The sequence below is a fragment of the Hyaena hyaena genome, unplaced genomic scaffold, assembly GCF_003009895.1.
Source record: "Hyaena hyaena isolate Hyena2069 unplaced genomic scaffold, ASM300989v1 scaffold_402, whole genome shotgun sequence".
Taxonomy (NCBI): domain Eukaryota; kingdom Metazoa; phylum Chordata; class Mammalia; order Carnivora; family Hyaenidae; genus Hyaena; species Hyaena hyaena.
In genome coordinates this window covers 222756-366934 of record NW_024081034.1, presented here as the reverse complement: position 1 = coordinate 366934, position 144179 = coordinate 222756, and the positions used below count along the sequence as shown (strand labels likewise).

The 144179-nt window shown below is 44.9% G+C and overlaps 2 protein-coding genes across 7 annotated transcripts in view; one reads left to right on the top strand and one right to left on the bottom strand.

Annotated features, from left to right (window-relative positions):
- The window catches only part of KDM6A (lysine demethylase 6A), a 209666-nt gene extending 187258 nt beyond the window's left edge, over window positions 1-22408 (top strand). For all 5 annotated transcript variants that reach the window (XM_039251920.1, XM_039251921.1, XM_039251922.1 and 2 more), the window contains 5 exons: window positions 1674-1861; window positions 2674-2815; window positions 16991-17117; window positions 19870-20040; window positions 21183-22408. In XM_039251920.1, coding sequence (XP_039107851.1) covers window positions 1674-1861; window positions 2674-2815; window positions 16991-17117; window positions 19870-20040; window positions 21183-21212 — 658 coding nt within the window. In that variant the 3' untranslated portion in view covers window positions 21213-22408. The remainder of the gene's footprint in view (window positions 1-1673; window positions 1862-2673; window positions 2816-16990; window positions 17118-19869; window positions 20041-21182) is intronic.
- Window positions 22409-56375: 33967 nt separating this feature from the next.
- On the bottom strand, window positions 56376-106507 carry DIPK2B (divergent protein kinase domain 2B). 2 transcript variants are annotated; one of them, XM_039251916.1, is made up of 5 exons: window positions 106156-106507; window positions 97504-97768; window positions 63542-63715; window positions 59354-59642; window positions 56376-58095 (listed from the first exon to the last, which is right to left on the bottom strand). In XM_039251916.1, exons 1-5 carry the CDS (start codon window positions 106386-106388, stop codon window positions 57752-57754), a joined length of 1305 nt encoding a protein of 434 aa, XP_039107847.1. In that variant the 5' UTR covers window positions 106389-106507; the 3' UTR covers window positions 56376-57751. The 2 variants fall into 2 exon arrangements, with proteins under 2 accessions (XP_039107847.1, XP_039107848.1); XM_039251917.1 differs by lacking the exon at window positions 106156-106507 and adding an exon at window positions 97878-97951.
- Between the last annotated feature and the right edge of the window lie 37672 nt (window positions 106508-144179).

Below are 144179 nucleotides of genomic sequence, written 5' to 3'. Positions count from 1 at the left end.
GAAATCCAAAGATGTGAAATTTTAAAGTTTCAAATGCTCTGATGAAATAACCTGATCTGCTTTAATCTGTGCTTACTTTTATGGACCAGCAGTATGGTAGTAGCAGAGACAGACTTGTGTAGGAGATCTCCATTGCACTATAGAAAGATTTGTATTTATTAAACTTGGAGATAGTGGTATGTTATTACAGCTACAGTACGCTGATCCTTATTCATTATTTCTGAGTAGGGATTCGCTATCTTTATGATTTAGGTTTTTTGTGTGGTTTTTTTTTTCCTTATCTAAATGGGGAGGTAACCTGGGAACAAAGATAATTAGAAGAGACAGATGATGTCTAAAAAGTGTGGACTTGGGGATAATGAAAATATCAAAGTTAGTATGATGGGCTAGGTAAATTTAAGCTCCAGAAATAGCACTTGCCACTTCAGCATTTCCATGTTATTTTGTTTCACAGAAGGATTGTTCCTTTTGATACTGACTGATACTGACCGTGTCTGTAGTTTGTGTTATGACTTTAAACAATATCTGTCTTGAAATAACCATTCATTTGGATATATGATAAAAAGGATGCTTTTTTGGGTAACTTTAATTTTTTTTTTTTCCTTACTTTTGGATAGAAACTTTCCTCCAATTTTATGATGGCAACACATGGGTGAAGTAGGAAAGGATTTGTGTTTGTAATCGTATTTTGCTTCATAAGCAATTGTTTCTGGACTGTATATCTACTTAGCCTTATCACAGACCGTAAGCCAGTCCATATCCCCTTGCAGTTAGGCCACCACTGGCAGTCTGTTCTAGACTTTGAAGAGCACCCTTGCATTTTTTTCAAGGAGAAAAATAAGGCACACATTCCATCTACATCAGAGTTCAGTGAGATTTTCCCACAAAGAGCCAGATAATAAATATTTTAGTTTTCGCAAGTTATATGGTCTTTGTCACAGCCATGTCACTGCAGGAAATAGGCAGTCATACCTAATAGGCAGTCAGTGAATGGGCCTGGCTGTGTTCTAAAACATTTCTTATTTACAAAAATAGGCAGGCTGGATTTGGCCCACGGGCCCTAATTTGCCAGCCCTTGATCTAGACAAAAAATTAAACCAGTGAGAATAATTTCAAGGTACACTTTATCCTTCGGCGCAGGACATAGACATATCGTGGAGACTGTTCTTAGATCTTAAAGAAAGGAACATTTCCATTCTGCAAGTTTTTCCTTCCCCAAGATATAGCTAATTTAATTTTATAAAATTCTTCTGGAGGAAAAGTTTGCTGTGTAGTTTAAAAAATACTTCGTGTTGTATCTTGATGAAGTAGAAGCAGCAGCCAGATTTTGAAGTAAAAGCTCACGGATAGGGTCCATAGAGTGCTCCCAAAGTATATTGGTGGCAGTAATGATGGTTATTTGTGCGTGTGTATGATTGTTCATTTTTTATAAAGTTCTCAGCTGCGTAGTTTTAGTTAACCAGTCTTCAAAACAGTAGCGACTGACATCCTGTCCCCCTTTCCTGCTTAGAATTCAAAACAGTAGTAGAGGCCGTTCTGTTTTCCACTTTCCCTCAGAAATTGAAGTTCCTGATAATTTTATCTGCCAAGAAGTTTTGACCTTGCTTTCCAGTCTTCTTAATTAGTTTATTAAAAGTATTTGATCCGTTCGCATTATTTTTTTCTTATTTCAGAAATAATTTGAATTTCCTAATGGGTTCCTGGTGGCCTAACCTTGAAGATCTTTATGAAGCAAATGTTCCAGTGTATAGGTTTATTCAGCGACCTGGAGATTTGGTCTGGATAAATGCAGGCACTGTTCATTGGGTTCAGGCTATTGGCTGGTGCAACAACATTGCTTGGAATGTTGGTCCACTTACAGGTATTTTAAAGAATATGCTAAAAAACAAAAGTTTAATTTATAAAAGATTGTATCTGATAGGTTTGGTTTTTTTTTTTTCTTGGAATATAACTCACTAGAAATTGGAAGAAAAGTTATCTCTCCTTGAATAACATTTTTATTTGTAGTACAAGAAATTAAATTCAGTTAACAGGTAGAAGTCCAAGACCATAGGTCTCAGCAAATAATAAATGTATGTCTTAATATACAAGGAAGATATACTTTGAATAATTTTTAGAGTGCTTCGTTTTGTTTTATAAAGGAAACCCTTTATGGGAGAAGGCAAAGTAGAGTGGTTATTCATGCGTCCAAATTTTTCTTTTATCTGGGATGTCATATGAATAGCCCTGTAATGTCAAAACCTATTTGAATTATGCCCGCCTTCAGGCAGTGGATACTTCAGATTAAAACCATGGCCTTTGGAGCTAGAAAGACCTGGAGTAGGACCAGGACCTGGCTCTTGCAACTTTGGGCAAGTTATGTAACCTCTCTGGGCCTCAATTTCTTCATCTGTTTAATGGGAATAATAAAATTAATAAGGTGATGATAAAGATTTAAATGAGATAATGTATAAAAAACAGCTCAGCACAATGCCTGGCACATAGTTATAGTAAGCACTCTTTATGTGTTCGCTACTATTAGTATTGCCATAATTATCAAAGAAACATAAAAATTATTTTTGTAATGTTTTGAGGTTTTCAGAATTGGTATTGATATCATCTGAGAAGGTGATAATGGTAACTTCCTATCTTTTGGTACTTTGGGTTGCTTTATAACTGTTTTTTTTTTCCTAGCCTGCCAGTATAAATTGGCAGTGGAACGGTACGAATGGAACAAATTGCAAAGTGTGAAGTCAATAGTACCCATGGTTCATCTTTCCTGGAATATGGCACGAAATATCAAGGTCTCAGATCCAAAGCTTTTTGAAATGATTAAGTAAGTGCTTTCTAAAACTGCTGTAGTCCCTCTCTTTTTTGGGGAGTGTTAACTATTCAGTACTTCCCCCTAACCCCCATAGAATTCTGTTGACATCACAACAAAATGGTCCAGAAGTCTAGTAAAATGTAATACGAGAATTCACACATTAAAAATATTTTTCCCTTCCAAATAGTACACTATGGTACAAAGAGGAAAGAAGGCACACAAATGATTTCAAACCAGTAGATTCACAGACCTGTGCTTCCCCACTACCCTCTGAACCACCTGGTTCCTCGGAGAACTTGAGTTTTAATATCAAAAGATTGCCCTTAGTATCAGGGGGAGAGAATGGCATCGTAAAGTAATTTGCTGGTGCAGAAAAATTAGCATTTAATACAGGGATTTAAGGAAAACAGCAAGTTTTTAATTGTTTTAATGAAATCCTCCATCTTTAATTGTCCCTTTTCTTACCTGTTTTAAACACCTAATGCAAGTTGTTTGAATATATACATCCTAGTAAGCTGCTCATTCATTGCCAGTTTCTGTTCTAGCTATTTTGCAAAGGTTTTTAGAGGTAATATTTTCAAACAGTGCTATATAGCAGTGTTTCCCTAAGCTGTCTTTTCTACTACTACTGACCCTGCCCTGAAAAGGTGGGGGGTTCTGGTCAAAGAAATCTGCAAAATGATGGATTAGCTAAAGTTTTACAAGTCCTTCTTTTATTAGTCTTTGTACAATGTTGCAGGGACTGTAAGTGTTGCTGTGTTCTGTGAATGGGGAAGGGCGAGGGCTCTATAATGTATTTCCCAAACTTACTTGTTTGACCAGTATCTTTTGAGGAATTGACCTCAAAAACTCATTTTGGAATACACTGCTTTATACTCACTGATAAAATAAGTTTTTTGTCTTTGTTAAAGTAGTATTTACATTAAATATTTCTCCTGCAGCTATCTTTTAATTTGGTCAGCATATGTTGTTTTCAAAATACTGTCATTTAAAAGTAATCCTGCTTTAATAAAATGATTTCATTAACCTAAGTCCCTAATGTCATTCACACAGAAGTAGTGTGGTCAAGGTAACACTCCTCTGGATTATCTTATGATACAGTCCTTTATCACTTGGAGTATTTTATCTAGCCCTGGGCAGAAGTAGTAGGGGAGACACGAGGTAATAAAACCCCAACCGTAGCAAGTAATGTACAAATCCTTTTAAAAAGTTGGATCTTGGGTACCGTACTCTATACATGTAATTGGTGATGGGGTGTGAGGAGTTGCCTGTCTACTTATCTCATTCTATCTGGGAGGAATCAAGGAAAGGTCATTGTCATACTCTGTTCTGCCTACCTGGTCTTCATTAATTTAAACATCTCTCACTTCTATCATCTTTTCCATCCTTCCACCCCCATCATCCTCGTCATCCTTCTAATCTCCTTCCGGTTTATCATTATACCTTTTAACATCATGACCATCGACACTTGTATCATCTTCATTATAAAGTTGTGTTGTGTTGAAATTGGATACACACCAATTTGAATGTTTTTCAACTCAGAAAACCCGTGATACTGTTTTTCCTCATACCTGCCTTACTTCTTTAAATCTAACTGCACTTACATGCTTATTTTACTCCTCACTGCAAAATGTTCAATCATCTGAATCTTGATTGTGTCCCTCGTTATATTAAGAATTCTGCTCCCAGCTTGAGTTGTCACGAGATGTGATTAGCAAGCTCCTTTTGTCATCACACTGATTGAGAATGTTCAACATAAATTCAGACCCCTTAGCTTTGCTTTATAAACTTCCCTGTTAAAACATAGTCATTTGGCTATTGCTAAAAATATACTTTTCACCAGCCAGCATTGTTCCCTTTCTTTCATTTGTACTCTCTGTAATGAGTATTTGCTGACTGTATTACAGAGCTCTGGGCTAGGCACGCAGGGTGGGTGTGTTTGGCTGGCTGTGTCTGGCTGTGGGTCTTGGCTTAAAGGAAAAGTGCGTATAAATAAGTCGATTGAAAGAAGTACGACGACAGGGTCCACTGGATCCTTTCCAGCTCCATGGAGTCAGAAAAGGGAGTGTACTCTGGGAAGCAGATAGTTTGCGTGAAGGGCAAAGATGTGGATGCGGGGAGAGGACAGAGGACAGAGGGACAGCACCTAAAGCCGGCTGAAGACCAAACTCTTGGCGCCAGCAGAAAGATGCTTCGGTTCATCTACCAAGGAGTACATAGCGTGTCTCCGCCAGTCCGGCACGCTCACATTTTCCTCCAGGGAGGGGGCGAATCCCTGTTCGCTGGAGCACTGGGAAACTAGTTGGCTTCTGTGGAGGGCCTCGTGCTCGTCCGATCAGGCTCGGCACGGGAAACCGCGTGGCCTGTGCCGGCTCCTCCTTTCTTCCCCCTGCTCGCATTCCGTCCCCAGCACCCACTCTTCTGCTCCTCCCTCCCCTGACTTCTTCCCGACTGGGTATTATTTGCATGATCTTAAATGTACATAGGGTACAACTCCGCTACGTCCACATTAACAACAGTTGGTGGTACATTCGAGCTTGAGACCGTGCGTGTGACGGGTAGTGGAATACGCTACAGCTGTAAAAGTTCTTGGGAGATCATGCGTTGTGTGCCAGTCATTAAGTCTGTTCTGTTAGCTTTTGGTGGGTTTTTAACTAATAGGATCTAATTTGGGTTTCCTAGAGATCTTTCTGGCAGTGAAGTAAATAGAGTCCATTTTTGCACGGCAAGAGGAAGGAATGAATCAAAGGTAGTTTGGGTTTTCAAGTCAGGATCCTAGATGGTTTTAGTAATACTGCCGGCTAATAAATGGAGTGTGGTACTTTGCTGAGCCCTGAGAAGAGCGCTTCCCGGACTGTGTCTCAGTTAAACTTCTCAGCATCCCATGTTCACCCCGTTGATTAGAGCCGAGATTTAAACCTGTAGCTGTCTTACGTAAAAGCTGCTCGTATGCATCTTTGGCACAGGACTTCGTTCTGGGGCAGCGGCAAGTTTGAGGAGCCGCTAAGTTGGTTGCAAAGAGCTGTTTACCGGAAGCTGTAGGAGATGCAGAACTCCCAAGAGTGAGGTTAGAGCTGGCAGACTAGGGAGTCTTCTATCTAGCTGTTTGTTGTTGTATTGAGAGAAGGAAAGGGGAGGGATTGGGGACAGAGCTTAGAGGAATACTGTTATTTAAGAAAAACAAATATGTAAACCAAATAAAGGCCGGAAGAGAGCATGGGGAATATATATCGTTAACAGGAATACAGAGAGGGGGTCTTTTTCCACAGGCTCAGTTTTACTGTAAAATTGTACCCACATCACTGCTTTGGTCTTCTCAAGCCCTGGCTTGTGAGCCGTACCGGTTCTTAAGGAATGGTTCTCTGTTGGCCTTCCTTTCCTCTGCCTAGACTTGTTTTCTTCATCTCCGTTCACTCCGCCGTCTGTAGCGCTTGGCTTCTTCTACCTTCAATATGCCCCCGTCACTTCTCTTGCTGAGGTTCCCAGTGACCAGCTGATCTAAGCACACAGAGGCACAAACTCGAGTTCATTCTTTCTTTAACATCCCCATTTGTACCTCTGATCTGACCCCCACTTTCTTTGTCAGCCGTTGCTCCCGCCGCTGCCTTTAGAGGAGTGCTTACATTTTCCATTTTATTTTTACTACTCTTTTGTATTTTAAAACCACTTTAATCTGAACTGCGATTTTTACACCTCCCCCCTTTTTTCTCCTTGTTTGAATTCTCTTTGGGTAAAGCATTAATTCAATATACGTTGAACATGTGAATCGTAGGCTGTTTTAAGAGAAAAAAAAACTATCCATTCCATGTAAGAAGCGAATTAGAGCTTAACTTCCTCCCTGAATTATTTTTTTTTAGTTCTTAAATACTATGAATCAACAATGTGATTTTTCTTTTTTAGGTCTTCGTAGTTAAAGTGTTAATCAAATATAACGGAAACAAAATTTACCTTGTGCCTTCACATCTCCTCACCCATTCAGCTCCACCCAGTTCTTTTCATGCTTTCATATTCGTTTGATATTTATCATGAACCAAGTTGGTGCTGTGGTATTATGCTAGGGGAGAAAGGGACTCGATGATTTCTCAGGCCGCTTATAATAAATCGGGAAATTGACTAGTCAGTACGTTAAAATATGTGATCTTTGCTTGTGAAGATCCCGCTTAAAAAAAAATGAGGGAGCACAGAGCAGACACTTCTGAGAGAGGGGAACATTTAGGAAAGGCCCCATAGAAGTAGCAGAACCACAGCTCCATAGTCCTTTATCTTAAACCCCTTAGGCCAAATGTGGCGTGCTATTCAGAATTCCTACACTAATACAACGCGTATATAATCTATTTTGTTCTTCGAGTAGGGTCTGTGACGTTATCTGGGAACCAAACACATTAGTATTTCTGCAGTAAATCATATAGTCGCTCCGATGAGCTAAGTGAAAACTATTTTATAGCCTCAGGTCAAGTTGTAACACCAAGTGAGTTTACGTAAAATTTATGAAAAATTTGCAGTAGTATAAGAGATTGAAAGTCTGTTTGTACCAAGGGAATTAATAGTGGGAGAATGGTGCTGTCTCCTGTTGTCACCTACTACTAATTCCTTGTTATCATTTTCAGAATGAATTACCGGTAGTTGCTTAAACAAGTCAGTGTTATTCTTGGGATTTTTGGTTTTTGGTTTTTTTTTTTTCTTTACACTTTACAAGTTCAAGTTGAGACCTTTAGAATCCTGCAATTCCATAAAGTACTTTTTCTGAATAAGTCATGTAGTAATCTCTTCCCATTTCTACATCCTAGCTGTTTTACTAAAATACACTAATCTTCATACTCTGCTCCACATTCTTCCAAGTACCTCCTACATTGGCATGGTCAGAAGAGTATTCGTTATCTTGATTAAATCTTTCATTTCATAGTGCAGTGAACTTGACTTGCATAGTTAACAGCCTAACTCCTCAGAACAATTTCAGTGGAAGCTCAGTGTATAACTTTCTCTTTTGATTTCCTTTAACTGCTTAAATGAACATAAACTTCTTTCCACATACCCCATAGATCATAAGCAAACTTACTTTCTCCTTTAGACTAGACTTTTAAAGGTCTTTTCAGGTCTAAGGCCTACTTGTTCATTCATATTAGCTGAAGAGTATGGATTTAAACTTGTGTTGCCAAAAATTTCAGGTAGACTTCACATTGGCAACAGCTGCTAAAAAGTCTTTTGAATAATGATCAGATTTGCATATTAGATCACTTGGCAACAAGATGAGGCATAAAGTGGAGCACAGAAGATTTAGAGGAATAAACGAGACGGTAGTTGCTGCAGTTCAGACAAGAAGAGAGACCAAGGTTAGAGGGTAAATTGGGTGTGGAGGTGAGAGGGGAATCTGTGCTCATGGGCTCCTGCCTAACCGGCCTTTTTGTGCTGTTGATGAAACCGGGAGGAAAGGAAGAAGAGAGGAGCTGAGTTGGGTGTGGGGAGGGATTACCAGCTTGGCGGGCTTTAGACACGCAGAACTTCAGTTCCTCCGGGGAGGTTTCAGTGGGAGTCTCTGTCAAGTAGCCAGATGGCTAGATGGCTCTGTGGCTTAGAAAAGGAGTCTGAGATCCACATTTATGGCTTTCAGCTAGCTGATAGGTACTCCCTCCTAAGGGGTACAGGTTAAGTTTTCTGAACCATTAGCTATTTTTAAAGTAGAACAGTCCCCACAAAGAAATGAAATAAGAAAGATGATAAACCTAAGGCTGCTTACTGATCTTTTCCTTTAATTCATTGAACTGTGATGATCTTTCCAGTTTAATACCTTATTTTTCTGTAAAATACATCACATTTGCTTGTAATGCACCGCTGCGCGCTCCCCACCCCCAAACTTGTTTCTACTTTTTCCTTCTGCTTTTTGTTTTGTAATCTTTAAAATCTACGAAACAAGTTGAAAGGAGTACATACAGTGAATACCTGCTCTAACCTCCTCTGGAGCTGTCAGATAAGTTTTTGCCACACTTAGCAGTCTCTTTATACACACACATGCACATACTTCTTTGGCTGAGCCATAGGAAAAAGGAATTTGTAGACATCATGACATGACCCCAGATATTTCAGCCTTCATCTCCTAAGAATAAGGATATTTTCGTGTAACCACAGTACTGTTTAACATATGTAAGAAATGTGAAATTCAATAGTAATTAGCTAATAGTCTACATTTGATATTCCCCAACTACTCAGAAATGCATTTTTGTAGCACTTACATCTCCCCACCGCAGCAGCCCCGATGCTGACACTGAATTCAGTATGCAGTAATTTTGTCTTCAGTCTCTTAAATGTGCAAGTCTTTTTATGTGTGTTTTTTGTTGGTTTGTTTGTTTTTGTTTTTGTTTTTTTTTGAAGAGGGCAGACTTTTGTGTCATACAGAGTTCCACGTTCTGGGTCTGTTTTCTCATTTTATTTGGGTTGTACATTTTTGAGGACTATTAACGATACTTACTTTTATTTATTTATTTTTTTACAAATAGTTTATTGTCAAATTAGTTTCCACATAACACCCAGTGCTCATCCTCACAAGTGCCCTCCTCCATGCCCATCTCCCCCCTCCCCCCCACATCCATCAGTCCTCAGTTTTTGTCAGCATTCAAGAGTCTCTCATGGTTTGCCTCTCTCCCTTTCCCCCACCATTTCCCCCCTTCTTCTCCCCCTTGTTCCTCAGTTAAGTTCCTCCTAAGCCTCCTATACGTGCAAACATATGATATTTGTCCTTCTCTGCCTGACTTATTTCGCTCAGCATAACACCCTCAAGGTCCATCCATGTTGCTACACATGGCCAGATTTCATTGTTTCTCATTGCCATGTAGTAGTCCATGGTATAGATAAACCACATCTTCTTGATCCATTCATCTGCTGATGGACACTTAGGCTCTTTCCATGTTTTAGCTATTGTGGAGAGTGCTGCTATGAACGTTGGGGTACATGTGCTCCTATGCTTCTGCATTTCTGTATCCCTTGGGTAAATTCCTAGCAGTGCTATTGCTGGGTCATAGGGGAGTTCTATTGTTAGTTTCCTGAGGAACCTCCACACTGTTTTCCAGAGGGGCTGCACCAGTTTACATTCCCACCAACAGTGGAGGGAGGGTGCCTGTTTCTCCACATCCTTGCCAGCATCTAGAGTTCTCTGATTTGCTCATTTTAGCCACTCTGACTGGCGTGGGGTGGTATCTCAGTGTGGTTTTGATCTGCATTTCCCTGATGAGAAGGGATGCTGAGCATAACGATACTTACTTTTAGTAAACCCCTTTCCCACTCCAGTATAAAACTGTCATAGGTTCATTCTTGCATGAATGAAGTTTTACCTAACTAGGTACTTTAAAACCTAAAGTCGAAGGTGGGGAGATAATTGTTGCTGTTTATGTATCTTCATCAGAATATACAGTTTTTACCCTTTGGTTTTAATTTCAAAACTAGTTGATTTGAGAGCTAAGAGAAACATTCATCCTTTGAAAATTCGTGATTCCCATTTTTCAGATAATTCAGATACATTGCTGTGTCCTATATTTTCTCCCTGTATAGTGCTAAGGCTCTTTTTAACGTTACTTTCATAAGACTCGTATATTCATTATGTGTTAGCATTGAAGTATTCCTTTTAACAGGCCCCTTAAAAAGGAATCAATTGATAATGTAGCAAGTGAGCTCTGGAGACCTTCCGGTCCTGATGAGATTTCCCTGTAGAGTAACAGGCTTTCAGAAGAGTAGATTCTTTTAGATGCAGTTGAATGGTTTAATCTCAGTAGTAGAGGAGGCCAATTCCAACAAATACATTATAAATTGTTGCAGTCATGTTAGGCTATTAGCAACTTAACATAATGATAGTGTGTTTCGGGTACATTGGAAACTCTGGTTTTGTCACCACCTACTTTGTTAGTTCCACTTAAATCACTGTGACGATAAGTAGTTTATTAGTACATTTTCAGATATCAAAAACAGAATGCCAGATACCCCGTTTTCCTCTGAGAAGTTCAATATTAGGAAGTCTTAGATTTAGGAGGAGCATATCAGGCAGTGTGCTAACGAGTAGAAGGGTAATTTTCTGAACATACGTTCTCTTGTCAACCTCCCTGTAATCTACCAGATGATTATACATTCTAAGAATACAAATAACTGATAAGCCAGTACTTGAAAATACATTTTCTAAAATTTCAGTAGTACAAGGGCACCTGGATGGCTCAGTCGGTTAAGCATCCGACTTCAGCTCAGTTAGCGATCTCACGGTTTGTGGGTTCGAGCCCCGCATCGGGCTCTGTGCTGACAGCTCGTAGCCTGGAGCCTGCTTCAGATTCTGGGTCTCTGTCACTCTCTGCCCCTCCCCCATTTATGCTGTTTCTCTCTGTCTCAAAAATAAATAAACATAAAAAATTTTTTTAAATAAATAAAATTTCAGTAGTACCAAGTCCATTAAAAACCTCCGCCCACAAACCTAAGTTCTTGTCATATCATTTTGTCATCCTTTTGACCACTTACAAAGCACTGTTTTTATATTTCAGCTTTTAAATGTACTGTTTTATATGCACAGTATTGATGCTTTATATGCCTCCTCTGAGCCTTTTGTGTATATGTGATCATTATATGTCTGCTATTTGCCTTTCCTGTGTAATTTTCCAAAGTCTTTGATTCTGTGCTGTTTAACACCTCAGGGAACTATTCCAGGCAGGGCAGCCCCATGTCATTGCTTTGGAGTCCAGTCTGCCTTCAGATCTCAGCCTCTTCATTTATTGGCGGAGGGGGAATGGGCAAGTTACCAAACCTTCTAGTGTTTGTTTCCTTTTTTGAACAACGGGAATAAGAATTGTATCTTGTTCTTGTTATATTGTTACGTTGTATCTAATATAACTTTGCTCAGTAAATGGCGGCTGTAGTTACAGTTATTAATATCAGATATAGAAACCCCCATCACCTTCTGTTTTTTCAAGTAGGATTCACAAACCTAGTGCAGTGGTTCTCAACCATGGGTAGTTTTGCCTCCCCCTGCCCCCTTCCTCAGGGAACATTAGGGCCGTGTCCTGATTTGAATGGGAAGGGTACTATGGATATTTTGTGGGTAGACGCTGGGGATACTGATGAACCTCCTGCAGTGCACCGGACAGCCCCTCACAGCAAAGAATTATCCAGCCCCAAATAACAACAGTATCTAGATTGAGAAATCCTGACCTAATAGGATCTAGACTAAATACCTTTTAAATAATCTGTTGTGTGTTCTTTTTGATATAATTGCACTTTTAGTGGGCACTCATTACACATTTTTTTTCCAATTAAAAAAATAACTTCAGTTTATTAATTATATAATTATTTCAACACAGTTTTAAGAATTTGACATGTCAGATTTCAATATTGATCACTAACTGCCGGGCACTAATATAAGCACTTTATAGAACATAATGTAATTGTCACAATAGCACTATAGGTTAGGTGTCATCTTTTTGCAGTAAGGGAACTGAGGCATGGAGGATAAGTATGTGTGGAGCCGGGATTTGAACCCAGGCAACCTAGCTCTAGAATTTGCTCTTATCTGCTCTGCAGTTTTCTGTCTACTGTCTTATCATAAAAATGTCATTGGTGAAATTGGTATCATACTAAAGCCTGTTGAAAAATAATGCTACGAGTTTTAGACACTGTTTCCAATCTCACCACTTAAGTTAGAGGTTTGCACTGGTTCTTACTTGCCTGATCATAAAAATCATCTGAGACTCTTACTAACTAGATCTCTAGTCTCTGTTCTTAACAAGTAAATTCAAAGCTTTATGGGAAGAGCCCTGGGAATCTCTTTTCACAGTGGCCTAGATCAGTCCTCTGATCAGGCAAGTCCCTAACATCCTGGACTAGATTCAAGCTCTTAAAGCTAAAAGTATTTTTTGTTTCCCCCTTTCGTTTGCACATATTATGGATTGTTACCCCGTCTACACGATAGAAACTTCATCACAGGCACAGCGGTTCTGAATATGCATTAAAGCAAACTGTTCAGTATTAACTCCCTTTTCCCTTTGATTCCCATTTTTAAATGGGTAAATGAGGTGTACTTTGGTAATAGCCATTTGGCCTAATAATTGCATCAGAGGGGAGAGCCATGTAGCTTCTAGCGTTCTCCCCTGGGGCTGGGGCTTCTGAAACACCATTGTGTTAAACAGACGGTCGCTTTGTGAGAACACTGACTAACCAAAATCTAAACACTCAGACTCTGCATCCTCGTGGTTAACAGTTGCTTCCATGCTTGATTTTTCCATCTAAGAGTTTAAAATTCTTCAGATACTAATTTTATCATTGACTGAGACCTTGATTTTCCGCCATGTGGTTGGTTCAAATGAAAACTGTTCAGTGTCTCCCTGACATTCAGATACTCGCTGTTGTCCAACGGGAATGTAACCTGGAGTGACAGGTGGCAGGTATGTTTCAGGGGCTCACATGTCAGCTCACTTTGCCTGTGTGTGACTCTTTCGGTAAGATTAGTCAAGGTGCTTCTTGGTGTGCTTTAATTTGTACACCACCTCCCTCTTAGTGGCTAAGAACCATAAAGACTTAGAAAGTGTCATGCCACGTTAACTCATGCTTCATCTGATAGTTGGGATCTTACTTTGGACACTTGGTCAAGTTGCCCCCAGAATGTCTGAGTAGTGGCCAGTGTTGCCTTAACTTCAACATTATGTCATGTCACTGTGGCTTTGTTCCTTTATTTTCCTGTCCCCAGAAACCCCATCCCAAGGTTAAAATCTTGTAAGAACAGTTGTGTGTTCCCTAAATAATGCCCATACTAGCTTCATGGCATTCTCTCTGCTTAGAAGATCCTTTCCTCCCACCTCTCCTTGCTCACATTGCAACTGACAACTTCTTTGTGGAACTTTCTGTGATTTCCCATCCCCCATCAACTGAAGATGAGCTTTTCCTTCCTTCTCGCGTTCATGGCATACTTTTGTCTATTTGTCTTTTGCCCAATGTATTGATTTATGATTATATTGTAAATTATCGTTTGTCCTTATATTTGTCTTGAGTTTCCCTCTTCTGCCATTTCAAGTATATTTGTACTTCTATGCCCTTTGGAAAGTTGTTCTCTAAAAGTCCATCCCTCTTGTGGGTCCATTTTTGTAGATGGCTCTTGCGGTGGATTAGATTCTACTCTGTAACCTCAAATACACCAAGCCCTCACTCAGCCTCTTCCTTGTGGTTTTCTTCCAGGCTAGAGCTGTCTTTAATACTCCCTGCCTTTTGGTGTAGTCATCCAGACAGCTAAAAACAGCGAGGGTCCCGACACCAGATTGATCTTAAAAGTCAAAGAATTCCCCACTTCTCTAGCTCCTGAAATCATTTCTGACCCTGTTCCTGAAACGCATCTGTTAAAAACAGCATCTTCTCTCTTGTACGTTTTTATACTTCTTGCTGGTGATTTATTATTTTGCTTTTAACAAGTTGCGTTCTTAATTGCTGTAAGATAAATTTATTAAAACTCCTCAAAATGGAAACGAAGAAGAACCAACAGTGATTTTGTTTGAATCTTATTTTTTAGCTCTTCAATTCACTCACATGTTGTCTGCATATAAAATCAGAGTCTGTGAGTAACCAAAGCAGGGCCAGGTGACTGTTCACTCAAGTCTTAAATATTAGATTTTGATCTTCCCTAGGAAGCCTTTCCCCAAACGTTTTTATTCTCGATTTATTTGTCCCTACCCTTCAGTTGAATGACATCCTTTCTCTAGGACCTGCTCATTGCTGTCAACTCCACAGGAGTCTCTGTTTCTCTCAATTCTCCTTCTGTTTCAACTGCTACCTTTTGAAAATGAGAAGAAACAAAAACTTTTAAGGAAGAAACCCAAGGAAGGGCAAGGCAGGAAACCACAATTTGGTGATTCATTGCCAGATCGCATTAATTGAACTGACAGTTTTCTAAGATTCCAATTATCTCCCAGAATAAAAATTCTGGAGCTGTGATTCCAGAACCAGAATACTCATGCAGAGTGCTCTTAAAAACCCTAGCTCGAACCCTTCATTGTTTGCAGGAGAAAATATATACTAATTGCCTTTTTCTGGATGGAACTACCCAATGAGCCATAAATTATAAACTACAATCTACCAAAGTGGTCCGTAGCATTGGAGATAAAAGTTCATTTGCTGAGTAGAACGGAGTAGTACTGCACACAACCAGGGCTGTGTGTTTGAAAAAACAAAAGCTAACTGTGTTAACTGAGCTTTTAAGAATCCTCTTCAAAAGAGAAGTGGGGCGAGATGGGGGGCTAGGGGCGGGTGTTGTGGTGCAGGCAGGTAAAAAGACAGGGAAAGAGACCAGAAAGAAGAGAGTATGGTGTGAGGTCGTGAGCAGAGGCTTGAGAATTTGTTTTTACAACCCCCTAGCCCAACTATTTAAAAATTAGCTTTATGACATCAGACAAATCCAGCTTCTCTGAGCCCTAGTTTGCTCGTTCGTAAGATGGAGGTGATAGTGCCTCTTGCATGGGATTGTTTAAAAGGCCTACATGGTATAACGCGTCTGAAGTACCTATCCCGTGCCTCCTGTTTCTTCTTTTTTATTATTTATGTACTTTACTGTATTACTACTTTTGTTTGTTTTCTCACACAAGAGCATAGTGGAGTCTGCAAATCTTCTAAAGGTGTCTGCAAAGTTTCAGGTGTTATTTTCCTTCCTGTGAAAGAGACCTTACTCTGAAGCCCTCCTTGGAAAACTTGCTCAGTAAGCTCAGGGGCATCAGAGGTGAATTGTATGTGACACGGAAGGGGTAAAAAGGGAAGAGCAGGCACTGTGCAAGAGTCTACAATTATATTCCCTTTCTTTTTTGCCGTGATGGGACTTTTCACCTGCTCCCTCCCCTGACACATCTTTCCCACGCCTTCCACGCACAGCTGCCCCACCTTTGACCTGCACCCATAATCTGAAGCATTATTTGGTTTCTAAATAATTTAAGCACAACAATTGCCGGAGCCAAACTAAGAGTGAAATTCTTTGAATATGAGACTGAAAGTGTCTGCCTTACAACTGTAAAGTTGCTGTTGTTTTATATTTGTTAAAAATTAACAAGTTTACATGTATTTTCAGTCATCGTTTTTACCTTGGTTTAAATTTACATGGGTTCTGATAAAATAACAGTGCTTTAACCTTGTAACTTAGGAAATAGCAAGGAAATAGAAATTAAAAGAAATTAAATATGCTGTTATCATACTTTAAATTTCACTTAAGTAATGAGATAGTTATTGAGCACCTCCTATATGCCAGGCACTGTCCTAGACAGTGAATAAAACAGGCAAGAACTTTGCTTTCAAACAATACCCAGTTGCTAAACCCATTTCCTTTTCTTTAGGGCATTTTCATGATCTCTGAATTGTAGAGCTGAAAAGTTCCCTAGAGATCTTCTAGTTCAACCTCTTTCAAATGGAGAACCTGCGCCTCTATTTCATAGGAGAGTAGGAGAACTTAGCAGACAGTTGCAAGTAATGACAGCAAACCGTAGGGAAATCAGCACAAATCGAGAAATCACTGTATTGCTAGTATCATGAGGTTAGAAAAGGTATAAAGTACAACAGAAGTTCACTTGTGGTAGTATACATGGAAGATTCCACTATGTTATCCTCAAGTTAAAATCAAGTAATGTCTTTTTTTCTTTAGCACTGTAGACAAACCAATTTTGTGTCGTGTAGTGACTAAATTCGTAAATGGTTTTCTATGTATAGACCCAGAAGTTTTAGAAGCAGCTGTACAGACGATGCTGTTTAGGAGTGTCCCAGGTAGTACTGATAGAAATAACGTGCCTTCCTGCCTGAATAGAATCTGAGCAGTTCATATCTGGAATTTAGACCCCTCAGGTCAAGGGTGAGGACATTGACTCCCAAAGAGGTTAATTGACTTGCCCAAATGAGAGCCAAAATTAGCAACTTCTGTTCAAGCAAGGAGTCAGGGTTTTTATATTAAGGTCACTATATTTTGATAGTCCGATATCCATTTTTCATCTTTAAATGACCTAATACTGTCATCATCAGACTTGTTGAGCATTGGCCTTATTTTTTTAAATAAGAGAATATCTGAGACATTGACACAAGAAAATGATAAAGTCTTAGATATTAGAGCCAGGTCTCTTGGCATTTCTGTACTTCCGGTAGTATATCTCTTAATGCTAGAACTATCCAGTGTTCTGTTGCTGGTCACAAATCCTTTTTCCCCCACAATAGGTATTGTCTTCTGAGAACTCTGAAGCAGTGTCAGACATTGAGAGAAGCCCTCACCGCTGCGGGAACGGAGATTATATGGCACGGGCGCGCAAAAGAAGAGCCGGCGCATTACTGTAGCATTTGTGAGGTAAGCAACTTGTCCAGCTGCTCCATAAAGCCTCCCCCCCCCCCCACTTCTGGTTTCTCTTCAGTGACATTTATTTAAGATGTATGTATACCCTTCTGTTCTGCAGCTTCCTGAAATTGACATCGTATTCAGCCCTGTTATTTTATAAAGCCTCTTCCCTCCCTACTTTTGGTTTCTCTTCAGTGACTTTTATTTAAGATGTATTTATTGTATTTATACTCTTCTGTCCTGCAGCTTCCTGAAGTTGATATTATGTTCAGGCTTGTTCTTTTCTTGTTACGTAGCTATCATATTAAAATTTAATCTCATGACATACTGTTTCAGTAGCAATGAATTCTGAAAGTAATCTGCAGAGTCCTCTGACAGATATTTTAACAGCTGATAATCATGAAGAAGTTTAGTCTTGAGATTTTACACTGGGGATAATCCAGATGGAGGCAGAAGACAGTAAAGTGGATGTGGCTTGGTATACCTCCAGGCGGATCCGTGGTCCTGTAGTGTAATTCATAGGACGCTGGGCAGTCTTCCTGTGGCCAAGGCCTGCAAGAGAAGCAGAAACTAGTGCTAATGTAGTACCTGTTCTGAAGGTGCTTACATTCTACTCGGAGAAGACCAGTTATAAACAACTAATTGTACGTGAGACTACGGTGAATGTAAGCTTGGTCTTACTGACTTAGGATGATAACACTGAGGGGGAGAATGACCTGATTCTCCCTTCTAGTGTTGGTGTGAGAGTTCACAAAGGTATTAAAGTGTGAGTCTGTCCTTCAAGGATGAGTGAGTATGGCTTCACTGGGCTACAAAGTGACAAGAAGTAGAGGTAGAGTGAATGGTACCCTGAGGCACAGCTTGGGAAATGGAACGGCTTATTCAGAAAAGGGCCACGTCGTCCAGTGCGGCTGACACACAGGCAGTGCAGACGCTGCTCACAAGTCTAGGTGGTAGGAAGCTTTGCTACGTGTCTTGAATGATTTTAAGGAATTTGATCATTTATTCTGGGCTCACTGAGGCCGTCATAAGGTTTTGAGCAGACAGCAACGTTGGGTGTGGGTTTCAAAGAGACATGTGATTGGAGAGAATGGAGATAGGAAGCTCGATTACAGTGGTCTTAATTAAGAGTTGTTATCCTAAGGTCGAATATTAAAGAAGGGGAGGAATTGAAAAATATTTAGAGGGTCAAATACACAAGACAACTCCTTAAATGGCAGGAGTGAGGGACAGGTTGAAGAATGCTCACAAATTTTCTAGTTGTTTACTGATAGTAATGGTAAAATGGTGAATATTGAGATTTTAATTAACACACTGTTCAAAGAAGACATGAGGTCATGAAAGTATTCTGTCATTGAATAAATTCGAGGGTATGCCAAAGCCAAGGATATTAATGATCCATTTCAGACCTTGAAATTCTGTATTCTGACACTGACATTTATTTGAAATGATTGAATCCATCGGCTATTCTAATGTATAACCTGGCTAAAGTTAAATCTTTGGGAGATCATGGGTGCCTGGGTGGTTCAGTGAAGCATCCAACTCTTGACTTCGGATCAGGTCATGATCTCAGAGTCATGAGTTCGAGCCCCACATCAGACTCTGTGCTGGGCGTGGAGCCTGCTTAAGAGTCTCTGTCTTCCTCTCCCTCTGCTTCTCTCCCACTCGCTCACGTGTGCTCTCTTTCTTTGGTGGGGGGAGAAAAAGGGTAGTCTTTGGGAGATTAGATAGGTTCTAGTTAGGTGTGTTATACCTCAAAAAAAAATGAGTGTATAAGCTTTTCAGAATTTGAGGATGACTTCTATAGAACCCTAAGTTTTCTTTCTTATCCGCCCCGAACCTTAGCAAGCAGTTCATCCGTCTTTCTGTAAACGGCAGAAGTACTATTTCTAAAACCACGTCATACTCATGAGTACGCGTTTTGCTTGTACTCCTTTTCCGTCACATGAGGCTTATAGCTGAACACTTACTATCACTTACTCTTCAGTTTCCTCATCTGTAAGATAATCAGATTATATTGATTCAACAGTTAGGTTCTGAGGTTTGTCTAAGCACTGTGGTTTGTTCTAGAGGCACAAAAGTGAGTAAAGCGTAGTCTTCGTCTGAGGAGCTCATGTCTGTGGGAGAAGGACCACACAGATCACATGTCTGTGATGAGTACAGACAAGTAAATGGAAAATAACAACCACTCTCTTCTGGTTGTGTGCCACTGTTTTGGGTTTAAAACAAAAACAGGCTGACCTTGATCAGCTTTTAAATTAGGCTTTTGCCAGTGGTTGTAATGAGCGTGTCATTCCCTTAGGTCACTCCCTTAATATGCATTACTGCCCGTGTCTTCGGGTTTGGTGCCGAATAAACCCGGGTCTATTAAAGATTCTCAGACATAGCTTTGTTTGTCTTAGTTACTACTCATTTTTTTTCTTTTTAATTTTTCCTAATGTTTTATTTATTTTTGAGAGAGGAGGGGAGCGAGCGAGCAGGGGAGGGGCAGAGAGAGAGGGAGACACAGAATCCGAAGCGGGCTCCAGGCTCTGAGCTGTCAAACCGTGAGATCATGACCTGAGCCGAAGTCAGACGCTTAACCGACTGAGCCACCCAGGCGCCCCTTGGTACCTACTCTTAACCAGAGATCACTGTCCACAGTTCCATGTGAAGTAGAATTCTATAATTATAGCAAAACAGTACAATTCTATAATTCTATCAAACAGTACAATAAATAAATACCAAGATCTCCTTTGAATGCTTTTTCTCTTGCATAAAATAGGTGGAAGTTTTTGATCTGCTTTTTGTCACTAATGAGAGCAATTCTCGAAAGACCTACATAGTGCATTGCCAAGACTGTGCACGCAAAACAAGCGGAAACCTGGAAAATTTTGTGGTGCTAGAACAGTATAAAATGGAGGACCTGATGCAAGTCTATGACCAGTTTACATTAGTAAGTGAAATGAACATGTGAGTACGTACTTAGCTGGATAGGGAAGCAGCAATGTGCGCTCTGCGACCTGACGCGTGGGAGGTAATGAAATATTTAAATTTCCCTTTTGCCTGTTAGATATCGCATGAGGAAGTAGTCCTGTCGTCCCCCTCCTTCCCTTCCAAGTGTTTATTCCTATGAACTTGGCGTATTTCGTTTTCCCTATTCTTCCTGGGTGAGTCCAAGGCTAAATAATGTCACAGTAATGACATTTAAAAATCTTCCTGTGCTTTCGGAACACTGTCTTCACCTTTATGTCATTTGATTTCAGTTGATAAAATGTGTACATAGGTGATTAGTGTCCACAAAATGGAACCGTAAGTGTGGTCTTAAATAAATAGACTTTGGCTTTTAGAGCTAATTATATTTATTTAAAGTTTTGTCGTTACCAGAAATATTATTAACCTCATGGGAATATCTGATGGAGCTTAACTTCCTGGTATGTTACATAACCTTATGAAATTCAAGTACACTTACAGGTTTTACACAGTTTTTAATTTTAAAGAGCAGATGCTTAGGGGGAAGCTTTTTACTCTAGCACATCAATGGTTTCATGAATAGAAACACAGATATAATTTATGAATTGTTGACTTCCTCCAGTACTTTTCTCTTACGTATGTGATCAGAAACTGAATTATTGAAATGTAGCTCCTGTTTTCACTCAAATGGTCTTCAAGATTGCTTGAAGAAGAAGAAAATGACCTGGAATTAAGTTAAGCAAGATATATTATCTCGTTGAGATAGGTTCTGAGGCAAGTCACTGATGAAATTATAATTGATTTGTGAAATCATTTCCCACAAGCCTTTTTTTTTTTTTTTTTTTTGGAAGCAGTCTAAAAACAGGTCAGCCTCCTAAGAGGCGTTGAGTAATTGGCGAAGTACAGAAAAGTGTGGTTGCACCGAGTAGAGAAATGATCTCAGACCCTTAGGACAGTTGCCCAGGTGGGAGCCGGTAAGGGAGGTTGTTATTCTTTGACATGGTGTTGGCAGGCCCTTAAGCTCTCCGGGGAATCGTTACTTCCCCTCCCTTCAGAGGCAGATGTCACAGCCTTGGGCTAGGGAACGCCGTGTGTATACCAAAGTAACATGCCGTTTATTTTCAGGCTCCTCCATTACCATCCTCCTCATCTTGATATTGTTTCATGGACATTAAATGAGACCTTTTCTGCTGTTCAGGAAGTAACTCAGTTCTGCACCACTGGTTTTTGTAGCTATCTCATAAGGCTGCTGGCTGATAACTGTGTCTATGCAACCTTCCCAGTGCGGAGTGTCACCCAACTGGACAGGGGAGAGCACCGCTCCGACTCCAGGACTCTCCCGAAGCTGATCAGCTGTACTTCAGAGAAAATAATAAATTCCATGTTTTGTATATATCTGACGAAACTGGCAGAATCATACAGACTACTGACTTGAAAACCACCTCTTTTATATTTCTCTATTTCTGGGCTGATGAATTGGTTTTCATCTATCTTTTCCCCTTCAGAATTTTCCTTGGAAAAAAAATACTAGCCTAGCTGGTCATTTCTTTGTAAGGTAGTTAGCAATTTTAAGTCTTTCTTTGGTCTTTTTTTTAATGTGAAAGATTAGGTAAGAACTTTTTTACTGCTTTTATGTTTTTCTGTCTTGTTTTGAGACCATGACGGTTATTACACTTTTGGTTCCTAAAATAAAAATGTTTAAAAATGTAACAGCCAAGTCACAAAGATAATGGATTGCACATAGACTAAGGAATAAACTTCAGATTTGTGATTTTTGTTTCTAATCTTGATGTAAATTTACACTATTTATAAATACATATTTATTGCTTGAAAATATTTGTGAATGGAATGCTGTTATTTTTTCCAGATGTACCTGCCATTGAAATTTTAAGGAGTTCTGTAATTTCGAACACTACTCCTATTACATTTTCTATGTGTAAATAAAACTGCTTAGCATTGTACAGAAACTTTTATTAAAATTGTTTAATGTTTAAAGAGTTTTCTATTGTTTGAGTTTTAAAAGGACTTTATGTACAGTGCCCAGTTTCTGTTCATTTTTCAAATCTGATTATATATATTTTATATATACTTATGTATGTATATATAATATATATAGAAATCTGGATATATATGTATAAAGATTTAGAACTTAAATTTTTCTCATTTTAAGTTTCACATCTATGGTAGATTTTTGAGGTGTCTACTGTAAAGTATTGCTTACAAAAGTATGATTATTTTTAAAGAAATATATATGGTATGTATCTTCAAGACCTGAAATGTCAGACTGGTTTATTGTTAAGTTGCAAATTACTGCAGTGCCAGACCAATAAACACTTGCAGCTGAAACACAGCGTAATAGTAGACGACAAATAGTGCTTGAACATCAGATTTTACAGGGAATGTCACTTGGGCTTGGCATATCTTGTACATCACCAAGTAGAGTTTTATATGGAAAAAAAGATTCAGATAAGGGCTCTATTTTAGAATGCAAATAAATTGAGACTTATTTTGTAATGGTAGGCAGTTTTGAAATTTCCTGCTTTCCTGCTCGCATGACGTGATTGGGACCAGGAGAGAGCCTGTGACACCACATCACTGGTAAAAACATGGCAAGCTGGGTTACCATCAAGCGGGCACTTCTAATTCGCGATAACAGTATCCCGTTCTATCGTAATGGGACCTCGCATTTGGCACATACTCTTATTTTATCAGATTTTTCCAGGAGGCTTTAGTGAGAAAGCATAGGGAGTGCTGTAAATGAAGTTCTATTTATGACTAAAGAGAATTCATAATCCTATCCGGGCAAATGCCGTGCTGATTGCATTAATCAGGTATTCTTGTTCAGCTAGTTTTGGAGTACGTTGTCCTCCTGGAAACAATTCAAAGGCTTGGAAGCATGGAGATATTTTATTTAATTAGTAAATTTAGTAAATATTGAATATCTACCAGCAGCAGTCATCTCTTATTTATAATTTCAGAAGGAAGTAATTACAAATCTATTTTAGTTAAGGAGCAAGAGTGCTTGCCTAAGTGCTGCTTAGGATGTATAACCACTAATATTTTTGAAGTAACTCAAGGCAAACATTTCTGTAAATAAAAGTTGCAAGCCACTGTCCGGAAGCAGAGGTGGTAAGAGCTGAAGCTATGCCCAAATGCTACTTCCAACGGCTCTAGTTTATCTTGCTGGCGCGGTGTCTTATTTTCTCTGGTTTTTATCAAGATACTTTATTGCCGAGATGAATATAGGTCGTCTGACGTGTAAGAGTAACTTACTGTTGTTTCACCCGTACACACTCGGAAGTTCTGTGTCAAAAGTAACACTCGTTCAGCTTCATCCTTAGTCTTTGAATGGGTAGAGCATAGGAGAGAGAAACAGAATGTATGGTCAACTCTGAAGTATAAACTAGATAAAGTCTTGTGTAAACTGCTTGCTTTTCATCGGCTGAATATCCTTTGAGGTTTTTCAGATCTCAGAAGAAGTAGAATTTTTTTTCCTGTTACTACTCTATGTATAGGTAAATCCCGTTGAAAGCACACTTTATCCAGATGCCTTAATAACGAAACAAGTTTGTATCATAACGCACACACATTGTTTAGAGAAAGAAGCTAGTTACAAACGGTGTAAAAAAAAAAAAAGCAGACGTTGACCCAGGTGGTGGGAACTGAATCATATTCTCTCATCATCACCAGTTCTATAGGAAATCCCACCCCATCAGTAGAGCAGTTCGACTTGCTTTGCCGATTTATATGTTAAATCAAAAAACATACCCCAAAATTGGCTTCTTCGTTTTGAAATAAAACCTCAGGTTTTAAAAGTAGTAAATGAACAGAACCTTCACATTTTCAACTGAAGTTTAAGATCACACAGTACTGTGAATTTAACTTAAGTGTGTCTGCTTCTCAGAACCTGGTCATTAAGTCTTTATTGTGTGTATTTTCATTTAGTATTAATTTTAGCATCTCCTAAAACGCGAATCTCAGATGTGATCCCCGCCCTCTGCCCTTCACACACCCATCTATATGGGAGACTCACGTGATCTATCAGGCAAACCCTAGAAGAGGTGACCAGAAGGGCGGGTGATACTGGGGCCTGCATTTCAGTGGCGTTTACATCCTCACACCCTCCCGAGCCAAGAGGCTTCGGGCTAAAGAGCGGGAGGCGTGCTAACAGACAACTGGAAAGGGTAGGAAAGCTCCCAGATGTTGGAAAGCTGCCTCCGCCGAGAGAGGTGTTTACATTTTACCCTGTAGTTAATATGGAACCGTCCATGGGATTTAAAAGAACAGTGCTGAATTTGCTGTAGTCTTCCTACCTGCTTTAACACACTCCCTCCATCCTGTACGTTGCTGCCGGAGGGAGATCTCCAAAGCAGAGAAATTCAAGGAAGAGATGATTTGGATTTGAACTTTGGCTGTTGTGAGGTGGGAAGAACACGGATTGGGAAGATCAAAAGTAAATTCCACGGGACCCATTAGATGTCTTCAGGTGCATGGCGGGGGGGGGGAGGTGCTTCTAAGCAGAATAGGAAGTCACCAAAGGGTGGTTCTAAAGGCAGAAGACAATGAACTACTTGTAGGGCATCTAAGTAGTTGGAATTAGGAGAGGCCTGGACTGGAACCGTGTATCTGCTGTTCATTGAGGAGGTGCTTAGAACCAGAAGAGAGGACAAGATTGCCCAGGAACCGGTGAGGAGAGGTAGACCAGATACCTGCTATGGAATGTCAGCATGTAAGAGAACAGGAGATTGCAAAGGAGAAGAAAGCTAAACCAGCCCGGGTGGTGGTAGACAGACTGGCGCTTTTGAAAATTAACCACACCATCCTGCAAAGACGACAATGAAAGGGATTTCTTCGGGTCGGCACAAGATGGTGACGTTTGCCTGAGCACCTTCAGTGGAGCAAGACCTAATTGCCGTGGACAGAAAAAGGGACTGCATTTGGAGGTTGATGGAGTTGTCAGTTTGGTCTTTCCAGGAACCCTAGGTTTGAGATTCTATTGGTCTTTGGTGAACCAGCAGATCACCAATTTAAAATATTTTGTACCATTGTCCTGGAGTGCTTTGCATAGTAATAGTTTTGTATGTATATATACTGTGAAGTAATCCATGTGGTGTTTGGTTTTTGAAAGGAAGACATCCTTTTTTTAGTTGAACAGGGAAATAAGGATGGTATTTTTTTTAATCTTTTTTATGTTTATTTTGAGACCGTGTGAGCGAGGGAGGGGCAGAGAGAAGGAGAAAGAGAATCCCAGGCAGGCCCCGTGCCGACACCTCTCACTGACAGAGCTGACATCGGCTCCCCACCGACACAGGATTTGATCTCACGAACTGTGAGATCGTGACTTGAGCTGAAATCAAGAGGCAGATGTTTAAGCGACTGAGCCACCCAGGCGCCCCAAGGGTGGTATTTTTTTTAGTGTGGCCTACCGATACCCATCATCTACCAGCAACTTCTGTATTCTTTTTAATCCTCACAGTGACCCTCTGAGTTGGGTACTAGTGTATCCCCATCTTACAGATAAGTAAACTGAGAGGTCATATAACTTCCCCCGAGGTTCCAACTGTGGTAGTGATCGGACTCCAGAGAAGTGCGCACTATTCATTCTACCTCCCACTGCAGAGAAATAGGAATCATGGAATGCTTACTCTGTAGTCCTGCTTGAACGAAACTTTTCATTTTGAATATTTAGCAAGAGAAAGATGTCTTTAAATCTGATAACCTGTAATTGGGCCGACCGTTTGTAGTCCAGACCAGAATGCTTGTGAGATCAAAAAGGGGCACAATTACCAATTTATGGGGACAGGGCAGCAGCCATAAATCGGGCTCCCCTGGCAAGCTGGGATGTATGGCCTTGTGTTTGAGTTGGTCTTCAGAAGAAGCGTTTGGGAGTAGTTTCCCAACGTCATACTCCTACATTTTTTCACTCTCAGAATGGAAAGGAAGTGTGGATTTATGCTGCCATGGTGGTTGCAAAGGATGACGAATTATCAGGGAGAAGATCCAAGCAATGGATTTGAGGAAGTGGAAATGATGGAGGAAAGGGAAGGTCCTGTCACGTCTTAGTGGTGTCTACTGAGTCGTTCCAGTCCTAAAGTCAAATAATGGCACTTCACGAGACTGTGTGACAAGAAAATGTATAAATAGAATATTTTCGGTATAACGATTGGGCATTTTTTTTCTCCTAAACTCAGTCTGACTACCATTTACCAGTCTATTTTAAAGTGGGAATCTGATTTAACATATCCAAAACATGATTTTTAAGTGTGCCAACTTGGGGAAGAAAAAAGTAGAGTCCGTTTTCTCCGGATTGTAAAACCATTCAGTGCCATGTGGTTTGCTCCCAAGTGATTATACATGTCTTGATTTGAACAACAGAAAGATTCCTGATGAACGTAAGGACTGTCCTCAGGTATTTACATTGTATTCATGTGTGTGAGTATATGATGACCTCAATTAGATTAAAGGTGGGATTAACACAAAGTAATAATCGGAACCACACCTGCTTCCCCAAATGCTCAGATAAAACACCTGTTGAAGGTAAGGGGCGAGAAAGACGGAGAAAGCAAACACACGGATTTTGTAGGCTTATGTAGTTAATTGTAGCTAAGCATTCTGTAGCTCGCCACTTTGTGTAGAATGATACATTTGGCAGAGTGAAAGTAGATGGGAATGTTATCTTTAGAAAACTTGATATATGTGATTTAAATGTCATTATCTTTCATTAAATGTATTCGGATGCAAGTTTGGAGATGTGTGCACATGGAAAGGATTCTATGTCTAATAAATGGAAGTCAGTACTCAAATCTATGATCAACAAGATTTTCTGGGTTAAGGTACTGAAAATGGGTGGGGGGAGTTCAAAAAATCTGCAATTCTGATCCATCAAAAATTTCAGTACAAAGGAAAAACTAAGAGATGCCAAAGATTGGGGAAATACACGTGTATACAAAACTTGGGTCCGTTTTTTGTTCTTAAATTTATTTTGAGACAGAGAACTTGAGCAGGGAAGGGGTGGGGGTGGGGGCGGGGGCGTGGGGAGAGAGAATCTCAAGCAGGCTCCGCACCAGAGCCCGGCTCAGGGCTGGAACTCAGGATCTGAGACATCATGACCTGAGCCGGAAACAAGAGTCCGGACTGAGCCACCCAGGTACCCCAAACCTGGGTAGCTTTTAAATCTTGATCAGCCTACAAATTATCCTGCCATAAATCATTCTAAATCCGACGGGGCTTGTAGTCTATGCATTAGAATTCTTCTTTTTTTAAAAATTTATTTCCGAGAGAGAGAGAGAGAGACACAGCATGAGCAGGAGAAGGTCAGAGAGAGAGAGAGGGAGACACAGAATCTGAAGCAAGCTCCAAGCTCTGAGCTAGCTGTCAGCACAGAACCCAACACGGGACTTGAACCCACAAAGCGTGAGATCATGACCTGAGCCGAAGTTGGACGCTTAACCAACTGAGCCACCCAGGTGCCCCAGGATTCTTCTGTAAGACTCTATCTGTTCCTCCAGATCAGTCTCCTCAAAAGTTTCACAGGTAAAAACCCAAGAACCCAAGGAGCTGTGTGTGAACAGTGGGTAATCTGCTAGTGAACACGAAGTGCGATGCTAGCCCTCTGAAGTTTTTAGGCTTGCTTCAGGCTCCATCTAGCCCCCTCCATCCCTCCCTCCCTTTATTTTGACTTAACTTTATGTTCAAACCATATAACATTTACATCCCTTTAAGCACCTTCAAATTGACTCCACTCACCACCTATTGGTAGCCATGTTTAATTCGTTAGCCCCTATCTTCGGTGTTTCTTTTTCCAAACGTCGATAAATTGGTATGTAGAGTCTTACGTCCCTTCTTTTATCCACAAAATGTAGCAGGATGCGTACATATTTTGGCACCTTGACTTTTTTTCCACTGAATATATCCTAAAAATCATGATCAATCCATGGTGCTCCGTTGTTTGTATGTAGCATCTCCCCACGATGGGACGCTTGGGGAGTGTTTCCAATCTTTTGCTATTTCGAATACTGATTCCGTGACTTTATGCGTATGTTGTTTTGTATTTGTGGAGGTATCTGTCTTCAGAGTAAAATGGTAGATTACCGAGCCACAAGTTAAGTGCATATAGTTTTGCTTGATGTTGCACTCAGCCTAGCAATGCATGAACAAGACGATATTGTAGAGCTTTTGGAAGTTTTGCAAATATACTAGGTGAAAATGGAAACTCGGCAGACTTAATTTGCGTTTAATGACTAAGGTTGGGCGATTTTCCGTATATTTAAGGACGATTTGCCTATTTTTAAAACCTGATCTTTTTTTTTTTTTTTAAGATATGGTTATTACATACAGTAAGCTGAACAGATCTTAAGTGTACACTTTGGTGAGTTTTGGCAAATGTGTCCATTATACCCCAGTCAAGAACGATGCATTGTCATTACCCTAGAAAGTTCTCTTGTGCCTTTTTCCATTCCGTCCTCTTTGTCCCTTGCTGCCCTGGACCTCAGGCAACCACTTTTCTGATTTCTATCCCCGTAGATTAATTTTACTGTTTTTAAACTTCATAAAAATAGACGTGTGCAGGATGTATTTTTTTATTTGACTTCTTTCTCTGAACATAACGTCTTTGAAATTCATCTATGTTGATGAGTGTATCAGTAGTTCCTTTTTTTATTGTTGAGAAATACTTTATTGTATGAATGTAACACAATACATTTATCCATTCTCCTGCTGATGGACATTTGGGTTCTTTCCAGTTTTTGCTACTAAGAATAAGTATGGCTGGATCAGAAGGAGAAGGTAGGTCTATATTTAACTGTAAGAAATTGAGAGACGTTTTTCCAAAGTGGATGTACCAGTTTATGTTTCCTCCAGCAATACATGAGAGTTTTGGTTACTCCACAGGCTCAGAGGTATTTACTGTGGTTAGTTTTCAAAAGTTTAGCTGTTGGAGTCAATATGTAATATTTGATTGCAGTTATAATTTGCATCTCTGTGATGACTAATGTTGACTGTCTTTGCATGTGTATATTGACCATCTGTATCGCTTTTATGAAGAGATAAAATTTTGCTCGTTTTAAATTGGGTTGTCTTTGGGTTATTGATTCGTAGAGGATTGCTTGTGTGATCTGCTGATAAGCTGTTTTGTCAGATATTCACATTACAAATATTTTCCCAACCTGTGATTTGCCTTTTCATTTTCTTAATGGTGTCTTGATGAGCAGACAGTCTTAATTTTGATAGAGCCTCGTTTATCGATTTTTGTATGTTTAGTGTTTTCTGTGTACTGTCTAGGAAATCTTTGCCAACCTGGGTCTCAAAGATGCTCTCCCATGTTTTCTACTAGGGGCCTTATAGTTTTACATTTAGGTCTGTAGATCATCTCAACTTTGTGTTCTATGAAGTCATTTTCCAGTTTGGTTATCCTTTCTCCAAATTGATTTGGCTGGCCTAGGTCTTTTGCATTTCTAGATTGATTTTAGAATTAGCTTGCCATTTCCTCCCAGAAAACCCTGTTGGAATTCAGAATGAGAGTACGTTGAATCTGTAGATCAATTTGTGGAGAGTTGACATCTTAACAGTATTGAGCTTTCTGACCTGTTGAAAAAGGCGTATTTCGCCATTGATTCAGATCTGTATTTTCCCTCTCTGTTTTGTAGTTTCTGGTAAATAGGCCTTCGTATCCCTCAGTACTTGATATGTTTGATGCTACTGTGAATTGTATATTTTTAAAAATTTAATTTCTAATTTTGTGTGTAGATTCCTTAGGACTTTCTGCATAAATAATATATGTTATCTGTGAATAAAGACAGTTTTACTGCCTCCTTCCCAACATGGGTGCCTTTTTTTTTCTTCCCTTTTTGCACTGGCTTGAACCTCCAGTACAATGTGGAATTGAAGTGGTCAGAGCAGATGCCTGTTCCTGGCTTTTGGAGAAAGTAGGTATGGTGTTAACTGAAAGTTTTTGATAGATGCCCTCTCTCAGACTGTGGATGCTCCTATCCCCCGCTATGGCTAGTTTGCTGAAGTTATTCTAATCAGGAGTATATGTTGAATTTAACCCTCCTGAGATAAAGCCCACTTGTTCATGAGGTTTTACTATTTTAGGCATTGCTGGATTGTATGTTGTGGCCAAAAGTTTGCCGAGAACTTTTGCATCTGTGTCCATGAGGAATATTGGCCAGTACCTTCACTTTCTGGTAATGGTCTTGGCTGGTTTTATTATCCGAGTAATACTGACCTCAGAGAAGGAGTTGGGAAGGATTCTCTCTCTTCAGTTTTCTCGAAGAGTGAAGGGTTTGGGTAGAATTGGTATGATGTCTTCCTAAAAAATGGGTGATGGAATTCATCCATAGGGCCATGTGGGCCTGGAAGTTTTCTTTGTGGGAAAGTTGTTAGCTACCCAATCAATTTCTTTAATATATATAGGTTGCTCAGATTATTTTTGTGTGCAGTGAGCTTTGGTAGTTTGTGTCTTTTGAGTCATTTATCCTTTTAACATTTGTGAAATCTCTAGTTCTGTGTTCTTCCTGATATTACTCCATTGTGTCTCCCCTACCCCTATTGCTCTGGCTAAATTTTTTTTGATCTTCTCAAATAACCAACTTGTGATTTCATTGATTTTCCCTATTGTATTTCTGGGTTTCGTCATTGATTTTTCTCTCTCATCTTTATTATGTTCTTTCCTTCTGGTTCCTTCGGGTTTCTTCAGCTGCTTTCATTCTAGTTTCTTTTTTTTTTTTTTTTTAATGTTTTATTTATTTTTGAGAGAGAGAGATAGAGACAGCGTAAGCAGGGGAGGGCCAGAGAGAGAGGGAGACACAGAATCCGAAGACAGGCTCCAGGCTCTGAGCTGTCAGCACAGAGCCCGACGCAGGGCTCGAGCCCACGAGCCGTGCGTGGGATCATGACCTGAGCCGAAGTCGGACGCTTAACTGACTGAGCCACCCAGGCGCCCCATCATTCTAGTTTCTTTAGATGGAAGCCGAGGTCATTGATTTGAGACATCTTCTAGAATAGGCATTTAGTCCTATAAATTTCCATCCAGTGGGTGCTTTAGCTGTGTGTGCAAGGGTCCCCCACCCCCACCCCAAGACCAGCCTCAGGCTTCCTGATTCACTATCAAGAGTCACAGGGCTTTGATGCTGTTGTATGCATGGTTACAGTTTATTACAGTGAAAGATACAGGTTAAAGTCAGCAAAGGGAAAAGGCACATGAGGAGAAGTATGGCTGGAAACCAGGCTAGGTTTTCTTTGTGGGAAAGTTGTTAGCTACACAATCAATTGCTTTAGTATACACAGCTCCCAGATGCCCCCTCCCAGTGGAGTTTCACGAGACATGCTTAATTCTTTCGGCAACAGTATGTGACAAGCGAAGTGTTGAAGGATTTTTGGGGGAGTCAGCACCTGCCCGGCCAACCTCAGCTGGTCAAGACTCCAGACCGCCAGAGCAAATGCAGGGCTTCGCTATAAATCACAGTAGCAGCATCAACTCTCTGGTCAAACGGGTACAGAATGGCCAAAGAACTCAAACATATGAACGTTCTCTTAACAGACAGAACATCCCAAGAGCTCGGTATTTAGTTCTCAGGAAGTAGCCAAGAGGTTTTCTTGGTAATGTGCGGCATTTACTGACTTAACCTTTTCCTGGACAAGGTGACTTCTATACACTGGGATAGAATGTATTTTCATCTTCATTCATTTCAAATACTTTCTGATTTCCCCTTTGATTTCTTTTTTCATACATGGTTTGGGTGCTTTTTAAAATTTTTTTTAAGTTTGTTTATTTTTGAGAGACAGAGAGATAGAGCATGAGCAGGGGAGGGGCAGAGAGAGAGGGAGACGCAGAATCCGAAGCAGGTTCCAGGCTCTGAGCTGTCAGCACAGAGCCTGACGCGGGGCCCAAACCCACGAACCACGAGATCATGACCTGAGCCGAAGTCAGCCGTTCAACCAACTGAGCCACCTAGGTGCACCAGCGCTTTTTTTTTTTTTCCCATTAATGTTAGAATGCTGTAAATTTTTTATGCTTTAACTATTAACCTTTATATACGGTTTCAGTAACATACTGTTTAATCTTGCTTTTTTTTTTCCTTTATCAATTTGATCATCTCTGTCCTTTAAGCTGGAGTCGGTATTACTTCTCCATTGCTGCTATAACAAATTACGACAAATGTAGTGGCTTAAAACAACACACATTTATTATCTTAGGGCTCTGTACGTCAGGAGTCTGGGAGGAGTCTCCCCAGATTGAATCAAAGTGTAGGCCGACTGCATTCCTTTCAGGAGGCTTTCGGGGAAAATCCTTTTCCTGCTCGTTTGGGTTGTGGACAAAAATCAGTTCCTCGTGGTTGTAGGACCGAGGTTCCGAACCATTTTCTTGCTGGCCGTACCACTGAAAGCTGTTTCCAGCCTCTAGAAGTTCTTGCCTCGCGCCCCCCTTCCTCCAAGGGACTCTGAATATTCCTGTCTCAAATCCGTCCCTGAATCACCTCTGCAAAGTCCTTTTTGCCATGGAAGATGATATGCTCAAAGGGTCTAGGGTGGGGGTATCTTGGGCGGAGAGAGTTAGTCTTCTGCTTACCAAGGGTCATCTAGACCATTTTATTCAGTATGCTTATCGGTATGGTTTGGGTTTAATCTACCACCTTGCTCTGTGTTTTTCATTTGTACTATCTGTGTTCTCCTTTTCTGTCTTTAGACCGAATATTTTTTATGATTCTATTTTATCCTTTGTTGACTTATTAGTTATAGCTCTTTGTTGTGTTTCTGTGTGTTTTGTTTTGTTTTGTTTTTAGAGAGAGAGAGACAGAGACAGAGGGAGAGAGAGAATCTTAAACAGGCTCCAGGATGGGGCGCCTGGGTGGCTTAGTCGGTTAAGCGTCCGACTTTCGCTCAGGTCATGATCTCGCGGTTCGTGGGTTCCAGCCCCGCGTCGGGCTCTGTGCTGACTGCCAGCTCAGAGCCTGGAGCCTGTTTCAGAGTCTGTGACTCCCTCTCTCTCTGACCCTCCCCTGCTCACGCTGTCTCTCTCTCTCTCTCTCTCTCTCTCCTAGAAATAAATAAAACATTAAAAAAAAAAAAAAACAGTCTCCAGGCTTAGCACAGAGCCCAACGTGAGGCTCAGTCCCACAACCCCGAGGATCATGACCTGAGCCAAAATCATGTGTCCAATACTCAACCCCCTGAGCCACCTCGGTGCCCCTTTGTTGTTTTTAATAGTTGCTTTAGGATCTGTGTTATATATCGCTAACTTATCATGGTCTACCTTCACATGATATCATACTAGTTTACATATATTGTAGTTTAATAACCTATTTTTGTCTCTGGCTGCTTTTAAGATTTTGGTTTCTCCCTGGTTGTAAGCAATTTGATTATGAATATCTTGGTATAATGTTCTTTGTGTATCTTTGGCTTGGTGTTCTTTGAGTATCCTAAATGTGGAATTAAGAGTTTTCATCAAATTTGGAAGATTTTGGCCATTATTTCTTCAAATACTGGTTTTTGAATCCTCTGATTATGAATGTGTTAGGCTGCTTGAAATTGTCCCATAGCTCAATGATCATCTGTTGAATTAAAAAAAAATTTTTTTAACATTTATTAATTTTTGAGAGAGAGAAAGAGAGAGAGAGAGTGAGCACGAGTGGGTGAAGGGCAGAGGGAGAGCAGGGGAACAGAGGATCTAAAGCGGGCCCTGAGCTGACAGCAGCGAGCCCAATGTGAGGCTTGAACTCAATGAACCACAAGATCATGACCTGAACCAAAGTTGGATGGTTAGCCAGGCACCTGAGCCACCCAGGCGCCCCTAAAGTTTTTTTATTTCTGGGCTTCGTATTCAGTTGTTTTTATTGCTCCGTCTTTGAGTTCACTAAACTTCAGTGCCACAGTGTCTCATTTGCTCTTAATCTCATCTAATATCATTTTTTTCATCTAGAAGTCTGATAATGGATCTTGTTGCTATCTTCCATGTCTCCTGCCTTCCTCTCCCTGCCTGAACATATGAAATACAGTTTAATAACTCTTTGAATGTCTTTGTCTGCTCATTCCCTGTATCACCTCTAGGTATATTTTGATTGGTCTCTCTTTTCATTATGGGTCATATTTTCCTATTTCTTTGCATGCCTGGTAAGTATTTAATGGCAGACTGTGTGAATTTTATCTTGTTGGATTCTGGATGTTATTTTGTCTCTATAAATATTCTTGGGCTTGTTCCGGGATGCGGTTCTATTACTTAGGAAGAGTTTGAAATTTTCAGGTCTTTTAAGCTTTCTTAGGTGAGACTAGAGTGGTGTTCAGGTTAGTTCTAAATGTGCCCCTATTACTATGGCGGAAACATTCATAGTACGTTACCTGATGCCATGGGATTTGAGAGGTTTTTCCCATCCAGTTGGGGGGAACAGGAACTATTATTGACAAAGTTCTACAGACTCTTCCCTCTTTTTATTTTTATTTTTTTAATAGTTTATTGTCAAGTTGGTTTCCATATAACACCCAGTGCTCATCCCCACAAGTGCCCTCCTCCATGCCCATCACCCCCCTTCCCTTCCCCTCCACCCCCATCAGCCCTCAGTTTGTTCTCAGCATTCAAGAGTCTCTCATGGTTTGCCTCCCTCCCTCCCCCCACTATTTCCCCTTCTTCTCCCCCACGGTCCTCCGTTAGCTTCCTCCTAATCCACCTATATGTGCAAACATATGGTATCTGTCCTTCTCTGCCTGACTTATTTCGCTCAGCATAACACCCTCAAGGTCCATCCATGTTGCTACACATGGCCAGATTTCATTGTTTCTCATTGCCATGTAGTATTCCATCGTATAGATAAACCACATCTTCTTGATCCATTCGTCCGTTGATGGACACTTAGGCTCTTTCCATGTTTGGGCTATTGTTGAGAGTGCTGCTATGGACATTGGGGTACATGTGCTCCTATGTATCAGCACCCCTGTATCCCTTGGGTAAATTCCTAGCAGTGCTATTGCTGGGTCATAGGGGAGTTCTGTTGTTAGTTTCCTGAGGAACCTCCACACTGTTTTCCAGAGGGGCTGCACTGGTTTACATTCCCACCAACAGCGTAGGAGGGTGCCCGTTTCTCCACATCCTCGCCAGCAGCTAGAGTCCTCTGATTTGCTCATTTTAGCCACTCTGACCGGCGTGAGGTGGTATCTCAGTGTGGTTTTCATTTGTATTTCCCTGATGAGGAGGGACACTGAGCATCGTTTCATGTGTCTGTTGGCCATCTGGATGTCCTCTTTGGAGAAGTGTACAGACTCCTCCCTCTAATCTCTGTGGGTGGTCCCTCTTGCCCTTACCCTTCCTGTCCTCAAGTAGTTTCTTCACACCCATGCCGATTCCTAAAGACGTGAAAGGAATCCTAGGCACGTGTTCTCTGCATTTAGTTTTCGTTTTAAGTTTATTTATATATTTTGAGGGGGGAAGGGGCAGAGAGAGGGAGAGAGAATCCCAAGCAGGCCCTGCATTGTCAGCGCAGTGCCCAACCTGAGCAGAAATCAAGAGTCTGCCGCTTAACTGTCTGACGTGGGTGCCTCTGTTCTGGGCCTTTCTATCTACTGTGTGACTCTGAACCTTTAGTTATCTTGGTCTCTTTGAACTCTCAACTCCGTTGCTTCAACTCAGGGAAAGCACTGGGCTCTGGGGTTCCTCTCTCCAGGCTACGGCCTGGAAACTCTATGCAAGAAGCCAGGGCAATTGCAGGGATCACTTCTTTCATTTCCCTTTTCTCTGTGGGTAACGTTGTGTTGATGCCTGATCTCCGATCCCCTGAAAACCAACGCTCCCAGTATTTTGTCCAGGTATTGACTTAAGGCAAGAGTATAAATGGAGCCCTGTCACTCCATCTGCTTTTGAATGTAGAACTGTCTTCCTTTAAAATGTTATGATTGTTGGCTATCATTCCTTTGTTGTTGCTGTTGCAAATGGAATTTTCTCTTCCACTGTATTGTAGAAGCAATATTGTTTGACATATAAAGGCTATTGATTTCTGTATGTTGTTTTTATATTGTTACCGTGTGAAACTTACTATTTGTATTAGTTTTAGCATTGGTTCTCTAGAGTTTTTCTTTTTTTTTTTAATGTTTGTTTATTTTGAGAGAGAGAGACAGAGTGCGAGTGGGGAGGGGCAGAGAGAGAGGGAGACACAGAATCCGAAGCAGGCTCCAGGCTCTGAGCTCTCAGCACAGAGCCTGTCGTGGGGCTCGAACTCCCTAACCGTGAGATCATGACCCCAGCCGAAGTCGGACACTTACCCGACTGAGCCACCCAGGCGCCCCTCTCTAGAGTTTTTCAATATCTCATCAACGATATCGTTTTACCTCCTCCCTTCCTATTTTAATGCCTCTAGTTGTTTTATTTGGTGGCGCTGGTTAATACCTCCACACCCTGCTAAATCTTCACACTCTTCTTTCAAACCTAATATGGACAACTGACCTCAACTTGCACCAGTGCTGTGCAGGCCTATTGTGTAAATGTTTAGGATGGTTAATTGGAGAATTGCTCTTTTATCATTATGCAATGTTCTTTTTCATTGCTGATAATTTTCCTTGCTCCGAAATCTACTCTTCATGCTATTAATATAGCTATTCCAGTTTTTAAAAAAATCGTTGCTATCACTGTGTGTGTGTGGTGAGGCGGGGGGTGGGGGTAGCAGGTACACAATTCTCAGGCCAGGAAAGGCATGCACAAGAAATATAGCTTTTTTCCTGTAATTTCTCTTTAGGGCCCCCATTCACTGACAGAGACAATGACGGTCCCTTCAAGGTTTGAACCCCTCTGCCATGTGGCATCTGGGTTCTGCATGGGGTTTATGTGGCACCAGGTCTTGCGGGGAGGGGAGTGTCTCTGCGAGTGTAAGCATCCGCCAGTCTGCCTCATTTCGCCCCCTGTCTCCTGTCCTTGGACTTGTTCTTCGTCATGGACACCAGACCTCTGTCGCCAGCTCTCGGGGGCCCATCCACACAGCTCGTGGCTCCATGCAAACAACTTCCGGGACTTTTTGTGCTGCGTTGGCACGTGGGAAGGCTGGAGGGCTGCCTTAGACTCGTCTTCCTTGAGTCCCGCTCGCCTCCCCCCTGCCCTACCTACCTCCTTCCCACCTCATATCGCTGCCACAACGCAGCTGGATCTGAGGCGGGAGAAAGATTCATTTTTAGTAACTTTATTTTAATGTTATGTAATAGTATTGTGATACTAGTTTCAACTTCTAGAAAAGTTGAAAGATTAGAACAGAGTTCTTTATCCAGATTCACTAATTGCTTCTACTTTGCCACGGTTTCTCACTTTCTCTCTCTGCCTGTGTGTGGGAGGTGTAGTGTTTGTGTATATTCTTTGTGCCTTTCTGAATCATTTGACAGTAAGCCAAAAAAAAAAAAAAACATAATAAACCGATGAAATTTTTAAAAATAGGTTCTTTAAAACATCAACAAAATTGATAAACCTTTAGATTGATTAAGAAAAAAGAGAGAAGACTAGATCAAAATCAGGGATAAAAGAGAGGGTATTCTATTGACCTTACAAAAATTAAAAAGACCATAAGAGAATGTTATAAACAACTTTATGCCAACAAATTAAACAACTTTGGTTTCCCAGGTACAAATTACCAGAATGAACTCAAGAAGAGGTAGAATCCCATCTTAGGAAGGTACTCAAACGAAAATCTATGTCTACACAAAGACTTCTACACAAAATTTATAGTAGCATTATTCATAATAGCCAACAAAATGGAATCCCTTCCCTGCTCTCACTCTTTACCTCCTTCTCTCTCACTCTCTCAAAAAAATTTTTTTTCCCTTTACCCTAATACCAAAGCCAAACAAAGATATCACAAAAAAGGAAGATCACAGACCAATATCCCATGAATATAGATGCAAAATTTAAAAAAATTTTTTAAAGTTTACTAATTTTGAGAGAGAGCACGCAAATGGGGAAAGGGCAGAGAGAGGGAGAATCCCAAGCAAGATCCTCACCACCAGTACAGAGCCCAATGCGGGGCTCAAACTCATGAAACTCGAAACTCCACCCGAAAGGAAGTCAGATGCTTAAGCAACTGAGTCGCCCAGGTGCCCCAGATGCAAAAATTTGAAAGAAAATATTAGCAAACCGAGTCCAACAGCGTACAAAAAGGAGTATGTACATCATGGCCAAGGGAGATTTAGCCCAGGAATGCAAAGTTAGTTTAGCATCCAAAAACCTACTAATGTAATATATATTATTAATCAAAGTAAAAACAACAACAACAACAACAACACAGGATCATCTCAAAATAGCATCTGACAACCGTACATGAAACAGATCTCAACAGACTTGAATAGAAGGAAATATGCCTCAATCTTATAAAAGGCATCTATGAAAAACCCACAGCTACCATCACAATGATCAAAGAGTGAATGGCTTTCCCAGATCACGGAAAAGACAAGTATATCCACTGTCACCACTTTTATTCCATAATTGTAGTGAAGATTTGGGCCATTTTAGTAAGGCAAGAAAAAGAAAATCACCCAGTAGGCATTAAACAATTTTTTAATGTTTAAAAAATATTTATTTTTGAAAGAGAGAGAGATATCAAAAGTGAGGGAGGGTCGGGAAGAGAGAGGGGGACAGAGGATCCGAAGCAGGCTCTGTACTGACGGCAGCGAGCCTGATGTCGGGCTCAAACTCCTGAACTGCGAGATCATGACCTGAGCTGAAGTCAGCCACTCAACTGACTGAGCGACCCAGGTGCCCCCCAGCAGGGTTTTTTTTTTTTAAGTGTTTATTTTTGAGAGAGAGAGAGAGAGAGAGAGAGAGAGAGAGAGAGAGAACACATGCAAGCCTGGAGGAGCAGAGAGAGAAGATCTGAAGTAGGCTACTCACAGTCAGTGGCAGAGAGCCGGGTGCAGGCCTTGAACTCACGAACCAAGAGATCATGACCTGAGCCAAAGTTGGACGCAACCCAGGCACCACCAGGCCTTCTTAAAAATGAGAACGTAAGGTTTTTGTGCCTATTGTCATTTCTGGGTTTCCAGCCTCTCCAATACATAGTCCAGGATGCATGAGGTGAAAATAAAACCCAGAGAACTCATTGCCGCATCATTATTCAGGTCCCTAGGCTTCTAGCTGATAAGCTACCTTTTCTCTACCTTCTAAAATCATCTAATATTTGTTTTTTTATATAACATTCAGAGTTTCTGTCTTTACTCGGGGGAATCGAAAGAAGCGCATCTATTCCGTCTCGGTCTGTAACTGCAAGTCTGGATGATTTATCTTTTATTAAGATTTCTATTTTGGAATGATTTTAGACTGTTCAGAAAAGTTACAGAAGCACAGACAGTTCTTTTATACCCTTCACCCAGTTTTCCCTAATGTTAGCATCTTTCATAACCACGATACCTTTTTAAAACTAAGAAATTAGCATTGGTACAATTCTACTAGCAACTCCAGACTCCAGATTTCACCAGTTTTTCCACTAATATCCTTTTGCTGTTCTAGGATTCAATCCAAGAACCTACATTATATTTAGCCATCATGTCTCTTTAGTCTCTTCTGATCTGCGACAATTTTTCAGTCTCTCCTTCAGTTTTCTATGACCTTAAAACTTTTGAATTTACTGTAAGGCTCTAAAAAGATAAGAAACTGGCTACGTAAAGAGCCACCAGGAATGGCCAACTAGGTAGTTTGGGGCCAGGGGTGGGGGGAAAACTTTTCTCTGTCTACCCTCTAGTTGTGTGCCTTTATATTCTCAATAACCCAGAAGACGCTGTTTGTATTACCAAAATCGTTGATAAAAATAACATATATGAAGAAGGGGAGGGAGTATTGACTTATTTTAAAGGATTAGCTCACACTGTTATGGAAGCTTGGCAACTCTTAAGTCTGCAGACCAGCAGGCTGGACATCCAGGAAGAGTTGTAATTTGTGTACTTGGCGGACAGAATTCCTTCTTGCTTGGGGAGGTCAATCTTTGTGCTACTAAGACCTTCTGCCAGTCAGCTGAGGTCTACTCACATTATGGAGGGTCGTCTACTCAAAGTCTATCCGTGTAAATGTTAACTTCACCCAAGAAACACCCTCAGAGAAGACGTCCAGAGGCGCCCGGGTGGCTCAGTTGGTTAAGCATCTGACTTTGGTTCAGGTCATGATCTCGTGGTTCATGAGTTCGAGCCCCGCTTAGGGTAAGCCCTGCCTGCCTCTCTCTTTCCTCCCTCTCTGCCCCTTGTGGGATTCTCTCTCTCTCTCTCTCTCTCTCTCCCTCTGCCCTTGCCCACTTGTGTCCTCTCTCTCTCTCAAGTAAAAAAAGAAAAATAGTTTTTTCATCTGTCACAAAAATGAATATGACGTAATTACATACACGAGCTCATTCTGTTACCTGTGACTCGAATCCAGCACCACAGAGTTCAAATTCTGCCCTCCCTCTTGGTTTATTTGTAGCTACTTACTCTGGTGTCACTGGCTCCTGTTCTCTACAATTTATTTACTTATCAGTTCAGTGCTATAAGACATGTGAAATAGTTTCTGAATTACTATCCTAGAGCCCTGTGAGAAGAAAAATAAAAAAACAAAAAAAAAACAAAAACAAAACCAAAAAAGACAAAACAAAACAAAACAAAAAACCCTTTACAAGCTAGAATACAGAATTATGTATCGTTCTTTTTGTAACCTTTGAGTGTCTAATTAACACACCGTTCTCCAAAGTTGCTTTGGTCGCTCCTTTTCCAGTTTTGTTGTGAAACACTCGACGTCCACCATTGTGCAAGTTCAAGGCGGACAACGCAACGGTTTGATTTACATGTTGTGAAATGATTACCAGAGCAGGTAGCAGGTTCAGCTAACACCCATCTTCTCATATGTAGATGCGATAAAAAGAAAAGAAAGACAACACATGGTCTCCTTGTAATGAGAACTCTTGCTCCTTTAATCCCCACCCCTCAGTGACATTTTGTCAAACATTTGTAATCCAGTTCGATTCACTGGTCACAGTCCGCATTGCAACCATCCTGCGCTCCCCCGACACCTTTGTTGATCAAAAAAAAAAAAAATTGCATACAGTTAAGTTCACTCTGTATGGGTAAGAGTCATGTATCCACCACCTTGGGGACAGTTCAATCACCCTGAAAATTGTCCTTTATTTTCTCCCCACTCCCCCATTCTACTCCCAGGCCAGGGCCATTTTGAAAGGCTGGTTTCCAAGTCTGAAGAAACCACAGCACTCACCCCCTGAAACTACTGAGATGACAGACAACTTGGGTGCAAGAGAACAGAGATAATGTAACTTCTTCTTTCTGGCTGCCCTCTAGAGTATGAATGAGAGGCCTGCAACAATTCCCAGAAGAAATAGAAAAGAAGGTCCGTAACCTTCAGTTGAACCTTTGTCTTTTTTTATATACTCTATCACACTTGTTTAAGTAGCAAATAGCTTCTGGGGCACCTGGGTGGCTCAGTCGGCTGAGCATCCAACTCATGATTTCAGCTCAGGTCGTAATCTTACAGTTCATGAATTCGAGCCCCACGTCAGGCTCTGTGTTGACAGTTTGGAGCCTGCGTGGGATTCTCTCTCTCTCTCTCTCTGCCCCTTCCCCACTTGTGCTCTCTCCCTCTCAAAATAAGCTTTTTTTTGTTTGTTTAAAAAAGAAAACTTTCCCTGGCCTCATGCCATGAAGATATTCTCCTATACTATATTCTAAAGGCTTCAAGCTTTTGTCCACATTCAGTTTTATAATCCACCAGAGTGTTTCTCTAAGGTGTGAGGTAGGGATCCAGGTTATTAGCCTCTTTGAAGCTGCCAAATCTCCTCTCATGGGCAGTGATTTTTGTCTCCCTCACGTTCTAATCAAGGCCCTCAACTGAGCACTTTCCCGCCCTTCTCCCCCCACTCCTGCATTCTCATTAAATCAACATCGTTCAGATGTTCCCTTTCTCTCACTTGGAGTGAAGATTTCTCTGCCTCACTCTAACACCCCTCATACATAGTAACGCCACTCACCTCTTCCTAAAATTCGGAATCTATTACAGTATCTGTCTTTCCAATTCTACTTACATTTTCCATGGCTTTAGGAATAGAATTGTAGCACACTGGTGTGTCATCATATCTCTTGGCAGGCTGTGCTCCTTCCGAATTTCTTGCCCTATCTTCCCCTCTTTCCCTTCACAAACTCTGATCTTTCTATCCTTCCCAATGACTTTGACTTCATTTCTCTCATATTCGTCTTTAAATTCCTGGTACCTAACACTTAATAGGTACTCAACGAATGTCTGTTAAAATACAATCAAATCCAACCCACACAAAGTACGTGTTCTGGTCGGTGGCCCATCATCAGTCAGTGATAAATGTTGGCATAAAGAATGAATGACCATCTCTGCACTTATTATCTATGTTATTCATCTTGGTATCCAACATACTAAAGTAAGCTTTACCATCGTAAAGTTACTATGATTTACCGATCTCATGGAGTTATGGGATTCCAGTCCTTGGAGAAATAGAACAGTAGGTTAATGACCGTCATATATGACATAGCAAAATATTTTGTAGAGACTGTGAATAAGATAGTGACCATGAGGGTTATTGAACAATCTGGATAATGAAGGCAAGAGGTGCTTACTAAGCGTGGGACAGCTGAGGGGCAATGTCAACATGAAAAGCCTTCAGGAGGAGGTAGGTCCGTGCTGAATTTTGAAGGATGGTTAGGCCTAAGGCATCCCAACCATGGGCGGCGGAGGTGGGGAGGGGAAGCAAATGCAAGGGTGGGCTTGAGTGTGGAGCCTAGTGGGACACTGGGTTGGTGGTTACTGCTCCCGAAATCTGGTCTTATGGCCTGACACACAGGATCTGTGTGGCCAGAGGCCACCCGGAGGGTCGGTACTAAGACATGAAAGTGAGCAAAGGTCCTGATGGCATCAAAAAAGTATAGCTTGTTGGTGATGTGCATGGATTCTAGAGTCAGACGTAGGCTCAAATCCCAGTCCACTCCTTAACTAGAGCGTATCCGTGAACAGTTTACTACTATGCCCTGATTTGTGTCCCCTCCCCCCCCCCAACTCAAATGTCAGAGCCCTAATCTTCAGTGTGATGTTATTTGGAGTCGGGGCCTTTGGGAGATAGACGGAGATAGATGAGGTTGTGCGCGCTGGGCCCTCATAATGGAATTAGTTCGCTACCTACCATGTGAGGGCACAGCCAGAGGCCGTTGTCCACAAGCAAGGAAGAGACCTCTCACCAGAACCCAACCGTGCTGGCCCCCTGATCTCGGACTTCCCAGCCTCCAGAACTGCAAGAAAGAAACTTCTGCTGTCTAAGCCACCTGGTCTGCGGTAGTTTGTGTCACCAGCTCGAGCTGACCGTGACGCCTGTCCTCTCTACACCATGGTTTCCTCGCCCATGAAAAGAGGGCTCATTCCAGAGCTTATGTGAGAAGTCACTGCAAGCAAAACACAAACAGAAAGCCCAGGAAGGGTTCCTGGCGCATAATAAACACTCAACAAATCTGCCACAGGGGGCGAGGTGGAGTTGCCCTTAGGAACTGGAAATAAGGGCGGGGCAAGCACCGCAGGCGTCATGGCAACTGCAGTGGCCCCTCCTTAGCATCAAAGATTCTCCAAGGGAGACCACATCAGTCTGCTTGGTCTCCATGGGGGTGGAGCCAGTAGTCTTCATTCTAGAACCATCATTAATAGCCCCTCCGGAGTGCCATAGAACAGCTAAGGGATGGATGAATACGACCAAGTCATTCATGACCAGGTTGGTCCAAACCACACAGATGGTGTCCAAGCCATTTACATCAGATTCGTCAGGCCAGAGTCTGAAGAAACTCAGCCAAGCACAAAATTTTAATTAAAAATAAAACGTCGTGTCCAGTCATGGCTCCCACTGCCCTTGCATTTCATTGCCATCAGGCACAGCAGCTTTTGGACGGTTTGCGGAAGCATTGGACAGCTTCTCTGATGAAGAGGAGGCCATCCCTCCAAATTCCTGTTGCTTCCTTGGGGGCGGAGGAAGAGAAATGGTCTCTGGTCTTTCCCTAGAGAAATGGATTCTTCAGTAAAACAGGAGTCCCAGGAAGACCCCAACAAGAACATTGATGACAGCTTTATTTATAGTAGCTCCGGTAGCAACCGCCCAGGGTCCCCGGACGGATGAATGGATACACAACACATGACCCCTCCACATGATGGAAGTCAACGCAGCAATAAAAAGGACCAAAGTGCAGATACCCACGGAGTGGATAAATCTCTAAAACGTGTTGAGCGACAGGAGCTGGACGCCAAGGAGTAAATAGTGCGTGATCCCATTGATGCGAAGTCCCAAAACAGGCAAGACAAATCTACCGTGACAGAATCCAGAATGATGGTTCCCTCCATTGCAGGTGGGAGGGCGCTCAGCGTTGCATGGGATGTTTCTTGGGGGGACGGAAATGGTCGAAATCTAGATGGTGCTCACATGAGTGTATGTATCTGAAAAGAGCCTCCAACTGTACGCTGAAGAAGTGTGCCTTTTCGCTTATGCCTCGGTTAAAGTGAGAAGAAGAAAAGAAAGAAAAGAGAGGAGAATCTGGAAACGAAGTCATCCATAAACGCACCAAAGCACAAACCGAGACTCGCAGGAAGAGCCCTGGGGGCGTGTCCTCCTCAGAGCAGGGGGGTGGGGGTGGGGGGCTGTGAATGGAGCCAATGTTCCGGTCAGCTTCCCAGGGGTGTCTGCTGTGAAGCTGGCCCAGGGGCTGGGCATGATTCGACCTCGGGGCCAGGATCTGGCTCTGTTCAGCCTCCCAACCTTTCGGCCGCTGTTTCAAGAGACACCACGGAGCCAGTTGAGGCCGTTTCCGGAGCGTCAACAGAGTGGGCGTTAGTCCCACAGCTTGGCTGCCAAACAGGAAGAGAAATGGCAACTTACCAAAAAAAAAAAAAAAAAAAGTCAAGAAATAGTAAAATAGTTGGAGGCCAAGACTGCGTTACTGGAGGGCCAGAGTGCACCCCAAACTCACAGCGGAGTTCTGTGTGGGGCTTAGCTTCCTCTTAGTCTCGGAGGGCAGGTTCGTCTGACTTCCAGCCTATCGGCTTCATCCTCGGAAAGCTCTGTTCCAGGCACCTGGATGGACAGTTACTCTTTTTTTTTTTTATTTTTTTATTTTTTTATTTCTAGGAGAGAGAGAGAGAGACAGCGTGAGCAGGGGAGGGTCAGAGAGAGAGGGAGTCACAGGCTGAAACAGGCTCCAGGCTCCGAGCTGGCAGTCAGCACAGAGCCCGACGCGGGGCTCGAACCCACGAACCGCGAGATCATGACCTAAGCGAAAGTCGGACGCTTAACCGACTAAGCCCCCCAGGCGCCCCTGGACAGTTACTCTTAATACAACCGTAGCCGAAAATTACGCATGTGCAACCTAGACAAAAAATATTTCAGTACCAACACCCCCTTTTTCTCTGAGCCCACGAAGGCCATAGGAACTGCGGTCCCACGCACGACTCCAACGGAAACCGGGAGAAAGCAGGCCACGGATTTAGGGCTGTAGCAAAGAAAGCAGAAGGACTGATAAATGTGAACATTACTTTCTTCCCAGCTTTCGCCGTTAGTCACCAGGTTTCTGGAGTTCTTCTGAAACTTTGTGGTGATTTGTTTGTAATTCCTGGGACTTAACTTGAAAATAAACTTCAAGGGGCGCCTCGGTGGCTCAGTCGGCTAAGTGTCCGACTTCGGCTCAGGTCATGATCTCACGGTTCGTGGGTTCGAGCCCCGCGTCGGGCTCTGTGCTGACAGCTCAGAGCCTGGAGCCTGCTTCGGATTCTGTGTCTCCCTCTCTCTCTGCCCCTCCCTGGCTCATGCTCTGTTTCTCTTTCTCTCTCTCAAAAATAAATAATAAGCATTAAAAAAAAAACCAACCCTCTGTTCTTGGGAATTTAAATTATATACAACTATCTGCTATTTAAAGTAATGGTGTGATTATAATTTCAGCGCATACATCTTCTGTTTCTTTAACATGTTTTGGTGTTGCATTAAAAACTTCGGAGAAGTTCTAGATTTATGTAGTTTGGAGTTATATGGTGCTGCAGAGTTTGTTACAAAACCCAACTGCGCCCGCCCCTTCCCTTCTATTTACCTTGCCCACAGGCAACAACATCTTTTTGCGAACTCTTTTGCCTACTATCACTTCTCTAAATAACATTTGGAGGGACGCTCTTGATTTTTCTGCCGTGAGCATCATTGAATCTCCACTGTGGAAGATGAGGATTTCTTTTAGCTTTATTTTTCTTCTCCATCTTCCCATGAGCACTCATCCCATGTATAGATATGTCACCATAGTGGTTAAATCAAAATTTAGTGTTACAAGAAAATTTCCCAGACAGTTTACTGATCTAGTGGGCTTTTATTCAGCGATTCATGAATTAGGCAGCATCCCGTCTAGCAGATAGAAAGGAGTCCCAAAGAGCTGTACAAGGCAAGAGATTTTCATAGATCAAAGTGAGAAGGAACAAGGGAATTATACTGGGTATTTGCTGCTCGGTTATATGGCAAAGAGGGAAGTCTTAAAGCTTGTGTTGAGCTGACTGAGTGCTGATTGGTTGATCCGAGCCTTCCTTTTCTGGGAGAGCTGAGCATGGAAACAGTTAAGTTTTGGTTTGCTGACATAGGGCTTAGCATGAATGACTCCATTTGGGTGACTTTAACAGTGTTTAGATAACGATGCCGATGTAAATACCATTCAAAGCTTCTCCGTGTACTATACCGTGCTCACTTTCCTTTCCTGCATAACTTAATTTTCTCAGAAGTTCTTTTTTTGTTTTAATGTTTATTTATTTTTGAGAGAGTGTGTGAGTGGGGTAGGAGCAGAGAGAGAAAAAGAGAGAGAATGTCAAGCAGGCTCTGCACTGTCAGCACAGAGCCTGATGTGGGGCTTGAACCCACAAACCTCAAGATCATGACATGAGCTTAAATCAAGGGTTGGAAGCTTAACCGACTGAGCCACCCAGTTGCCCCTCTCAGAAGTTCTTAATTGCGTTAATTCTTTTGCTTGGTTCTCTATGTATTTCTTGTTTTGTTTTTATTTTTTTTAATGTTTATATTTTGAGGGAGAGAGACAGAGCATGGGGGGGGGAGGGGCAGAGAGAGACGGAGACTGAATCGGAAGCAGGCCCCAAGCTCTGAGCTGTCAGCACAGAGCCCATTGCGGGGCTCGAGCTCACGAACCGTCAGATCATGACCCGAGCCGAAGGCAGACATCGACCCGAACGAGCCACACAGGCGCCCCTCTATGCATTTAATCTTAATTCAAATTCAAAGTCTTCACCAATGGTCTAAATCTCCTCTGAAAATATTCAGATGCATCAGGTTGGCATGAGTGGCATCTTCCTGACAGAACGATTGAAGCCTTGCAACCTGCTCCCCTGAGGACGGGGAGGCCCCGTGCACGGCGCACAGCTGTCTCCTGGGACCACCTTTTGCCATTTTCCGGTCACTCCTTTCGCCTTTCTCCCATGCTCGATCTCTTCTATGCTACACCTCAGGCCTCCTTTATCTTGGTCTACCGTACTCTTTGGTAGAACACATCCTCCAAGAGCTTCCTAAGATAGGATGTTTGGAAATGGAAACGACTAGAATTTGGATGTCTGAAATTGATAGTTTGGTTATAGGAGTGATCGATGGTTTTTTGTGTAGACAATTGAAGGTGGGAAGTAATTTTCTTTCAGAACTGTGAAGTCGCTGTCTTCTGGCTTCCAGTATTGTGAGAAGTTTGAGGCCATTCTAACTCCTGACCCTTGCTAGGCGACCATTTGCCCCGCCCCCAGCCTCCCGAAACTTGCAGCGGCTTTCTTTTGTCCCTAGGGCTCGAAACATTCAGGCCTTGGAAGGGGCACCCCAAAAGTCCTTACAATGTAAACACTAATGACCTTTTCCTTCTGGGAAATTTAATTTTCTTGGTGATGATTTCCTCCTGTGTGTGTGTGTGTGTGTGTGTGTGTGCGCCTATTTGTCTCTGTTTCTGTTTGTACGTTTGTGTGTGATTGTGTGCATATGTGTGTCTCCACATCTACGTCAGCATCTACGTTTGGGTACGTGTGTCTGTGTGTGTCTGTGTATGTGTTTGTGTCACTGCGTGCTATATTTATGGATGCATCTGTGTGTGTGTGTGTGTGTGTGTGTGTGTGTGTGTGTGTGTGTGTGTGTTTGTTCTCTTTGGGACTCTTGTTTTTGGATATTGGATCTCCTGGACTAATTCTGTAATTAATTTTTTTCCTCATGTTTAGTCTGACTTTTTGCTGTACTTCCTGGGAATTTTCCTACTACTCAACCCTGGAAAGATTTGGAGCACTAAAATAAATGATAATAATAAGTTATAACCTATTGAATAAAATAAGAATCCTCCCGTTGCTATTCTGGACAGAAAAGAGATATGCAAGCAAAAAGAAAATAGGAATCCATGAGTTCATATTGATATAAATGTATTAATAAGTAAGTAGGGAGCGGGGCGCCTGGGGTCTCAGTCAGTGAAGCGTCCGACTTCGGCTCAGGTCATGATCTCACGGCTCATGAGTCTGATCCCCGAATTGGGCTCTGTGCTGACAGTTTAGAGCCTGGAACCTGCTTTGGATTCTGTCTCTCCTTCCCTCTGCCCTTCCCCCACTCATGCTTGCTCTCTCTCAAAAATAAATAAACATTTAAAAAATTCAAAAATAACAAGTAGGGAGGAAGAGAGTTCTTTTGCTTAACAACAGAATGCCAGCTAATACACGTAAAAGGAATAACAGAATTCTTTTTAAAAAAATCATCATTTGGCAATGACCATAAGTTATTCAGGCAAAATCATCAATGGATGCTAAAGCAAGTGGGTGGAAGCTTGATGAATACAGGATATTTGCATAATCTCAAAGGATGTCTTCTCCAATTACAGATTAAATCTATAGCGCAGAAACCTGGTAGATTTCACGTTAGCCATGTGAGCATTTCACGTTAGCCACGTGAGCATCACCAATAATGAGACAAACTGACCCCATGGGTTTTCTGATAGGATGTAGTGAAGAGAGCACATCACTTCTGAGGGAACCCTCCCGAAAATGAAGAACCTAAATCGAATCATTAAGGATCAACAGACAAACCCAAATTGAGGGAAATTCTACACTATAACCAGCCTTTCCTCTTCAGAGATGTCAAGGTGATCACATACACGCGCGCGCACACACACACACACACACACACACACACACGCTGAGGAAATGTTCCAGATTAAAGGAGATGAGAGACCTGCCAACTAAATGCAATCTGTGATCCTGAATTGTATCCTGGGCCAGAAAAAGATTTCTATGAAGGGCATTACTGGAGAAATTAGAAAAATTTGAATCATGGCTGTAGTTACAAAATAAGGTTTATCAGTGTTAATCTCCTGATGTTGAGAATTGTGCTGTAGTTATGTGAGCCTTTGAGTTTAGGATATAAAGTCTGAAGTATTTAGGAATACATCTGCAATCTATTGGAAGATGGTTCAGAAAAAGATGGTTGCGGGGGGCGCCTGGGTAGCTCAGCCGGTTGGGCATCCGACTTCGGCTCAGGTCATGATCTCGCAGGTTGTGGGTTCGAGCCCCGCGTCAGGCTCTGTGCTGACAGCTCAGAGCCTAGAGCCTGCTTTGGATTCTGTGTCCCCATCTCTCTCTGCTCCTTCCCCACTCACATTCTGTCTCTGTCTCTCAAAAATGAATAAACGTTAAATATTTTAAAAAAAGAAACAGAAAAAGATGGTTGGGGAAAGGGGAGCGGAGGGGTGAGAAAGAGAGAGACAGATGGAGGAGGAGAGACGAGAAGGAGGGAAAGAGAGTGAAATGAAGAGGGAGGAACTGAGAAAGCAAACATGGAAAAAGTAAACAACTGAGAATAACAATACAAGGTATATGGAAATTATTTGTACTTTTTCTTCCAACTTTTCTGAAAGTCTGAAATTATTTCAAAACAATATTGGAAAAAAGCAGAAAAAGAAAGGCGTGGGGAACTAAAAAAAATAACCGGGTGCTCTGGACAGCCAGGAGGGTTTGCCAGCTGAGATCTTCCCTTAGAGACCTGAGTGGGATGACTGAGGGACTTCCGATGTCAGGAATTGTTTAGCCTTTTCCCTAGAGACTCACTGGTCAGTTCTCCTGCCTGGGGTGGGGACAGGGGAGGGCATGGATCCCCCAGTTTTCAGTGTGACATACTGTTCTAATCTCTGTGCTGTCCCTGAAGACCCTTTGATTCACTCTTGTGAGGCAACAGGTTTCCAATCTTTCATTGGATCTCGGAATCTATCACCTGGCTATGAAGGGAGAGGAGGATCAGCTTCCATTTGCTTTTTATTTATTTTTTAAAAATGTTTATTTTGAGAGAGAGAGGGAGGGGAGAGTATAAGCAGTGGAGGGACAGAGAGAGACAGAAGGGGAGAGAGAGAATCCCAAGCAGGCTCCGAGCTGTCATCGCAGAGCCTGATGCGGGGGGTGGGCGGGGGGGCTCGACCTCACGAACTGCGAGATCATGACTTGGGCCAAGATAAACAGTCGGATGCTTAATGGACTGAGCCACCTAGGAACCCCCATTTGGTTTTTAAAACGGCCTTTTAAGAATCATCCTTATTTCAGCCCTCCCTCTCACTTCCTGAAGCATCTAGCGCCACCAGTCCCTCAACTTTCTGAGAGATTTTGTGGTGTAAATTGGAATGGTTCTCAGCATTCTTTGCTGCCAACTCAGGATTCTGTTCTTTGGGTCTTGCTAAGCTATTTGCTTTCCAGCTTTCAAAATTTTTCTATATTTCTCCTCCCATTTCCTCCCGTGTGATAGTCTATGCCTATTAAAAATTCCACTTACTCTCATTTTTGTAGAGGTTACAAGTGTTCAATCCATGATTTTTAACAGTCAGTCTGTGCATAAATCTCTCTGCATTCTTGATTACTTCCTTTGGATAGCATCCCAGAAGTGAAATTATTGGGTTGGGTGTCCAATCTTTTTCTGAGGCTCTTGATGAACTTTGCCAAATTAATTTACAGTAGGGTTAGATTTTCCCCAAGTTTCCATGACATGCCTCTTTTCCTGAAATTTTTCCTGCCTTGGGCAGGATCATTAAACAAAAATACAAAAAAATATGTGTTATTTGGACAAGGGGACTATTAACTCACTTTTGACACAATTCCCCGTTGAGAAGGATTTTTCAGAGAGAAGCTCCAAGTAGGGGCAAGAGGCAGAAAAGTAGATTCAGCCCATTGGGGCAGGGGGGGGTGCAGGGGTGTGTAGGGGGATTTTAACTTGTGCTCCATGCTCTCTGTACCCGAGGCACCATGGTTTGGGGGTAGAAGGGAAGGAATCAGAAGTGAGTATGTGAGCCCTGCGTCTCTATTGCTTTCCAGTGTGGTAGGGACGGCTCTTCTTCTAGTATGGGCACCTTCAACTTGGGCAAATGTAATAAGAGAGAAGCAAAGAGCAGTAACAATGAAAATGCTCCTACTCAATGAGCATCACTCTAGAGTAAGTCCCAACTGGGAAACTGGAGTCTTCCTTTTTTTATTTTTTAAATTCTATTTTATTTATTTGAGAGAGAAAGAGACAGTGCGAGTTGGGGGCAGGGGGTGGCACAGAGAGAGAGAGGGAGGGAGAGAATCCCAAGCAGGCTCTACGCTGTCGGCATGGAGCCCGACACGGGGCTCGATCTCAGGAACCGAGAGATCACGACCTGAGCTGAAATCAAGAGTCAGATGCTTAACGGACTGAGCCACCCAGGCACGCCTCGAGTCTTCTTTTTAATCCAACTCAGTCTTCGTGTGGTTTTCATGGTCAAGACCATCTTGTGACACAGGTAATGCTTTCATGTTTTGGGCAATGTCTTCTGTTTCATACAGTACAGCACCACTATGCAAGCCGACGTCCTCACCTGGTGGCTGCCTCATTCACCGAGTTGCTTTCTCCCATTTTATTTTGGAATAATTTTAGACTTACAAAAAAGTCCCAAACTAGTAGACAGGATTCCCATCTGACTCCCCTAAGGTTCACATCTTACCAGCCCTAGCACAACTATCAAAACGAAGAAATGGACAGCGATGAGATACTATGCACTAATCCAACAGGCCTTAGTGGAATCTCACCGACTGTCCCGCTGAAAACCAGACAAGCAGCCCACAATGGCTGGGGGCTGGCGCGGCACCGTCGGGCCTTCCCCTTGGCGGTGCTCAGAGCTGGCCTGGCCCTCACAGCTGGGCCTCTGTGTTCTCCTCGAATGTAAACAATTTCTCAGATCACTAACATCAGACAAGGCCACTGTGTGACCACAACGAAGCAGGACAAAACAAGGCCACTCTGTACTCATGTCTGAAGACAAAGAACAACAGGAACGTTGTTTAACCAAAAAGAACCCAACATGCCCCTGTCCTGGCTACTGCGAGTGACGGCTGCTCTGCTAAGCACAGTGTTTGCCTGCTCCGTTCTTCCTGCCCCATAGAAGGGATTTACGGAGGTGGGCAATCGTGGGTTTACCCCCACTTCGTGACAGCACAGCCCCGCTTCCCTGGACGCTCCCCGAGCTCACCCAACAAGCTCTGATCCTCTAAGAAATCCTTTCTGACCCTCTCTTTTCATGACACCTTATGTTGCTCCTTAGGGTGCGTTTTCTCCTGGTTCCCAGGAGCGATAAACCCTACTTGTTCACCTTGTGGGTGTGTTCCTGGTAAGCCTTGGCACCACTGATGTCCTTCTTCTGGGTCAGGATCCAGGGGAGGATCCCACATTGCATATAGTTCTCATGTCCCATTAGTTACCCCCCACCCCGTACCCCTCCCCAATCTGTGATAATTTTCTAGTCCTTCCTCACCTTTCACGGCCAATTGTAGGATGTCCCTCAGTTTGTTAGATGTTATCTCATGATTCTATTGAAGTTTTGCATTTGGGGCAAAAACACCAGGGAAGTGAGGCCGTGCCCTTCATAGGGCATCATGGTGGGGAGCACACGGCGCCTTTGTGACTTATCGCTGCTGATGTTGACCCTGATCACCTGGTTAAGGTCGTGTCCGCCAGGTTTTTTCACCATCAAGTTACTGTTTTTCCCTTCGTTCTTAATGGGTATGTTGGTGCCAAGATAACTTTGAGATGAGGCAGAAGCCCTGTTTCTCATACTTTCGTCTACTAGTTTCAGCCCCCACTGGGGATTCTTGTCTGCAACAATTATTTTTACTTTTTTAAAGTCCATTTATTTAGTTTGACAGAGAGAGAGAGAGAGAGAGAGAGAGCGAGCAGGGGAGGGGCACAGAGAGAGAGAGAAGAGAGAGAATCCCAAGCAGGCTCCGCAGTGTCAGCGCGGAGCCCTGTGTGGGGCTCCATCTCACCACTGTGAGATCACGACCTGAGCTGAAGTCAAGAGTCCGACGCTCAACCTACTGAGCCACTCACTGCCTGCAACAACTATTGGTGTGGTGTTTGCCCAGTGGTGATTTTCCACTCTCGCCATTTCTTCTATGCTTGTGAGTTGGAATTCTACTGTAAGGAAGGGCTCTTGCCTTCGCCATTTATTTACTTATTCAGGTATTTATTTATATCAGTATGGTCTCGTAAGAATTGATTTTATTTATGGGTTATAATCTGTTGCCATCATTATTTATGTTGCAGCCTTTTTGGCTGAGAGGCCCTCTCTTCTTGCCCCACATTTGCCCTTCAACTACAGAATGCCTGCGTGTGCCAGGCTCTGGAGGCACATTCTATTATTGAAACAGGACATAGCCCTGCAAAGGTAGATCTCCCCACCGCCACCCCGCCCCTGCCATTTTATGGAGACTCAGAGAGGTTAAGCAACTTGCCTGAGGTCACGTAGTAGCTGGCAGAATCACTGTTTGAAATCAGATCTCGTCTGACTCCAGGGCCGGAGATCTTTCCAGAAAGAACACAAATCCAACAAAGTATTTCTTTTTAACCCTAGAGGGAATGCTCAGGCTCACAGAGTCACTCACGGGCGGAAGTCAGATGTTACAGGAGCGTGCCGGGAGGCGAGGGACCTAAACGCTGTCACTCGGAGCGAGCTGCCTAAAACAGTGTTCTCATTTGAAAACGTAGGACTTGCCCACCTCACAGCTGCAGCCAGCGCAGTCGGTTCTCGTACATCAGTTCCTTGGCCTTGGCGGTGGTGAAGTGTTTTGTAGATCACCTCTGCTCCCACACCAGGGGCACTCTATGCCAAGGCCAACAATTAGTATTCTCAAGCACCCAGGGCCAGCTTCACGGACATGCAAGCCATGCAGTCTCACAGGGCTGCACTTAATTTAATGCTCTGTGGTCCTGCAAATCTTAATAACGGGAGGGCCCACTGCTTCGTTTTCTACTAGCCTCCCCTCCCCCCAAATTACGTAGCTGGTCCTTCAGGCAAGAAGGTGGCAGCTAGCAAAACTCAGGAATCCACTCTGATGCCTCCAGGAAGATTCCCGAGGATGGAGAATGTACCAGAATGATATCTTTCTGGCTGAAGTCTCCTGAGTGCTGACTTAACCTGTCTCCTGGCCGTTGAGGGAAAGAGCCGTTCTCCAGGAAGCCCCTGTGTCCTGTAGATGGCCAGCATAATGTCACAGACTGGGCTGCCGTAACAAAATACCACAGATGCGGGGCTGGTGAGCAATAAAGAGTTCTTTCTCACCACAGTTCTGGAGGCTGGGAAGTCTGAGATCAAGGCGCCGGCAGATCTGGTGTCTGGTGAGGGCCCACTCTCTGGTTCGTAGGCAGCCATCTTCTCACTGCGTCCTCATGCGTCACAAGGGACAAAGGGGCTCTCTGGGGTCTCCTTTAGAAGGGGACCAATCCCACCCATGAGGGCTCCACATGGCTCCACACCTCCCCAAAGGTCCCAGTACCTCATACCATCACACTGGGGGGTGGGGGTGGGATTTCAACGTAGGAATTCGGGGAACACACCAACATTTCATCTAGAGCACATGGGATGTGACAAGCACCAAGCCAAAAGGGCTGAAGAATGCAGTCATGATCGTCTGCAAGACCATTTTCCAAGCGCCCGCGCTGTGCCCCGCCCGGTTGCTGTGGGGAACACAAAGGACCCCATGCCACCCCCAACCTGAGGGAGCCCTCGGCCGGATGGCGGGACAGGACACAGGTCTCTCTGCAGTATCCTTAGGATTAGCTTCAAATGGGGCACAGACCTATGGGTCAGGGGTACAGAGATGGGACTCAGAAAGGGCTCGCTGGGCGCCAGGCTGTGAGGAAAAGCTCTGGGTCAAGACAAGAGTCAGGACAGGATCTTAAACGATGTGTGGGACTTCGTACGGGGAGGAATGGAACCATCCGAGCCTTGGCCCTGAGTACAGATGCAGAGCACACTTCCTCATGGCCGGGTCTGGCTTTTGAGCCCATCACTGCAGACTGGCATTGGGGAATATTGCAGCTTGGGTTCTTGAAGGGCAGATGCTAAGACAGAGTTTGGTGTGGGGAGGGGGTGTTGGTTTCCTGTGTCCACTACAACAAATTACTACAAAATGGGTGGCTGAAGCCGATAGAAACGTATCATCTTGTAGTGCGGAAGGTCGGAAGTCTAAAATCAGTTGCACTGGGCTGAAAGCAGTGTTGGGAAATGTGGTCAATCCTTGTCCTTCAGATCAAGCCAGAAGGCAACCGTCTCAGACTCCCAGGCAGCCCAACCCTGCCCTTCCGGAAGCTTGGCCCGTCATCCTCACTATTGTGATGGCCCTGGGGGTGGGGGTGGAGGTGGGGGATAGTGCCTCGAAGAACCAGTCTAGTGGACCACAAAATAGGACTTCTCTTGGCCCACTTTCAAGTGTGAAGGAAGGCACCCAAAGCGGTTAAGACAGGGTGAAAATCAGCAGCTGAAGGGGAAGGTAGGAAGGGCGTGGTCTGGTAGCAGGAGTTCTGGAACTATCTCAGCAAGTCCGTCTTCCTCCTTGGGCGCCTCCTCCTTCCTCAGTTTCCCCGTCTGCAGTGCGAGGCCTGTTAAGTCAGGCATTCTGAGCTAAAGGTGGTGATTCAGCGGGAGGAAAGAGGGGGCCGACTGGGAGGTCCCTACGGGGCTGACAGGGAGGCTGGACAAAGGTCCAAAGAGTCCCCCACTGAGGTTTGAGGCGCCAGGGCGGGGCTACACACGGGGGCCCACATAGCACGTGACTAAATATTTCAAAGGTATAAAGCAAACTAACAAACTGTCAAATCAAGTATGTTCCATTGGCTGACCTTGAAAAAATATTTTTTTAAACGTTTATTTATTTTTGAGAGAGAGAGAGGGTGCGAGCAGGAGAGCAGGAGGAAGGGAACAGAGCGAGAGGGAAACAGAGAATCCCAAGCCGGCTCTGTGCTGACAGCGCAGAGCCCGACTCGGGGCTTGACCTCACAGACTGTGAGATCATGACCTGAGCCGAAGTCAACAGTCAGATGCTTAACGGACTGAGCCAGGCAGGCGCCCTGCCCCCAAATTTTTATAATGACCTATAAGGCCAAGTTGGAATGGACATTCTCAGACTCCTTAGCCTCCTGCATGAGGGGCTGTTGGTGAGGACAGAGCTGGCCTGCGGCCCCGGCTGGGGCTGCAGTGTCCTCACAGACACAGACACACACACACCCCGCCCCCGCTCCCCTACTCCAGGGAGCTGAGCTCTCAGCGGGCCCTGCGCTGCACTTGGAAATCCATCTCTGTAGTTAGGTCAAGGTCACACTCACCGAGGGCCGTTTCCTGCCAACGACCGAGTGCAGCGGGGGTATGAGGGCCATCCAGCCTGGGGAGACTCGGGGCTCCTCTGATGGCTGGCTTGTCCCCCAGGACACCCTGGCGGCCTTGCCGAACCGTCGTTTTTAGCTTGTGCCGCTGCCGGCCTCACAATGCGCGCACTGACCTTCCCTCCCTCACTTGGGCTCAGACTTGCAGTACCTCCTTCTTGCCTTCCGCGCGGGCGTCTTCTTGGATACGACTCTCGGCCACCTCACCCTGTCCTGACACCTGCTTCTCGCAGCTCCTGGATGAACACGTCGGCCCCCCCAGCCCACCTGTCATCGTTTCTCAGCCCCGGCTCCACCCCACGCCAGGAGGTGCCTCACACGAGCACATGGGACCCCGGGCACCCAGAGTGTGGCCCTGTCCGTGCGTCTCCTCCCCCCGGGGCAGTGTGGGGAGCACAGCAGGGGGGCTAGCGAGCAGGAAGGGGGCCCCTCTTGTTTGAGTCTAACGCAGGCCTGGCCTCACCTTCCCCCTCCCTTCCCTCCGTGTCGGCCTCCACCTCCACGGCTCTGTCTCCTTTACCCGGCCTGTGCATGCTTCTGGAACACTGTCTGTAACCACCGGCACGTGTCCTTGGCCCTTCACATCCCTGTCTTTTTTCACGCACCCATGAGTTTGGCTGACAACAGGGGACACTGAGGCTCCAAGAAGTCCAGTGAGTGTCCACACTGGCGTCTCCCGCTGCCCGGCCCCGGGGCTTTTCCACGTCGTGGCAGCCGGCAGGGGACAATCACACCGTGTGACACAATGCCCCTCTGGCTGTCAGCGTCTTCCTCGGGTCCTGGGAAATGAGCGCACATCTCTCCTAATGTCCCGATGCGGGGCTCGAACTCACAAATCGAGAGATCATGGCCTGAGCCGAAGTCAGACTCTCAACCAGCTGAGCCACCCAGGCGCCCCCATGACTTGATTCTTCTTAAGAAAGGCCAATAAGCAGCTTCCTCTTTGTACCTTGCAACAACGCGACTGGGCAAGGGGAGGGGGCAAGGATGTGGTCCCCGAGGGCCAGCAAGGGCCCCTCAGAACTTATCATTGTACTTGCAGTCCGGGTATCGGTAGGCGAATCGGGGGTCACAGGTTCTCAGGGGTCTCAAGATGTCCTTCAGGCGGCTGGCGGCCCCGAGGACTTCGGGGGCAGGGCTGGCATCCTCCCCACATTGAGCAAGGGCCGCGTCTATCTCGTCCTGCACGGGGGAGGGGAACTTGCCCTGGAGAAGCTGAGGCAGCACCTGCCGACACACCAGCACCAGGCTCTGCGTCTCGGGGATGGCGTAGCAGGAGGGCAGCTCGGCCTGGCAGCCGGAAACCAGGCAGCTGAAGATGTCTTGACTCTCTTCTGGCCCGGCGGCGGCTGTCTGGCTGCCTGGAAGAGAGAGGGGAGATGTTAGTCGCCCTACAACCCATGGGGGACCGCCGCTGGTTAGAATTGCTGGGTGAATGGCGGAGTGTTCCGGCACGTCCCGGACGGGAGGTGTAGAGGGTGGGGACACAGTGGTCCCGGCCGAGAACAACATGGGAGAAACAATAGGTGATTCAGAATATGCATTCAGTGTGACCGACAAGTGCAGTAGTTTTTGTGTCCCCAATATTCTGGAACTAGCTTCATGTCTTCTAACTTGATTCTTTTTTTTTTTAATGTTTATTTATTATTCTTGAGAGAGAGAGAGAGAGAGAGAGAGAGAGAGAGTGCCAGCGCACAAGTGGGGAAGGGGCGGAGGAAGAAGGAGACACAGACTCTGAAACAGGCTCCAGGCTCTGAGCTGGCTGTCAGCATGGAGCCCGATGCAGGGCTCGAACCCACAAACCGCAAGATCATGACCTGAGCCGAAGTTGGACGCCGAACCGGCTGAGCCACGCCGAACCGGCTGAGCCACGCAGGCACCCCATACCTTGATTCTTCTTAATAAAGGCCAATCAGGAAACGAGTGTGGTTTAACTGGCCTTTCGTTGCAGGCCTGCTCATAGAAGCCAAGTCGGAGATGAGAGAAGAAACTCCTTTGTCCTCTGATTGGGCTCAGAAAATTCGGTCACTGCTAGAGACTGGGATGTTCAAAGAGTTCTAGAACCCTGGGTGAGCCTGGGCCGATGGGGAGAAGCATGATTCACTCACTCACACACCTCATTTGATGCCGTGCTTTTTGGTCTGAACATTTTTGGAAAAGCAAAAGCGCCGACCCGGACGGCAGCGCGCACCAGCGAAATCAACCAGATATGTACGTTTCAGATGCAAGGGCCGGAAGCATCTGCCACACAAGGCTCCGAGAAGATGGATCCGGAGGTGGTGTGTGTGCAAAGAGGGGGCAGGGCAGGTCCCAGCATGCCCTGACCGAATGGGGTCAACAGCAGCGCCCTGAGGGTGCAGTCGGGGCGGAACCGCGATGCAAACTACCTCCATGCACAAGGTCAGTTCCCTTTTCGAGATGCAGCCGGAGCACAGACCCGAAAGGAGGAGAAGGCCGTTTTACGGGACCGTTGACACCCCTCCCCCCGCAACCTTGGGCTGCTCTCGCTGTGACACCCAGAGACTGGAAAGACCCAGGGGTGCGCCCCCACCCACACCCAGGCCCCCCTCCCTGCCTCCGGTCACCCCGACTTCCCCTCTGCCAGCCCTCGCTGGGTACCTTCCTGCCTGTCGATGACGCCCAAGGCGCTGGCGTCCCGGATGAAGAGATGCCCGTTGTTAAAGATGCCAAACGTGCCCGCATCGACGTGGGTGAAGTAGAAGAAGTAGTTCAGGTCGTTGTTCCTCAGGGACTCAAGGACCCCGAGGAGCTGGTAAGCCAGGTCTGCCGCCTGGTCGGGGGCCGCGCCGTAGAATCCCTGCAGGGGGCTGGTGCTGGTGCTCACCAGGAATCTGCCGCAGGAGCCCAGGTACTTGGGCAGCGGCCAGCCCTCGGCGCCGGGAAAGATCTGGAAGTGGGAAGGAGGAGGCCTTAGGGGACCAGAGAGAAACACTCAATCACTCCCCGACACACCCGCTCCCCTGCCTCTCACCGGCCGGCAGCGCCCAGAGGGATCGGCCTTACCGGGCACCCTCCGCCCCCAGACGAGTCAGTGACGGGTGTCTCAACCCATGTTTTTACCCCCCGGGCCCTGCCGGGACCCAGCGTCCCTTTTATTCTGGTGCCAAAGGGATCCGGAAAGGGAATCTCTACTTCCATGGGGTGGGTGCATTTCGGCAGCTTCCCCAAGCGAGGGACAGGAATGCCCGTGCACTTGCTGCGATTTTAGATGCGATTGAGGACTGTTTATTTTAAGAGTTGAAGTCGAAAAAGATGAGAGTATTTGGGGTTTCAGGACACCACTGCCTAGGAAGAGGCCATGGGGGTAAAACAAAACAAACAAACAAAAAAGAAACTGAGTTAAAGACGAGAATATTTTTTAAGTGTTTATTTATTGAGGGAGACAGTGGAGAGGGGCAGAGAGTAAAGGAGAGAGAGAGAGAATCCCAATCAGGTTCCTTGCTGCTGACGCAGAGCCCGACACGGGGCTGTCACTCAGGAACTGGGAGATCATGACCTGAGCCGAAAGCAAGAGTGGGATGCCTACCCAACTGAGCCCCAGAGGAAAAATTTTTTTTTAACGTTTTATTTATTTCTGAGAGAGACACAGCGTGAGCAGGGGAGGGTCAGAAAGAGAGGGAGACACAGAATCTGAAGCAGGCTCCAGGCTCTGAGCTGTCAGCACAGAGCCCCACGTGGGGCTCGAACCCATGAACCGTGAGATCATGACCTGAGCCGAAGTCGGACACTTAACCGACTGAGCCATATTTTAAAATAACAGCGCAGGCACCAGGTTCTGGGATAGAGCAAAAATCATGAAAGTGGCCCTTGGTGGCACATGTTTTAGGAACCACGCCACTGGCTCTGGGTGAATCTGCCTGGCTGGGTAACTACCTAGTCACAAATGCTGCCCCCGCCCCCCCCCCCCAACTTACTGGAACCTTCCAACAGCCTGACACTGATCTAGGGAAGCACACAGCCCCCAGTGATCTCTTTTGTGTCCTCATAACAGCACCACACTTGTGGATTTGAGGGAAGAGGGAATCCTGCTGGTCTTTTCTTAACTATTTATTGAAGCAGCTGTTTCTAGAATGGTCTTTCCTTTTCTTTCTTTCTTTCTTTCTTTCTTTCTTTCTTTCTTTCTTTCTCTCTCTCTCTCTCTCTCTCTCTCTCTCTCCTTCCTTCCTTCCTTCCTTTTTATTTATTTTGAGAGAGAGAACATGAACCGAGAAGGGGCAGAATGCAAGGGAGAGAGAGAATTCCAAGCAGCCTCCTCACTGTCAGCACAGCGCCTGACGTGAAGCTCAACCCCATGCACCATGTGATCATGACCTGAGCCGAAATCAAGAGTCAGTCGCTTAACTGAGCCACCCAGGTGCCCCTAGGATGGTGCTTCTTTATTTATTTATTTTAAAAATTTTTTAATGTTTTATTTATTTCTGAGAGAGAGAGAGAGCAGCAGCATGAGCAGGGGAGGGTCAGAGAGAGAGGGGGACACAGAACCTGAAACAGGCTCCAGGCTCTGAGCCGGCAGTCAGCACAGAGCCCGACGCGGGGCTCGAACCCACGAACCGTGAGGTCATGACCTGAGCCGAAGTCGGGCGCTTAACCGACTGAGCCACCCAGGCGCCCCTAGGATGGTGTTTCTTTAAAGTAGGGGGAAATGGCAGGAAGTATAAATACCATTATTTTTCCTTCTTTAAAAAAAGAACTGATCCGCCTCTCTGATGATTTTCCACAGCCTCCTGCCCATTTTAACCCACCCACATGTGAAGCTCTCCCACTGTGTGCCACAGACGGGGGTCCCGCCCCCCACCCCAGCCACAGAGCCATGGAGTCATCCCGGGCTCGGGCAGACCCAGGCTCTTCTTGGGCGGGGCCCAGGGTGGATGGAGGGTCCCATCCCAGGCCTCTCCGGGCTCTGCTGCCGCCACCAAGGTTAGGACGATGGGAAAGAAGACCGTCGAGGGTGTGGGACAAGCGGCAGTTCCTTCTTCTCTAGGATTTACTGTGCCGACGTTACTAGGCAGGTCTTAGCGGGAAGACTCCTGACCGGGCAGTCGCACGGCTCTGGGTCTGGGTCCCCTTGCTGACATTAGCTAAGTGACTGCGGTCATGTCACCTCGTATCTCTGAGCCCCACCTACCTCGTCTGGAAAAGGGGACAATAATAATATTTCTGTGGGGTTGTCGAGTGGTCGTGGTGTAAAACATTCAACACGATATCCAGTATCTGGCAGGTACTCGATAAGCCAGAGCAGCTCATTATATGTCAATGTATTAGTCATGAATATATGAATAATTATATTGATGATTAATATATATTATTATATGTAATGTATAATTAATATATAGCAACATTAATCATACAGTAAATTACACATTAATATATTAACAATGATATAGCAAGTCATTATAATTATTAATATATAATATAATATATAGCATTATTATAACTCATATATTATATATTTTCTATTTATATAATATTCTATTAGTATATTTTACATATTATACATAATGATTAATATATATTAATATACAATATATAATAAATAGTTATATATAATAAATATATTAATATATCAATTAACTCATACTATGTGATAGAATATCTAATATAATTAATATACCCATAATTATCAATTGTGCATAATTGATAACGGGATATGATTATATTTAAAATTAAGTTAAAATGATGAAATTAATAATATCCAATTAATTGTGACCATAAACATGAAGTGTCTTTGTTGTGGCGTCTTCCTCCCCCTCCCCTTTCTCAACTTGTACCTTCTCCCTTTCCTTCTCTTTTCTTTCTTTTGGCTTTTTAACTGTTTTTTCATGTATATTTATGTATTTTGAAAGAGAGAGACAGAGCAGGAGCAGGGAAGAGGCAGAGAGAGAGGGAGAGAGACAGAGGATCTCAACCAGGCTCCACGCTGTCAGTGCAGAGCTGGACGTGGGGCTCGAACTCACAACCCACGAGATCATGACCTGAGCCGAAATCAAGAGTCAAAAGTCGGATGCTTAACTGACTGAGCCACCCAGGCGCCCTTCCATGTCTTTTCTTTCCCTTCTCTCCTCCTTCCCTTATTCCTCTTCCTCTTTCTGCCCCCCTCTTTCTCTCTCCTCTCTCTAGCCCTCCTCCCTTTTCCACTCCTTCCTCTCACTTCCTAGTTTCCTTTGTGCTCACGGTGTGAGTGTCCGGGTTCTTGGGATTTGGGGGAAGCGGATGCGATTGGGCTCCACATGGTCTGTGGATGCTTTTGACCTGCTCAGGGTCTTCCTCCACCACTGGATTGGAAGACGGGGAGCCACCATGACTGCCTCATCGATCAGTGACTCCCCAAGTTCTAGTGCACCCTCATTTATTTGCCCATTCCCCTCTTTTTTTTTTAAATTTTATTTTTAATGTTTTATCTATTTCTGAGAGACAGAGAGAGACAGAGCGTGAGCAGGGGAGGGGCAGAGAGCGAGGGAGACACAGAATCGGAGGCAGGCTCCAGGCTCCCAGCTGTCAGCATAGAGCCCGACTTGGGGCTCGAACCCACGAACCGTGAGATCATGACCTGAGCCAAAGTCGGATGCCCTACTGACTGAGCCACCCAGGCGCCCCTGCCCATTCCCCTCTTGATGAGCATCTAAGATACTGCCACCCTTTTCTCCTTTCCAAGCATCGCTGTGGGGCTCATCTCCAGGAGGTGGCCCCAAGGCTTGCTGTAAAAGGGAAGAGAGCTAAGCCCAGGGCGGCCCCCTTGGAGCCCGACCCGAACCCCCTCCCTGGGGTGGGGGGGAGGTCCCTGCATACCTGCAGGAGGATGGGATGCGCGTTGACAGCCAGCGTGTAGAGCAGACGTAGCTTGTCGCGGTCCGTGAAGTGGTCCATGAAGATGCTGCCAGCGTCGGCCACCTCAGCATAGCGCCGGACCACACGGTCCAGGAGTCGCTGCGACGGGCAGCGCAGGAAGGGAGTGGGCAGGCCCTGCAGGGGGGGCGGTGGGAGAGACCCCGGGAGGGGGGAGGCTGCTGAGCTCTTGTGGGGGGCCGCCAGGATGAGACCTAGGAAGGCCCTGATGGTGGGAGGAGACACCAGAGTTGGTGTGCACAAGATGGGCCTTGCGGAGGGAGAGACCCCAGGCCGGCAAGGGGGGGTCTGAACACTTTTGGAGCGTGGAGTGTGAGGGGCTGCACGGGCACGGGCTGGGGGACCGTAGGGGGAGACCCTCAGGGCCATGGGGGAAAGGACTGAGCCGTCCTAGGGGCAGGGGAGGCGGGCACTGGGGAGGAGGCGAGCCCGGCAGGCAGTGAAAGTGCTGGAGCTCGTGCACCTTGGTCGCCATCACGCCCCCCCCGCCCCCCTGCAGAGAGCCAATCTCATGCTGCATTAATCAGATCAGCCCTCATTGACCTTTTCGATTCCTTCCACCATTTCATGACGCTGCCGCAACTGTGATGTTACACATATTTTCCGCGACCTTCCACCCCACCCCTGCGCCTTTCTCTTCACAAAGAAGAAGACAAAGACAGTGTCTGAACAAAGACAGTGAACCCAACCTACTGACGAAAGAAAACAAAACGAGTTAAAAACAGGGGCCTGGGGCCCAGTTGGCCACAATGCAGCCCCTGCCCCATACCTAGCAGCTAGCCGTGTGACCTTGGACAAGTTACTTAGTCCCTCTGTATTTCGGGGTTACAAGTCTAAAGTGAGGGTGCCAGTAATAGCACACAAAGAGATCATGAGGATCAAATAAACCAATAGGTGTAAAATACTAGAACGGTGTCTGGCAAGCAGGAAGCCCTCAGTAAATGCTATCGGCTCGTATTAAATTAAAAAAAGTTACACTCCCAGCACAGAGGATAGTGGGGATAGCCAACGATAGTGGGGGTGGCTAGAGTCAGGCACTGTGGCTCAGAAGGGGATTTTCAAGCTCTAAGACCCTGGCTTTGAAGATTACCAACCAAAGCCTTGAAAGGTTCGGGGCAGAAGGCGTCCCACTGGTGTCTGTAGATTGTGTTTCCAGGCTGCCTGCCTAGCGGACGCTCTGGTTGAGGGAGCCGTTGGGGTAGGTGGTGACGGGCAGTCCCCAGAGCCCCTGGACACCCGAGCACGGGGCCGGGACCAGCAGCCTGGAGCCCTCCGTGTCCCCAACCAGAACCCGAGAGGATGAAAGGATCACTAAGAGCCTTGAGATGCCTCGAGCATCTTGGAGGTTGAAGAGGGCATGGATAGGCTCAACCATCTTGGTTTGCTTGGGACTCAGAGTTTTCTGGGACGTGGAGCTTTCAGAGCTAAAACTTGGTCACCTTCCCACGTGGCTAGACCATGGCCAAGGGCACAGCATGCTTCCGCCCCCAGATGACGACCAGAACTGACTGGCAGAAGCCAGGGTGGATGGTTGTTGAACTACCGTGGCCTGGGTACCCAGGAAGCCCTTGGACTCCCCGGGGGTGGGGAGGGGCTGGGCCAAATTCTTAGGTGCCTGGGCATGATGAAACGTGACCAGAGTTGTCCGACAGGTGCCACTGTCTACTGGCCAGAGGGGTGAGAGCGCGGGAGTTGAGCTCCGAGAAAGAAGATTAAAGAACATTCCGTTTTTTGCACCTCTTGAGTCTGTGAGTGTCCAATTCACGTGCGCTCCATCCTTCGGGAATGTTTATAGGTGGGAGGAGCGTGGGCTGGGTAATTCCCGTGCAGTAGCTTGGTTAATCTTCCCAGGCGCGCACGTGGTAGGTGCCATTATGAGCCTCATTTTGCAACCGAGGAATTGGAAGTCTTCAGAGTGTAGGTAAGGGTTAGATTCAGGATTTGATCCTAGTATGGACGTGTTTGTCCCCCCGCCCCCCAACTTCATATGTTGAAACCCTAATGCCCAGTGGGATGGTATCAGGTGGTGGGCCCTTTGGGAAGTAACTAGGCCATAAGGGTGGAACCTTCATAAAGGGATCAGGGCCCTTATAAGAAGAGACGTGTTTGGAGCGCCCGGGTGGCTCAGTCAGGTTAACGTCTGACTCTTGATTCTGGCTCAGCTCATGATCTCATGGTTCTTGACATCAAGCCCCAATTCGGGCTTTGCACTGGGCATGGAGCCTGCCTAAGATGTTCTCTCTCTCCCTCTGCCTCTCTCTCTCTCTCTCAAAAAAGAAGCGACACGGGAGCACAGACAATCTCTGGGGCCAGAGAGAGTCAGTAATCTCTTCTCTTCTGCAAGATCAGCTCTCAAGAGAAAATACCTCTAGAAAAGAGAGGACACATTGGCCACCACAACAACAACCATCATAGGTGATAATTATTGAGCGGTACCTGTTCTAAGCCCCTCACAGGTAGTGTTTTCTTTCATTTACTCCAAGACCCTAGTGAAGTAGGTACTATTAATATTGAGAAAGTCAAACATTTTCTTAAACCCCAAGGTTCCATTTTTCTTCCCGATTCTAAAAGAAACGAAAACACATGCATCAGCTCTTAAAATCTTGGAGGACAGTGAGGTCTAGGCTGAGGCCTAAAGCATGGATAGAATGAACCCATAGAGAGAGAGGGTGGGAGAGGATTCTATGCAGAGGGAACACCTTGAATAAACCTTGAGATGAAAGAGAATATGCTAGTAACAGCGGAAAGAGAAGGGGCCAGATGGCAGGAACATTGGAGCCATTTTAGGTAATTTATTTAAAAAATTTTTTTTAATGTTTTATTTATTTCTGAGAGAGAGAGAGGCAGTGTGAGCAGGGGAGGGTCAGAGAGAGAGGGAGACACAGAATCCGAAGCAGGATCCAGGCTCTGAGCCGGCTGTCAGCATAGAGCCTGACGCGGGGCTCGAACCCACGAACCGTGAGACCATGACCTGAGCCAAAGTCGGACGCTTAACTGACTGAGCCACCCAGCGCCCCTGAAGGAATTTAAATTTTATCCTGAAGCACTGGGAAACCATTGAAGACCTTGAGCAGGGAAGTGAGATACTCACATACACATCTGAGGAAAATGATTCTGGGTGAAGTGTGGATGGATTCAGAGAAGTGTGTCTTCTAGTTATGGATTTCTGGATGTTAGTGAGGCATATGGCTGCCTAGAATAAACATTACATCCTCAGCCTCTTTTGCAACTAGATGTGGTGATGTGACTGGTCAAGGAAATATGAGGAGAATGTTCTGGGAAGGATCCTTACAGGGACAGCGTGTACCCTTCTTCATTATTTTTTTTCTGCCCTGACTGGAATGTGGAAGCGATGGCTGGTGATTAGGCAGCCATTTTGGACCAGGGCAGGCTGAGTGTTGTAGAGCAGCAAAATGAACATAGATAGCCTGGATCCTTGAGAATCGCAGAGTCACTATATCAGCCCCGGACAGCTATGTATCCGTTTCTTTTATGTAAAAGAGAAGTATATTTTGATCTTGTGTGAGCCATTGTTATTGGAACTTTTTGTCATATGCAACTGACCCTAATCCTAAATGTCATAGGAAGAAAGGGTGGACGCAGGGAAATCAAGAAGGTGCAGTTGCCCAGGTGTGAGACAAAAGATTTGAAGATATTTGTTGGTAGTAGAATCTATAAGTCTGGGTAATTGGCTGGATGGGGGGTGAGGGGCAAGAGAAAGGGAGGTGTCAGAGATAGTACCCAACATGAAGGTGGATGTCAGAGGTACCATTTGCTGAGGTGTTTTTCGTTTTGTTTTGTTTTTTGTTTTTTTGGAAAGAGAGAGAGAGAGAGAGAGCGCTGGAGGACAAATGGAGAAGAGGGGCAGAAGGAGAGAGAGAGAGGGAATCTCAAGCAGGCTGCATGTTTAGCACAGAGCCCAACATGGGGCTTGATCCCACAACCCTGGGACCCTGGACACGAGCTGAATATTGAGGCAGGTGCTTAACGGACTGAGCCACCCAGGTGCTCCCGCTGTGGCAGTTCTAAGCCAAGTTCACAACCTCTTTGAGTCTCCTCCCATCAAGGGGTGGCGTCTAAGTCCCCTCCCCTGGAGTATGGACTGGCTTTGTGACGCGCTTCTAGTGACTGGCATGCTTATGGGAGTGATGCCACGCGACTTCTGAGCCTTGGCCATGAAAGGTGATTCAGCTTCTCCTTGGCCCCCTCTCGCACCCAGCTCCCATGCTGTCAGAAAATCCTGGCCGCAAGGAGAGCAAGCCAGCCTCAGCGGAGTGCCGAGCTGACAGCCAGCCCCAGCTTGCCAGCCACATGACCGTGACCGAGCCACCTGGGAAATGGCCCCTCCAGAGCTGTATTGAGCCACCCCAGGGGACGCCACGTGGAACTTGGTGAGCTCTCCCCTCTAAGCCCAGCCCAAGCGACATATTTTTGGACAACATCGATGATTGTTGTTGTTTTAAGCCACTGCTGTTTGTTATACAGCAATAGATAACTGATATGTTTGCCGAGAAGGTTCTGAGCCCCCTCTAGAACAATGGCCAGAAAAGGCTCTGAAACCATCTCGTACCTAACTCCCTGTGTCTCACTCACAGAGGGGGGCTCCAACTAGTTCTGCTTGTGGTGTGTGCTGGCCCCGCACAAGCCCCATAGTTATATTGGCTAATGGCAAACAGAACGGGGAAATTCCGTGTCTTCAATAAAACCCCGATTCATTCCAAAGCCAAATGCACCCTCTTTGGGGATCGCCCACTGCTTTGGAATGTCTAAATCACTACTCCCTTCTCAACAAGGCTAACGCAGCACCTTCCCACGAGAGGCTGAAGGAAAACCAAACCCTGGTCGTCTCTTGACCCTCCCCTCCCCCTGCCTGGCTTCCTTATCTTTGCATTTCCTGTCTAGGTACCACCTCTTGGGGAAGAGCCAGCCGGTAAAGTCTTCCCGCAGTGCTGCTCACGATGGGCTTCTGCCCTGCCACACTGCCATTTAACAGGGGCCATCTGTGCAGGGGGGTGCTGAGAGCGATGGCCACACTTCTCCTCCACAATCCCTAACAGTCTGCACATCAGCCAACACAACGTAATGGGTGCGTCACTGTGATGGTGTTTGGCGTGTCAGCGTGGCTAGGCTATGGTGCCTCCATAAAGTGGGGGGGGGGGGGGGGGGGGGGGGGGGGGGTGGTGGTGGTGGTGGCGGCGATCTAACCCGTTGAAAGGCCTTAAGAGCAAAATGAAGATTTCCCTGAAGAGGAAGAAATTCTGCCTGTGGATCCTTAGCATCAGTTCCTCCCCAAGGGTCTCCAGCCTGCCTGTCCTGTGGATCTGGGACTTGCCAGCCCCCATAATTGTATAAGCCAATTCCTTGACATAAATCTCATATGCATGTATATGTATGTATACACACCCGCATTTGAATGTATACATGTATATAAAATATTATAGAAGTATATATCATACAAAATATTTACATTATATTAATAATTTGCACCATGTTAACTAATATCAATTAATAAATCATTAATATTGTATTTAATATAATATACGATATTAACATGATATATAAGATACATTACACCCAGATTATACACTGACGCTAAACACTTGTTCATTGTGGAAATGACAGCAACTGAGACCAGAATCTAGATTTGCTTTCACTTTTGAAGCTTCTAGGGAAATCTGAGTATACAAGATGTAACTTCCCTAATGAGTTCTTTGATGTTTGGTTGGCTTTTATCCACATTCTCGCTGTGTCTGCTCAAAAAACATCACCAGCCACCAATGCTGTCCTCATTTAAAGGGTTCTTATCACAACAGATGCATCAGGGTTAAATTGTCCAGACAAATGATTTCGTGACTCTGTTGGAGAAACTTAAAGAGTAAGGGGTTAGTATCCAAAATCTATGAAGAACTTGCCAAACTCAACACCCCAGATCAAATAATCCAGTGAAGAAAGGGGAAGAAGACACGAACTGACACTTTCCCAAAGAAGACATCCAGATGGCCAACAGACACATGAAAAGATGCTGAACGTCACTCGTCATCAGGGAAATGCAAATCAAAACCTCAATGGGATACCACCTCACACCTGTCAGAGTGGCTAACATTAACAACTCAGGCAACAACAGATGCTGGCGAGGATGTGGAGAAAGGGGAACTCTCTTGCACTGTTGGTGGGAATGCAAATCGGCGCATTCTGGAAAACGGTGTGGAGGTGCCCCAAAAAACCAAAAATAGAACTACACTATGACCCAGCAATTGCACTAGTAGGTATTTATCCAAAGGATACAAAAATGGTGATTCGAAGGGGCACACGCACCCCAGTGGTTATAGCAGCGCTATCAACTATAGTCAAGGTGTGGAAAGAGCCCAAATGTTCATAGACTGATGAATGGATAAAGAAGATGTGGGGGCGCCTGGGTGGCTCAGTCGGTTAAGCGTCCAACTTCTGCTCAGGTCATGACCTCACGGTTTGTGGGTTCGAGCCCCATGTTGGGCTCTGTGCTGACAGCCAGCTCAGAGCCTGGAGGCTGTTCTGGATTTTGTGTCTCCCTCTCTCTCTGACCCTCCCCTGCTCATGCTGTCTCTCTCTCTCTCTCAAAAAAAAAAAAAAAAAAGATGTGGCATCTCTATATGTATGTATATTTATGTATGTGTATATATATGTGGTACACACACACACAGGAATATTATTCAGCGATGAAAAAGAATGAGATCTTGCTATTTGCAACAACATGGATGGAACTAGAGGGTATTATCCTAAGCGAAATAAGTCATCAGAGGACGACAAATATCATATGATTTCATTCATGTGTGGAATTTAAGAAACTCAACAGATGAACATAGGGGAAGGGAAGGAAAAATAAGATAAAAAAAGAGAGGGAGGCAAACCATAGGAGACTCTTAAAAACGGAGTATCAACTGAGGGTTGCCAGAGGGGAGGTGGCGGGGGGATGAACTCAATGGGTGACAGGCATTGAGGACGGCACTTGTTGGGATGAGCACTGGGTGTCCTATGTAAGTGATGAATCACTGAGTTCTGCTCCTGAAGCCAAGATGACACTGTATGTTAACTAACTTGAATTTAAATTAAGAAAACAACAACAACAACAACAACAGTAAAAGAGCTATGCATGGGGGCGCCTGGGTGGCTCGGTCGGTTAAGCATCTGACTCTTGATTTTGGCTCAGGTCACGGTCTCACGGTTTGTGGGATCGAGCCCCGTGTCGGGCTCTGAGCCCACAGCACGGAGCTCGCGCAACCTGCCTGGGATTCTCTCTCTCTTTCTCTCTTCCTCTGCTCCTCTCCTTAATTTCTCTCTCTCTCTCTCTCTCTCTCTCTCTCTCTCTCTCTCTCAAAATAAATAAATAAGCATTAAAGAAAAAGACCTATGCGTGTTGTTCTTTTCTAAAAGCTAGAGATAAGAGAGTTCACCCATAGGTAGAGCAAGATGGAACTTTCCCTCGGAGCAGACCGCCACTTAAAGCTATGTGGGTCTTCAGTAATTGTGCAAGAATTGCTCCAGCTCCTTCTCGAGTTCCGTCCCAAGGGTGAGATCTGCCCAGTTTGAGGGTTCCCACTGGAAGTGAAAGATGGCGGCAGGAGGGGGCCACGTCTCAGTTGAGATTTGCCCTCCAGCCGTCAGAGAATGCTGTGTGCACGCTGCCCATTCCTGGTAAATTCTGGATGATTATCCCAAGAGCTGCTTGCGCAGGGCTGACGCGGAAGCCTCCGTCGTGATGACTCTTTGACAACATGGACGGCACGACGCCGTTGGGGAAAAGACCTTCTACATGTTGTAAGTGTCAGGCTCCATGGCAAGCCTTTTCACGGACATTGTCTTGGTGGACGCAGGGACTTTGAACCTTTAGTTCTCTCCTGCCCTGGTGACAATCCTGGACATTTCGTGATTGCTTCCAAAAGGGCTTCAAAAAGTTGTGGAAAGTTCAGCGACATTAATTTTCATAGCCCATGCTGGCAAACGCAAATGGTAGACTGTATCGTCAAGGCATCTGGGAAAAGGCGCCCATTTTCCAGATAAATGTACTAAGGTAAGAACCGGGTAAAAGAAGTGACTTGTTAAAGATGATGCTGTTTATTGGTACCCAAGCCTGCTTTCATACCCAGATCTCGGTAGGGGATTAAAAATGACTTAATGGAGACAGAGACAGGCAGACACTGGGAGAAGCTGGGGATTTCAGAATAGGGTGGCATGTCCCAAACTTGACCGACAATTGAAGCCTTCAAAGCGCGATAAACCTACAGATCCCTGGGGCACCAGTGTGATTCAGTCGGTTAAGCATCTCACTTCGGCTCAGGTCATGATCTCGTGGTTCGTGAGTTCGAGCCCCGCGTCGGGCTCTCTGCTCTCAGCGCAAAGCCTGCTTCGAATCCTCAGTCTCTCTCTCTCTGCCCCTCCCCTGCTCACTCTCTCTCTCAAAAATAAAATAAATACAAAAAAAAATACAGATCCCAGTTGAGTGTCCGACTTCAGCTCAGGTCATGATCTCACGGTTTGTGGGTTCAAGCCCCGAGTCGGGCTCTGTGCTGACACCTCGGAGCCTGGAGCCTGCTTCGGCTTCTGTGTCTCCCTCTCTCTCTGCTCCTCCCCTACTCATGCTCTGTCTCGGTCTCTCTCAAAAATAAATAAACATTAAAAAAATACAGATCCCTAGGCCCCATCTGAATAAGTAGGGCCAGTAGGGGCCTAGGGCTCTGCGTTTTTGACAGGTGTCCTGGGTCATTCTTGTTATCAGGCAAGATAGGGGTGTGGGAGACGGAGGGGGGCGAACTTTATTTTGGATATAAATACACACAATTGTGCACTCGACGGCAGAGTGCGGACGAATAGTGGAGAAGCACTTCCCAGACACTCTTCAGACCGTTGAGACCTTCGTCCAGAAGAGCTACCCTCTAAAGGGGGGCTGTGCACGCTGTAATAAGGCTGCCCTGGGAGCCTTCAAAACCCAACTGAATGAATCTCTCAGAAGGGAATCAGATGCAACCCGGGGGAACAGGACCAGAAGGAGGACCCCACTCCTAAATGCCTCCATTTTTTAAAAAAATTTTTGTTATTATTTATTTTTGATATAGAGAGAGACAGAGCGTGAGCAGGGGAGGGTCAGAGAGAGAGGGAGATACAGAATCTGAAACAGGCTCCAGGCTCTGAGCTGGCTGTCAGCACAGAGCCCAACGCGGGGCTCGAACCCACGAACCGTGAGATCATGACCTGAGCCGATTTCAGACGCCCAACCGACTGAGCCACCTAGATGCCTCCATTTTTATGCTTCCTGTGTTGGGTCAGGGATGGGTGAAGATGCTAGGATTGCCCCTTTGGTTATTTTGGCCAGGAGAAGGTTCCAGGAGTCACACTGCTGAGTTGCCCATTTTCATATGGTAGAAAGATTGGAGAAGTTGTTCACATTCCATACTACTGCCTGTCCTGCTATCTCTTTGAGAACTGGGCACAGAACCAGTTTACAAGCCTCGCTGAGCATGCACGCAAAAGGCTTGGCGTGGCGGGAGGCGCATGTTTTGTGTTCAGCAAATGCGACAGATCACCATCGCCCTCCTTGTCATCAGCATCGGCGTCATCACTGCCGCGTTATAGATGCGCCTTCTAACCAGTCATGGAACTCTCCATGCCCTATGTCCCCATTTAGCTGAGGCTTCCCTTCCCATGGCCGCATGCCAGGGCGTGGCCATCTTTGATGGGATTGGGGTGCCTGGTGTGATGGGGTGCGAGTGAAAGAGGCTCTCTGGGAATTTAGATATGGATTCCATCTGAGAAAGAGGGGATGGGGCAGGGGTGCCATGAGCCGGGGTGATTGGTGGCCCCCAGAGACTGGCTGACTGCTAGACTCATGGTTGCCGGATGTCAGAGTTGCCTCAGGTCCCGGAAGCTTCCAGGCTCAGTTTTAGGCCAGGATGAGCCTGACCACAAACTCCTTTTCCAGAGAGTGGGTTCACAGACTCTTTGCCCCTCATCCCCAGGAAGGCCAAGTGGCCTGACAAACTGAGAGAAGGGGGCCTCGTTGAAGCACGAGGGAAAGTCAGAGGGTGTGGATCGGAATGTTGGCCCAACTGAGACTCAGTTTCCAATTCTGGAAAAGGAGATGATGGGGCCTCTTCTACTTTACAGGAATGGCCAGAGGACTCAGGAAGGTAATGTATGTGAGTGTGAATCTCTTTGAAGTATTCAACACAAAAGGGGAGCCCTTTTGCACTTGCTGGTGGGAAGGCAAACTGGTGAAGCCACTCTGGAAAACAGTATGGAGGTTCCTCAAAAAATTAAAAATATAACTAGTATATGATCAGGCAATTCCACTACTAAGTATTTATCCAAAGGATACAGGTGTGTTGTTTCGAAGGGGCACACGCACCCCAATGTTTAGAGCAGTGTTAGCAACAATAGCCAAAGGATGGAAGGAGCCCAAATGTCCGTCGATGGATGAATGGATACAGAAGATGTGGTAGATATACACAAAGGAATACTACTGGGCAATGAAAGAGAATCAAATGTTGCCATTTGCAACAACGTGGATGGAGCTGGAGAGTATTATGCTAAGCGAAGTAAGTCAGTCAGAGAACGATAAATATTATGTGATTTCACTCATATATACAATTTAAGAAACAAAACAGATGAACTTAAGGGAAGAGAGGGAACAATAAGATAAAAAGAGAGAGGGAGGCAAACCATAAGAGACTCTTAAATATAGAGAACAAATTGACGGTTGCTGGGTGGGTGGTGGGTGAGGGGAGGGGCTAAATGGGTGATGGGCATGAAGGAGGGCACTTGTTGGGATGAGCACTGGGTGTTCCACATAAGTGATAAATCACCCAATTCTACTCCTGAAATCATTATTACACTATATGTTAACTAACTTGGATTTAAATAAAATTTAAAAACTAAAAAAAAAAAAAAAAATTAAGTACTCAACACCCTGGGCCCCTTATAGCCCAAACTCATTTCTCAGATTAATCATGCCACTTGGTTCTGGGTGCCTTTTGGCTGTTTCCCAAATGCAAATATTACTCAGAAGACAAAAGATTTATCACCACCGAACATATTTGAACACTCGCTCCGATGGAAATAAATGTGTCAAAGAAAGAGCGCTAACTGCTCTCGGAAAGAAAATTTACAACAAGAAGGGCGGCTTTCCTTTAAAATTTGTTTTATAGGTTTTTCATTTATTTTTGAAACAGAGAGAGAGCATGAGCGGGGGAGGGGCAGAGAGAGAGAGGGAGACAGAATCTGAAACAGGCTCCAGGCTCTGAGCTGCCTGCACAGAACCTGATGAGGGGCTCGAACCCATGAACAGTGAGATCATGATCTGAGCCGAAGTCAGACGCTTAACCGACTGAGCGGCCCAGGGGCCCCGGCTTTCCTTTTAAAGATTGGAGGTCCGCCATCCTAGGTCATAAAGATAGCTGAAGGAGCCCTTTGATTCACGACTCTGACCTCTCTTTCCAAGGACACAGTCAACAGACCAATGGAGAGCTTCATGTTGAAATGAGAACGAGTTTTCACTTGTTAGAACCTGTTTTTCTAAGCTTTTAAAGAACATAAAAATAAGGCAAATAAATATTATTTTTCTTCTTATTTCTTAAAATAATTTAACTTTTTTTTTAAACAGATAAGAGTCTCCATCAGTTTTTTTTTAATTTTTTTAATGTTTTATTTATTTCTAGGAGAGAGAGAGAGACAGCGTGAGCAGGGGAGGGTCAGAGAGAGAGGGAATCACAGACTCCGAAATAGGCTCCAGGCTCTGAGCTGGCAGTCAGCACAGAGCCCGACGCGGGGCTCGAACCCACGACCTGCGAGATCATGACCTAAGTGAAAGTCGGACGCTTAACCGACTAAGCCACCCAGGCGCCCCAAAATAATTTACCTTTTGTATGCTTACTTATTTTTGAGAGAGAGCACGAGTGGGGGAAGGATAGAGAGAGAGAGGGAGACAGAGGATCAGAAGCTGGTTCTGCACTGACAGCACAGAGCCCGACCGCCGCGCTCGAACTCACAGACCGCAAGATCATGACCTGAGCTGAAATCAGACGCTTAACCAACTGAGCCACCCAGGTGCACCCCAATAAATATTATTATTATATGTGCACAAATTATGGCACACATGCTAAAGACAGCCGATGTGCTAACTCAAGTCATTTTACCCCTCCCCCCCCTTTTAACCTTTCCAAGGGTCACTACCTCCTCCCACAACAATGGCTATGGGCACAGTGCCCCACACTGTCCATACAGAACAGTTAACCAGTGCCCTTTTTTTTCCCATGCACTGGGAGGAAAGAAGCTTCCAAAGTTGGCCATCCTGTGCACATTCATTGTGAGACATTCAAACAATCTGGAATCGCACAGTGTAGTGCTCGCTTCGGCAGCACATATACTAAAATTGGAACTGCACAGTGTGAAAGTGAATGAAAGCCCCTGTTACCGTCCCCACAGGCTACCATCGTTACATGTGGGGACGTGTGAAAACACAGGAACCAAAAAAATAAAAAAATAAAAAATAAAGACTGGAAGTCAGCTCTTCCAGTAAGAAGGTTGCCCTGCTCCGATTCGGCTCGATTTGGAGGGGTGAGGGAAATCTTGTACAAATTTTTGCTCTTGGTGAGTTCGCTGTTATCAAGCTCTCCTAGCACCCAGGGAGAAGACGAGAGAGTTCGGGTGATAATAAACCCCTGAGCTGATTTTCTGGTTACACCCCCGAACACCTTGTACGTGATTTAGTTGTTAAACACGCCTGCGAAGCAGGGTTTAGGTTAATTATGTATCAGAGTTAATCAATGCGTCATAATTAAAACAGCGATGACTCACTGGCCGGACCGGTTGTTCTGGATATTTAAGCCAGAAGTTACTGAACGTTTCTTCGAGCTGCACTGTATTTGTTCAAAACCGGGAAAACTCACTTGGCTTTTGTTATCACGAGAAACAGCTTATAGTTTTCTCCTACTCCAGTAGACGGATCTCTGACCCCCTTTGACTGAAGTGCTTTCTGATCATTGTTTTTGTGTTTTTTTTCTGTTTTTGTTTTTTGTTTTTTGTTTTTCATCTGAAACCCGGACACCACATGAGGCTTCTCGATTTGTTATCTTGTCATTCTACAAGGGCTGGCTGGCCCAGCGATTATTTGGGAGAAACCGTTTGGATGATGTAAAAAGTTTAGATGTCTAAAAATGTCTTCAGGGGCACCTGGGTGGCTCAGTCAGTTAAGTGTCGGACTTCGGCTCAGGTCATGATCTCACGTTTTGTGGGTTCGAGCCCCGCATTAGGCTCTGTGCTGACAGCTAGCTTAGAGCCCAAAGCCTGCTGCGGATTCTGTGTCTCCCTCTCTCTCTGCCCCTCCGCTGCTCACACTCTGTCTCTCAACAATAAATACATGTTAAAAAATTAAAAAAAAAAAAAGTTTAGATGCCTGAAAATGTCCACAGGGGCACCCGGGGGCTCAGTTGGTTAAGCTTCTGATTCTTGATTTCGGCTCAGATCACGGTTCATGAGTTCGAGCCCGGTGCCAGTCACTGCTGGAAAGTTGGGCTCAACAAGTAGAAGCTGACACAGGAAACGAGCCAGGAGCAGGTCCAGAACTTGGAGTTTGCTGTGGATCATCTCAGAGTGGACAGCACACCCAGGAAGGTTGTGTAGATGTGAAAACAACATCAGTTTAAAAACTAAACAGGCTTGGTGGGGCAGGGCAGGGTGAGGGATCGAAAATGTTTCCCTTGCACAGGAGGGTCCGTCTCTGGCACGGAGAACGGGGCCCCTAACTCTGGGTGATAGCCTTTCCTTGGGATGCTTCTGTTTGCTTAGATCCATGGGTACTCTGCAGTTTCTGGGTTGAGCCCTGGTGGAATGTTCGAGGAGTTCTGTTTAACTCGATGGGCCGGGTTCGAAGGAGAAGGACAATGAAGAGTCCCCCCACCCCCACTCCAGAGGGCGGAGCGGGTGACCTTTTCCTTTCTCAGGCCTCTACTGCGCCTCCTGGCATATCTTTTCTATATCTGGCCACTGCCTGCTTCCCTCCATTCTATTTCAGGTTCCATCCTGGGAACCCTCTCTGTGTGGATGGGCGGACAGCCTTCACCCCAAATGGTGAAGGTGAAAAACTGGCACTAGATGGAGGAGTTATGAGCATGTCCTTTAGACACAGGCTGCTTGGGTTCACACCTCAGCTCTGTCACTTAACAACCTGGGGGGAAGCTCTTGAATTCAGCTGTGCCTCAGTTTCCTCATGCGCAACTGAGGGAAAATAGTTAATGAGACCACGTGACCCACCTTCTATGCCGGGACAACAGGCAGACGCCGGGACTGTCTCAGGCAAACCTGAAAGTGCAGTTACCCTAATAATTAGGGTACCCACCTCATCCAGGTGCTGGGAGGTTTTAGATCTGTGCGCAAGTGTCTGGTACGTGGCAAAGGCTCTGTAAGTGTTTGCTATTGTCTCCCCCCAAGGAAGCATCTTTCTCAGTTTTTCCTGTTTCTGTAAGTGACCCTGTGATTCTCCGTGTCCTCCAAGGTCAGACTATCAGGACCCATCACACACATTCTGTTGTGTCCATTTGCGGCTTTAGTCACCCCTCCCCCAGCCTGGGCCCCTCTCTGGGCTTAGTTGGCCCACGTGTGCCCCTTTAGGTAGCTCCTCTTCCTTCATGAGCCTGTTTCCTCATCTCTCATGTGGGCACGATGATGATGGCTCAGTTCATAGCAAGGACATCGTGCCTTTGCTTGCTTCTCGCTGGGACTCTGGACGTTGTAGGCACCTGACACGGCTTTCCTGAATGCATGATAAACAGTTACTCTGCTTTACAGACTGTGAAGTGCCTGGTAAACACAAGAGGCTGCTGTCCGTTCAGGGAGTCGATGGGCTCAGTGGTCATACGCCCCCTTCATCAATTTCACAAGCTGGCAGATGTCTGGGGTAGGAAACGAGGTTGCTTTTGGAAGGCAAACAAATGACGTCCATGCTGTGAAAACTTGTGCCCCATTTGGAGAGGCCAAGGGGACATGAAGGGTTGGTCAGGCTGGGCACGCAGACAGGAAAATCCAAGGGTCAGAAGTCAGCCTTGGGGTCTGGGGAAAAGGGTACCCCGGTCCACAGCCTCCAGCACTGTGTCCCATAGACAGGGGGCTGGGCCACTGGGGATCCCTTGGCAGAGCCCCTTTCAAATGGGCACCCACCACCACCCTTCTGACCACGAGCTGTCTTCTACCGCGATTGTCCTCATGCACAGAGAGGTACATTCCACGCTTGGTGACAGTAGCGCTGTTTTAGTGGCCGTTGCACGTGGTGGCTCTGTGGGTGTGCTGGTAAGACCCCCAGGCTGGAGCTCCGAAAGAGCAGGGCCTGAGCCTCGTCCGCCACTGTGTTCCTGGCCCTCGGTAGCAAGTTCACACTCTGTACATAGTTGTTACACGAATCAGTGCGGGAATTATTGAAGGCCCAACTCAGGGCTGTGGTGAATTTACCAGCGTCATGCCCACCTGTGACGTTCTTTAGGCGCTAGCAGCAAGGATGGCCTTTCTGGTGACACACCTGTGCGTGGCCGTGTTTTACACCCTTGGACACTGCTGATGATAGAAACCGTAGTTAACGTAACGGGGGGCTTGCTCTGTTTTGGGCATGGTGCTCTGTGCCTCACATGGGCTGCTTCGGTTAATTTCCACGGGGGAAGGCACCGGGACAGCCCACAGTGAGACTCCGTACGCCAGGGTGTTTAGGGATACTCAGGGTTTCCTACTAAGGGGTAGAGCTAGGATTCGAACTCAGGCCTGTCTGAGTCCCAGGCCCTCTTGCGTTGGCCCCTGCAGCCTCCTCATTAGGCTTTCTCTCCCAGGTACTTCTGGGTGGTCCGGGGCTCAAGTGCAGGACCTGGATCCCAGGTGTCCTCGTTTCTCCAGGAACCCCGGGCCTCGTCCCGCCTGTAGCAGAGGCCGTGCGTCCCTGTCTCGTTTTTACTGCAAAGCCTCCCTGACCCGGCTCTGGACTCCTGTCCATCCACCCTGCCTGCTACTTTTAGGCCCATTGCTGGAAACATCCACTGTCCTTAAGCCACTTTAGTTTAGAAATGCAAATTCGGGGGCACCTGGATGGCTCAGCTGGTTAAGCATTTGACTCTGGCTCAGGTCATGGTCTCGAGTTCGAGCCCCGCGTCGGGTGAGCACGAGCCCCACTTCAGGTGAAAAATAAAACAAAACAACAACAAAAAAACACGAGCCCTGCTTTGGTTGAGCCCCTCTTCTCTCTCTCTCTCTCCCTCCCTCTCTCTCTCTCTCTTTCTGCCTCTTGTGGGATTCTCTCTCTCTCCCACGCTCACTTGTGCTTCCTCTTTCTCTCAAAAAAGAAGGAGGAGGAGGAGGAGGAGAAGAAGAAATGCAAGTTCTCGGTCTCTGCCCCAGACCTGCTAAATCAGAACCTCTGGAGCTGGGGCCCAGCGATGCCTGCGTTAACAAGCACTCCAGAAGATTCTGCCACAGGCTCAAGTTTGAGAACCAGTGTCTTGTAGCACGAACTTCAACACCCCCCAGCCTCTCAGTCCTGACGCTGCAGTGTTACCCACGTCTGGTGACACAGACCGTGATCACGGGGCTTGCCACTTACTACGTCCCGAGTTCCCACCTTATTCTCACTTCCACATCTTTGCCTGACCTGCTTTTCCTTTATTGTCTGGGAGGTCGGCCAGGGACATTCCGCCCCCCCACCCCACCCCCACCCCCGGCCCATCCTTCCCGTCCCAGGTGAGATTGTAGGGCCTCCGAGCCGCTTTCCTGACCTATCGAATCAAGCCCTCATTTTCTTCCTTCTCCTGGAGTCTGTTACTCTGGTCTCGTGCTGTGTGTGCTGGTTCTTTCCTTCGCTCTCGGCATCTTGTGGACAGGAATGTTGAATAACAATGCTCCTGGCCAGTGGTGGGGACCCAGGAGGTCCTTAACAAGCAAATACTGGGTCACGGACTGATTGATGTGCCAGAGAGCGCTCCTTTGAGGTGTCTGCTCCAACCCATAGTTCCTCCAGGTGCCTTAGAACTTTCTAGAACATTTAGACCTCTAGATGAGGTCCAGACGGATGTACTTCCAGCACAATATGCCCCCCAGTTTTACTTTAATTATTCTGAGGTTTCTTTCTTTCTTTCTTTTTAAAATGTGCATTTAGTTTTGAGAGAGACAGAGAACGCGAGAGCAAGTGGGGGAGGGGCAGACAGAGAGGCGGACGGCGAGCCCGTCGTGGGTCTCAAACTCATGAACTGTGAAATCATGACCTGAGCTGAAGTCAGATGTTCGACTGACTGAGCCACCCAGGCGCCCCTTTGAGGAGGTTTGTGATCGCAGCTTAGGTTACAAGCAAATGCTTCCGTTTGGAAAACATGTGCCATTGTGGTTTCGTAGGCGACCATCTTAGCTGAATTCCCCACGGTGTCACTCATGGCATCTGTGTCGCAGAAGCTGTGGCCAGGGCTCCTCCTTGCCTTGCCTACCTGGGCTCCTTGCTGTCAAACCTTTGGCAGCCAGAGGCTCACTTGGTGGCACTCATGGTCCCCTCTTCCGTGGGGTAGCCAGCATCATGGATGACCCTACCAATGGGGCTGGTGACTAGCTTCATCGTATTGAAGCCCCTCTCTTTCTTTCTTCTGCCTCATCTTTGCGGCAGGCAATTCAGCTGATAGTTGGGACAGACAGAGCAGCTGACGCAGAGTAAAACTCATTATTTCATGGCCTGTCATTCTGATTCAGGTAGGCCAAGCTGGTCATTCTTCTCCATGGGGCCATTTCATTTCATTTTATGGGCTGTTGGGTTCCCCTCCCCCACCCCCCCACCTTTCTTTATGAATCAGAAGAGAGGGCACCAAGTGCTTCTGACAACTCACTTGAGTGGGCAACCTTGCAGAAACTTCCATAGGAGCTCAGCAGCTTCTGCCATGCAAAGGTCCTGTGGTCTGGGAGGCTCAGACAGAATCCTGATTGCCAGGGAAACTTTCAAAGTAGCCTTGTGCTCGCCTGGGAGAGAAGCTGCCAGGCTTCTTCTTCTCTGCGGAAGCCGGGGTTCTTTGGAATGGAGCTAAACCCAGCCCGGGAGTCAGAGAAGCTGAAGGAGGAACCGAGGGGAAGACAGGGCAGCCACAAGCCTGGCTGCTGCCTCGCCCTAGCAAGGAGAGCCAGCAGAGGTGACCCTGTGTGTGAGTGGTGGAATGGTCACTCTTTTCCTTCTGCCATCCAAATCTCCCAATTAAATCTTTCTGTAGCCAGCTCGCAGCAGAAACTGATGGGGAAGGGAATTCTGGGAAATGCGGTTCAGCCTGGCCCAGGTGACACATGTAAAAGTCACCGCATCACCTTGACCTTTCTTTGTGTCTCTCACGGTGACTCTTCATTAATGGCAGGAAGAGTATGCGATGCAATATTAAGTTACAGAGGAATGCACCGCATTCCACATATTGAATATTTAAAGGTATTCTTGTACGTTTTCAATTTAATAAGTATTTGACTTATTTTTATTTATTTTTAAAATGTTTTTTGTTTATTTTTGAGAGAGAGAGAGAGCACGAGTAGGAGAGGGGCAGAGGGAGAGGGAGACACAGAACCTGAAGCAGGCTCCAGGCTCTGAGCTAGCTGTCAGCACAGAGCCCGACACGGGGCTCGAACCCACGAACTGTGAGATCATGACCTGAGCCGAAGACAGACACTTAACTGATTGAGCCACGCAGCCTCCTTATTTTTAATTAAGTTAATATGACTAGAAAAAAGACTAGAAGGAGAAACTCCAATGGGTTAACAGTGGTTGCCTCTGGGGAGGGGTGACTTGTAAGGGACTCCCCCCCCTCACTTCCTTACGGGGTTTAAAATCTATATACTTTAGACATTTTTATAATGAATATATGTTACTTCGATGATCAGAAATAAAGTTGAAAAATTGAACAGGAAAGGAAAGATCTAGTTTGGGGGGCGAGGGGCGGCAGGTGGCCCGGGTGAGGCTGTGTCTGGGAAAGGAGGGGTGGGGAAGGAGGGGCCAGGTCACAGGGCTCTCTGAAGCAGGCCGGAAGCAGTGCCCGGCCACCTCACAGTGGGTGGAGTAGTGCTGGCACGTCGTAAAGGGGAAGGACTGGGTCGGGAGAGTTCTCTGGGCACAGCCAAGAGGTCTGAGCAGAGGGGAGGCGATCTGCCATGGGGACCCCAAGCGGGAAAATATGCTCAGGCAATCTGCTGGCCTCCAGACCTGCGAGTCCTTGAAGAATTACGTATAAACAGACAACTGAAAAGGGAGATCATAGAAGGTTCACTACTGGGCCACAGGAAGAATTCCGGGAGCGCTGAGGCATCTGATGGACCCAGGAAGAGTGAACTTGAAGAGCGACGTGAGCCCTGTGACCTTTCATGCATCACTGCACCCATCTGGCCATATAAAACTCAGGTAGCTTCACAGATAACGTTCCGTAGACCAGAACCCTGGGAGAGGACTGTGATTTTCGGATGAAAAGAAGATGCCCACTTCAAAATGCTACAAGGTCGTTATAGTTGCTGGTTAATACAAAAATGTCATCTATGTGGCCAACAGACACATGAAACGATGCTCAGTGTCCCTCCTCATCAGGGAAATGCAGATCAAAACCACACTGAGATACCACCTCACGCCAGTCAGAGTGGCTAAAATGAGCAAATCAGAGAACTCTAGCTGCTGGCGAGGATGTGGAGAAACGGGCACCCTCCTCCACTGTTGGTGGGAATGTAAACTGGTGCAGCCCCTCGGGAAAACAGTGTGGAGGTTCCTCAAAAAATTAACCATAGAACTTCCCTATGACCCAGCAATAGCACTGCTAGGAATTTACCCAAGGGATAGAGGAGTGCTGATGCATAGGGGCACATGGACCCCAATGTTCATAGCAGCACTCTCCACAATAGCCAAAACATGGAAATGGCCTAAGTGTCCATCAACGGACGAATGGATCAAGAAGATGTGGTTCATCTATACGATGGAATACTCCATGGCAATGAGAAACAATGAAATCTGGCCTTGTGTAGCAACAGGATGGACCTTGAGGGTGTTATGCTGAGCGAAATAAGTCAGGCAGAGAAGGACAGCTACCATCTGTTTGCACGTATAGGAGGATTAGGAGGAACTTAACAGAGGATCATGGGGGAGAAGAAGGGAAAAACTAGTTGGGAAGAGGGAGGGTGGCAAACCATGAGAGACTCTTGAATGCTGAGAACTGAGGGCTGATGGGGGTGGAGGAGAGGGAAAGGGGGGCGATGGGCATGAAGGAGGGCACTTGGGATGAACATGGGGTGTTGTACGGAAACCAACCCGACAATAAACTATATTAAGAAAAGAGTCATCTAGGGGCGCCTGGGTGGCTTAGTCGGTTAAGTGTCCGACTTTCGCTTAGGTCATGATCTCGTGGTTCGTGGGTTCGAGCCCCGCGTCGGGCTCTGTGCTGACTGCCAGCTCAGAGCCTGGAGCCTGTTTCGGTCTGTGACTCCCTCTCTCTCTGACCCTCCCCTGCTCACACTGTCTCTCTCTCCTAGAAATAAATAAAACATTTAAAAAAAAAAAAAAAAGAGTCATCTATATCTTAGAAGCTGCCCGCCCTACATACATGCCATCCACTATCTTGTCCCCAGAATTGGAAAATGCCACACGTGAGTGACCACCTGCTGAATCTGAATAAATGATGGTGTGCAGAAGGTCTCCACCACACCTAGTGCCATTTGGGGGGCTCTAGATGTATGGTCGCCCCAGCCCCCTGACCTTCCCAGAAGCCCTTGGTATGGAGGCAGTGCTGACCGTAGGAGAAATGTGGCGGAAGGGCGATTAGTCTTTCCACCTTTCCTTCTGGTGTCTCACCTTCCCTTTGACGTACACTCCTCAGAAGTGCTCAGTCCAGCTTCTCAGGCTGGCCCCTGGAGGAACTACCCCCGTTCTCCCAAGCAAGAGGCTCCCCATCTACTTCTTCCTCCCCTGCCCTGGGTCAAAATGCCTTCGTGTCTCTTCTCCAAGACAACAGTGGAGAGGCCAACCCCTGGAGGATATTAACGGAGACCTAGGTCACCATCTCTCCTCACTTGAATCAGGTAGACACTTCTGGTAGCGGGAGTCACATTCCAAGGAGTAAGGACCAGGATACTTTCGGACGTGTTAACACCTGGATCGGGCCGGTGGAGATGTTTTTTTGGGGGGGAAAGGCAGGATTTTCAGACTCTGAAATCGGACAGCCTCTAGGGCTGACCAGGGAGTAGGCACTGGTTTGGACTGAGAGTCGAAAGCCACGAATAGGGAGTCCCATTCATTCCCTCACTCTATCACTCCTTTGTCTCCCAGACTTTTGTGAAGTGTTTACTACATGTCAGACGCGTGTAAGGGAAGACACTGACGAATAAGATGCCGTCCCTGGGGGCGCCTGGGTGGCTCAGTTGGTTGAGCGTCCGACTTTGGCTCAGGTCATGATCTTGCGGTTCATGAGTTTGAGCCTCACGCCGGGCTCTGTGCTGACAGCTCGGAGCCTGAAGCCTGGTTCGGATTCTGTGCCTCCCTCTCTCTCTGCCCCTCCCCTGCTTGCGCTCTGTTTCTCTCTGTCTTTCAAAAATAAATACACATTAAAAAAAATTAAACAACAACAACAAAAACATGCAGTCCCTGGCCACAAGCAGCACCCTGTCTGGTTGGACAGACAAAAACCCGAAAGACAGAAATCCAATGCCATGTACTCTCTAGAAAGTGCCTTTCTGGTCTGCTGTAAGTGTGTTATTAAGTCAGATTCTACTCTGGTTCCCACGCCAGGCTTGCTTCCTTTCATTTTCTCTGGGCGGAAAGCCACAGGTACCCCCCTGCACTGCCTTCAGCCTTGAAATAGGATCCCAAATGCCAAAGCCTTTTAGAATAAGGTGAGATTTTCAAAAGCAAGCAAGACGGCTTTAATAGCTATATTTAGGATTTGGATAATATAAATGTAACAGCACCAGTTTTTCCCCCCCTCTCCTGGAAAGTAGATCATTCTGAGATTCCTAGTTCCGGCCGTGGCAGAATAACTGGTATCAGACTTACCCTTCGGCTGTAAATAGCTCTAAAACCTGGACGAAATATATAGCACAACAGTTTGTGGGCATTGGACCCCGACCAACACAGGGCAATGGTTCTTGAGAAAAAGAATATTTGTGAGCCAAGCCCCATATTCACACCATCTTCTTTCCCTGAGGGCATTTTCCAAGCTGCAGCACAGGGTCTTGCTGGGTAAAGGGAACAGTTTGGGGCCGCCAGAGTAGCGGGGGTTTGGGGGGCAGGGTCCTATAAAGGGGAAAGCCACAGAGAAAAAGCCCCCCCATATATGTAAAAGTGCCCATCAGGTCTTTGGCCAATTCCCACGCTGTGTAGGAGCGGTGGGACTCCAAGCTTAGCGGAGGGCCATGGTAGAAGGCCGTATCACTGAATGGAGATTTCAGAGGCTACATACTGCTGGCAAGATGGAGGCTGGACTTTGGGCTAGACATCTTAGCACCCTGGGCTTTGAATTGGACCTCAGGAAGTCTATACTCCAGTGGTAAAGATCACATCCTACCATGTCCATGGTCCAAGGACCATGTGCCATGAGCAAGCACAAAACTGAAGAAGATCTGCATGGACCAAGTCTAACGCCCATGATGAAGGCAATGGTTCTCACCTGGGGGGCAATTCTGGTCCCTCCAAGATGTTTTGCAACATCTAGAAACACTTTGAGTTGGCACTACTGGAGGTTGTGATTCTACTGGCATCTAGTGGGGAGGGGCCAAGGGTGCTGCTAAACACCTTACAATGTGCAAGGACAGCTCCCCTTTCATCCTCTTAACAGAGAATAATCTGGCCCAGGGGCGCCTGGGTGGCTCACTCGGTTAAGTGTCCGACTTTAGCTCAGGTCATGATCTCAGGGCTTGTGAGTTCCAGCCCCGCATTGGGTTCTGTGCTGTCAGCGTGGAGCCCCTTTCAGTTCCTGTCTGCCTCTCCCCAGTTCCTGCTTTCTCTCTGTCTCAAAAATAAATAGGGGGGCCTGGGTGGCTCAATTGGTTGAGTGCCGACTTTGGCTCAGGTCATGATCTCATAGTTTGCGAGTTCGAGCCCCGCGTCGGGCTCTGTGCTGACAGCTCGGAGCCTGGAGCCTGCTTTGGATTCGGATTCTGTGTCTCCCTCTCTGCCCCTCCCCCACTCATGCTCTGTCTCTCTCTCTCTCTCTCTCAAAAATAAACATTAAAAAATTAAAAAAAAAATTTATTTTTAAAAATGTCAATAGTTCGGAGATTGAGACACCCTGGATTTGGGGAATCTGCGAGCAGTGTAGTTGGCTTCTAGAATGAAACTCAACAATCTTTAGTGGAAGGTGATGTAATCCAGAGCCTCTCCAAGGTATTGTCCTTAAAATCCAGCATATAATAAGAAATTACCCAAAAAAATGTGAAGAAACAAGAAAAACTAACTCACAGGAAAAAAGAAAACCACCAACAGAAGTGGAAGTAGAACCAGAGATAATCCAAAGTTGGCAAGTATGGAATTCAAAGTAACTATGATTAAGATTTTAAGAAAACGGAGGAAAAGGCAGATAAAAATAATTGAGAGGATTTCAACAGATAATGGTGATTTCTTAAAAAATGACATTTAGAAATACAAAGTGCAATATCTGAAATTAAGAATTTACTGACTAGATTTAAAACCAAGCTGGGTATAGCAAGACAGATGATTAGCAGTGAGCTGTATATGAGAGATAACTCATGGAAGCTTCTAGAAGTACATAGGGGAATACTTTTATGACCATGGGGTAATCAGGATGTTAAAAGCATTAACTTTAAATAAGCGGTGAATACATTGAACTACACTGAAATTAAGAATTTCAGTTCATTAATGGGCGCCTGGGTGGCTTAGTCGGTTAAGCGTCCGACTTTCGCTTAGGTCATGATCTCGCGGTTCGCGGGTTCGAGCCCCGCGTCGGGCTCTGTGCTGACTGCCAGCTCGGAGCCTGGAGCCTGTTTCAGTCTGTGACTCCCTCTCTCTCTGACCCTCCCCTGTTCATGCTGTCTCTCTCTCTCCTAGAAATAAATAAAAACATTAAAAAAAAAAAAAGAATTTCAGTTCATTAAAAGCTACCACAAATAGGGGCGCCTGGGTGGCTTAGTCGGTTAAGCGTCCGACTTTCGCTTAGGTCATGATCTCGCGGTTCGTGGGTTCGAGCCCCGCATCGGGCTCTGTGCTGACAGCCAGCTCGGAGCCTGGAGCCTGTTTCAGAGTCTGTGACTCCCTCTCTCTCTGACCCTCCCCTGCTCATGCTGTCTCTCTCTCTCTCTCCTAGAAATAAATAAAACATTAAAAAAAAAAAGCTACCACAAATAGAGTGAAAAGGCAAGCCGTAGACTAGAAGACATTTGTAATACAGATACCCAACAAAGAGCTCGTGTCTTAGAATATAAATGTCACTTTTACGAATCAGTATGAAAGGCAGATGACCCAATAAAAAAATAGACAACTTAACCCAGAATTTCACCAAAGATGAAATCAAGGCAGCCAATAAACATACAAAAAAGGTCTCTCTTAGTTATGAGAAAAATATGAATTCAGACCACACAACGATGAAGTGTTGATGGAAATGTAGAACAATGGAACTCTCTCTTCCATTGCTTATAGGAGGAAATCAGTACAACCACTTTGGAAAACTGGTAGTATCTACTAATTGAGTCCATACATATATGCCATCATCCAGCAGTTTTACTTCCATAAGTATATTTATCTTCACCAATTGACATGGGCAAGAACGTTTGCAGCAGCTTTAATTCACAATCGCCCAAACTAAATACAACCCTAGTGCTCGTCAAAAGTAGAATGAATAAATAGTGACATCGTCGCACAGTGGAGTATTATACTGCAATGGAAAAAAAAAACCCTAAACTACTGATTCATGCAACAGCATGGATACAGAGCACGATACAATGCCGAGTACATACTGTGCGATTTCATTTCAATGAAGTTCAAAACCAGGCAAAACTAATTCATCGTGAGTTAGGTAAGAATAGTAGTTACCATTGGAGGGGGTAGGGTGATCACTGGTTCTAGTTTGCTTGGGGTTGAGAGGTCTTCTGGGATGTGGGTCTTTCAGTGCTAAGCCCAGGATAGCCTCAAGAAAATTGTACCGTTGGTCATCTGGGGTGGGGGTGGGGGTCTTCTTAGGGAGGGGACATGAAAGAGCCTTCTGAGGGGTTGGAAATATTCAGCCTTGATGTGGATCGCAGTCACAGGAGTGAATACATGCAAAACTTTATCTAGGTGTATGCTTAAGATTTTTGCATTTAAGTATATAATTTCTCCTTTGATTTTAAAACTCTGAAAATAGCTATATTTTATAATATAGGATTTATTTAATCAAATCCCTCTAGACAAACTTCGATTTTTTTTCCTTGACCTGATTATTTGATTTTTAATCCGAGAAATGCAATTGACTTCAGTGAGGCATTTGGCAGTAATGAGAATTAACGGATTAATCCCCATCGAGAAAGAAGACTGTCTCCTTCTCCCTGCTCTGTTTAACATTTTTATTTATGATTAGGACCTAGATAAAAATTGTGTTCATCAACATAGGATGATGATATGTAGTTGGGGTGATAGTGATTATGATAAGTAACAGAATCAAGTTGACAGGCTCTTAGAATAATGGATTTCATCTAAGAAGATCATATATAACAGGATAACTAGAAGGTGCTGTTCTTCAAAACTAGAATCTAGCTGTAGCAATGTCTAATATGCATCCATTTGAGGGAAATGACCTACATAGGAAAGGGAATTGGGGGTTATCTAGACTGGGAAGCCAGGATTTAAAGGAGTAAAAATAAATTAATAATTTAAATGAGTGAAAGCTACAAGAAGACAGATTTGAGATGAACTTTCTAATTATTTGTTCTGTTCAAAGAAGAAATAAGCTGTTTCTTTCTTTCTTTCTTTTTATTTATTTATTTATTTTGAGAGAGAGAGAGAGAGAGAGAGAGAGAGAGAGAGAGAGAATGCCAGCAAGGTGGGGAGGGGCAGAAAGAGAGAGGAGAAAGTGAGTCCCAAGCAGGCTCCGTGATGTGAGGGCAAAGCCCACCTCGGGGCTTGACCCCATGAACCATGAGTTCATGACCTGAGCTGTGATCAAGAGTCAGAAGTTTAACCAGTTAAGCCATCTGGGCGCCCCTAAGGAATAGGCTGTTTCTGAAGATAGCGAGGTTCCCGTTTTGTTTGGCAACATCAAAGTTGCAAAGATTTTGAGAGTTTCAATTGGTAAGATTTCAAGTTTCTTTCAACCCCCAGAGTCAATGACAAATGTATGGTTCAGTGGGTAGTGATCTGTCTTGATCTTTAACAGGTTGATACATTGCTCTGTGTCTTGTTCTATATATAAACCAGGGATAAATACACGTAATTTCCTACTTAACCCACTGAAAAGGCTTACAAATCAAGTCTTCCATAGAATTCTCAGTACTCCTGAGAGAGAAGGGCTAACAAAACTGGAAAATTTTTTATTGTTGTAAGTGGCCCTGACCCAGGACGATTTTGACATGTAATTCCTCATTTTTATACCTTTTTGTATCATTGCTCCTCTGCATTAATGACCAAATTTGTATCGACAGTTGCCTAACACAACAATGGATTGGTTTCTGATTTTCCTCTGAACAGGGATCTGGCAAAGGTTAAATCACAGACTGGGGGGATATAGAGGTTTGATCATTGTTATTTTCTTGATATAATTACTATTTCAGTTATTTGTGGCTCAAAAGATAATGTTTTGAAATTCCAGGTTTGGTAGGGTTCTTTTTTCTCCTTCTTTTTATTATTGTTAATGGCTGTTATTGGCTTTTAATCAGACAAAATGATCTGTGACATTTTGTGAAATTTATTGAGAGGTTTTGTGGCCTAATAATAAACAGGTTTTATTTTTTATTTTTTTTAAAAAATATTTTCTCTTGTATTTTATATATATTTTTTAATGTTTTATTTATTTTTGAGAGTGAGAGACAGACAGCGTGAGCAGGGGAGGGTCAGAAAGAGAGGGAGACACAGAATCCGAAGACAGGCTCCAGGCTCTGAGCTGTCAGCACAGAGCCCGATGTGGGGCTCAAACCCATGAACCATGAGATCATGACCTGAGTCGAAGTCGGATGCTTAACCAGCTGAGCCACCCAGGCGCCCCAATAAGCAGTTTTTAGACCACCACCAATATATCAATTTGTTTCAGCACTGATTTTTTTTGAGTGAGTATCTTTATAGGTATCTACTATATACTATATAGTTTAACCTCTGTTTACTTCATATTATGTGCACATATGTAGTGGCACAGCCAATTCTCAGGCCTCTGAGCCAAGCAGAAGCATTCGTTCCAACATATATAAAAATAAGAATATTGAGGGACACCTGGGTGGCTCAGTTGCTTGAGCATCCGACTCTCGGTTTTGGTTCAGGTCATGATCTCACAGTTGTGAGTTCAAGCTCCGCATCGGGCTCCACACCATCATTGAGGAACCTGCTGTCTCCTTCACTCTCTGCCCCTCCCCTGCTCTCTCTCTCTCTCCCTCTCTTAAAATAAATAAATCAACTTAAAAAATAAAATAAAGGTGACTTTTTGGGAAGGTCCCTAACCTGGTAGCTTGCAACAGACTAACATATTTATAGAAACCAGCTGTGCGTCCAGTATAAAATTTTCATCTTCATTCAAACACTTTATCATAACCTGTCTTGTCTCACAATGAGTCAGATGGGGCCCGTCCCTCACCAGTGGGGTGTCATCTCCCAGAGTGCAGGGACCTTGTCTGGACACCTTTATACCCTCTCCCAGGGCCTAGGCTAGGTCTTGCTCCGACCCCTTAAGTGTTTCTGAATTAAGTTTAAGCAAAAATGAATCTTACTTTATTCTTTACCTCTAAGACCATGTTCTGATCAGATGGTTAACATGCATTTTTGCTTAATTTCCTCATTTCCCTTATTCTAGCTATGGAAAAATAAATAAATAACTGAGACCGAGGAAGTAACATTGCCGGCCACCCGAGTTTAAACTAAGCTGCCTGAATGCTCTATACTGCCATCTGGCGGGAGAAAAGCCTCCACGGCCATGGAATCGGGTCCCACCAGAGGGAAAGTAGAGTCTGTGTTTAGAACAATGTCAGAAGCGCCAGAGGTCAGGGGAAGGGAGGCGGACACGATGGGGGACGTGTGTTTTCCTCCGATTAGCCATGCACCGCTGAGGGTGGCTGCCTCTTTGCGCTTTGGCACAATAGAGGAGGAAGCCTTCTTTGTGGTTTCTCGAACAAGCACATCACGATAAACTGGGTGATGTTCTTGGCTGTGGGTCTATCTGTGGGCTGGTAATTTAGGCTGCGGGACATTCCCATCAGAACAATGCGGTTCTTAGAGGAGAAAAGTCATGGTTTTATTAGCATAAGTGGCACACACACACACACACACACACACACAGACGCAAGCATGCACGCAGAGACACAATGCATTGTTTCACCCTCTGGCTGATTTCTGGTCCTGCGCGGTCTCCTTGGCAAGCCCCTTTTGCGGCAGCCTACTGCCTGAGGCTCAAGAGAGTGTCCTTAATCCAAAGCAGCACTTGGCCCTGCAGGGGGGAGCCGTGGGGTCCCTGGCTCAGCCTCTGATGGTGACTACTGGGGCTTTTCATCCCAGTTGACTTTATTTATTCATAAGCAGAGCTCACAGTCAAGGTTCTGCGGGCCCTTCCCCGGTCCCATCCCCCTTGCCTTCAATTTTCTTTTATTTCTTTGATTGTTCGCCTTCTCTCCCTCGCCGGTTCTCTAAGCCAACCCGTGAGTTCCTCGTGGCCCCTTTTTCTTCCCCCCAAACACACACCAGTGCGCGCGCACGCGCACACACGCACACACACGCAGTCTGGAGGGCCCTGGCCTAGATCCTTGTTGGAAAGTGGCTCTTGAGAAAATCAGGGAAAATCCACTCAAGTCACGGTCAAGAGAATCCCTGCGGCCAGCAGAGCTGTTCAGCCAAATCTGGGATGAATGATCACTCAGAGGCAGGCTGCTTGGGGGCGCCTGGGTGGCTCCGTCAATTAAGCATCTGACTCTTGATTTTGGCTCAGGTCATGATCTCATAGTTCGTGAGTTCAAGCCCCGAGTCGGACTCCGCGCTGATAGCACAGAACCTTCTTGGGATTCTCTTTTTCTCTCTCTGCTTGCTTCCCCCCCCCCAACTCTCTCTCTCATAATAAATAAAGAAGCACTACAAAAAGAGAAACATGGAGCGCCTGGGTGGCTCAGTTGGTTGGGCGTCTGACTTCGGTTCAGGTCATGATCTCACAGTTAGTGGGTTGGAGCCCCGCGTCGGGCTCTGTGCCGACAGCTCAGAGCCGACAGCTCAGAGCCTGGAGCTGCTTCAGATTCTGTGTCTCCCACTCTCTCTGCCCCCCGCCCCCAACTTGTGCTCTGTTTCTCTCTCAAAAATAAACATTAAAAATATTTTTTAATTTAAAAAATAAAAAGAAGGGAGAGAAATAAGTGGCTTGCTCAGAGCATCATTGAGAAGGATTCGGGGGCACATCTGGATTTTGTGGGGGGAGGAATTCTAAGAAGTATCAGAAAGGTGTGACAGGTGGGATGAGAGGGAATATTACCCTATTGGCTTAACACAAAAACGATGGCTTAAAGAGCTAACAGGGACATGTTATTAGCTGTTAACATCCCGCCTTGAATTAACTTATTGGATTGGCTGCCCCTCACCTCTCAGGCCTCCAAGGCAATGAAATCACATTATTGGTGAAGTCTCTTTGGGGCTGAGTCTTCCTTTTTTTGTTGTTGTTTTGTTTTGCTTTGTTTTTAGTTGAGATACAATTCACATAACATGCAATGTACAGTTTTCATTCTAACCATGTTAAGGTGTATAATTCAGTGAGTGGCTTTTAGTGTACTCACAAGGTTATATGTGGATCTTCACTCTCTGACTCCAGAATTTTTCCATCACCCACAAAAGAAACCCTGTACCCAGTAAGCATTCACTTCCACCTTTTGGCTACTGCCAAGCATGCTGCTATGAACGTTCAAGTACAAGTTTTTGCTTGAACACTCATTTTCAACTCTTGGGCAGAGTGGTGAGTTTCTCCCCCCATCTTTGGTGATGATGGATCCGTCTGACACCGTCTGGTGGGTGAGTTTTGTTAAGAAGAAATGCGCAGGAATCTCAGTGCTGCTGTGAGCCATCAGTACAGAACCCAATGCGGGGCTCAAACCCACGAATCAAGAGATCATGACCCGAGCTGAAGTCGGACACTCAACTGACTGAGCCACGCAGGTGCCCCTAGGATCCTCTTTTTAAAATTATTATTATTTTTTTTAATTTGAGAGAAAGAGAGAGAGAACACGACCAGGGAAGAGGGGGAGAGAGAGGGAGGGAGAGAGAGAGAGAGAGAGAGAGAGAGAATCTTAAGCAGGCTCCACGTGCAGCACAGTGCCCGATGTGGGACTCAGTCCCACGGCCCTGGAATCATGACCTAAGCCAAAAATCAAGAGTCAGATTCTCAACCAACTGAGACACCCAGGTGCCCCGGGATCCTATTACAGTAATGCTTCCACGCATGCCTATGGCAATGGATTTTCTCTAAAGCATCTTCATCTCTATGAGCTCACCAGGATGAATGAATCAGGCAGAGCAGGCACTATCTGCTGCCCATTTGAGAAATAGGAAATCAAGGCACTCAGTACAACACCTAGTGATAGTAGTCATTCAGTTGGGATTTGTTATGTAAGTGAAGGAGAGTCATATGGAGTCGAAGAATGTCAGAGCTGAGAGGGTCTTTGAGATCATCCGGAAGCCCTCCCCAACAACCCATTTTTGGAGGAGGGATACCGGCGCAGAGCAGGGAAGGTCTCGGGCTTAAATGTGAGGTCAACTGGTTAGTAAGCGAGGGACCCAAGTCCATAGTTTGTCCTCTGTTCTCTTACAGAGTGTCATCAGAACACAACAGACATTGCTTTGTGGTGGTTGTTTGTGTTCTTATCTGTCCTCACCAGTGGGCCACATGTTCCTGGGAGTGGAGCTCCTGGGTATCACATTCATCTCTGTGTCCCCAGGATATAGCACAGTGTTGAAACTTGCCGAACAGAGGCACCGGAAGTGGAAGCCTTTTGCTCTCCCTGGCTCTCTGTTCCTTCTCATTTTGTTGTAGCTTTTAGCAGCAGAGCCAGGCCTCAAGCCTAGCGTCCAGGCTCCTGGGGATTGTTTGCCAGGCCCTCTGGGATAATCCCCACCGTGTTGTTATTATGGAAATCTCTAGAAGCTGAGGGAAGGAGGAAGCTTTCCCTAGTTCAGAGCCTAAGGTCAGTCTGGCTCCTTTCCATTGGGATCTCAAGTCTATCCTGAACGCCGGAACACCCTCTAGGATGTTGTCCAGGTCCCGAGTGGAGGTAGTCGGGAACCAGGGTTTTGGGGGAACTGCGTCCTTCAGCATGGAGCCTGACAGTGGTGGGGGCAGGAGGAGGTGATGGGATTTTCAAGGGACTCTGAGACAATTCCTCGCGTCTCTTGTTTTGTTCTTCCCGGGGACTTCTACTTGCTCCTGAGCACATAGTTGAGGCAAAGCACGGAAGGTGTCATACTGGTTCTCTTGTGGGCTTTGTTATCTGTCCCCTGTCGTCGGGTTCTGCTTGGTGGTGAGCAGCCCCTGTGACGTTCTTCCCACCTAAGCCTCCACTTCCTGCCTCCGGCACCAGCTCCAAGACCCACATGTTGGATCCTGCTACCACCCCCCTGGCCTGGGAACAGCTTCACTTCCTCTGGCTCACCCTCTCCCCGCTCCAGGCCTGCGACATTCACAGAGTGCCGCGGGCACATCGGAGAGCCCGGGGTCAGATGACGGCCATGTTATCAGTTCCATTCCTCCTGATTCCGGAGCAGTTTCCACACAACCTAAGAGCAAAGCCAGACCGTCTTGTCACGTGGGTGAGATGTCCAGGGGCCAGTGATTCTTCTTTGCTCGGTGTCCCTCGCCTTGAAGAGGCCAAGGGAAGGTCTGAGTGCTCAGAAGTGCCTCGGGTAGCCTCAGGTGCCCGCGTGAAGGGGGCTGGTAGCCTGCGGGGTACAAGAAGGGGGAAGCTCAAGTCTTCCAGGCCCATCACGACAGGGAGATCAGGGTGAACCTCTTCCTTCCCATTTTTGCTAAAGGCAAGTCTCTCTTCAGTCCCCTGAGGGGCCATCTTTGGCTCCAAGAGGCCCAGTGTGTGTGTGTGTGTGTGTGTGTGTGTGTGTGTGTAGGTACGTGGTTGTGCTACGCGTTCGAGTGAGTGGGAGCTCTCACATGGGCAGAGGGAGCTGGATTACCAGAGCCCGCTTCTGTCAGGACTCAGATTTGGTTCTTCTGTACGGTGGCAAATTGATGAGGAATCTGATTTTCTTTCTTTCTTTTTTTTAATTTTTAAATTTTATTTGAATCCACGTTAGTTAACATGTAGTGTAATAATGACTTCAGGAGTAGAATTTAGTGCTTCATCGCTTCCACATGGCATCCAGTGCGCATCCCAGCAAGTGGCCCCCTTCATGCCCATCCCCCGTCCAGCCCATCCCCCTCACCCAGCAAGCCTCAGTTTGTTCTCTCTACTTAAGAATCTCTTGCAGTTGGGGAACCTGGGGGGCTCAGTCAGTTAAGCGTCTGACTCGTGGTTTCAGCTCAGGTCATGGTCTCACGGTTTTGTGGGTTCAAACCCCGCATCAGGCTCTGTACTTACAGCATGGAGTCTGCTTGGGATTCTCTCTCTCCCTCTTTCTCTGCCCCTCCCCTGCTTGTGCTGTCTCTGTATCTCTCAAAATAAATAAACTTAAAAAAATTTTTAATGTTTATTTATTTTTGAGAGAGAGTGTGAGCAGAGGAGGAGCAGAGAGAGAGAGGGACACAGAATCAGAAGCAGGCTCTAGGCTCTGAGTTGTCAGCACAGAGCCCAACGCAGGACTCGAACTCAGGAACTGCAAGAGATCACAACCTGAGCCGAGGTCGGACGCTTAACAGACTGAGCCACCCAGGTGCCCCAAATAAACAAACTTAAAAAAAAAAAAGAATCTCTTATGGTTTGACTCCCTCTCTGTTTTTATATTATTTTTGCTTCCCTTCCCTTATGTTCATCTGTTTTGTATCTTAAACCCCACCTATGAGTGAAGTCATATGATATTTGTCTTTTTCTGACTGACTTATTTTGCTTAGCATGATACCCTCTGGTTCCAGCCACGTTGTTGTAAATGACAAGATTTTATTGTTTTTTTTTTTTTTTTTTTTGGCTGAGTAACATTCCATTGAATATATACACCACATCTTCTTTATCCATTCATCAGTCGATGGGCATTTGGAGTCTTTCCGTAATTTGGCTGTTGTCGATAGCGCTGCTATGAACATTGGGGTGCGTGTGCCCCTTCGCATCAGCATTTTTGTATCCTTTGGATAAATACCTAGGAGTGCACTTGCTGGGTCGTAGGGTAGTTCTAGTTTTAATTTTTTGAGGAACTGAGGAAGCTGATTCCCAAAGCGGGCTCTCTGGATGGTGACACAGGTTGTATATGAGAGCTTCCGAGAGAGGACACGGTCTGGGGGTTGGCGAAGTTCCCCTGAGAAGGTTGTAGGGAAGGTTGGTGAGGGTCATCCCATCAGATCTTCAGACCCGAGGCAGCAGCCAGAAACTGTTTGCCAAATAGTTGCTGAGGGTCGCAGCCTCGAGAATGGAGGATGACAACGAGAAGGGTCCTTATCACCAAATGTGTTTGGTCACTGTCTTCTCACAGGCCACTGTTTCGTGGCATTGTATGGTCCCCCTTCTGATAGATCACAACTCCTTTCCCCCCACCCTGAAATGTGGGGTGGGAATAGATACCTCCCTCCATCTCGCCCCCTTGCCTCCCGGCCCACGACCAGCACACTCACCTGCACCAGGTCCGGCGTGAGGCGCTTGGCGTGCAGCCATTTCTGGAACCTTCCTGTTTTCCGCAGGATGCGCTCGATGCTGCAGCTCTTTGGGGCTGCCGCAGAGGCACAGATTCTCCTGTCTGAGATGTCACTTTGCTGTTTGCCGACCAGCCTCGAGACCTCCACGGGGCGCCAGGTTTTGGAATCATCTGAGTAATTTGCAGGGTAGGAAGGTAGGTGGTCGGGCGGCGGTCCGAGGTGGGAGGCCAGCCCGCTGCCAAACCTGGAAGAAGAGCCCTTTTAGGATCTGTCCAGAGCTGGAGTGCTGAAGCGGGGGGCCGGGGTGGGACTGGCCAGCAGAGCCTGGGGACAGGGAGCCGGGAGACAGATACCCAGCCTGCTCCATTTCTCTTCCTTAGCCCTGGGCGCTCCAAACTCCTTCCGTGAGAAGACTATTCTTTCCTCAAGCTCAGGAAGTAAACATGTGATGTCAGAAAAGGTGACGGAGAGGCATATCAGACACAAACTCTCTCCTCTGCGTGCAGCTGGCCCGGAAGGGCTAGCCATGGCCTTCTGACCTTCTCCAGGTGAAGACAGCAGCTTTACGCATGCTGGTACCTCAGGATTCTCCCGATGTCCCACCCCCACTTTACAGATGGGGAAACTGAGGCTTACAGAGCTTAAGCACCTTGCCCAAAGTCAGGCAATACATTGCCAAGCAGAGGAGCAAACCCAGGGCCCTCTGGCAGCAAACCCCACGATCTTTCCCTTCCCTATACTGGTTCTAGAAACAGCCCACCCTCCGACCAATGGCTAGGTCTTGGTACCCCCATTGGTGAAGAGGCTTCTCGGCCTTCACTGGGAAGAACTCTGCCTCTCCATATCCCTTCCCCAAGAGGCCCCATCAATTTTGCTTTCAGTCCAAAGTTTTAAGTCATCCGTACCAACCAGGTCACAGGGAGCAGTGACTGCTAAGCAGTCACCAAACCCAAAGCCATCTGGGATCCAGGAACTGTGTGATTCCACACAGTGGCCTGGCCGGTCCTTAATCCTCCCCAGGGGAGAGGCACTGGCCCATGACCTTGACCCTTTCCTCCAGTCATTCTTCTAGCTGTGTGCCAGTGCTTTCATTAGGCAAGAATGTTAAATCTTCTTCCGATTTATGTATGAAAAATTACCAAGGTAACATTTACTTTCATGATTAATAAAATTCGGCTTATAAGAGATGCCCCATATTTAATTTAAGGAGGAATCTTTTAACTTCCTACTGTCAGACATTATTGGACAACCTCATGGTCATGACTTTTGGAAGAATTCGCATTCTGATTGGCCCCAAAGTCTACACTCTTTTGTTCTCTCACTTAGGTGACACGGCTTTCCCGTAAGAGACTGCAAGCTTAAATTTTTTTCTTTTTAATGTTTTTTATTTATTTCTGAGAGAGAGATAGTGTGATCAGGGGAGGGTCAGAGAGAGAGGGAGATATAGAATCTGAAGCAGGCTCCAGACTCTGAGCTAGCCGTCAGCACAGAGCCTGACGCAGGGCTTGAACCCACCAACCGTGAGATAATGACCTGAGCCAAAGTCCGACGCTTAACCGACTGAGCCACCCAGGCGCCCCAAGAGACTGCAAGTTTAACAAAGAAGGCACTCTAGCGGAAACTGTCAAGAAGTCAATTAGTTCTTCTGCAACTCAGCAGTCCTACTCAAACTGTAGCGGAAGTTGACCCAAAGAATTCTGTTCAAGAACATTGCCACAAATCTATTTAAAAAGATGGGGGCGGCACCTGGGTGGCTCAGTCGGTTAAGCGACTGACTCTTGGTTTCAGCTCAGGTCATGATCTCACAGTTTTGTGCGTTCGAGCCCTGTGTCCGGCTCTGTGCTGTCAGTTTGGAGCCTGCTTGGGATTCTGTCTCTTTCTCCCTCTTTCTCTCTTTCTCTCTCTCTCCCTCCCTCTCTCTCTGCCCCTTCCCCACTTGTGCTGTCTCTCTCAAATAAATAAATAAACTTAAAAGAAATAAAAGTATATTAAGAAAAAAGATGAAAACTTGTAAACAAGCAATGAGTCTACTTCACTGGCATTTTCAGGGCAGCCATTGGAAATGAATCTCCCCTGAGGGGATAAAGAAGGGCAGAGGGCACCCAGGCAGGCCTGTCTGCTGGTTTCCTGTAGCTGCCCTTGCTCACAGGGGTTCAACCCTCCAAGAGGCCTGTGACTAAGGATTTACAAAGGTGGCTCTCTTAGATCGTGATGACAGCAACACACGTGTATGAAACAAGCATGCCAGTCGCTTTGCTAAACACTTTGTGTGTATTAATTCAGTTAAACCTTCCAGCAAACCTATGAAGTCAGTACTATTCTTAGCCATACAGATGAGGAAACTGAGGCACAGAGAAGTGAAGCGATTTGCCCAAAGTCCTACAACCAGAAATTGGAGGAAGCGACATTCAAGGCTCCAGAGCTTGCGATCTCAACTGCTTTGCCATTGCTTAGTCCTCTGTCATCCTTTTTACAAATTACCTTTTGGGAACAGATTGGTGACATTATTAGGGGTTGTAGCTAACAGGGTCCTTAATGACAGGTGACCTGTAATGGACGCGTGGTGCACCTTCAGCGGTGGCACTCAAGGCATCCCATGAGAACCAACTGAGAACAAATAAACAGATTTACAGGCCACTTCTCCCCCCATTCAAAGTGGTAGTGGATTTATGGCATTGAAGGGAAAACACGTATTTTCTTACAATGTTTCATACCTACTTTACTGAGCAGAGAAGTGTCAGTGAGAAAATGGGCTTTGTTTTTTATTCACTAAAATGTTACAGTCCCGGACTTTGGAAAACTGCAAAACAGAGGCAGCATCCTTTTTTTTTTTTTTTTTTTTTAAGAGCGAGAGAGAAAGCACATGTGTGAGTGGGGGAGGGGGTGGAGAGAGAGAGAGAATTCTAAGCAGGCTCCATGCTCAGCATGGAGCCCAACGCAGGGCTCGATCCCACAACCCTGGCATCATGACCTGAGCCAAAATCAAGAGTCGGAATTCAACCGACTGAGCCACCCAGGCGCCCCCAAAGGCAGCATTTTAATCTTCGGTCTGAACTGAGATGATGGGCATGCTTGAAATGAGTCTGGCCAAGCCTCTCATTGGTTCGGAAGATAAACAAGAAGTGTCATAGTTTCCAGAGCTGGAAGCAAGTAGAAAGGTCATACGGTCCAATCTGCGCCAGCCCCTCGACACGGAGAACATGGTGGAGGCGTGGGGTATGGCGACAGTTTTGCAATGAGAAGAAAACACTCTCTTCTGGTGCATGACCCTCATGCTTACATCTAGTCAAACACTAAGTCTGTAGACACGCCTTCCTAAATATTTCTTCCCTCTCTTTCCTCTTCTCCATTCGTCAGCACAGAACCCTCAAAGCATCTAGCATCTTCCCAAAGCTCAAAGGACGCAGCTCACCCTCCTTAGAGGGGTTCACGGTGTTTTTTCTGGGCCCTTCTCCTGCTGCTCTCTTTATGACCTTGCTTCGTTCTCACCAAACCACTGATCATCCTTGGCTAAGCCACATCGTTTCGGGCCTCTCCACTCACCTTGGGCTTCCTTCAGCTTGGTCGCTCAGTGCCTAGCCAAGTGCTTGGTGTCAAGTTAGTGCCACATGCATTTTAGTTGGATGGATGGATGGATGGATGGATGGATGGATGGATGGGTATTTGGATGTATAGACGGATAAGTGAGTGCAGGGATACATGGAGGGCAGGCTGGTTGGCTGTAGAGTGGTGATTGGGTGGAAGACTGTATGGAAGGATGTCTGAATGAATGGGTAAATGGATGGATGGGCCATGTATGTTTGGATTAGTGAATGTGTAAATGGATGCTTTTGTCATAATCTCTGGAGCCCTGAAGCTCCCAAGACCTTTGAATTGATTCGAGGAAAGGAGTTTAAGCAGTGATTAGTATCACCTTCCGAGATGAAAGAAACAGCTGAGGGCAAGAGAGAAGGGAAGGCAAAGGCAAGCCTAATGATTTTCTTGTTTTACTCTGAGCACGCCACTACGCAGTTAGAAGTATTTGAACATCCCTTAAGACTTTGAGAGTGGGGGGTAGGGATGGACGGCCAAGGGAGTACAATAAGGAAGGCGAGGTAAAGCATCTGTGTTGGTAGGAGCCCAGGAATTCATAGGAGCGATTCTGATCAGAAATTCTGCTACTAAGTATCCACCTCCACTTCTCTCCACCACAACCTATTACCTGCACATACACGGGTACTGGTCAGTCGAGTCCCGGTACATCTTGCCTAAGTGTGATCACTCAGGATTTCATGGATAGGTATGTGTTCAGGAGGAAGAATATGCCAATCGGTTTACTCTTTTTTTTTTTTTTTGGCTCCCCTTAACTTTTTCATTCAGGATCTGAAAGTCCACATGGAATGCATGGGAAAACTGGTACTGAAAACATTGAGATGCTCAAAGGTTAATGGTTGAGTATGGGAAGCATGCGATTTATTTATCGTTAGCATTCTTGCCAAAGAGAAGATAAGGGATGGAAGGAATCACGACCGTCATCTACGAGTTACGCATCTTCAGCTTCCCAGGCTCATTCTCTGCTGCTGAACAAACAAGTATTATCCAATTCTTACTGAGGACCTGGCCTGGAATGCTAATGCTTGCCTGGTTATAGCATTTCAGCCAAACATCTGCTCGTTTGGGATGGCTTTTTCCTAAGGTATCGTCATAATAATTGTTATTATTTTTATTATTAAAAATTTTATTTTTATTTATTTACTTTTATTTATTTACTTAATTTAATTTAATTCTTACTTATTTTTGAGAGAGAGAGGTAGAGCGTGAGCAGGGGAGGGGCAGAGAGAGAGGGGGACACAGAATCCGAAGCAGGCTCCAGGCTCCGAGGTGTCAGCACAGAGCCCGACGCAAGGCCTAAACCCACGAACCGTGAGATCATGACCTGAGCCGAAGTCAGACACTTAACTGAATGAGCCACCTAGGCGCTTCATCATCATAATAATTTTTAAAAACGGGAAAATATTTGGAGATGAACAGGATGAACAAACACACCATTTAGACAGAGAGACAAAGGATATGAACTTGTAGACACTTTAGCAAATGAGAAATAGAAATGGCTAGTAAGCTTGAAAAAAAAAGGCTCGACTCAGAAGAAATACAAACTAAAAACAGTAGTAATATTAAACATTTGTGAGTGTGCAATAAATCATCTCTAGGGCCAGAAGTCTACATTTGGATGATATATACATATCATCTCTTAAAAATGTGCTATATTTTTTGACCTAGAAATTCCACCCTTGGGAGTGTGTCATGGGAATTCATGACTGATATGCACAAAAAGTTAGCAACAGGGATGTTCAACATAATATTTTATAAGACTGAAAAGAAAAAAAAAACATAGTTGTCTCATAGTAGTGGATTGGTTAAATCAATTATGGCTGATTTAACAAAGCCATTAAAAATCTCATTGTGGATACATTATTGGCAAATATCTTCTCCCATTTGGTGGATTGTTTTGTTTTGTTTTGTTATTGGTTTCCTTCGCTGTGCAAAGGCTTTTTATGTTGCCAAAGGAGACCTACCTAGAAAAATGTTTCTATGGTCAATTTCAAAGACGAAGAGTTAATAATGTGCAAAAGCGTTCCGGACACATTGTTAAGTAAAGGTTTGCAGAAGAGTGTACACACTATGATCACAGTGGTGTTGAAAGAATGTTAAATCCACACTTAAAAAAAAGGTGGGAAGGATATACACCAGGATGTTAATTGAGGGCTGATCCCTTGGTGGGGGACGGATATGTGATCTTTATTTTGTCTTTTCTCCTATCAGTATTTCCTGAAAATTCTAAACTAAACAAGCATGACTTTTAAAATAAGGAAATAGTTGCTTAAATGGTAAAGAATAGAAACAAGACCCACTCACTGCCTCTCTCTGCTCCTTTGCGCTTGAGGAATGTGCCTTCTCAACGTGGAGAGCCTTCAATGCCATCCTGCCAGCCCCCCCACCCCCATGCTGTCCTGCGTGTATCTGCACATATCCCTTTCAGGCGCGTGTGGAAAATAAATTCCGAGGGAGCTGAAGTAATATCCTGAACCTGAAGGGAACACGGACCTATTTGGGGAAATGCTTCCTGAATATGGCTAACACCCTCCCAGTGAGAAAAACTTCATTTACTGCCACTTGGTGAAGAGTCAACTGTAAGATTCACATACTCTTGTTTATGTACCTAGGGGAGGATGTGGCCCTGGGAGTCTCCTTCAGTTGAATCCCATAACTTCCCTCCCTCCTCTCTGAAAATAAGTCCATATTCTCCCTGCCTCCTTTCTCCAGGGAATCAGGCCCACTTCACCTTTGTTCTTGACGTTCTCCATCCCATCTCTTAGGGGGGAAATCTGTTTTCTTAATGTTTTATTTATTTTTGAGAGAGAGAGAGAAAGCACGAGTGGGGGAGGGGTAGAAACAGAGGGGGACAGAGGATCCCAAGTGGGTTCTGCGCTGACAGCAGCGAGCCCGACGCGGGGCTTGAACCCACAAGCCGCGAGATCATGACTTGAGCTGAAATCCCGTGCTCAACCTACTGAGCCCCCTAGGCACCCCTCTTAGGCGGGAAATCTTGAGTTCACTTTCAACATTTCCAGCTTTACTTTCCATCACGTTGAGTTGAGTCAACAAAATGACTCTCTAGCTGAACTGACCGGCATCCTTCCTGCCCTGCGTTCTTCCCGTTGACCTTTCTCCTGGACGAGGAGAACTTGGTCTGGTTGCCCTTGCCAGCATCAACCAGCCCACCCTGCACACTTCTTTCCATGAGATTCTTCCCTAACACAAGGCACATCTTGTCCCTACCTCCCAAATTCCTTCACCATCGTCTGCAAGAGCTCCCCCAGTTGGGAAGGTCTTTCAACTTTGCACCATTTGAAATGCCTTTTTTTAAAAAATTTTTTAATGTTTTATTTATTTCTAGGAGAGAGAGAGAGAGACAGTGTGAGCAGGGGAGGGTCAGAGAGAGAGGGGGTCACAGACTGAAACAGGCTCCAGGCTCTGAGCTGGCAGTCAGCACAGAGCCCGATGCAGGGCTCGAACCCACGAACCGCGAGATCATGACCTAAGCGAAAGTCAGACGCTTAACCGACTAAGCCACCCAGGCGCCCCCATTTGAAATGCCTTTTAAAAGGGCCTCATGGGAAAAGTCCACATCAATGAAGTATCTGTCATCTCACAAAAGACGTTCCACATTTTTGATTGATAGTTTCTATTGGTTATATCTGTTCGGTAACTTAGTTGAATAATCCAATATGTCTTTGGTGAATCCAGCTTGGAAATCAAATTATTGTAAATGAATGCATTTTCCTTGGTCACCAAATCTTACATGCTTAAGATAGGTCCCTGGGGGGAGGACTGAGGAGAAAGGGCCTATTATGAAGGGTCTTTAGTATCGGAGAGGCGGGGAAACACTGGCCCACAGGTGAAGATCCCAATTCCTTGGCACGGCATTCAAGGTCCCTGCCCCATGTGACTCTTCCAATCTCTTCCATCTGCCACGCCTTGCCACAAGAGCCCCACGTTCCAACAACTAAGTGCTGCTCACCTCTTCCCACACTCCAGGCCATTGCCTTAGCTGGTCCTTCTACCTCAAAACCTTCTCCTGAATTTCAGCTCATCCTTTAAAGGCCTTGCTCAGAATATCTTCCCCTGGAGAAGCCTTTCCCCAGGGCCCATTTGGAATTAATATCCCCTTCTTGGAGCTTTGGGGGGGGGTTCCTCTACATTTCATTTCTGGCTTGCATCAGACCAGGTCCTATTACTGTTATTTGTAACATGGCTCCCTACGCTTGCATTCCAGAGTGGGATACCTTCCTTTGGTGACATCCATGTGCATCACCATTTACTAAATTTGGATTTTCCTCCGGATCAGAAAATTGGCTCAGAAACTTTAGGGTAAACAGTCCTGATCTGAATCCCAGATCTGCCACTTACTAGGTGGTGACCTTGGGCAAGTCACTTAATCCTGCTGTCTCGGTTCACTCTCTGAATAAGTGCAAAACATTAACTTCCAGGATGGTGACCAGGAGTAAATAAAAATAACTTGGCGGCGCCTGGGTGGCTCGGTCGGTTAAGCGTCCGACTCTTGGTTTCAGCTCAGGTGGTGATCTCACGGTTCCTGGGATTGAGCCCGGAGTCGGGCTCTGCGCTGACAGTGCTTGAGATTCTCTTTCTCCCATGCTCTCTGCCCCTCCCCCACTCACACATGCACCGGCGCTCTCTCGCTGTCTCTTGAAATAAATAAGTAAACATAAAAAATAGCTTTCAAATGTCTGTCACATAGTAGGCCCTCTAGCAATTTTATTTCCTCCTTTTTAAGAGAAACGAACTTGGTAAACTCAATAATCCCAGGCTACTCCATTCATAGGAAGGAACACTCTAAGTTCCCACTTCAAAAGAAAACTTGGGATTTAGCATTTAGGGTTAAAATTCAGCTTCGTACCTTCTCCCCCTCTGCACCCCAACTTGAACCGATCGCCCCTGTGATTCAATGCCCGTGCCTCGGCTCCCACCCGTGAATTACACCCTGACTCCTTCCCAACAAACTCCTGGACACACCATCACACGAAGGGAACCGGATTCTGCCCCTCCGAGTTAGCCAACGGAGATTCTGACCTGATTTCTTCTTTAAAGAACTTCTTGCAAATTGATGTCCCGATGCAGGCATTGCATTTGTCAAGACCGAGGAAAGTCCTTCCGAAATTGTAGCTGGTTCTGATTCGGGGCCCCAGAGACGGAGAGGGAGAAGCCGGCGAGGACACGCAACGGCTCAGGGCTGAGACCCACAGGAGCAGGAGCGGCCGGCCCCGGCAGAGGCTGGCAGCCTTAGGCCCCAGCTGGGGCCCCATCTCGGGCTCGGGATCCCAGCCACAGCCTTCAGCTGCCCACTCGGGGCTGCGCGGGGGTAGGTCTTGGCAAAAGACAGGGGGCTGGCTTCAGGGCGCTGACCCCGTCCCAGCCTCCCCGGTTTCTGTTGGAAGATGCTAAGAAGCGGGGGGGCTGACGGGGCTGGGAAGGAGGTGAGGAAGTCCATGGAGGATGCTGATAACATCGTTTCCAGAGTTACTCTTCCTTCGTCTGGGGCGGCTGCCGAGGGCTGGGGAAGGGCTGACTGGCAGATTTTGGGGAGGACAATGGTCAGGGCTTCCCTGTGCAGTCCTGTCGACAAACACAGGATATCCTGGCTCGGCAGGAAAGGCCCATGCAGGATGTATGTCCGACCTGGGCTCCACCTGGGAGTTTTCAAAGGATCCTGAAGGCCTCCGCCCTCTGCTGTTTCAGTTCTGAGTACATCTGTCCCTACGGATCCTTCCCCCCCGCCCCCCACACAGACACACAACCCAACTTCCCCCATCTGCGGCGGACACGTTGGCCTGCCCCATGGCTAGCCAGGCCAGCCCCCCCGTTGACTCTGTTTGGCTATGAAATAACTCGAGGTCGGTTTGCCGGCCGTTCTGTGCCACATCTGACACTGATTCAAATGGCAAGAACTTGTGGCTGCTCGGGGAATAGAAGAACTCAAGCGAGTCCATGCTTCAGCTCCTCTCCCAGGCCTGAGAAGGGAGGGGAAGAGAAGCCAGTGGCCTCTGATGTGATGAGGGAGCACCACAGAGATTCTTTTGCTCCTCCCCACCACGGCCGGCCGGGTCCCTCTTCCCTTCCCCATCCTGCCTCACTTCTCCATGGCCTGCAGGACTCGGTGGCATTTCCTGCCGCATGACTGACAGCAAGATAAGGTCCACCGCATGGAGCGGAAGGGAGTGTTAATTTCGGAATAGCGAGAGAGCGAGCCTGTGAGGACCAGATCAGGGAACGCAGGCTTGGGATAGGAGAGGAGGTGGAAAGGCAGATAAGACTGGGCGGAGGATCAGGAGAATTGGCAAGTTTTGCTAAAGCTTGGCGGGAAGAGCAGGCTAACGGCAGTTCTCTGATGGTTAAACACGCGCTTATTCTCGAATTGTCTCTCCTCCTCAGTGAAATGTCTGGCTGTGTGTGTGTGTTTTTAAGAGGTACAAACTTCAAGTTCATCATTCATTCGTTCGTTCGTTCATTTGTTCATTCATTCATTCATTCATTCATTCATTCATTCATTCAGAGAACATAAGCAGAGGAGGGGCAGAGAGAGGGAGAGAAGGAATCCCAAGCAGGCTCTGGGAGCCTGATGTGGGGCTCGAAGTCAAGAGCCGTGAGATCATGACCTGAGCCGAGAGCAGGAGTCAGACACTTAACCGACAGAGCCACCCAGGCGCCCCTTGTGTTTGTTTTTAATTCTGGAGTCGTGGGAATTTTTTATATAGATACGAGTTCCGTGTTGGATATGTGGCTTGCAAATATTTTCTCCTGGGTGGCAACTTGTCTTTCACCTTCTTAACAGGGTCTTCTGCAGAGTCAACATTTCCAAAAAATATTTATTTATTTATTTATTTATTTATTTATTTATTTATTTATTTATTTTTTATGTGTGTGTGTGTGTGTGTGTGAGAGAGAGAGAGAGAGCGCACACACAAGAGGCAGAGAGGCAGAGAGAGAGGGAGACAGAACCCAAAGCAGGATCCAGGCTCCGAGCTGTCAGCACAGAGCCCGTTGCGGGGCTCGAACCCAAGAACCGTGAAATCACGACCCGAGCCGAAGTTGGATGCTTAACCGACTGAGCCACCCAGGCACCCCCAGCGTCAGCATTTTTAATTTTGATGAAGTCCACGTTGTCACCTTTCCCTTTTACGGATCATGCTTTTAGTGTCCGAGAACTCTTCACCTAGCCTAGGTCCCAAAGATTTTTCTCGTTCGATTTCTTATAAAAGTTTTTATGGTTTTACGTTTTACATTTAAGTCTTTTGAGTTAGGTTTTGTGTAAGATGTGGTTAGGTCAGGCAAGGTTCATATTTTTTGCCGATAGATATCCAATCTCTCCAGCACCGTTTATTGAAAAAACTATCGTTTTCCATTGAATTGCCTTTGCACCTTTGTCAAAAATCAGTTGTCTGTAATTGCAGGTGGCTATGTCTGGATTCTCAATTCCATTCCATTGGCTTATGTGTCTATTCTTCTGTCAATGTCACACAGTCATGATTATTGTAGCCATAGACTATGTTTTGAAATCGGGTAGGCTGATTCCTCCAACTTTCTTCTTTTCCAAAATTATTTTAGCTATTTTAGTTCACTTGCTTTTCCATATAAATTTTAGAATAATCTCATCTATATCTGTAAAAATCTTGCTGGAATTTTGACAGGGATTGAGTTAAATCTGTATATCAATTTGGGGAGAATTGACTTCTTTATTATGTTTAGTCTTCAATTGCATAAACGTGTTATGTCCATTTACTTAGATTTTTGTTTCTTTCGTCAGGATTTTGTGGTTTTCAGCATCTAAGTCCTGTACATTTTTTTCTTTTTTTCTTTTTTTTTTTTTTGAGAGAGAGAGAGACAGAGAGAGAGAGAGAAAGTGGGAGAGAGGGGCAGAGGGAGAGAGAAAGAAAATCTTAAGCAGGCTCTATGTTTATTATTTCTTTCCTTCTGCTGGCTTTGCATTTATGGTGCTCCTCTTTTTTGAGTTTCTTGAGACAGGATCTTAGATGACTTATTTGACAACTCTCCTCATTTTGACATAAGCATTTTACATGAGAAATGTATCGTTGGACACTACATTAGCTGTAGCCCACAAAATTGGACACATTGTATTTCTTTTCTTTTTTTTTCAATAGTTTTTTGCCAAGTTGATTTCCATACAACACCCAGTGCTCATCCCTGCAAGTGCCCTCCTCCATGCCCATTACCCCCCCTTCCCCTCTCCCCACCCCCAACAGCCCTCAGTTTGTTCTCAGCATTCAAGAGTCTCTCATGGTTTGCTTCCCTCCCTCTCCCCCACTATTTCCCCCCTTCTTCTCCCCCATGGTCCTCCGTTAAGTTCCTCCTAATCCTCCTATACGTGCAAACATATGGTAGCTGTCCTTCTCTGCCTGACTTATTTCGCTCAGCATAACACACTCAAGTTCATCCATGTTGCTACACATGGCCAGATTTCATTCTTTCTCATTGCCATGGAGTATTCCATCGTATAGATGAACCACATCTTCTTGATCCATTCATCTGTTGATGGACACTTAGGCTCTTTCCATGTTTGGGCTATTGTTGAGAGTGCTGCTGTGAACATTGGGGTCCATGTGCCCCTATGCATCAGCACTCTTGTATCCCTTGGGTAAATTCCTAGCAGTGCTACTGCTGGGTCATAGGGGAGTTCTATGGCTAATTTTTTGAGGAACCTCCACACTGTTTTCCAGAGGGGCTGCACCAGTTTACATTCCCACCGGCAGTGTAGGAGGGTGCCCGTTTCTCCACATCCTCACCCACATCTAGAGTTCTCTGATTTGCTCATTTTAGCCACTCTGACTGGCGTGAGGTGGTATCTCAGTGTGGTTTTGATTTGTATTTCCCTGATGATGAGTAACGTTGAGCATCGTTTCATGTGTCTGTAGGCCATCTGGATGTCCTCTTTGGAGAAGTGTCTGTTCATGTCTTCTGCCCATTTCTTCACTGGATTGTTTGTTTTTCGGGTGTGGAGTTTGGTGAGTTCCTTATAGATTTTGGATACTAGCCCTTTATCTGATATGTCATTTGCAACTATCTTTTCCCATTTCATCGGTTGCCTATTAGTTTTATGGATTGTTTCCTTTGCTGTGCAGAAGTTTTTAATCTTGATGAGGTCCCAATAGTTCATTTTTGTTCTTGATTCCTTTGCCTTTGGGGATGGGACACACTGTATTTCTATTTGCATTCAGTTCAATGTGCTTCAAAAATGTCCCTTGAGACTTCTTCTCTGACCCATGAATTATTTCAGTGTGTGCTGTGTAGTTTTCAAGTGTTTGGACGTTTTTCTGCTTTCTTAATGTTACTGATTGTCAGTTGGATTCCACTGTGGTCTGGAAATACACTCTGTATCATTTAAAGTCCTTATTTCAGATTTGTACAGGTTTATTTATGGTCCAGGATATCTGTTTTGGTGTATGTTTCATGAGCTCTTGGAGAGAATGTGCCGTTGGCTCTTGCTGGCCTGAGTGTTGTATAAATGCTGATTACGTCCTGTTGGTTGACATTTTGTTGGTTCTTCTATGTCTTTGCTGGTTTTTATCTAGTTGCATATCCATTGTAGATGGACTATAATTGTGGATTTTTCAATTGTATCAGTTTTTGCTCTACACATTTTGTAGCTGTGTTGTTTAGTGTACACCTTTTTAAAAAACTCTTTTTAATGTTTTATTTTATTTTTGAGACAGAGAGAGGTAGAGGATGAGCAGGGGAGGGGCAGAGAGAGAGGGAGACACAGAATCTGAAGCAGGCTCCAGGCTCCAAGCTGTCAGCACAGAGCCCGACGCAGGGCTCGAACCCATGAACCGTGAGATCATGACCTGAGCCAAAGTCGGGGGCTCAACCGACTGAACCACCCAGGCACCCATAGAGTACACCTTTAAGATGACTATGTCTTCATGATGGATTGGTCTTTTAATCCCTATGTAACATCCCTCTCTGTCCTTGACAATTTTCTTTGCCCTGAAGTCTACTTTATATGATATTAACACAGCTATTACTGCTTTCTTTTGATGAATGTGTGTGTGGTACATCTTTTTCCATCTCAACCTAATTACTGTTATATTCGAAACATGTTCCTTGTAACAATACTGTTGTGTCATGCTCTGTTTATTTTACTTTTGATCCACACTGCCAATCCCTGTCTTTTCATTGGTATATTTAGATTATTAACATGTAATGCAACTATTGAAAATTAGGGCTTACATATGCCATTTAATTTTACTTTTGTTTGTTCTGTCTGTTTTCTTTGTTCTGCCTTCTTGGGGACCACTTGAACATTTTAGAATTCCATTTTGAGTTATGTATAGTGTTTGCTTTTTTTTTTTAATGTTTTTTTAAATTTATTTCTAGGGGAGAGAGAGAGAGAGACAGCGTGAGCAGGGGAGGGTCAGAGAGAAAGGGAGTCACAGACTGAAACAGGCTCCAGGCTCCGAGCTGGCAGTCAGCACAGAGCCCTACGCGGGGCTCGAACCCACGAACCGCGAGATCATGACCTAAGCGAAAGTCGGACGCTTAACCGACTAAGCCACCCAGGCGCCCCTCTATAGTGTTTTTAAGTGTATCTCTTTGTACAGCTTTATTAGAGGTTGTTCCAAGTATTATATTATATATACACCACTTATATCCCAGTTTAGTGATGTCAAAAGTTTAAGAAAAGTATAGAAATTTTAGCTCCCCCACTTGTAATTGTCTTAAACATTCCCTCTATTTACATTTAGGGCCATGCTAGATCGTGTTGTAATTTTTATTTAAAAAGTCAGGCACATTTTAGGAGCGCCTCTGGGTGGCTCAATCGGTTAAGTGTCGGACTTCAGCTCAGGCCATGAAATTGGCAGTTTGTGGGTTTGGGCCACGATCTGACAGCTTGGAACTTGGAGCAGGCTTCAGATTCTGTGTCTCCCTCTCTCTCTCTGAGCCTCCCCCGTTTAGACTCTCTCCCTCTCAAAAACAAATAAACACTAAAAAAAAAAATTTTTTTTTAATCAAGCACATTTTAGACAACTCAGGAGGAAAAGGAAAGTGTATTGTATTCACCCATGATGCTACTCTTTCCATTGTTCTTTCTTTTAAATGTTTATTTTTGAGAGAGAGAGAGAGAGTGCAAGCGGGCAAGGGGCAGAGAGAGAGGGAGACACAGAATCGAAAACAGGCTCCAGGTTCTGAACTGTAAGTACATAGACCGACGTAGGGCTTGAACTCACAGACCGTGAGACCATAACCTGAGCCCAGGTCAGACGCTTAACCGACTGAGCCACTCAGGAGCCTCAATCTATTGTTCTTTCTTCCTTCTTGATGATACAAGATTTCTTCTTTTGTCATTTCCTTTCCGCTTAGAGAATGCCCTTCTGTTATTCTTTTAGGGTAAGTCTGTTAGTGAGAAATTCTTAGTTTCCCTTCATCTGGAAATGTTTTATTTGCCCTTTGTTCTTGAAGGATACTTTCTGTGGATATAGAATTCTGGCTGACAATTCTTTTCTTTTAGCACTTTAAAAATGTTTCATTTCTTTTTGGCTTATATGATTTCTTTTTTTTTTTTAATTTTTTTAATGTTTTTTTTTTTTTAATTTATTTCTAGGAGAGAGAGAGAGACAGCGTGAGCAGGGGAGAGTCAGAGAGAGAGGGAGTCACAGACCGAAACAGGCTCCAGGCTCTGAGCTGGCAGTCAGCACAGAGCCCGACTCGGGGCTCGAACCCACGAACCGCGAGATCATGACCCAAGCGAAAGTCGGACGCTTAACCGACTAAGCCACCCAGGCGCCCCTGGCTTATATGATTTCTAACGAGAAATGCACTTTCACTCAAATTGTTCTTTGCCTATTGGTTAGTCTCTGGCTGCTTTCAATATTTTTTTCTTTGTGTTTAGTTTTCAGAACTTTTGTCTATGAGAGTGCATTTCTTTGGGCTTATTCTGTTTGCAATTCACTCAACTTCTTGAATATGTAGGTTTATGTCTTTTTTGAAATTTGAAAACTTTTCAGCCATTATTTATTCAAATACTTTTTCAACCCCTCCTTCTTTCTCTTTTCTTATCCACACTCTGATGACAGGTTTGTTAGATCTTTTATTGTATTTCCATAGGTCACAAAAGCCGTGTTTATATTTTTCCAATACATTTTTTTCTGTTGTCAGATTGGGTAATTTTTATTGATGTATCTTCAAGTTTACCAATTATTTTCTTTGTTCCCTCCATTCCATTAAGTCTTTCCATTAAGTCTTAATTTCAGCTAGTGTATTTTTCAGTTCTAAAATTTCTATTTTCTTCTTTGTATCTTATTTCTTTTCTGGGACTTTCTATTTCTTTACTCGGTCTTCCTATTTTTTTAAAGTTTATTTATTTATTTTGAGACAGAGAGAGAGCACGCAAATGAGGGAGAGGCAGAGAGAGGTGGAGAGAAAGAATCTCAAGCATGCTTTGTGCCGTCAGCATGGAGCCTGATGCGGGACTCGAACTCATGAACTGTGAGATCATGACCTGAGCTGTAATCAAGAGTCAGATGCTTAACTGACTGAGCCACCCAGGCGCCCCAGGCTTCCTATTTTTTTAAATTTGTGTCAGATGTTTTAGTAACTGATCATTGACAGATTTTTATGATGGCTGCTTTAAAATCTTTGTTAGATAGTTTCAACATCTTTGTCATACTGCTGTTAGCATCTATTGATCGTCTTTTCATTCGAGTTGAACTTTTCCTAGTTTTTGGTATAATGAGCGATTTTCTTTTTTTTTTCTTTTTTAAAACATATTTTTAATGTTTATTTATTTTTGAGAGAGGCAGAGCAAGAGTGGGGGAGGGGCAGAGAGAGAGGGAGACGGAGAATCCGAAGCAGGCTCCGGGCTCCGAGCTGTCAGCACAGAGCCTGACGCGGGGTCTTGAACTCACTAACCGTGAGATCATGACCTGAGCCGAGGTTGGACGCTTAACCGGCTGAGCCACCCAGGCGCCTCTGATGAGCGATTTTCGATTGAAATCTGGATATTTTTGATACTCTGAGATCCAAGATCTTATTTAACTCTTATGTTTTAGCTCCCTTTCTGACACAGAACTGGAAAGGGACAAGCAGGGAGACAGCCATCGCATTACCTCCAGAGGGAAGTTCAGGCTCCTGCTTAGCCAAGTTCAGGCTCCCATTTAGCCATTGTTGACAGCTGAGGAGCTGTAGGCGATCCTGATCCCCCCCCCTCCCCCGCCCTGCCAGCCTCTGCTGATTTTTACCCTGGCTGGAAACTCACAAATGCCCCATTATTACTTCCCATTGTGGCCTCCACTGATACTCCAAGGGCCTTGGACAGGCTCTGTCATGGCCTTGTCCTGACTCTCTTCTAGGCCCTCTGATACGGCCCTGTCAGGGAGAAAAAGTGGGCGCTTCATTACCACTGGGTGGGATTGACGTCCAGATTCCCCACGAGGTCTGGACCGATGGTTGCGGGAGAGTGGGTACACCTTGTTACTGCCTGGTGGGCACAGAAGTCTTGGCTCCCCACTTGGCCTTCTCTGACATCACCCCAATGGAGGAGGGAGGTTGTTGGGGTACCTCATTATAGACTGGTAAGGGTGGAAATCTGGGTTCTCCCCTTGGCCTTGCTGGTGGGGATAAGCCACAGTTTTTTTCTGTCTCTCTAGGCTGCCTTTTCCTGGTCCTTTGGTTAGAGAGATATGGTTTTGTTTGGGGCTCTAAAAAAATCTCTGTCAATTGGCTTTTCCAGTCTTGAGTATATGGGGCCACAAGAAAACACAGGGAGCTCACGACCATGTCATTCCTTAAGTCTCAACTTCCTTAGCTCATGAGTCTTCTTCTTCCCACTTTTCAATGTTTTCTTGTGTTTATTTATGTGTAATGTCCAGGGTGTTCAGTTGTATTTAGTAGGAGTGATAGGGAAATGTAGTTCTATACATCTTTCTGGAAGCGGAAGTCCCTCACCGTCTTTCATAGTCTCCTCTCAGTAGTCACGTTATATCACTGCGGTTACATTTTATTTGTTAGAAGCAAGCCCTTATTAGGTCCAACCTACCCAGTGCTCACCCCAAAAAGTGCCCTCCTTAGGGCCCATCACCCATGTAATCTATCCCCCCCACCCTCCCTCCAGCACCCTTCAGTTTGTTCTCTGTAGTTAAGAGTCTTTTATGGTTTGCCTTCAAAAGAGAGGATTATATGGGGCGCCTGGGTGGCTCAGTCGGTTTAGCGAACAACTTCGGCTCAGGTCATGATCTCGCAGTCTGTGACTTCAAGCCCTGTGTCGGGCTCTGTGCTGACAGCTCAGAGCCTGGAGCCTGCTTTGGATTCTGTGTCTCCCTCTCTCTCACACTCCTGCTCACGCTCTGTCTCTCTCTCTCTCTCAAAATTAAATACACATTAAAAAATATTCCAAAGGAGAGGATTATATAAGGGCATGAATTCCAGGAGATGGGAATCATTGGGAGTCGATTTAGAAGGATGCCTACCACACCCGAGCTACTCACATTGTGGCCTCCAGACCAGTGGCAACAACAAGACGGAAAACTTGTTAGAAATGCACATTCTCTGGCCCGAAACCAGAACTCTGAGAGCGGAGCCTAGCACTCTGTATTTTAACAAGCCCCCCAGGAGACCGTGATGTTTTTTAAATTTGAGAACCATTTCTCTAAGTAATTTACTAAGATTTTTCGCTAGCTTCTGCTTGATCACTTTAGGTAACAGAGAGCCACCTATCTACCCTACAAAGCAGCACATTTCATGTTTCTTTTTTTTTTTTTTTTAGCTTTAGTATTTTCTTACATAAATCATCCATATTCATTGTGGTAAAATTAGATCATACAAATAACCAAAAGGAAGGAAAAAATCTGTCGTACCCCCACCCAAACATAAGCATGGCTAAACTTTTGGTATATATTAATAATCCAAGTTTTAAAAAAGGATACATATATTCATAAAAAGGCATCCATTCATCCATCCAAATCTATAACCCGATTTTGAAAAAATTCACCAATTCTATTTTTGAATGATGCTGACAGAAAATATGCCCTTGCATTGAGCTCAAACTCGCCTCTTTGTAATTTTCAATTAGTTTTCACTCTAGTTTTGCCTGTAGAAAAGCAGCCGATAAGTCCATTGGTTCTGCCACATAAGCCTTCAAATACGGGTAGCGGGTCACCGTGTAATTCTCATCGGCCTGAATATATTCACTTCTTCGGACATTTCCTCGTATCATACTGCCTCTAGAGCAATTTGCCATTGCGCGGCGCACCCTCTGACAGTGTTCTAACTTGGAGGTTCTCAAAGCTTGGCCATAAGACAAACTGTATCTGGGAACTTGCTAGAAATGCAAACTCCTGGGTCTCATCCCAGACCTCCTGAGCAGAAACTTTGTGGTGGGTCCCGGCAATCTGCGCTCTAACAAGTCTTCTGGGTGATTCTGATGCATGGCGAGAACCAACGAGTACTGAAGTGATCTCCATCATAAGGGGTAGACGTGGTCTGGATTTCATTCATTCTGGGCACGATACATCTATTGCCATGTCAATGACTATGTTTTCTTTTTTTTTTTGGCAGCTGCATTTAATCCTCTTGTCTTATATAAACTTTCCGCAAACTAAAATACTCAGTTCAGTTATTTTTCATGTGACCTGTCTTATCAGGTGCCCTTAGTCAGTGCTAGCATATTGATTTTTTTTAAAAAAATGCTTTGGGCACCTGGGTGGCTCAGTCGGTTAAGCCTCTGACTTCGGCTCAGGTCATGATCTGAAGGTTCATGAGTTTGAATCCCATATGGGTGAGCACGAGCCCCGCTTCGGGTGAGCCCTGCTTGTTTCTCTCTTTCTGTTCCTCGTGGGATTCTCTCTCTCTCTCTCCCTCTCTCTCTCCCTCTCTCTCTCTCTCTGCCCCTTGTCATTTGCGCCCTCTCTCTCTCAAAAAGAAAAAATAGCTTCAACTCGGTAACTTGAGCTGTTGATATTTTTCCTTGCTTATCTATCACATCTTGAGTTTTTCCTCCCCAGCTTTATTGAGATGTAATTGACATAGAACATTGTGTACATTTATTCATTTGTCTATTTTTAATTTAATTAATTTAATTTAATGCCTTTACTTGTTTTGAGAGAGACAGAGAGCATGCAAGTGGGTGAGGATCAGAGAGAGAGGGAGAGAAAGAACCCCAAGCAGGTTCTGTGCTGTTAGCATGGAGCCTGACGTGAGGCTCTAACTCACGAAACTGTGAGATCATGACCTGAGCCGAAATCAAGAGGCGACGCTTAGCCAGCTTGGGCCACCCAGGCCCCCCCAACATTCATCTGTTGACGGACACTTAATTTGTTTCTGTAGCTTGGCCATAGTGAATGTTCTATATATAAGATTGTATCATCTGCAAACAAAGGTAATTTTACTTTTTTTCCCCACTTAAGATGCCTTTTATTTCTTTTTCTTGCTTGATTGCTCTGAGTTTCCTGTACTATGTTGAATAGGAGCGCTGAGAGTGGACATCTTTGTGTTATTCTTTCTTTTAAAAAAATGCTTATTTATTTATTTGTAGAGAGAGAGTGAGAGCATGAGTTGGGAGGGGCAGAGAGAGAGAGAAGGAGAGAGAAACTCCCAAGCAGGCTCCACACTGTCAGTGCAGAGCTTGTTGCAGGGCCTGAACCCACAACCGTGAGATCATGACCTGAGCTGAAATCCAGAGTTGAGCACTCAACCGACAGAGTCCTCCAGGCACCCCTTGCCGTGTGTTATTCTTATTTTTTAAAGTTTATTTATTTATTTTGAGAGGACAAGAGATGTGGGAGGGGCAGAGGAAGAGGGAGAGAGAGAGAATCCCAAGAAGGCTCTGCACTGCTTACACAGAGCCCGCTGTGGGGCTTGAACTCATGAACCACAAGATTATGATCTGAGCCGAAAGGAAGAGTCAGATGCTTAATTGACTGAGCCACCCAGGTGACCCCCCCCCCCATGTGTTATTCTTGATCTTAGTTTTCAAACTTCTAAACGTGTTGAGTATGATGTTAGCGGTTAGCCTGTTATATATGGCCTTTATTATACTGAAGTATGTTCCTTCTATACCCAATGTGTTGAGCATTTTTATCATGAAAAGATGCTGTGTTTTGTCAAATGCCCTTTCTGCATCTACGGAGATGATCGTGATTTTTATCTTTCATCTATTAATGTTACATATCGCATTTATTGATCCGTGCCTGTTGAATCATGCTTGCATCCCACTTGATCATGGTATATGACCCTTTCAATGTGTTGTTAAATTTGATTTGCTAATATTTTGCTGAGAGTTTTTCCATCTGTATTCATCAGGGATGTTGGCCTGTTTTCTTTTCTCATAGTGTCCTTATCTGGCTTTAGTATAAGGGTAATGATGGCCTCATGAAATGAGTTTGGAAGTGTTTCTTTCTCTTCAATTTTTTTTGGAGGACTCTGAGAAGGATTGGTATTAATTCTTCTTGAAATGTTTGGCAGAATTCATCAGCAAAGCCATCTGGTCCTGAGTTTTCCTGTGTTGGGAGGTTTTTGATTACTGATTCAATATCCTTACTTGTCATTGGTCTGTTCGTATTTTCTGTTTCTTCCTGATTCAGTCGTGGTAGGTTGTATGTTTCTAGGAATTTATCCATATCGTCTAGGTTGTCCAAATTCTTCTAGGTTGGTGTGTAATTGTTCAAAGTAGTATCTTATGATACTTTGTATATCTGTGGTATTAATGACATGTCTTTTTGGTTTCTGATTTTATGTATTTGAGTCTTCTCTCTCTTTTAATTTAACCAGCTAAAGGTTTGTAAATTTAATATTTTTAAAAACACAGCTCTTAGTTTCACTGATCTTGTTTATTGTTTTTTCTAGTGTCTATTTCATTTATTTCTGCTCTGGTCTTTGTTGTTTCCTTCCTTCTGCTAAATTTGGGCATAGTTTGTTCTTCATTTTTCTGGTTCCTTGAGATCCAAAGTCAGGTTACTTATTTGAGATTGTTCTGTTTTCTTAACATATACCTTGATTGGTGTAAAATTCCTCCTCCTAACTGCGTTTTCAGTATCCATAGGTTTTGGTGCATTGTGTTTCCATTATTATTTCTTTTGAAACATTTTTTGAGGCATCTGGGTGGCTCAATTGGTTAAGTGACCGACTTCGGCTCAGGTCATGATCTCATAGTATGCGAGTTCGAGTCCTGCATCGGGCTCGCTGACAGCTCAGAGCCTGGACCCTGCTTCAGATTCTGTGTCACCCTCTCTCTCACTCCCCCACTCATGCTCTTTCTCTCTCGTGCTCAAAAAATAAATAAAACATTTTTTAAAAATTTAAATTTTGATTTCTTCTTTGACCCACTAGTTTCTCAGGAGTGTGTTTAATTTCTACATGCTGGTGAAATTTCCAGCTTTCCTTTTGCTGTTGTTTTCTAGTTTTACACCATGTGGTTAAAGAAGATACTTGGTATGATTTCAATCTTCTTAAATTTGCCACGGCTTGTTTTGTGTCTTATTATGTGATTTATCTCGGGGAATGTTCCATGTGCAATTGAGAAGAATGTGTATTCTGCTGCTCTTGAATGGAATGTTCTATAAATGTCTGTTAGGTCCATTTGGTATGATGTATGATTCAAGGCCAACATTTTCTTGTTGATGTTCTGACTGTATAATCTAGCCATTGCTGAAAATGGGGCACTGGAGTTCCCCACAGTTATTGTATTGTTGTCTATTTCTCCTCTCAGATTTGTTAGTATTTGTTTAATACGTTTAGGTGCTCTGATGTTGGGTGCATATATATTTATGATTGTTATATCTTCTTGATGGATTGATCTCTCTTATCATATAATGACGTTTAGTCTTATTACCATTTTTAACTTAACGCCTTTTTCTGTCTGATGTAGGTATAGCTACCCTACTGTCTATTTTCCTCATGCATGGAATTTATTTTTCCAGCCCTTCACTTTGAAACGATGTGTGTCCTTAAAGCTGTTGGCATCATATAGTTGATTCTTGTCCTGCCCCACCCCACCACCATCCAGCCATTCTATTTCTTTTGATTGGAGAATTGAATCCCTTTATATTTGGAGTAATTATTCATAGGTTAGAGTTACAAATGCTGGTTTATTCATGATTTTTTGGATATTTTGCAGTTTTCTTGTTCCTTTCTTCTTTTCTTGGTGCCAGCCCTCGTGAATACATGATTTTCCACAGTGTTATGCCTTGATTCCCTCTCTTTTATCTTTTGTGAACTGACTGCAGGCTTGCTTTGTGGTTATCATGAGGTTTGCATAAAACATCTTATTGATATGTCTATTTTATGCCAATAACAATTCAACTTTGATCACATTAAAAAGCTCTGCCTTTTTACTCCCTCCTTTTATGTTTTTGATGTGGCAATTTATCTCTTTTTATGTGATATATCCAGTAACAATTATTGTGACCGTAGTTATTTATTTATTTACTTATTTATTTATTTATTTATTTATTTATTTATTTATTTTAAAGTTTGGACTGGTCTGTCCCTCCATGGCCCAGACTCAGGACTGATCCAAAGGAGCCTGGATGTCAAATCATGCAACACTCAGGTGCATAACTCACTCTTACCCTCAGTCATCAAGTCCTCCCAGCCTACTGAACAGGGCCCATCCTTACCCATCAGGCCATCATCCTGAGGCCAACAACTTTCTGCAAACTGCCACTGGCCAGGGGGCCTCAATTATGGTCACCATGAGACCCCACATAGCCCTAAGGTCCCAGAGGGTATCCATCTTGCCTTAGTTATTGTTATTTTTAGTACTCCATTTCTCAGTAGTTATACTAACGTTAAGTGGCTAATACACCACCATATTATAGCACTAGAGCATTCAGAAGTTGTATACTTACCTTTACCAGTGTTTATATTTTTTCTTAGCTGCAAAAGCCTTTTGGAAGTTTACTTTTAAGCTACAAGCTTATTTTCTCTTTCTGGTTTAAAAAAATGTTTTTTGATTTTTGAAAATTTTATTGTAATATGTCTTGGAGAGGATCTCTTTGAATTTGTTTGGTGACACGTGAGCTTCATTAACTTCCCCAGACTTGGGAAGTTCTTGACCATTATTTCTTTAAATAATCTTCCTGCCCCCTCTCCCTCTCTTCTCCTCTGGAACTGTAATCATTTGCCATTGGTTTTTTGATGGTATCCCATAGATCCTGTTTTTCATTCTTTTTTCTTTGTTCTTCTCTGACTGGATAATTTCAAGGTTCCTGTCTTCTAACTCAAAGACTTTTTTCTTCTGCTTGATTCATTCTGTTGTTGATGCTCCCTAATGCATCCCCCCTCCATTCCATTCATTATATTTTTCAGCTCTAGCATTTGTTTTTTAAAACGATTTCTATCACTTTGTTAAGCTTCTTATTTTGTTCATGTATCGTTTCTCCTATTTCTTTGAATTGTTATTCTGTGTTTTCTTGTACCTTAGTGAGTTTCCTTAACACAGCTATTTTGAATTCTCTGTCGGGCACACTGTAGATCTCCATGTCTTTGGGATGAGTTACTAGAAGATTCTGTGATCCTTTGTTGGTGTCATGTTACATTGATTTTTCGTGTTCCTTGAAGTTTTGCAGCCCTGCCTTCACATTTGAAGTAGCAGTCACCTTCTCCAGTCTTTACTACCTGCTCTTGGGAGAGAAATATCTTCTGTCAGTTCTGCTAGAGATTCTGAAGCTTGGATGGGTACACCTTCTCCACACTCCTTACTCCCTCTTGTGGCAGAATTCTTAAGCTTGTATGCCTTCTCTCCGTCTTGCAAAGCCCCAGGGAGAGTGCTGACAGCCTTACTTTCCACCCTTACCCCCGCAAAGGTAGCACTAAAGCTCAAGTTTGTGGTCTCTTCCTGACCCATAGCTTTGGGTCCCTTTTCTGCATGTGCTCACTAGTCACCTGCCAAAGCTTGCTCTTGCCCCCAGCAGGCGCATGCATAGGTGGCCAACCACAGGGTGGCGGTGTGTGTGGGTGAGGTGCAAGGATTGCTCGTGGTGTCATGGCCAGCTGGAAAGATCCGAGGTTGAGGTGCTCCTGGTGGCTCGGAGGCAGGCTTCTTGATGGAGCCCATCGTGCATCCCTCCATCTACGTCCCTTTAATACTTTCCAAGAGTAGTAAGTGTTGCTTTCCCAATACCTTCCCGTCCTTCAATAACACAGCTCACTATTCGGTCCTCTGCCTTTTTGCCAGTGTCTCACACAACTGGGCAATCTGGACACTCACTGACATGCTCTTTCTTTCCTGGGAGGGAAAAATCACGGGCTGAGATCTTTCTTGGCCTCTTGTTGTGTTGTCTCGGAAGAGGGGTGGTGCAGGTAAAGTCATGCTGTTCCTCTTGCTCTCTTCAGTGCATCCCAACTCGTATATTTTTTCTCCAACAATGTGCTGGAACTTGTCAACTGAAAACCTGGAGTTCCACAAACGCTCTGTCATCTGTGCGTGAATGTCTAAGGCAGTGTTTTCTAGGGGATCTTGGGATGTGACCAGGAAGGGCTAGAGCCAGTCCATAGGTCACTGCGGGGTCCGCGGCAGGACTGAGGGCCGTATGCCTCTTGCCCGCTCTGTCGGTGGGTAACACTTCTCCTGAGTCCGTTGGTGTATGGTGCTGGAATCCATTGCTCCCACAAAGGCACTTTTGCCTGTGAGTGGATACCAAACTGTCGTTGGGGACGGGGACATGAACGAGAAACTTCTTATTCAGGCATGATGCTGATGTCACCCACTGTATCTTGGGCTTGGCTCTAGTTTCCGTCCCAGAGACATTTTGGATTTGAGAGTTTGTTAATACCCATTTCCATCTTCCGCACCATTTGCAAATACGTCTTTGTGCTGTGTTGATGGAAAGTACAGAGATGCTGACGGCGGTACAGGGCTGACAACGGAGCCCTGGGCAAAGTGTTGGGAACGGTGTTCCAGGTTCAGTGTGATGCAGCAAAATATTTGCAGAGCTTACTATGACCTTACTTTAGGTCCTGGCCAGCGCAGCAATGGGTGGTGGCAGGGAGGACTTGACTCAGCTCCTCAGACATTGGAAATGGCTCTGATTAGGGTTACTGTCCCAATATGGCCAGGACTGTCCTGGGTTGAGCCATGGTGTCTTAAGAAACCCCTTAATCTTGGGAAAACTTGGACACGAATGCCATTTAGCTACGAGGTTAGAGTCCAACCTTTGGGGTGAGAGGGCTAGAGAGACACCTTTCGGCTGACCTATAGATTATACCACACACACACACACACACACACACACACACACACAGGTTTTCTTTTTTAAAAAAAAAACTTAACTTTAACTTTTTCTCATGTCATTAAATATTCTTCTCTGAGACCATTTATAAGTAGTGCATTCCATTATATAGATGCAGCACAAGTTATTTAACGAAGCCCTTATTTTTGACATGTTGGTTGCTGATGGATAAGATTTTGACAGCTGAATATCCTAAAAATGATGAAAACCCGTTTTTTTCTCATTTCCAAAATGCCATGAATTCTAAGAGCCACCATCAATTTAAATAGAAGCTTTTAAAGGGGAAAAAAAAATAGAGGAAACACTGCATCAAGCCTCCATTAAAGAGCGATCTAAATTATCCCTGTAATTTTTAATATATGCTACTTTCTTTTTTAGAATCATTACCCAATTTGAATGGTTTTCACATTCAGAGTCTGAAGATTTTCCCGAGTGGCTTGCAGCTTTTCATAACGTTCTCAAGGTTCTCGGTGTCTCTGGCCCTTAAATTTCAGGACATGGTGAGAGTAGTAGGTAAGGCTTCCAGTCTGTGCATTAAAAGTGTAAGACCTGTAACTTTACATTTTATGACTTAATTTCTATTCTGAGCCTTCCATCCTGGATTCCTGGGACATCTTAGCATGGTTATTTCTTGAGTTCCTTTTATTCTCTTCTGGAGTTTCATTCCGGGAGATTTACTTAGCATGCAGTCATTGGATGGGAATGTTTGGTGCCACTGTTTCCTTTCCATGTCGCCCGTCATGTCCAGTTCCAGATGCTTCTTGGTGCTTTCAGGCTTCCCTTGGGACACATGCTTCAGCCTGAAAACCTGCTCATCATGTCCCTTTAGAGGTACCTCAAGTGCCTTTTCCTTTTCGGGGGCTTAGCTGCTCCGTTTCTTCTGTGTTCCTACTGGTACCAACGAGGAAAGCTTAGATCCCCTTTCTCTAAGGCCATATTTCTTTTCTTTTCTTTCTTTTTCATCTTTATAATTTTTAAAAATGGTTTCAGGAGTTTGGGGTGCCTGGGTGGCTCAGTCAGTTAAGTGTCCAACTTTGGCTCAGGTCATGATCTCACAGTTTGTGAGTTCGAGCCTTGGGTCAGGCTGTGTGCTGACAGCTCAGAGCCTGGAGCCTGCTTTGGATTCTGTGCCTCCTTCTCTCTCTGCCCCTCCTCCACTTGTGCTCTGTCTCTCTCTGTTTTTCAAAAATAAATAAATGTAAAACATTTTTTTGATGGTTTCAGGAGTAGAATTTAGTGATTCATCCCTTATGGGCCACATTCATTTTCTTTTTTTAAGTGTTTATTTATTTTTGAGACAAAGAGAGACAGAGCGCAAGCAGGGGAGGGGCAGAGAGAGAGAGAGGGAGACACTGAATCGGAAGCAGGCTCCTGGATCTGAGCTGTCAGCACAGAACCCAACACCGGGTTTGAACTTACAAACCGCAAGATCATGACCTGAGCCAAAGTCGGCCGCTCAACCGACTGAGCCACCCAGGCGCCCCATGGGCCATATTTATTTTCTAACCAGCCACATCCTCCCCCTGAGGAAATAAGAGAGAGACTAACTCTTTGCTTGAATTGGGGGGCAAAGTGCAGAAAGAGAAAAATACAAGGGCAACAAAGCATGGGTCACTGTCTCCACGTGCTTTTTTTCTGTCACATGAAGTATAATAGGTTTTGTCTGCATGTATTATTTGGTTGAAACCATACTTTCATCCCCACCCTCCACCCCCCTCGCCATTGAGTTACTTGTCACTAGAAGTTAAAGAGCTTCTCTTAAAAGTCAACCAGACCCAGCGACAGATTTTTCAGAATCTGGCTGCAGTTCCTCATGATGTACACTCCACCAGGGGTAGAGATTTTTATCTGTTTTGCCTCAAGCACCCAAAGCAGTTCTGAACATATGCTGTCTCATTTTGAGCAAAAATTAGGGATCCTACGTTAATGCACAGTTGCACTGACAATTAGATGAACGGATCCCTTCTACACTTTGCGAAACTCTCAGTCGGCCTTTCTTAACTTCTTCTTCAGCTCTGAGGCTGACAATTTCTTCTGACCTTGAATATAAGGTGCTTCCTAATTTCAGAAACATCGGAAGATTTTAAAAATGTGTAGCTCAGTGTTGAGGAAATCTGCAAGGCAGCTGACAACCAGGATGAGGCCCAGTAAGGGCAGTACTTTGATTTGTGTGATTTCAGGGGTGGGACACATGGGCAAATGGAAGGGAAGAGCATCGAAGGGAAGAGCATAGATGAAGGGGCCTTGGCTAGCAAGCAAATGGCTTGGGGCAGTGGACAAGGTCAATGTGGATGGTGAGGGATGGATCGCAGGACACAACATGAGGTTGAAAGAAATGGGGCCCAGGGCCAGGGATGTAGCAGTAGGAATGAAAACAAATGGATGAATGTAAGAGATAATAAGAAGCATAGTCTGCCTGGCTTGGGAAACTGAGTCAGTGAAAAGAATACGGGAGCAGCAAGAATATATGTTAACTCAGAGCTTTCAAAACTGGATGTCTAAGAAAATAGAATACTATTGAAAGAAACTGGGAATGAGGAAGAGGAGTTAGTGTGGAAGAAGACAAATATCCTAGTTTGGGGCCCTTGGATTTAAAATATTAGCTGCTGGGGCACCTGGGTGGCCCAGTTGGTTAAGCATCTGACTTTGGCTCAGGTCCTGATCTCACGGTTCGTGGGTTCGAGCCCCACGTTGGGCTCTGTGCTGACAGCTCAGAGCCTGGAGACTGCTTTGGATTCTGTGTCTTCCTCTCTCTCTCTGACCCTCCCCTGTTCACACTCTCTCTCTCTCTCTCAGAAATAAATAAAACATTTAAAAAAATAAAAAAATAAAATAAAATATTAGCTGCTAACATAGGTCCTATTAATTGATCTCTGGGGATATGATTGCTTTAGCACATCAGAATTTGCCCACCTAAAACTATTACTCATGTGTCTATCTCAACGATAAGGGTATAAAAGTTTTTGATAAACATCTTACTGAAATCCAATTATACTATACCATCAACATTCTCCTGGTGTGCCAGTCTAGTGATGCTAAAAATAGGAAGCGAAATGAGCTCTCATGGCGTTTTCTTCGCAAACCTCTCCTGGCCCCTGGTGATCTCCATTGCCTCCCGCGGGAGACTTCTGTAGTTTTATAAAGCACTTTCACATTTATTATCCCACTACATTCTTATAACAAACTTGTGAAGTAGGTTGCAAAATTAATAATAATAATAATAATAATTTTGCAGATGGAAGAAACTGGGGTTTAATGGGCAGCCCCAGCCACACATTTCGTACCACGAGACCTTGAACTCTGCTCTTTTTTTTTTTTTTTTTACAATTTTTAAAATGTATTTATTTCTGAGAGAGAGAGAGGGGGACAGTGTGAGCAGGGGAGGGTCAGAGAGAGAGAGAGAGAGAGGGAGATACAGAATCTGAAGCAGGCTCCAGGCTCTGAGTTGTCGGCACAGAGCCCGACACAGGGCTCAAACTCACAAACTGAGATGATGACCTAAGCTGAAGTCGGACGCTTAACCGACTGAGCCATCCAGGCGCCCCTTGAACTCTGCTCTTTTGAAGCATAAACAGTGCAGCATCTACTCTACCACACGACCTCTTAAGATGTGGTTTGAGTTTATACTGATGGTTTCAGTGAGTATAATCTGTATGCCCAAAAGTGCCTAAGTGGTGTTGGGTTCTCAGGTTTTCCACATGTTTTGGCAACACGCACATGGCAGATGGTATACTTCCCTGTTGGCCCTGTGGCACTAGCCTGTGCCCTGTCCACTCTACACAGCAGGGGCCCCTGCGTGACCTATCGATACCCGTGAAGACCTGTATGCTGTCATGAAGTGTCCGCGACTTCAGATGTCCAGGACTCACCCTAGGAGAGGCTGCCAGGCTTCTTGGTACCGTGTCTCTTGCTTCCTAACTCTGTGTTATTTTTCTCCAGTCACCATCACCTTCGTGATGCTGGTTTTCCTCTCTTGCTGCTTTCTTCTTCTGGCTTCCATTTTGGATTCTTTTCTTCCATCCTGCAAAAGACCGCTACTTCCCCTCCGGTACGTTAGCTCCTAGAAGGTGTTACTCAAACCTTGCCTCCTCTTCTGAAGCCACGAGATCAGTTTGTACCTACCTCATTCCCACTAGTGAGGCAGGAGGCAGCCCTGGATACGCCCATCAGGCTGGGGGAAGCCCCCTCACGTTGTCCATAACCCTTGCATAGCAAGAGAAATGGCCACCTTTTATGGCTTCCTTGACAACTCTGCCCCGAACAGCTCATGAAACTGACTTTTTGAAACATAGGTTGCTGCAGAATCCTGGCCACTTTCTTCTCCTAGGTATATCCCTTGATGCTGGACACGTGGTCCACTCCTTGGGATAAAGAAAGAGAAGAAAGAACACATGAAGGACTAGGTTATCATTTTCCAGTACCATCTTTAAGTTTTTTTAATGTTTATTTATTTTTGAAAGAGAGACAGAGTGTGAGAAGGGGAGGGGCAGAGAGAGAGGGAAACACAGAATCAAGAGCAGGCTCCAGGCTCTGAGCTGTCAGCACAGAGCCAGACGTGGGGCTCAAACTCACAAACCGCAAGTCCGTGACCTGAGCCAAAGTCAGACGCTTAACCGACTGAGCCACACAGGTGCCCCTCAAATACCATGTAGGGGTACCTGGATGGCTCAGTCAGTTGAATGAGTGACTGTTGGTTTCAGCTCAGGTCATGATCTCACGGGTCATGAGTTCAAGGCCTGCATCGGGCTCTGCACTGAGAGTGTGGAGCCTGCTTGGGATTCTGTCTCCTCTCCGCCCCTCCCCAACTTGCTCTCTCTTTCTCAAAAATAAATAACAACTTAAAAAAAAAAACCAAATATAAAAACAATGCATCTTCTTAATAGAAAACTTGGAAGATGCAAAAAAATAATAAAATAAAGGTTAACAGTTCTGAATATTTGCATTAATATTTTCCCAGTGTATTTGTACCATACTTGCTTTTTCACATAAAAAGACACTGGAATAATTTTCTGTGTCATTAACGAATTTTCTTAAGAGAACGTTTTCCACGGATGTATCGTATGCGCCACAATTTATCGAACCAGTCCTTGTTATTAAGATATCTGTTGAAAATTATGCATGGTTCCTTTTCTCAAGTGGCAAGGGTTCAAAACAAAACATTTTATTTGGGTCCCTGAGAGCTTCGGGAAGGTATATCAGATAGGATTGTCCTTAACTGCAAGTAACAGACTATCCCTACTGAAATTGGTCTAAATATTACCAAGTCTATTATCGCATGTAAGATGTCCAGAGATTCATTGGGTTCTGGCTGCTCAAATATGTCATCGAGGAAACAGGATCTTGCCATCTCTCCGCCTCGTATATTAGGTGAGTCAGTTTTCCCTTCAGGCCGGTTTTCTGGTCCCAAATTGGTGGCAGCGGTTCTGGGCATCACACTCTGACATGCCAACTTCCAGTGGAAGAGTAGAGGATATCGCTTTTATTGGAGCAAAGAATTATTTCCCAGAAGTCTCCCTTCAGATCTTGTTGGCTAGGACTGGATCAAACCCCATCCTGTCACTGGGAGGAGGACTGAGATTATCATGGTGGGCTTGGCTCTATCTTTAGAGCTGTGGATGGGAATATATATATATATATATTTTTTTTTTTTTGCGGGGGAGGCAGTAAACCAGAACAAGGAGTGATTGCAGAGGAAGAAAGTGGGGAAGGAAATGCTGGTTAGTGTCCCAGAAACAAACTCTGAAACAAGGATTTGAATGCAAACAGAGGTGACCCCGAGAAATCTTGAAAGGGAGGAGGGAGCGGAAAAAATAGGGAAATGAAAGAAGTCAGTGAAGAGTGCCGTGTTGGGGCGCCTGGGTGGCTCAGCCGGTTGAGCGTCTGACTTTGGCTCAGGTCATGGTCTCGGGGTTCGCAGGTTTGAGTCCTGCTTTGGGCTCTGCGCTTACAGCTTAGAGCCTGGAGCCTGCTTTAGATTCGGTGTCTTCCTCTCTCTCTCTCTATCTGCCCCTCCTGTTTGTGCTCTTTGTCTCTCCCTCAAAAATAAATAAACATTTTAAAAAAGTGCCTTGAGGCACCTGGGTGGCTTAGTCAGTTAAGCTTCCAACTTCGGCTCAAGGCATGATCTCACGATTTGTGGGTTCGAGCCCCGGGTCTGGCTCTGTGCTGACAGCTAGCTCAGAGCCTGGAGCCTGTTTCGGATTCTGCGTCTCCCTCTCTCTCTGACCCTCCCCTGCTCATGCTATCTCTCTCTGACTCTCAAAAATAAATAAAAAGCATTAAAAAAAAAAGTGCCTTATCATCCAGCTACTACTATGGACAACTGGGGTTCAATCGCTGGGGGATTCTGAGACACAGTGGACTGCACACACTTCAAAGTTATTTCAACTGAAGGGCAAGGGGCTGGGGGTGTTTCCAGACACACTGCACAGGTGGCACACTGTTATCAGTGACTGATTGAGGGCTGCTCCGGGGGATATGAGCTCCGTGGTCGTTCTAGGCTGCCCCCCACACGCTGAGTGAACTGTCATGGTCAAAAGAAGACTTCAGGCAAAGCACTGCAGGGTTTGAAGTTGGAAACCATCAGTTAAGTGGCAAGTATGGGACTGAAGGAAGTGGCGAGGGTGCGTGGGCTGGGTGTCCACAGTGTCCACTAAGGTGAGAAGGCAATCCCGTGTATTATTGTATTCTTTGGGTGTGTACTTAGTAGTGCAATTGTTGGATGGTAGGGTACTTCTATTTTTAACTTTTTGAGGAACCTCCATACTGTTTTCCACAGGGGCTGCACCAATTTATGTCCCCACTAACAGTGCACGAGGGGTCCCTTTTCTCCACCTCGCTGCCGACAGTTGTTATTTCTTGTCTTTTTGGTAATAGCCATTCGGACTGGTGTGAGGTGATAGCTCATTGTGGTTTTGATTTGCATTTTCTTGATGATATTAACGATGTTGAGCACTTTTCACGTACCTGTTTGCCATCTGGATGTCTTCTTCAGGAAAATGTCCATTCAGATCTTCTGCCCATTTTTAATTGAATTGTTGGATTTTTTTGCTATTGAGTTGTATGAGTTCTTTATGTATTTTGGATATTAGCCCTTGTCAGATGTATGATTTATAATTTTTTTCTCCCATTTAGTAGACTGCCTTTTCTTTTGTTGATCCTTCTTCCTTCCTTCCTTCCTTCTTTCCTTCCTTCCTTCCTTCCTTCCTTCCTTCCTTCCTTCCTTTCTTTCTTTCTTTCTTTCTTTCTTTCTTTCTTTCTTTCTTTCTTTCTTTCTCTCCTTCCTTTCTCTCCTTCCTTCCTTCTTTCCTTCATTCTTTTTTGCTGTGCAGAAACTTTGTAGTTTGATAGAGCCACATTTGTTTATTTTTCCTTTTGGTGTCTCATTAAAAAGAATCATCACCAAGACCAACGTCAAAGGGCTTACTGCCTATGTTTTCTTCTAGGAGTTTTATAGCTTCAGGTCTTACATTCAAGTATTTAATCCAATTTGAGTTTATTTTTGTGAATGATGCAAGAGCCTAGTCCAGTTCCATTCTTCTGCATGTGGGTGTTCAGTTTTCCCAGCCCCATTGATTGAAGGGATGCTCCTTTCCCTATTGTGTGTTCTTGGCTGCTTTGTTGTCAATTAATTGATAAGTATGCATGGGTTTATTTGCGAGCTCTCATTTCTGTTCCATTGTTTCCTACAATTTTTTGAACAGGGAACACTTTGTAGCAGAAATTTTCACAAGCTAGGGTCCCTCACACACACCCTCATTGCAAATGCTAATATGGTCTCTACCTAACCAATCTTCCTGTGAATGCCTTAGGTTCCCCAATTCATCCTGTAACAGGGAAAGCTCCGAACGGGGAATGGAGGCCTGGGCTATGTTTTTCTCTCCCAGTGAGACATGGGAATTACTGATGCTGTCATAGAGTATGATTTTGCTTAGATTTCCGGGAGCATTTGAGGATTTGTGTCGATCCAGCTACAGTTGCTTACTCTGCTTGTCTCGCGATCAAAGCCAGATGACTTGCAAAACATGAAATCAGATGAGCCACGGAGGTTACGTTCCAACCAGTGAAACAAACGTCAGTGGCCCCTGAGAGCCTGGGACTGAGGACAATCCTTTCGGCTTCTTTTAAACCGTGTTTCCTAGCTGTCTTTTCTTGGAAAAGGCTTCAGTGATCTGCATCATATCAATCGGTGTCATCTGTTTGCAAGGCCCTTTGCTCGGCAAAGAGATGAGAGGCAACAGGCAAACTCCCTGCAAAGTCGCCAACGGGGGTGGGAATGTGTGATCCTTACCAGCAGAGCGTCCCGCTTCCTTAGGACCTCAGTGCTTTTCTTCAGAAATCTTTTCATTCCCCAAACACCTTCAGACTGCCGTTTCCTTTCCTTTCTTGTGACACAGTCAAAAGAGGAAGCTTTTTTTTTTTTTTTTTTTTTTAAATTTGTCATGGGTGAGCAGAGCTGCGTTCTGGTTTCTCTTTGTTGGAAGAGAAAGGGTTGGGGTGAAGTGGGGTACCTTGGCTCCCCACAGGCCTGAACTATCAGATACACAAACTGTGTGGGGATCCCCTGGCTAATGGTCACGAGTGCTTCCCACATGGCTTATTATCACCCGTAGGTCCGGCCAAACTATAATTTGTAATTGGAAAGACCTTTGTACTTTGTGGCCGTTCCATCAGTCATGGGCCATAAACTTGGCAAAAAGATCCCACAACACGAGAGAAGGGAGATGTGACATTTCATAAGGCAGCTGTTGGTTCTTGATGTAAACCATCAGATCTGACTGGTAATAAGTCCAAGTTCAGACCTCCTTAGCTTGTTAAATCAGTGAGGGGTGGAGGAGAGCTAAGTGATTGTCTGTAAAGGGTGTTCCTTTCCGAGCCAGGAACAAATAGGTTTTTAACGTATTTCCCAAAGCAGCTGTGGTCAAAGAGAGGGGAATATGGGTCTTTGAGAGAAATGAGAGGCTTTTCACACTTCCCTAAGCCTCCAACTGGGGTGAAAATGCAGGTAGGTTTCCTCAAGGCATAGTAACTATTTAGAGGTCCAGAGATATGCCGACTTGACCAATGAGGCCTTGGTTTGGAAGGATGGAAAGCAGTGATGTCGATGGTGTCCGGAGACGGTCTGTGCTTTCTGTCCCTTTGCCTCCTCTACCTGCCTTCTAGGTGTTTATGAGACAGGACGGGTCTTGGGCAACCTCTGGTCATCATTTGAAAATGTGGATTTAGGGGCGCCTCGGTGGCTCGGTCGGTTAAGCGTCCTACTTCAGCTCAGGTCATGATCTCACGGTTCGTGGGTTTGAGCCCCGCGTCAGGCTCTGTGCTGACAGCCAGCTCAGAGCCTGGAGCCTGTTTTGGATTCTGTGTCTCCCTCTCTCTCTGACCCTCCCCTGCTCATGCTGTTTCTCTCTCAGAAAGAAATAAAACATTAACTTTTTTTTAAAAATGTGGTTTTCTTTTAATAAGTGCATTAAATGCAATTAAATGCATTAAATGTGTCAGTGAGATCCTAATACCACCTACAGTGGGGTGTCAGAATGAGCTCCCCCCCCCATGAAGACATTTAGGTACTTTTCATAAGTGGGTAACACAGTTCCCTATTTCTGTGTTCTCCTCCACTCCACGATCCAGTGAAGTCAGATTCTCCCCTCAAAGGTTTTACGCTTCTCTTGGGGGTTCCCTTGGGCAAGATTTAAATAGTTCCAGATCAGCTGTGTCTCCAATGCCATTCTCAGTCTCCACAGACTCTGGGAGGGTGGGCTACCCCCAACACAGCAAACTCTTCCCAGCTGTCAAATCTCTCTCCTGTGAGAGCTTTTTGTCATGAATTGGACACCAGGCCATTGTGTTTCCCCCAAGTTCTGGGGACACATTTCAGACACTCTAAGTGGTCCTGTTGTAACCTTATATAGGCTTGAGGTGAAGAACATGTACCTCCGACCTCTCTTCTGGGAAAGTACTCAGAACACAATTATCTCCAGGAAAATTCTATCTAAAACCCTTCTTCTCTTACGAGGCACCTGGGTGGCTCTGTTGGTTGAGTGTCCAACTCCTGGTTTTGGCTCAGGTCATGATCTCATGGTTCGTGAGTTTAAGCCCCACGTTGGGCTCTGTGGTGACAGTGCGGAGCCTGCTTGGGATTCCCTGTCTCTCTCTCAAAATAAATAAATAAACTGAAAGGAAAGTTAAAAAATAAAAATCTGTCTTCTCCTCATCTCCAGCAACCCAACTCTCTTGTGCCCGCAATGAAGGTGAATCACTGAATTGGCTTTCAGAACTATCTTGAAATCCCACAGCTCAGGTTTTTTTTATTTTTTTAAATCGAAGTATAGTTGATACACAATGTCACATTCGTTTTCAGTGTACAACACTGTGATTTGACAAGTTCTCACAACTTGCTTTCAGTGTGGCATCTATCACCTTATGGTCTTGGATGGAATTTCCATTCAACATCTTGCTCTCATGGGTGACTTTGAATTTAGTGAAACATTTTCGACTTTAAGGCTGTCACAGTTTGCTATCCCTGGAAGCAGATGCTGAGATGGGATTAAGAGGGCAGATGTTCAGGGGCGCCCGGGTGGCTCAGTCGGTTAAGCGTCTGACTTCAGCTCAGGTCATGATCTTGCAGTTTGTGAGTTCGAGCCCCGCGTTGGGCTTTGTGCAGACAGCTAAGAGCCCGGAGCCTCCCTCGGATTCTGTTCCTCCCCCACTCACCATCTGCCTCTCTCTCTCAAAAATAAATAGAGATTAAAAAAAAAAAAAGAGTGTAGATGTTCTACTGGGGAGTAGCATCTGTGCAAAGGGAAGGAGGAAACAGGATTGGGCAGAGGAAACCATCAGACTGTGCTGAGACCTCTCATCACCCCAGTAGAGAGGTCTGGAGGAAAGGATGGCTGGCTCCAGGAGTCTTTCATTGGGTGGAGATGGCAAGACTTGTTACCACTGCCTTGCGCAGTCCGTTGTCAGGCCTTCCCAAGAAGAATGTGCCCTCAGCTACCACCTCTTCAGTCGGTCATTCACTGGGAGCAATGACCGTCGTACCCTGAGAAAGGTATGACCTTAGCTTGAAGGCCGAGGTGAACCTTGATGAAGCAAACAGGTGGAAGCTGTAAGTCCACCACACTTTCCAGAACTGGACAGAGAGTTCTTCCTTGAAGGGGGTCTGAGGAGCACATCTCTGTGTCAGACACAAAACTTAGTCCACCTACTCTGAGAATACAGATCTTCTGGGTATCTTTCTCTGTCCTGTCTCCCTTTTTTTCCTGTGCTAGGAGGCTTCCCTATGACTCCTCTGTGGCTTCCTCTGTCACTTCATTCCAATCTCTCCCAAAGTGACCTTCTCAGGGAGGCTTCCTGTCATCACTGTGTCTTAAATGTCACCCCTTCTTCACTCTCTATTCTCTTACTTGAGTTTGTTTTTTCTCCATTGCTTTTTCACTACCTACAATTGTATTTATTTCATCATTGTCTCTCGCCTTTATCACAATTAGGGCAGAGATCTTGTCTGTTTTGTTCTTTAAATATCCCGGAGATAGTACACTGTCTTACACGTATTTTTGAAACAATAAATGAATCTGGATCACTTGCACCCTTTCCCTTCTGGTCTCCTTGCTCCATCACAGAGTGGGGAGCAGGGCTTGGGTCACATGGCTGGGTTGTTTACACAGGATTCCTGCTTCTGCTCATGGCTTCCAGCTCCTCCAAGGGCGTTTCCCCCTCCCCCATCATGCTCGCCCCTAGCAGGAGCTCCTGGACATGATTCCCTTCATCATATGCTGCCTTCACTACCTCGTGGTGTCTGCAAAGACGTGAATGTGAGAAAGATCACATTTTCTCTTGTTTTTCTCGGCACTACTAAGCAATGTTGATCAGCCTTTTCTGAAGGCCCAGGGCTAAAGAGGAACAATAAAAATTGGAATGTTTCAGGTATCTGTCCTTGTGGCCCAAAGATAAATACATGAAGCCTTTGTTATGGGATGAGTTGGGTTCCCGCCAATTTATGTTTAAGTCCTAACCCTCAGTACCTCAAAATGTGACTGTATTTATATACCGCACCTTTAAAGAGGTAATTAAGGTAAATGAGGTCAGTAGAGCGGGCCCTAATCCAATATTAGGGGTTTGGCACCCTTGTAAAAAGAGGAGATTAGGACACAGGCACAGAGGGGCGAAGATGTGAAGACACGTGGAGAAAATGGCTATCTACAGGCCAAGTGGGGAGGCCTCAGAAGACAGAAGAAACAATTCTGCCAACACTTTGATCTTAGACTTCTAGCCTCCAGAACTATGAGAAAATATATTTCTGGTTCATGAGTTTGAGCCCCGTGTTGGGCTCTCTGCTGTCAGCATGAAGCCTGCTTTGGATCCTTTGTCCCCTTCTCTCTCTGCCCCTCCCTGCTTGCTCTCTCTCTCTCTCTCTCTTTCTTTCTCAAAAATAAATAAACATTAAAAAAGATTAAAGTAGGAAGATACCTTGATTCTTGGCCTTGTTGCTTCAGGAACGTAGTCTAATTCCTAGCCAGGTCTGCTCTCCTGAAAGAAAAGCTTCTTCAGAAAGAGAAATCAAGGAATCGTTCCCATTTGTAATTGCACCAAAACTCACAAGATACCCAGGAATAAACCTAACCAAAGAGGTGAAAGATCTGTACACTGAAAACTATATAGAACACTTATGGAAGAAATTGAAGAGGACACGAAGAGATGGAAAACATTCCATGCTCAGGGATCGGAAGAACAAACATTGTTAAAATGTCTATAGTCCCCAAAGCAATCTACACAATTAATGTAATCCTTATCAAAATACCAACAGAATTTTTCACAGAGCTAGAACAATCCTAAAATTTGTATGGAGCCACAAAAGACCCCGAATAGCCAATCTTGAGAAAGAAAACCAAAGCTGAAGGCATCACAATTCCAGACTTCAACTTATATTACAAAGCTGTAGTGATTAAGATATCAAGACGGTATGGCACTGGCACAAAAACAGACACAAACATCAATGGAACAGAATAGAAAACACAGAAATGAACCCACAACCATACGGTCAGCTAACCCTCAACAAAGCAGGCAAGGATATCCAGTGGAAAAAAGACAATCTCTTCAACAAATGGTGTTGGGAAAACTGGAGAGCAACATGCAAAAGAATGAAACTGGACCACTTTCTTACACCATACACGAAAATAAATTCAAAATGGATAAAAGACCTAAATGTGAGACAGGAACCGATCAAAATCCAAGGGGAACAAAAACAAAAATGAACTATTGGGACCTCGTCAAGCTAAAATCTTCTGCACAGTGAAGGAAACAATCACTAACACTAACAGGCAACCATTGGCATGAGAGAAGATATTTGCAAATGACATATCAGATAAAGGGTGAGTCTCCAAATTATATAAAGAGCTTCTAAAACTCAACACCCAAAAGACAAATAATCCAGGTAAAAAATGGGCAGAAGACATGCATAGACATTTTTCCACAGAAGGCATCCAGATGGCCAACAGACACATGAAAAGATGCTCAACATCACTCATCATCAGGGAAATGCACATCAAAACTACAATGAGATACCACCTCACACCTGTCAGAATGGCTGAAATTAATAACACAGGCAACAGCAGGTGTTGGTGAGGATGTGGATAAAGGGGAACCCTCTTGCAGTGTTGGTGGGAAAGCAAACTGGTACTGCCACTTTGGAGGTTCTCAAAAAAGTTAAAAGTAGAACTACCCTAGGATCCAGAAATTGACTGCAAGGTATTTACCAAAGGCTACGAAAATACAGATTCGAAGGAGCACAGGCACCCCGATGTTTATAGCAGCGCTACCAACAATAGCCAAATTATGGAAAGAGCCCAAATGTCCATTGACTGATGAGTGGATAAAGAATATGTGGTGTATGTATACAATGGAATATTACTCGGCAATCAAAAAGAATGAAATGTTGCTATTTGCAACAATGTGGCTAGAATTAGAGTGTATTATGCTAAGTGAAATAAGGCAGGCAGAGAAAAGCAAATACCAGATGATTTCCCTCATATGTGGAATTTAAGAAAGAAAACAGATGAACATAGTGGGGGGAAAAAAGAGAGGCAAACCAGAAAATAGACTCTCAACTATAGACAACACACCAATGGTTGCTGGCAGGGTGTTGCGGGGGGGTAGGGGGATGGGCCAAATGGGTGAGGGGCATTAAAAGGACACTTGTAGGGATGAGCACCGGGTGTTGTATGTAAGTGATGAACCACTAAATACTATACCTGAAACCAATATTACACTGTATGTTAACTAACTGGACTTTAAATAACAACTTTAAAGAAAAAAATGAAAGAAACGTTTCTTTAATGCTGCACAGCGTAAATTTCCATCCCCTTTACAGGGGCCATGCCTTGGGTTTGATCATGACTTCGGATCCATCCCCTGCCCTTACCATGTTCTCCAGGACATGCATATGCAGGAGTTCACTTTTTAAAGTCAAAGGTGAGTGTTCTTGATGCCAGGTTCAGAACATAATGGTGGGCTCTTGCCACTCCAAATCCTTCGCCTATTGAGAGCTCACATCTGTAGAAGTGTGTGAGAGTTCTTCCAGGTCATCGAGCAGGGTACTATGGAGTCCATCACCCATGTCCATGGTAGATAGAACATCAAATGCGAAGTCCCCAAGGGAGGAATAATCCTAGTGTATTCAAGGAACAGCAAGAAAGCCAATGTGGCCAGAGCATCGTGACTTTGGGTGGGGGGCTACATGGAGATGAACTCAGAGAGTCAACAGTGGTCAGCGGAGTTTGGATTTTGTACTAAATGTGGGAAGTCCTAGGTCCTCTCTGGCTACAGAAAGCCTCCATGTTTCTGAACTCACTTTGCTCACCAGAGGAGGGCAGACCGTGGGAGGGCTAGAGGAGAAATTAGGAGACAGGAAGGGAGTAGTCACAGCAGTTCAGATTAAGAGGTGATTGTGGTTAGGATCACGACTCGATGAGGAATGTGATGGAAAGAAGGATCTCAAGGGTGGGTGCAAGAGACGACTCAAGTTTGACTGCAAGATTTTATCCTCAACAGCTGGGTGAATGGTGACGTCATTTACCAACATGGGAAAGCCCAGGGGAGGATGGGAGGCAGAAGGGAAATTGCGACTTTTGGTTCTGGTTTTGTTAACATCTTGCACTGTCAAGTTGGTAGCCCATTGGTGATGTCATATAGGCAGTCAGATGTCCAAGTCAGGGTCAGAGGAGAGGTCCGGGCTGGTGACTGGTGATTGTGTCTAAAAGCCAAAATTATCTATGAGATCAACTAGGGGACAGGGGTAAAATAACCCCTAGGACACTCCAGACTGTAGAGGTCAGGAAGGGGAGGAGGATCCAGCGACGAAAAGGAGCAGCTAGTGAGATGCTAGGAAAGCCAAGAGATGGGTCATTTGGAAGTCAAATGAGAGAAATGTTTCTAGAAAGAGGGAATGATGGATGGTGTCAAATGCTACTAACAGATGGTTTTCATGTCTCGTGACTTCAAGCACCGCTGCAAAGAACATTCTCATTTCAGGGCCCCTGGGTGGCTCAGTCGGTGAAGGGTCTGACTTCGGCTCAGGTCATGATCTCATGGTTCGTGAGTTCAAGCCCCGCGTCGGGCTCTGTGCTGACAGCTCAGAGCCTGGAACCTGCTTCAGATTCTGTCTCTCCCTCTCTCTCTGACCCTCCCCTGCTCACACTGCCTCTCTCTCTCTCAGAAATAAATAAAACACTAAAAAAAAAATTAAAGAAAAAGAACATTCTTATTTCTGCCTTTTCACACACATGAATTTCTCTAGGTGGAACTCTCAGGTCATGAGGTATGAGCATCTTCAGGTTTTTTTTTTTTTTTAAGTTTATTTATTTTGAGAGAGACAGAGTGCAAGCAGGAGAGGGGCAGAAGGAGGGGGAGACAGAGGATTCAGAAAGCCTCTGGAAAGATCCAGAGCGCCCGAAACAGGGCTTGAACTCTTGAACCATGAGATCATGACCTAAGCCGAAGTGAGACACTTAACTGAATGAGCCACCCAGGCGCCCCTGGGCATCTTCGGTTTTAACAGGCAGAACAAAACTGTTCTCCTTCCCCTACATCCTCACAGCCTTTGATGTTATCACACTTTATTCTTTTTTACAATCTGAGGAGTATGAAATGCTGTCTTACTCTTCTTAACTTTCATTGTCCTCGAACAATTTGGGTTCGAATTGTGTGGGTTCATTTATATGCGGATCCACCCCATAAATATAGTACAGTACAGTACGTGTATTGTCTTTTTTATGATTTTCTTAAAAACATCTTCTTTCCTCTAACTTACTGTATTGTGAGAGTACTATATTTATTACATGTAACACACAAAATATATATGACTCGAGTGCTTATGTTACCGGTAAGGCTTCGGGTCAGCAGCAGGCTCTAAGTAGTTACCTTTTGGGGGAGTCAAAAGTTAAATGCAGATTTTCAACTGCATGGGGGGGCTGGTGCCCCTAACCCCCATATTATTCAAGGGTCAACTGTATTCTAGGCGTTAATCCTTTGTTAGATAAGTGTGCTGCAAATATCTTCCACCAAACTGTGGCTTCTAATGTGTCACGTTCATGGTGACTTTGTAAACTTCATCAGTTTTTTTCTTTCTTGTTCCTGTTTTTGTAATTTCATCATCAAGAACTTCTTTCTTGCCCCAAATATATTAAAGCTATATTATCTTCTAAAATTTAAAAGAATTTATTTAGGCATTTAGTCCACCAGGAATTAATTTCTATGCTGGGATCTATTTTTATCTTTATATAAGAATCCTGGATTATCTCAGGATCATTTACTGAATTCTTGCTTTATATAGGTCCACAAAACCCAAACCCTCATTATGATACAGAGCATTATTATTATAACTCCAGAAATTTCCTCATCTCCTTTCCAGTGGCTCTCCACTCCAAAACACCACTGTTCTGATCTTTTTCCGCCATAGATTGGTTTTTCTTGTTCTAGAATTTCATTTACATGGAATCAAGCAAAATACATTCCTTTGCGTAGTTAATTTCATCCGACATGGTGTCTTTTAGAGTCATACGTGTTTATTCACTGAGTAGTATTCAATTGTATGGCTATACCACACTGTTTGTTTCTTGGTTTCTATGGGTTTTTTTTTTCCCCCCTTGTAGGAATCTTTTTATTTTGGATTATTTCTTGATTCACTAAAGGTTGCAAAAACGGTAGGGAGGGATCCTGTGCCCCCTTCGCCCAGTTTCCCCCAATAGTTACATTTTACATAACTATAGTACAGTATCAAAACCAGGAAATTGACATTGGTACAATGTATGCGTGTGGATCTGTAATTTTATCACAAGTGTCGATTTGTGTAACCACCACGATAATCAAGATACAGAACTAATCCAGCACCACAAAGGTCTCCCTCCTGCTACTGTTTATAGTTAGATCTCTGTCCCTAACCCCTGGCAACTACTAATCTGTTATTACATAATTTTTCATTTGGAGAATGTTATATAAATGGCATCATCTAGAATGAGACCTCTTGAGATTGGCTTTTTTCCCCCACTCAGTTTAACGCCCGGGAATCCATCCGAGTTGTTGTATGTATTGATAGTTTGTTCCCTTTTATTACTGAGTAGTATTCTATGGTATGAACGCACCACAGTTTAACCAGTCGCCCTTGAAGGATGTTTGGGTCGTTTCCAGTTGTTGTTTATTATTCGTAAGACTGTCATAAACATTAGTGTACAGGTTTTTGTAGGAATACAAATTTCCATTTCTCTGGGATAAATGTCCAGGAGTGCACTTGCTGGCCTCTATGCTAATTGCATTTCTTTCTTGCTTTTTTCTTTTTTTCCTTAGGAAAACTGCCAAACTGTTTTCCAAAGTGGTTGTGTCATTTTATATTCCTATCAGCAATATGTGAGAGCTATAATTTCTCTACATCCATGCCAGCATTTGGCATTTTACTATTTTTTATTTTAGGTGTCTAATAGGTGTGTCGTGATATCTTATTATGGTCTTAATTTTGCATTTCCTGAATAGCTAGTGATGAATATCATTCTAAGTGCCCATTCAACATCTATATATCCTCTGTGATGAAATGTCCCTTCCTGTCTTTGTCCCCCTTTTTAAAACGATGTGCATTTATTTATTTTGAGAAAGAGAGAGAGCTCAAGCAGGGAAGGGGCAGATAGGGAGGGAGAGAGAGAATTGCAAGTAGGCTCCACGCTGTCAACGCAGAGCCCAACATGAGGCTCGATCCCATAAATCATGAGATCATGACCCGAGCTGAAATCAAGAGTCAGAGGCTTAACTGACTGAGCCACCCAGGCTCCCCTCTTCTTCCTCTTTTAAATAAAACAAGTGTTGGGGCGCCTGGGTGGCTTAGTCAGTTGAGCGTCCAACTTTCGCTTGGGTCATGATCTCGCGGTTCGTGGGTTCGGGCCCCGCGTCGGGCTCTGTGCTGACTGCCAGCTCAGAGCCTGGAGCCTGTTTCAGTCTGTGACTCCCTCTCTCTCTGGCCCTCCCCTGCTCACACTGTCTCTCTCTCTCCTAGAAATAAATAAAAACATTAAAAAAAATTTAAATAAAACAAGTGTTAACTGTTGAGTTTTGAGAGTTCTTTATCTATTCTAGATATGAGTGGTCACTGGGTGAAGGGTGCACAAAATCTCTACTTGTATGTGGCTAGATTCTCTTTTGTTCCATTGATCTATGTGTCTATCCCTCTGCCAGTAACACTCAGTCTTGGCTACTCTAGCCAGAGAAGGTCCTGCAATTGGCTAGAGGGATTCCTCCCATTTTATTCTTCCTTTTCAAAATTGCTTTAGCTATTCTAGATCTTTGTGTTTCCATATAAATTTTAGACCATGCTTATCAATATCCACAAAAAGAATCTTGCTAGATTTTTTATGGATACTGCTTTAAACCTGCACACTAATTTTGGGGAGAACTGACCTCTTTGCTATGCTGAGTCTTCCCATTCACCAACACGGTGTGTCTTTCCATTTATTTAGATCTTTGATTTAAATAAATTTTGTACTTTTCAGCATCCAAGTCCTGTACCTATTTATTTATATTTACACCTAAGTATTTCATTTTGGGGGCAACTGTGAATGGCGCTGTGTTTTAAATCTTGTGTTCATTGCTAACATATGGAAATAAAATTGAATTTTATATGTCAATCATGTATCCTGTGACCTTGTTCCACTGACTTATTCTAAGAGGTTTTGTTTTGTAGATTTGTTATCATTTTCTATGTGGATTATCATGTCATCTGCAAATAAGGAGTTTTATTTCTTCCTTTTCAATCTGTATGTGTTCTATTTCTTTTTCTTGTCTTATCGTGCTGGCTTGGATCTCAAGCCCTATGCTGAGTCAGAGAGTGAGAGCAGACATCCTCGCCAGGTGTATTAGTTTCTTGTGAAAGTTGTGGAAACTTACCACAAACTCGGTTGCTTAGAACAGAAATCTATTCTCCCAAATGCCAGAAGTATAAGATCGGTTTCGCTGAGCTGAAAGCAAGATGCTGGCAAGGCTGTGCTGTCTCTGGAGGTTCTCTGTTCCTTGTCTCTCCAAGTTTCTTTTCCACTTTCTGGTGGCTGTAGGTATTCCTTGGCTTGTGGCCACAGAATTCCAGTGTCTAAGGCCAGCACCTTCGGATCTCTGTCTCTCCTTAATCAGCATATCACCTTCTTCTCTGCCTTGTTAAGTCTCTCTTTGTCTCCCTTTGAGAAGGATACACGTGCTTGCCTTTAGGGCCCACCCAGATAATCTAGGAAAATGATGCGTCTCAGGATTCTTAATCACATGTGCTGTCTTTGTTTTATATAAGGTGACATTTATAAGGTCTGGAGATTAACATTTATAAGGTCTTTGGAAGCCACCATTCGGCCCACTGCAGTCTGCCCTCTATCCCTCAAAAGTTCATAGCCACTCCATGTGCAAAATGCATTCACCCCTTACCAACATTCTGAGAAACCTCGTCTTATTTTAGCGTTAACCTGAAATTCCAAATCTCATGTAAGTATCATCAGCTCAAAAGATCCAAATCTCATGATCTAAATAATTTTTTTAACATTTATTTATTTTTGAGAGAAAGAGAGACAGAGGGCGAGCAGGAGGGGGCAGAGAGAGAGGGAGGCACAGAATCTGAAGCAGGCTCTAGGCTCTGAGCTGTCAGCACAGAGCCCAACATGGGGCTCGAACCCACTAACCATGTTGGACACTCAATCGGCAAAGCCACCCAAGTACCCCTGCAGCTCTGAGTTTCTGGGATTTTATGTATTTATTTATTATGTATGCATGTATGTATGTATGTATAGTTTTTTTTTTTTTTTTTTTTTTTTTTTATGTTGGGGAAGGGGCAGAGAGAGACGGAGACAGAATCTCAAGCAGGGTCCAGGATCAAGGCTTTGAACTGTCAGCACACAGCCCGACGTGGGACTCAAACTCACAAACCCTCAGATCATGACCTGAGCCGAAGTCGGACGCTTAACTGACTGAGCCACCCAGGCTCCCCTCTCTTGTGATCTGAATAATCTTAATCAGGCATGGGTGAGATTCTGGCTATGATTCATCCTGGGTCAAAATTCCTCTCCATCTGTGGGCCTGTGTAACTAAAGAACAAATTGTCTGATCCCCAAATACGATGGTGGGACAGGTATAGTACAACAGTTATAGATGGTCCTGTTCCAAAAGAGAAGTGGAAGTAAGAAAGGGGTCACTGGTCCCAAGGAATCTCAAAATTGACCGGAGCAAATTTCATTAAGCTTTAGGTGGTTTGAGGCACTGGTCCTTAGGCCTGTGGCTCCTGACCCTCTGCACTTGTATCTCTGATGTTTGGGCCCAAGGCTGTTTCCGCTAGACTTACGGGTCTGCTTT

Coding starts and splice junctions, on each gene's coding strand:
- DIPK2B (XM_039251916.1), bottom strand. CDS start 106,388: ATGGGGCCCCAGCTGGGGCCTAAGGCTGCCAGCCTCTGCCGGGGCCGG. Junction 59,643..63,541: donor CGCATCCCATCCTCCTGCAG/GTATGCAGGGAC, acceptor TCCCACTTCCAG/ATCTTTCCCGGCGCCGAGGG. Junction 58,096..59,353: donor CGTCATCGACAGGCAGGAAG/GTACCCAGCGAG, acceptor TCTCTCTTCCAG/GCAGCCAGACAGCCGCCGCC.